Source organism: Eschrichtius robustus, chromosome 20 (genome assembly GCF_028021215.1).
Source record: "Eschrichtius robustus isolate mEscRob2 chromosome 20, mEscRob2.pri, whole genome shotgun sequence".
Lineage (NCBI taxonomy): Eukaryota > Metazoa > Chordata > Mammalia > Artiodactyla > Eschrichtiidae > Eschrichtius > Eschrichtius robustus.
This window is the reverse complement of record NC_090843.1, coordinates 52,281,680-52,425,858: the sequence shown is the minus strand read 5'-3', so window position 1 is coordinate 52,425,858 and position 144,179 is coordinate 52,281,680. Positions and strand designations below refer to the sequence as shown.

At 37.3% G+C, this 144,179-nt stretch overlaps 2 protein-coding genes across 3 annotated transcripts; both read right to left on the bottom strand.

Annotated features, from left to right (window-relative positions):
• Positions 1-5,048: 5,048 nt before the first annotated feature.
• On the bottom strand, positions 5,049-54,196 carry GOSR1 (golgi SNAP receptor complex member 1). Of its 2 annotated transcripts, none has more exons than XM_068530493.1 (9): positions 54,040-54,196; positions 51,581-51,701; positions 45,806-45,893; positions 45,330-45,437; positions 41,577-41,668; positions 38,217-38,291; positions 17,384-17,413; positions 9,836-9,918; positions 5,049-7,029 (listed from the first exon to the last, which is right to left on the bottom strand). In XM_068530493.1, exons 1-9 carry the CDS (start codon positions 54,068-54,070, stop codon positions 6,905-6,907), a joined length of 753 nt encoding a protein of 250 aa, XP_068386594.1. In that variant the 5' UTR covers positions 54,071-54,196; the 3' UTR covers positions 5,049-6,904. The 2 variants fall into 2 exon arrangements, with proteins under 2 accessions (XP_068386594.1, XP_068386595.1); XM_068530494.1 differs by having other exon boundaries at positions 51,587-51,701.
• Positions 54,197-61,990: 7,794 nt separating this feature from the next.
• On the bottom strand, positions 61,991-135,744 carry CPD (carboxypeptidase D). The gene is made up of 21 exons (XM_068531592.1): positions 134,949-135,744; positions 129,112-129,359; positions 103,474-103,616; positions 102,626-102,795; positions 101,125-101,474; positions 100,454-100,645; positions 98,223-98,390; positions 93,255-93,364; positions 83,764-83,866; positions 83,132-83,274; positions 81,844-82,013; positions 80,214-80,537; positions 78,020-78,215; positions 75,569-75,704; positions 74,522-74,653; positions 73,614-73,709; positions 73,445-73,509; positions 69,649-69,780; positions 68,921-69,106; positions 68,520-68,619; positions 61,991-66,117 (listed from the first exon to the last, which is right to left on the bottom strand). The coding sequence occupies exons 1-21, from the start codon at positions 135,686-135,688 to the stop codon at positions 65,891-65,893; spliced, it is 4,131 nt and encodes a 1,376-aa protein (XP_068387693.1). The 5' UTR covers positions 135,689-135,744; the 3' UTR covers positions 61,991-65,890.
• Between the last annotated feature and the right edge of the window lie 8,435 nt (positions 135,745-144,179).

Below are 144,179 nucleotides of genomic sequence, written 5' to 3'. Positions count from 1 at the left end.
CAAAGGGCAGCAGATGGCTATCAGGAGTACTCTGATCTCTTGGGCTTGTTTCTGTATCTGTGAAAGGAGAATACTGCCTCACTAAGTGAACAGGATTTTTTATGTGTGATGTATGTATGCACGCAGGTATGTACGTACGAAGCGAAGTGCTGGGTGTACATTCCACGTGTGAATGTGCTATAACACACTGGCAGAGATAGAAGGAAGCTGCCGAATATTCTTTTTCCTTTTAATTAATTAATTAATTAGGCTGCGTTGCGTTGTAGTTGCAGCATGAGGGATCTTTGTGGTGGCATGCGGGATCTTTTTGTTGCAGTGTATGCCTGTTCGTTGCGGCGCGCGGGCTTCTCTCTGGTTGTGGTGCACGGGCTCCAGGGCGCACAGGCTCCAGAGTGCGCAGGCTCACTAGTTGCGGCGTGTGGGCTTAGTTGCCCCACTGCATGTGGGATCTTAGTTCCCAACCAGGGATCGATCCTGCGTCCCCTGCATTGGAAGGTGGATTCTTTACCACTGGACCACCAGGGAAGGCCGTGCCAAATATTCTTGAACAGAGTGATGAGAGATTAGAAGTTGTTTAGGAAGATAAACTAGGCAGCTAAGTGCAGAGCGGGTAGAGGGGTTAGATGGGAGACAGCGCACCCAGCCCAGAGGGCAGCTGCTGTGTGCAGTTTGTCACAGGGAGAACTAATTGAGAACTGATTCCAGGGCGAAAACCCCCCAAATGCCATATTCTCAGCATGTTATCCTTAATGAGAGGGAGAACTGTAAAAAAAAGCAAGTGCCACATTCGTTTAGGGATAACTTGGCACTTTGGGGGAAATAATTATGGTTAAACCATACTTTTTCGGCACTGAGTTAAAAGTAGCTACCAACCACATTTGCCTGCTCTCTCTCAAACTGTAAGCAATTTCATCAGTAAAAGACTAATTGAATGTTTGAGAGTATCTAAAAGAAATGTACTAATTAAGACAAAGTGACTGTTTCCTAAGAGCTTTATATCTCAAAGGAGAGAAAATGAATACCACAGATCGGGATAACAAATCAGAAGCCAATTTTACAAGGGTGAGGAGAACATTGTCAATGATCTCTGGGATTCCTCTAAGCAAAAAGTTACAACAGACTTTCAGCTCCCTGTCTTCTTAGCTTTTAAGTGTCTTCGGAGAGTTAGAAATAAAGAGCTTTGCAAGCTGATCAGCTCTGCCAAGGTGAGAAATCTTAGTTGAGTGGAGCGGAAGGCATCAGGCTGAAGTGCATTCCTCTTTGGTCCAACTCAGCCAGCAAATCTCTATCTTTAGTAGAAGAAAGAAATACACTTGTTTAGTAGAAGGAGAAATACACTTGTTTTTCTCATGGCTCTGGCTTTATAGAAACAAGAGAAAATGTCCTGATAGCAAACACCTTCAGTGAGATTCCCTGGCCGCCTTTGTTTTTGGGGTTTTTTTGTTTTTTTTTTTTTAATTCTAGGCGTCTCTGGTAGCAGACAAGGCACGTTGGGGCAGAGCCTCGGATCCTAAGGAAAGGCCAGGTTAGGTAGGAGCTGGCAGCCCGTCAAAGCCATGCCACCTGAAGGGAAATGTACCACGACATGGTCTGGGTGGCACTGACTGAGGATCTGTGCTGAGATGCTTTGTCAGGCTTGGCCTCAGCCATCTCTAGGAAGACCTCCAAGGTTCTAAACTAGAAGAAATGCGCAGGAAGTTTGGTCCAAATTAAACCCATTTAAGAAAAAAATTTCCTACGTCAATGCATGATTTCTCTTAAAGAAATAGTGATTTACAAATGAGAACTCTTTATTAAGCACTTGGCTAGTAGCTAGCATTCCTTGAAAATAATCAAGCCACAGGGCTTTAAATATTCTAAATGTATTGCCTCTAAAATCAGGCAAAATTGGTGGTTCTTCTATAGCTTCTTTCCTAATCATGCAGCATGAGTTAAAATATATTTTGTGGAACTAGGATAAGGTTTGGCACCAAAGAGCCCTCAAGATTCAAATCCTCATTTAACTGTTCGCTCTGATTTTGAGCAAATTAGTCCTCTGCACTAGTTTGTTGATCTGTAAAAAGGTCAAGATCCCAAGGAAGAGGTGGCTTTAGGGGCCATGTGAGTGGATGGGAGGGAAAAGCTGGGGGTGGCCCACAAAGGAAGAACAGCGTGGTCAGATAAAAAGGATGAACGGGCAGTGGGGAATCATTACCAATGGGGACAGGGTTTCCTTTTGGGATGACGAAAATGTTCTAAAGTTAGTGGTGCTGGTTGCACAACTAACATACTAAAATCCATTGGTACACTTTTAAAGGGTGAATTTTGTGAATTGAATTATATCTCAATTATACTGTTATTTTAAAAAATATTTATTATTATTTTGGTTGCACCGGGTCTTAGTTGCGGCACGTGGAATCTTCGTTGCGGCATGTTTAATTGCGGCATGCGGACTCTTAGTTGTGGCATGCATGTGGGATCTAGTTCCCCGACCAGGGATCAAACCCGGGACCCCTGCGTTGGGAGCGCAGAGTCTTACCTACTTGACAACCAAGGCAAGTCCCTATGCTGTTATTTTTTTAAAAGGATGCAGAATACATGAATGAGAACATTTGGAGAGGTAATGGGAAGTGAGGGATTTTCAAGCTCTTTTGGGGGGTGGGGGTCCTCAGATCTATACAATTAAATGTCATTATTTAGGGAGGGCAAGCACTTGTTTTTATTGCTAAATTCTACAATTTTACATTTCCATCATACTTCCTGAAGTTTCATTTTGATAAGAGATTCTCCTTCACTTCTTGGGCTAAATTATTAGTGGAATATTCCTATGATGTTTTTGAATGATAGGTGATAGCTTTTCCGTGCCTGTACTGTTTCACCCTGGGTTTTAGGACACCATGAGAAATACTTATTAATACCAAAGATTTCATAATACTACCCCAAACTGCCTTGATGGCACTATTCCAATACAAACAACAGACACACCATTCATATTTCTAATTTATTATTAAATTACATAACAAAGCTTCTATACAGTCAGAAAATGCACATTTAGATGAGAACAAAAAATTAAGTACAAATACAATAAACCTGGTTCCAAGAAGCCATTTTAAAAGCAAAAAATTAGAAAGTGCATTTGGAATAGATTTTTTTAAAACCTGTATTGGCATTTTTCATGAGGAAACATCTTCCATCATGGTAAAGTGTGACTGGAATTGATTGCCCTCCCTAAGAGCTAATAGGATAGGAATAGATGCAAATACTTTGATACTAAAGTAATACTTTTGATACTTTGTACTAGGCACAAAGAAAATGAGAAAGATCCCTTAGGACATGGCTCAGCTGTCTCAGCTTCTTATCCAATAAACATCCTCAAGAGTGACTTGTTCCTCATTTTCTTTTGCCCTATAAAACTTACGGGTATGCAGATTTATAAAGGAATAACAAGATTAGTTTATAAAGATCATGATGAAAAGCTCTATATCTTTTTGGAGACCAGGCTAAACAACCCCTACCCCAAAAGGAGAATAGAACACCATCATTTCAATTCCCAGTAGAGTCCATTTACTCTTTACATTTGCCACAAAATTCAGTGTAACACTAGACATGGCCATTTATCCTCAATAGCTTAATATTGCAAGTTAGAAAATGCAGTCAATTTCCAAGAAATCATATCTGGCTAGTGATCAAACATGAGGTATTAGAAAACTTAAAAAGGCTAGTCCAGTTCTTTAAAGTCCTTTTCCTCAGGTTGAGATCATTAACAATGAAATAGAAAATTAATGGTGGGAATGCAAGTCCAAGGTGCCTCAATTCCATAGAGGCCAAAAGTCATTGCATCAGAAAGCTCCATAAGTACATTTTTCTATTCAGATGTATTCAGCGTCCAACAGGAAAGAACTAAAATCAATATTAATTGGTTCCAGATGCAAAAAGTGCCCTCATGATGACTCCTCTCATTACTCATCTCCACTCTCAGGATTGTACTCCCATGTCTGATCTGAGTACTGGGCAGTATGGAAAAAGGCATTCTCTATAAAAGTGAATTTTGGTAAGCAGGAGAAAGGAATAATGGAGAAGAAAAGCCCATATTTTTCTAACATTAGAAAAATATGGGTGAGCAATGCTGCAAATTACAGGGACTCCTTCAGCATCGTTAATAATAACAGTAAGAAGAATATAGAAATAGCCAGGAGATATCAACTGAAGCACTTGAATATCTGGGCTTGAACTTGAGTAATAAATTCATTAAGCATTTCAAACTAAAGTTATCAGCGCACAGTAAAACAAACTCTCAGAAGTATACCTTTTGGAATTTTCTGCCCTTTTTGTTGCCATGGTTTTTCATACTTTTAAAGTGAAATGGAAAGTTTTGAGTGGTTATTAAAAAGATCCCAAAAGGAAAGATCCATCATATAAGACAATGGCTGAGAGAGAATAACTTCCTCTAAGAGGTAACATTTGGGACAAGGAATAGAAAATTCCTTGGACCCGGCTCTGTCTGGCTCTAATAAGCAATTTACTGTTGGCCCCTGAGCCTAGTAACTGGTTTGTAAGGACAGCAAAAAAGTTAAGAAAACCAAGATGCTTAAAAAAAAAGGCTAAATGGCATGAAACTGAAAGAGTTCAAATCAGCTATCATGGGATCCAAAATAAGCCTCTACTTGTAAATGGCACATTTCTATCCTTGCTCTAGGGCCTCCTGCAAAAGAAGGAACCATAAAGGATAGAGGAGCACAGCCCTAGCGCTCTATGTTTGGCCCTGGGTTACCTCACTATGGGCTACAGCACTGGGAGGTTAGTCAGACCTACCTGACACCAACATCTACACCACGCTTTTTCAACTTCCTCAGAAGAACTAGTTTCTTTATTTTCATAAAGAAAATAATCAACATAATTCTATTACTTCATTTAAGCGCAACCCTAATGGAAAGGCTTACCAGCCATCAAAAGTGTTTGTTTGCTCAGCTGCAGCAAAAGCTAGATGAGCTTGGGTCCTAGTTTTAGTCTCACACCATCACCCGTTAATGAACACACCAAACAGTCAGACCAGTAAAAAAGACTGGTAGTATAATTAAATAAATAACTTTATTTATGATACTTCAGATTTTCTAAATGCCGACTATACAGCAACCAAAGTCCCATAAATTCTAGCTGAGGCACAACCACTGATCAAGACCCTTTGAAAAATCAAAGATAATAAAGTGTCAGGGGAGAGAAGTTTTGTTCTCCCAACAGAGAATTTAATAAATGAACTTATTTCTCTGATCTTTTAAGGTTCACACTGGGAAAACTTAAACTTTCTTTTAAGGGCATCCCCAATCAACTGACTGATCAATCAACCCATATTTAGAAAAATAAACCCCGTAGTTAAAAAAAATGTATCAAACACTCTTCATACCCAGAACATAATAAAACTTTGACACCAGAATGAAAAACCTCTCGGTTTCTGCACCAGACCAGAGGTTAGTCTACCCATCAGCCTGTAATCAAATTCATCTGAATATCACCATCAACACTCTGTGACGTAGTTAAGAACTACATGCTAATATCCTTTTATTCCCCACAGCACGGTCTTAAGCCAATACTATAAATACCATAGTAAATTCCAAAGGTGAAGAGTAGCCTTCTTTCTTGGTGAGGAATACAGCTGTTGGAAGTCTTTGGCCTATTTGTAGTAGTTCAGTTAGAGAAGTAAAAGATCTACAGAAACTGAGAAATGGTTAAACTTGAAAAGAATTCTGGTGGGTGGTTTAAAATTTTGTCACTGTCCAGGGTGGTAACAGAAGACAGGTGCAGATAGAGATTCTGTTATATGCACCTTCAATAATAAAGCCATTCTCTGGATGTTTGAAAAAGCTTAAGAGATTTGGAATGAATAGGTTTTCACAGAACACAGAATTCCTGGTACATCAGACAGTGGTTCTTAAACTTTTGCTCATAAATGTGGAACGCTTACAAATGGAATTATCTGATGATGACCCCTCACTCAGTGTCTTTTTACATGTGGCCTGTTAAAGAGATCTCACTGAAAACCAAGCATTCCCCTCACTCAGTTGCCGGTGTTAATCCTGACATGATGAAGAACAGTTGCAATGACAGACATTGGCTTTTTGTCATGGTAGAACTGAGATTTCGTTTTCTTACAGTAGTAAATATTAACCCAATGGAAGAGATTAACAAAAAACAAAAAACAGTGACTGACCAAAAAAAAAGCCTGTCATTCTTGATGTTTTTCCAGGAATACAGTTAACCCCAGTGTGTGCACGATTAAAAAATAAAATAAAGAAAAAAGCTTTTTTGCAGTACTTGTCTTCTATTTCAGACAATCTCAACTGTGTTGAAGGTGGTCTGTGAGCATCTCAAAGATTCTTTGAAAAATGTAATTTTTCTTGAATACCAAAAGAGATGGGGACAAAGAGTAGAAATTTATAGCACAGATTATCAAGAAATGACTTGTGATTTCTCATCATGAGTGTAAAATAAAAGGACAAAAACTATTTTTATTCACAACCCCCATCTGGTGGCTGAAAGGAAAGCAGTCTTTGGATATAGAGAAACCTGGTTTTCTGAAGAATCCAGCTGTAAGACCGGGCTTGTCATCAGCCTTCAACACTTTCACCGAGGCACGGAAACTGTGTTTCTGATGGGTTTACTTACCTCTTCGGGAGACAAAAGCAACTGAAAACATTTATTATTTTTTTTAAACTAAAAACAGAAGGAAATGTGTGTTAGAAAAGATAGCACAGAAAACCTGTGACTTCAGCTCAACCTGACCATGTCACAGAGTCCATCACTATCAGTCTTGAATTAATCCTGCCGGTCAGGCTAATTATCAGGCCAGTCAACTTCTCCTTCCTACTTTTTCTTATTCCGGATCAGGGTGTGAAAGTGGTGGTTGTCAAGAGTCCCTGGAGATGTCTCATCAATGGAAAGCATACAGCAGCAATAGGATGGTACAGACACCAATAACACCACCCAGGATGAGTGAGTCTCGCCGCTTCCTAAGGTTGACCCTCTGGATAAGGCTGTTCACAGCAGGAAAACGATCTTTGGGAAATCTTTATTAAGGTCATATTTGGAAGAAGCCTCTTTAGTGAAAACTCACAGGAGTCACAAAAACAGAGATCAGTGGAGTCCAGAAAACACAAATGATGAGAAGAAATAGAGGGGAAGAAAGTCACACTGAGGGAGCTGCAGCAAACACAAATGCCCTACTGCTCAAGGGCAAATTCAAGTCTCCCTGCTACCATGTACTGAGGGATTACCATCAGGGTGGGAGCCCGTGTGGTCGGGAGAGAGGAACCCTGCAGGGCACGGAGGTACAGGTGCAGCCAGCTACCACCACCACTATCCTGAGGTTCCTGTCTTTCTTTTTTTTCCTTCTCTTTCTCTCTCTTTCTTAAACCCCTTTTCTCAGGAGACTGGGAAGTTTTGCCAGAAAGGTTTTGAGGAGTATGTGATCTTCTCCCCACGGTATAAGCCCCCTTGGATTCAGGTAACTGGTGGGAACAAACTCTAAGTGTCTCTATGGTCAAGCACTGGTTAATTATTTAAAATTTTAAATTTACTTTGCAGCAGTAGGCAGGATACCGTAAGAAAGTGGGTTAAACTGCTCTGGCTGTCCTATTTGGGGAACATAAAAAAAGGAAATATAGGAAATTTTCAATTTTAGGAGTTTTATAGCAGTCACAACTGTATTTTACTTAGAATTGTAAAGTATCTTCATATCTTACTTGTTGGTATGTTGTAATCAAAGCACATGCTTCTGCATCCTACATTGTTTTGCATTTCTAGCACTGGTTGCTGACTACACACCTGCAGGTGCATCCTCTTTGTTAACAGAGGTATTGTATCAAGGTCAAGACAAGCAACAACAAAATCACCTAGGTTACTAGAGAGCTGGAATGATCCCTACTCCCGGTGAATCCTCACTGCGTTTTCCTGTAAATAAATGACTCTCAGCAGGGACTGTATTGTGTATTTATATACTCTACATACTGTATGCAGAGGTCATGTTTTTTTCTAATCTTGAATTTTCCTGTGCCTACTGAAGAGAACTTTACACACTGTAGGCATTAATGTGTTTTTCAAACTAATTAATGAAAAAAAGGGGACAATTTGCAGAAACAATTTTTAAAATGCAGAACAGAAAGCATGAAGTAATGTGCAAAAACTTATACAGTGTAAGGTACAAATCTCATTTAAAGCAAATGCTTCATCTTTTCTTGCTTGGTAAAAGAAGGGTCAACAATCCCGTGAGAGAAAGAAAGAAAACTTTTGACATTAGGAAACCCTGTCGATAGTGGACATATTTCTATCTAGTTTATTACCTTTAGGGGAACCACCGCCTTCCTTCTATAATAATCTAATTCAGTTCATGTAACAGGGTGGGGCTGACCTTGTCCTCTGCCATCAGGTGAACATACACACTCATGACTGGCCAGAGAGAATATTCCCTCCCCTTGGGCAAATGGCTGGGTTAGGAATAGCTTGAGGTAACTCAAGCTAGGGCAACCACAGTCCTCTTGGGACATGTGCCAGAGCTGTCAGAAAATACGCCCTTTTTCCATGAGAATTTTTGAACTGGTAGGAGGTGACTCTTGTAGCCCTCTCTATCAGCACGAGGAGAAATCTGCCTGAGAATGAGGCCAACACACAAGAAAACAGAAATAAGAGATGGAGTAGGGGAACAGAGAGGAAAGGCAGATTCTTGACAATAAAATCTGAGCCCCTGCATCCAGCCATACCTTAAGCCAAATTCTACCCCTGAATTTTACAGATATATGAACAAATTAATTCCCTCCTTTTCCTCCTTAAGTCAGTATGAATTAGGTTTCTATTACTATCTCTCTATGGAGTCCTGACTAACTCACACCCATTTTATTTGATTTTTTTAAACATAATTTTGGGAATGATTCTAATTTATGGTAGTGATAAAATGAGATAATGTATATAACAGTATTCTGTTAACTGTAGAGCCCTATATAAAATATAAATGATTTCGGAGGTGTGGTTTTATACTTAGGGTGACAAAGCAAGAACAAAATTCACCAAAAACTGGAAAATACCAACAGGCTTCAGGATATTCCTTTCCTTAGGCAAATAAGGTATCAAACTAAAAGTGACCTTAAATTATCTAGGACCAGAAGATACTCAACTTTTGAAAGTTAAAGGTCCTTTCCCCCTTAGTAATTGGGGGAGGAAACTTTTTTCTCTAAAAGGCTTGACTTCTCAGAGTAAACAAAATGTTTTAGCTTAGCAGGCGTATCAGTTTCCCTGCTGGGTTTCTCAGAAGTATCAGTAATACTACTTTAAATTGGGAAACTGAAGAATTAAAAAGGCAGAGGTCACAATAAACAAGCAGCAAATCTATCCTAGAGTTTAGCTTGTGCAAAAGGAAACTACGCCATCAGCAGTGACAACTTATTTACATGTATGGCTGTCTACTTCCCTCCTTTTCTAAGCATGTGCCACTGACTTATTCTCCAAACTGAAAAAAGAAAGAAGAAAAAGCACATAATTTATGACGTTTAGGTAAAAATTGTGTACACTGTGGAGTTCTAACGTGGATTCAAGAGCTTTTAAAATATAAAATAATTCTGTGAATTTGAAAATTCACATAATTTTTTTCTAGATCTACTAGTATTAACCCTCTGGTGTGCAATCTTTCAGATATGGCATTAAACAGTATGATCTTTCAGGAATGCAGGGCATATCATAATACAGAATTACTGATGGCCTCTCCTGTTACTGATGATGGCAACCTGTCCAGAAGAGGGGGAGAGTGGTGAAGCACATACACAGATTCTTTTCCCCCAAAAAACCCCAGATTTCAAGCTTTCAAAAAGGATACTAGCCAAAGTGTTCATTTTGCTCTGAATTGACTTCAACATTCCTCTCTGTGAAGTCATATTTTCTTTTGTTGCCATAGCAATGCTGCAAGGGAGGAAGAGAGAAGCTCATTAAACTGATGTTTCAGATGATCCTGCATGCATCCATCATACCCTTAAAAGTGAACAGAAAACTAAGGTGAGCACATCACCTTTGAAAAGCACTGGGCAGGAACATGGAAAAAAAAAAAAATCACCTCCCAAGTCATCTTCCCATTGTCCTTTTTCTGAATGACCACTTCATCCCCAACGCTATCCTCTGATATTTTTTTGGACAAGGCAGTGGACTGTTTCCTGTGGGTTGTTTTTTTTTCTTCAAAGTAACATATGAAATAAGACAACTGAAAAATCACACATTACAAAAGCTTCTTAAAATGGTTTTAAAAGGGTCCAGGTACTAAAATATCCTTAATCAGGAAAAACCCTTGAGAGGGAAGTAGGGAATTACAATTATAAAAATAGAACCAAAGGTGCAACATATCACAAAATATTTATATACAACCAGCCCTTAACTTATGGAAAGATTATGTTCCAGGGCTTCCCTGGTGGTGCAGTGGTTGAGAATCTGCCTGCCAATGCAGAGGACACGGGTTCGATCCCTGGTCCGGGAAGATCCCACATGCCGCGGAGCAACTAAGCCTGCGAGCCACAACTACTGAGCTTGCGTGCCGCAACTACTGAAGCCCGCACGCCTAGAGCCCGTGATCCGCAACAAGAGAAGCCACCGCAATGAGAAGCCCACGCACCGCAACGAAGAGTAGCCCCCGCTCACCGCAACTAGAGAAAGCCCACGCGCAGCAACGAAGACCCAACTCAGCCAAAAAATAAATAAATAAAATGAATAAATTTATTAAAAAAAAAAATTATGTTCCAAAACTCTATTTGAGAACCAACCAAGTAGATTTTAGGACACACATGCAACATTAAGCTGGTTTCCAAGCCAGGTGACAAAGGTCACAGATTCATTAAGCAAATGACAAAGAAGGGAAGTCACTTTTTCACTTTGTAGAGTACAGTTTCTTTCATGTAACTACTTTGATGTGCTTTTTAAAGAAATCTCAGTTAATATCTTTTTGCTATCACTGCCAGGATTATTAACTTTCAATAGTCTTATCTTCTTGGACATTAGTATCCTAGAGGGCAGGGTCAGTATACATTTTGATATGTAACACACAGGGGAGCGTTTTAGATACTGACATTATAAAAAGCAGTAGGAAATAGGAAGTTCTTCAGTAATTCTGAAAATACGTGAAACATTAAAAAAACCGAAAAGCAACAGAAATGAAGATATCCTGGGAAGATGGTAGAGCACAAATTCTTGACCTTATCTCTGGCCCAATTTCCTCTATGGAAGAATACAAGACAAAGGCAGACATGGCGGGGAGGGTCCATCTGAGGTCCCAAGTTCTCTTGAGATCTCGAGGGAAGAAAGCCAGGGAGGGCTACACTCTCTCAATCAAGGGAAGAACCAAATGGCAGGCAAGACTATATTTTTCTTCAAGCCTGGGGCAAAGACCTAGGTTTCACTGCATTCTGAGAAGCCCAGGCAGTGGAAGGTAAGGGTCTGCATGTGCAGGGGCTGCAGTGATGAACTGAACTGCTCTCAGTCCCTACAGCTGCGAAAGGACTGCTACACACAGCCAGAGAGACCTATAAGCAGACAGCTGACATCTACAAGCTGGTGTGACAACGAGCCCCTAAGAGGGAAAACTGCCGGGCCATCTACTGCCACCTGTATGTACCTGCTTTAGGGTCTCTAATAGCCTGACCTATCAGAGGGCTAACTGAACACATTTTTGGACAGGCCAAGACCAGGTATGCTACTGGAGGAAAATGCTAGAGGGAGTACTTGGAGCAAATGGCAAATGAATCAAAACTGGAATTTCAAGATCTGAGAAGGCAAAGAAGAAACAAAAGTGTGTAGGGAGATATATACAAGGATAAGCATTGTTTGGAATAGTGAAAGACAAATGAAAAAATACTCCCCACCACCACCCCCTCCCCCCAAAACCTGGTAACAACATTGGAATGGTTTAGTAGATTATGGTATACCTGTACTATGAAAATAATATTTGCTTATTAAAAGAATGAGTCAGAATTATTTCCATTAACCTGGAGGGATGTTTATGATATACTGAATGATTTAAGTGAGCCACAGAATGTGTATAGTATTAGTCCTTTTTCATTTTAAGGAACACTCAAAACATCTTTGTGTATGTTTGTATGACAGTGAGAAAGGTATTAGAAAGATACATAACTGTCAGTTAATACAAGTTACTTCAGGGGGTAGGAATGGAGGGGCACCACCAGGAGACAAACTTTTTCTTTATACATTTTAGAATTATTTAAATTGTTATAGTAAGAACACTGTACTTTTATAATACATAAACATCTAATAAAGAAAATCAAAAAGAAAATTAGAGGAACTCCACCTGAGTGATTAAGAAATGTTAATAACATTACTAGCACCAAATCCCCTACTGTTATTCACCTCAGTATCACTATGAGTCAAGTAATGATTTATAAAGGTTTTCCCAGATCCTAGAAAATCTAAAGAATTGAAGGGATCAGGTATATCGGAAGACGGAATGAAAATTTGTGGTAATTTGTAAAAGGAGTTGTCAGACCCCTAAATTACCTGCTCCAAACCATGCAGGCAGGTGACTGACCTCAGTTCAGCAGAAAATCCAACCAAGAAGAGACCTACAGATACTGACATTTTAAAGCCCCCAATAAAACAGTCAGGCCCCTTCCCGATCACCCACGGTGAAGGCTCCCACTCAACAAATCCTACCACCCACGCACACAGAATGAGCATCCAATCACTAGATTTGGAGCCTCACCCTTAAACATGAACAAAGAGCCAAGGTTCACCAGGCATTTGAGGAGAGCCTCTAACATAAAAGGCAGAGATCCAAACAAACCAACCAGCAAACAGAAGAGTGATTCTGAGGAAACAGAGGCAATAAAGGAGGCTCATGAAACTCTAAAATCAAATTATATTTAATGCCCTCCGAGAGATAAAATATCACATTCATGAAACATACAAACATAAACGTACGTATGTGTGTGTGTGTGTGTGGCTCTATCCCTTTAGAGAGCTCGTGTAAATTACAAAAAGGAGAATGGAAATAAAAACGTAACAGAAGCGTTAGAAGGAAAAATTGAGTAAACTTTCCAGAAAGTAGGAAAAAAAAAAAAAATGCAAGACAGAGAAAAGGTAAGAAAGGATCAAGAAAAGGCAGGGAAGTAAGAGGTACAAACTATTAGGTATAAAATAAGCTACAAGGATATATTGCCCAACACAGGGAATATAGCCAATATCTTATAATAACTAATAAATGGAGTAAAACCTTTAAAAATTGTGAATCACTATATTGTACATGCATATCTTATATAGTATTGTATAGCAACTATACTTCAATAAAAAAATAAGTTAAAAAAAAAGGGGGGACACTTCCCTGGCGGTCCAGTGGTTAAGACTCCGCACTGCCACTGCAGGAGGCGCAGGTTCGGTCCCCTGTTAGGGAGCTAAGATCCCACATGCCACATGGCACGGCCTTACAAAAATAAAAAGGAACTAGGAAAAATGCATGTTGTGGTTCTACCATTCAGGAGTTGGTTACAGTAGGGCAGCTCCCTAGACCATTATGGACTTCCACTGCCCAAGGTTATCCTTGGTCAAGAATAGGAACCCCATTTCCAGTGTCCATAACCAGTGTTCTACAAGCAACCACCCTTCCCTTTACAGGGATTAACACTTACCCATATGGCCCTCTCACAACCTACTGATTTAAGTCATGGACAAGTTAGGTGACTGCACATACTAACCTGCTATGGTTAATATCATTCCACTTTTTCTAAATGACCAACTACACATGTGTCTGCCTGTATCTATGAATATGTTCATATTTTTTATTATTTTTAAATAGATATGAAGAGAGACATAGAGAAAAATATGGAAGAATACATACCAAATTATTAACCAATCTAGTGGCTGTGTTTTAGGTGAATTCTTTTTTTTCCCGTTTTATTTAGGTATATTTGACAAATATAAAGTGTATATTAAAAAAAAAAAGGATCAAGAAGAAGGAGGGAAGAAAACGATAAACATAAGAAAATTTCTCAGATCTGAAGATAAGTTTCCAGACTGTAAGAGCCCACCAAATGCCTAGTTCAATGGACTAAAAAAGATGCATATCAAGCTCATATGGTGAGATTAAAAACAAACAAAAACATAAGGGAAAAGGGATGATCTTAAAAGCTTCCAGAGGAAAAAAAATGCTTATCAAATACAAAGGACCAGAAATTTTAATTGGCATTGGACTTAAAAAGCAGCACTGGAAACAATGCTTTCAAAAATTTCAAAATTATTTTCAACCTAGAATTCTATATCTTAGCTAAACAATGAATCAAGAATACGGGTAGAATAAAGACTTTTTTCGACGTGTAAAGTCCAAAAATTTTACCTCCTATTCTTTCTGAGGAAGCTACTAAAGAACATGGTCCAACGTAATGAGGGAATAAACTAAGAAAGTCGAAGACTTTTTTTTTAGAAATAAGTGATCCAATAAAGGAGGTCATTTTAGGATAATGGTGAAAGGACATCCCAGGACCAGTACAGTGAATGCACCAGGTCTAGAGCAAAACCAGTCAAGATTAGAGCAGAAAGAGGTGGGCAATGTCAACTTTATAACACACTGAATTTTAGATCCACAAAGTAAAAAGATCACAAGAATAAGAGTCAAACTAACAACATCCTTTGCACCATTAGTTCTTATTCATAATTTTTCAGGCTAAGTGTATATCTATGATAGAATATGATACATTTAAAATGTGGTTGTTTTATAATAGATTTACTTTACCAGGTATTTTTAAATAGGTATTATGGCCTCGTAAAAAGTTACAATTCAAACCTGGGCTGAGATATCTGAGGCCAATCTCTGAATCATATATGCCTCTGTTTTCTTAAACTGGGACTATCACCATCTCCTATGCACTCTGACTCAGAAGTAGATAGGGAAAATTAAAAAATAATTTCTGCAAAGCACTTTGTGTTCCTTGGAGAACGGATATTATCATCATACATTATGTTATTATCTTGTTGAATATGCATGATTTCCAGTACCACACAAAGTATATCGAGACTTACTTTCCCATCTTATTCCATCATCTGGAGTCAAGCTGAGTGAATCTAGGCTGTTGTTATTTCAAGGGTCAAATATGCAGAGGCAAAGCATAAGCTCCAAATAATGTATAATGCTTTTAAAATGATAAATTATTGATGTGTTTACTGGAACTTCAACATTCTCACCTGTTCTGTGAACTAAACTCAGACACTTATTTTTTCAACAACAGACAATACTAGTTATACATTTAAAGCTTAAGAATACATTTACAAATATTAAAAATATTCGTTCTTTTCAATAAACTGGTGTCAGCTTATATTCAGTTGTGTACATATTCTAAAAATACAGCTCTAAAAGGAAAAGGTAAAATTTTACATGTAGAATATGTAAAAATAATTATTTGACACAAATTTTATATTATCCATAAGTAATCATAACTAGTTTTATATACAATAAAATTTCACTTGTGACACCTATCATATTTTGAAACAAAGTGAAATAGTGAAATAAAAGGTCTTTTAATCACATGGTTTTTTGCTTTTTAACTAGCAAAATAATTATATCAGTGACTTATATATATATATTATATATATATATATATTATATATATATATATATATATATATATAATATAATTATATCAGTGACTTTGGAGTGAGGTACTCCAAATTTTTATACTCATATCACCTGCCCTTAAAAAGGCCAGCTTGGAATCGAAAAGCTTAAGGCAGCCTGGTGCTAGAAGATAAGGTATAAAGGAAGAAATAAAAGGAAGAAAAAAAAGAAAAAGGGTTATAAGGAAACCTTAAGTAAAGAATCCTTTGCAAAATGTGACCCAACTTTATGTGCTGATGAAAGGAAAGGAGTCACAAGGGAGATATTTCAGTTGATAATTAGGCAATTTTGTGAAAACGTTGGTCAGATGGAAGACCCAGTGCATGCAATTCAAACAAAATTCCAAGATGTGATAACTGCGTATTATTATAAAAGATAATTTATTAAGATTATTAAATAATGATAGGATCCATTTAATAAAATGAGAATCCATGAGTCCATTTCAACATAAATATTTAGGATATGAACACTGAAATATTTAGAGGTAAAGAGGCAACATGTCTGCAACTTATTTTCAAGTAGTTCAGAAAAAAAATTGCAAAAAAGCAAATGTGGCAAAATGATAACATTTGGGGAATCTAGGTAAAAGGTATAAGGAAATTCTTTGTACCACTGGAACTTTTCTGAAATCCGAAATGAAATCAAAATAAAAAGTTAAAAAAAAAAGTGTAAATAATACAGCTGCCATTTTCAAATTACCTAGTATCAGCCAGGCATTGTATTAGGCATTTTACTCATATTATCTTTAATTTTCAAAACAATCTTCTAGAGTAGGTATTATCATCAATCCCATGTTTTTAAACACATAAGAAAATGAAGATTCCAAGAAACTTATCCAAGACAGAGATCTAATTAAGTAGCACAGCCAGGTTTCAAACCAAATAACACTCCAAAGCTTGTCCTCTTTCTATAAGGTAGTAAATATAGTAGTGGTTTAGATAGAGCTCTTATTCTATAGTTAGAGACTCAGATTTGAGGATTTGAATCCTCAATACTATTTGTTAGTCATGTGACCATGGGCAAATTACTTACCTTAACTTCTTTTTTGTTTTGGAGATAGTATCTAGTGATCAGTGCCTATCTCATGAGTTATTGAGGAGATTAAATAACATACAGCATGTAAAACACTTGAACACAATACCAAAGCCTATGGTAAGAATACAAATGTTTGTTGTTTTTCCCATGTACTTCGTTCTACCTTTCCTGAAAAACAGTGCTGTAGACATTGCTGAATTTTAAAGAACGGAGACCGTTCCTAGTTAACTTACTTTTTTACTGTCTTAAAATAGGTACTTAAAAATTCACCAAACCTAGAGAATTAAGCAGTTCAAACCAACATATTTCCCTTACCTTAAGCAAGAAACTACTTTAATGTTATTACAGATAAGACTAATTACTACAGATTTTCTATAACTTCTGTAACAGAAACCAAGTCTACAAAAATGGTATACATAAGACATTTAACAAATCACATGTTCAAGACTGTTTTCATTAAAAAGTAAGAATAAAAAGACAGAGGCTGAAAATACTGAGTATGAATTAATCAGAAAAATTAACCTAGGTAAAACAGCTCAATTCTACTAATTCTGGAAACAAATGTTTTAGGCTTCAAATGTATCTTACAAGGGAAAGTCACAGTAAAAATACATTACCATGTAATGAAATTCTCATCTTTAAGGAGGATGAACTGACTTTAACTCTAGTTATAGAATTAACTTTATCTGTTCATTTATATGCAAACAAACAAAAACAAAACATTTTTCCTACCTTATTGTCTCTTCTATTAGACGATCTGAGCTGCAAATAAAAAGAAAATTTGAATTCTGGAATTATTAAATGCACATTTAAAACTTGCACTTAATTTTTCTACATTTTACAGATAGATTACTTTTCCAACCATTTATGTAAAAAGAGCACCCAGACTTCTGAAAGCGTCTGGAGAAAATTCTGGACTCTGAAATTAATTAATCCACACATACAGTTTTCATCTTACTTTTATTTGTTGGCTTAAATCTATTTCTTCCACAGAGATACTTGATTATTAAAGTCAGAACAGTTTTAATGACAGCACAAATAAATAGAACTTCTTCTTTAGTTTAGATAGCTCCAAGTTGTCACCATTGTCTATTCAAAACTTAAGAATTACAACCAACTTGTTGAGACAGGATAGGCAAATATAGTTCTAATGCCTATAAGTAGTAATTATTTATATCTTAAAGTTCCTTCCTTTTTTGAAAAACAAAATCAAATCTCAGCTTGCCACACTTTAGAATTCAAGAATCTGAATAGGGACTTCCCTGTGGCGCAGTGGTTAAGAATCCGCCTGCCAATGCAGGGGACATGGGTTCGATCCCTGGTCCGGGAAGATCTCACATGCCGCGGAGCAACTAAGCCCGTGTGCCACAACTACTGAGCCCGTGTGCCACAACTACTGAAGCCCGCGCAGCTAGAGCCCGTGCTCCGCAACAAGAGAAGCCACCACAATGAGAAGCCTGCGCACCGCAATGAAGAGTAGCCCCCGCTTGCCGCAACTAGAGAAAGCCCGTGCACAGCAACAATGACCCAATGCAGCCAAAAATAAATAAATGACCCCTCACTTGTTTAAAAAAAAAAAAGGAACCTGAATAAAGACACCAATGCACCTTTGATCTGTAAAATATTTGCCTTTATGCATCACACACTGGAAAAAGAAACCCACCAAAAATCCATTTTAGGGAGGAATTTACAGGTAGCTAAATTTGGTAAAGGGGCAGCTTTATAGCAGAAAGTAGGAAAACAAACTCCCAGACATCTGTATCCATTTGGTACAGTGCATGGAACACAGTAGGGACTCAAATACTTGTATATTTTTTCCAACTACCTCTTTCCAAAAGGATTTCTAAGTTCATTCTATAAATTAATAAATTGAGGTTTTATTATAAAGTAGTGGACCAGGAAATCTAAGTTACTGCATGAATTAGGGAACAAAGATGAACTTTAAAAATGTCATAAATATCTTATATAAATGCTATGATTAAGAATTTCAAAAATTACAAAGACGGTGGAGGGATTAAGAGCCAGACTATGTGGCTTTCTGAATGTTGACTGTATCACCTATTAGCTGAATAAACTCCATTCATTAAAAGCATCCTGGATAGTGTGGATACAATTCAGCAACAAAGTGGCTCCATAAAGACAGCATAATCCAGTAAAAATTGAATTTAAAATTACTTTCCTTTGGGGTATATAATATATAATCAAGTGGAATTATCCTTCTTAAACAAGTACTTCATAATAGCCCAGAGGCATTCCAAAGAGTCATCTAGAGTCTATATTAAGCAACAAGTTTCTGTTTCTTTCAAGACCAATTTAAACTAGCTGAAAACAATGAGCTAAATTTCATCACCAATTATTGTACCAAGGAATCACTAAAGCCACATTTAGATAATAATTCTCTGTTTAAAAAATAACTCATTTCCCTAAATACACAAACAGCAAATGACACAAATTTCAAGCACATATTTTAAAGTAGTTTTAACCAACAAAATGTAAGAACTTGGGAAAACCACTTAGGTAACAACTAATTAGAATCTTCTTTTAAAAGAGTAGGTGAATAAGTAAATAATAAACAAGTAAGCAAGTAAGAAAACAAACAAGCAAGTGCATAACAAATAAAATTTTAAAACTGATCCCTTTGCAAACTGCAAAAAAATCTGATGAGGTTGTCACCAACCAATGAGATAATTTACATCAAGCACTGTGGTGATGCAGTCTTTCACTTACAGTTAACCAGAGAGACCTGTGTCTTATTCATTTCTATATAATATCTTCTAAGACATGTTAACAATACAGTTAAGCTGCAGTAGGATACAAAAAGCTGTTTAAGCGCTAACAAAGTGTTATTTTACAGATAACATTTGGAAAATACCGAAAAACAAAGATGAATGTAGAAATCATTTGTAACCACTCTTCCATTAACACTGATATTGTGGCATATTTGTTTCTTGTCTGGGTAGACCAAGGAGTATCTCTACTTGCTTTTTTCATGGTTTATTTAGCAGACAAATTTTGTTTTATAATCCCATGAAGTTACCTAGAGACAAAAAAGTTAAGCACCTGACAGACTCTGCCCAGTTCAGTCAGGGAGAGAAAAAAGAGAAAGATAAAAGCTAAATTATTAACAGTGAAATCAGAAAGTCACATTTTGTATTTTAAAAACATCAGTAGACTTTTTAGAACAGTTTTAGGTTTGCAGAAATATTCAGCAAGAAGTACAGGGAGCGCATATACCCATTTTCCCCCAACTATTATTAACATCTTTAGTGTGGTACATGGGTTACAACTGATGAACCAATATTGATACATTATTAACTAAAGTTCATAGTTTACATTAGGGTTTACTCTTTGCAGCTGTACAGGTCTATGGGTTTTACAAATGCATAATGTCATATATCCACCATTACAGTAACATACAAAGTAGTTTCACAGCCCTAAATATCCCCTATTCTCCACTTATTCATTCTTCCTCCTCTTCCCCCCCGAACCCCTGACAACAGCTGATCTTTCTACTGTCTACAGCTCTGACCTTTCCTGAATGTCATGTAGTTGGAATTATACAGTATGAAGTCTTTCCAGACTGGCTTCTTTTATACATTTAAGGTTCCTCCATATCTTTTGGGGGCTTGATAGCTTGTTTCTTGTATCACTGAATAATATTCCATTGAATGGATGTACCTACAGGTTGCTTATCCATTCACTTATTGAAGGACATCTTGGTTGCTTCCAACTTCTGCCAATTATGAGTAAAGCCGCTATAAACATTCATGTGCAGGTTTTTATTTAGACATATTTTCAATTTGTTTAGGTAAATACCTAGGACTGTGACTGCTAGATCATATGGTAAGACTATTTAGCTTTTTAAGAAAAACTGCCAAACTGGCTTCCAAAGTGGCTGTATCACTTTATATTCCCACCAGCAATGAGAATTCCTGTTGCTCCACATCCTTGCTAGCATTTGGTGGTGTCAATGTTTTGGATTTTAGCCATTCTAATAGGTACATGGTGGTATCCAGTTGTTTTAATTTGCAATTCCCTAATGACATATGATGTTGAGCACTTTTAATATGGTTCTTTGCCAGCTGCATACCTTCTCAGATGAAGTGTCTGTCAGACCTTCTGCCCACTTTTTAACTGTTGAGTTTTAAGAGTTCTTTGTATATTTTGGATAATAGTCCTTTCTCAGATATGTGTTTTGCAAATATTTTTTTCCAGTCTGTAGCTGTCCTTTCATTCTCTTGATAGTGTCTTTGGAAGAGCAGAGGTTTTTCATTTTAATGAAGTCGATCTTATCAACTTTTTCTTTCATGGATGGTGTTTTTGGCATTGTATCTAAAAACTCACTGCCAAGCCCAATGTTACCTAGATTTTCTCCTATGTTATAAAACTTCTATAAGTTTTGTATTTTATATTTAGGTCTATGATCTGTTTTGAGTTATTTTGGGGAAAGATATATAAGGTCAGTGTCTATATTCATTTTTTTGCATGTGGATGCCCAGTTGTTCTAACACCACTTGTTCAAAAGACTATCCTTCCTCCACAGACTTGCCTTTGCTCTTCTGTCAAAGATCATTTGACTATATTTGTGTGTCTATTTCTGGGCTCTCTATTCTGTTTCACTGATCTATCTGTCTGTTCTTTCACCAATACCACACTGTCTTGATTACAAACAATATACAATAGGAAGTCAAGTTTAAATGGGGAGACAGTTTTTGTTTCTCTTTTTCCCCCTGAAAGTATTTTAATAAACATTTTTGTGCAAAAAAAATATATTTTTTTAACGTCAACAAACTTGTTTAACTACAGCAGAAACAAAAAGCCTAAGAGAAAATGTGAGGAATCACAGTTTCCATTTGTTGTTCTTCAGATAAATGGTATATAAGGATTGAAATCCTAAAAACCTACCTGAATTATAAAGAATATGAAATATTAAGGAAGCATTTTCTAATTTGTTTCTGAAACCTCTAAAAAATTAACTTGTATATCAATATAAACTAATCTGCTTATGTAAATAAAAATGGAAATATACTTTTCATTGTATGTATATGTTTTTCTCTCTCACATACTTATAACTCAGAAAACAATTCTCTCATAAATATAATCACAGAAATTCAATAGTATCAGCAATCATGACATCCATGAAACTATAAAGAATAAAATGGCTAGTTGCTTTCTCTTACACCTTACAACCTGAGTTTTATTAGTCAAGGCTCAAGCACTTGACTATATGAACTCAGCTCATGGAGTTGTCATAAGGCTCAAAAGCGATAGGGTAAACAAAAGTATTGTGTAAATTGTATAAGCCTACAGATACATGGCTGATGTAGATCAAGGCACTTTCATGCCTCACAGTCTCTCTTTTTCTGCATCCCCTTTCCTGATTTTCAACATAAATTGCTTTCATTTCAAAGTCCAGTTCAGAAGTCATATCCTTTGGGAAGCCTTTCCCATTCTATCTATACATCGGGCAGAACTAATACTTCTTTATACTATAATGTGTTTTCATAGCTCCTTGCTCTTCATCAATTCCTTCAAGATTATAACAAGCATTTAAGATATATCAGACATCATACTATGCACTGGAGGAAAAATATTTTAAATTTGTAAAGCTTACGAAGTTTTTCACATATGTTATCTCATATATTTTAAAAAATATAATATTTTGGGGACTTCCCTGGCGGTCCAGTGGTTAAGACTTCACCTTCCAATGCAGGGGGTGTGGGTTTGATCCCTGGTCAGGGAGCTAAGATCCCACAGGCCTCGTGGCCAAAAAACCAAAACATAAGACAGAAGCAGTATTTTAACAAATTCAATAACGACTTTAAAAATAGTCCACATCAAAAAAAAATCTTTAAAGAAAAATAATATTTTTTAAAGTATATGAGATACTTTTAAAAATATAATATTTCACAGGATATCCTAATTATATGTTTATTATTTCTCTAACTAGAATGAGTTCCCAAAGGGTAGAGACTGAGTCTAATTTATCTTAAATTCCCTAGAGTCTAGTACAGTATCTAGCACACAGAAGACATTCATTAAATGCTTGATAAATGAATGAATAAGTAAGTAAATGAGACACTTGTTGGATCAATAAAATATCAATCAGAGTTAACACTGAAATAATCCTTATAAATTTCCACAGAGGACAAGGAGGATATAAATGTTATATTATACAAACACATCTGGGCAGAGAAAATTCCTCACTATTGCAGAGCACCTCCAACTCAAGTTTTACTGTTTAACAAAGCCACAGACCAACTGAAGGTGAATTTGATTTCACTATAGCTCCAAGTGAAAAAGAGTTCTGTATAAAAGCTCCTAACAAGAACATTCTGCTTTGTTAAACTAGACATTTACCACATGGATATAAAAATTAAAAAAATGCTGCTCAGGGTAATGTTAATTTGCTTTGTCATCTATTTCAATATGGCAGACAACTGTACCACCTGAAACAATGGAGCTTTGATATGTAATTTTAAAATACCCCATGAGTGGAATGACAGATACATAATGAAATAAATGCTACCGGTTCTCACAGGCTAAAAACTCAACACTCCATTACACAAATGACTCCTCATATAAGGGATATATCTCAAAGATCTTTGTAGATTCCCAAGTTTATGGCTACTACTACTACATATAGTTTCTTCCAAAAACTTATGTAAGATCACTGCTTTCTTAGGATCACTTTACCTTTTCCTTTATAATTGTGTTTTCTCCTTGGAGTAATGTTTCACAAAGAAACAAAGTATATGTGTGTATATAAATCATTTCATAGTAGCTACCAAGTAAATAACAATAAGCAGCAAATGTGAAGTTGTAAGTTAGGCTGAAGTGTAAATGTTGCCCAGAAAGGTCAGATGTACTCATTAAGTGACTTCCTCAACACCAGCTCCGTAACATTCAAGTCTGTATTTCAACAAAATCATATATCGTGAACTTTAGGGTTCATAAATAGTTAAGAAAGCTAACGTTAATCTTGAACGCCAAGAGTCTGCTATATTGTTCCATTCACAGATGTTATAATCTGACCATTATTTAATTGACTTGTATGGTATTTATTAAATAATATACATAAACTATGTATACCAAAAACTTTTGGGAGAAAACCACTCCATCAAAAGGTCACTAAATTACGGTGATCATATATCTCATATTTTTCAAATATGGTCATGGTCTGTTAATACATTAGAAATGCATTTCATCAAGACTATTCTGGCATCAAAAGTTTTTATTTAAGAAAGGTAAACTGACAGTGCATACAAAAGGTTTCCTCCTTCAGTATTTTCTTTTCTTACTCTTATAACCCCCGTTACGTTCTGCCTTATACAGAAATGCCTCACAGTTTACAAAGCCTTTTTACATGCATTAGCTCAGCAACTCTGTGAAGTAGATACCGTAAAAATCATCTTGGAGAGGCAGTGCAGTATAGCAGAAACAACACAAACAGAGGACGTAGGTTTAAATCTCAGCTTTTACTAGCCATGTGACCTCAGGGAAATTTAACTAAAATCATGAAACAAACAAAAAGTGAAACGATTTTTAATGTTTTAAAAATGCCTACCTAAAATATTTCTGCAACCACAACATTGGAGCACCCAAATGACAAGGCTGGTGAATTTAAAAATTCAAAAAAATCAAGTCTAAACATAGCCTAAGACATAAGAAAAGTTGTCAGCAGGTAAGTCTCCACCTGAGAATATTCTTTACTCATTCATGGACATATTTATACTGAAGTGTACAATTATAATACAAATATGTGTGCCATCTCAGATAACTCAATCATATCTGCTAAACAGTTAATGCATTGAAAACAAAACAAATTCTCAACTAAATAATGTAACTGATCCTGTTTAAGTGTAATTTGCTTTGTACAACAGTCCCATATTTGAAAAGTTATATGAAACAAATTCTTTAGATTTTTAGAGTGCTTTTAATTTTGTAAAAATGCCTTAAATCTTAAGTCATTCTTCCTCAAAATCATCTAACATAAGGGAACAGCTACTATCCCATTTTAAAGATGGAAAATACAGAGAAAGGCCCAGTCACTTGCTTTTCAGAGAAGTGAAAAGTCACTGGTCTTTCAATTCTCATTAGCATTACACCATGCTGGCTCCCTAATACAAGAAAAAATAAAGATTTAAAGAAGTAAATCACAGAGAAGGCAGTGTGATGTGGCACAAATATGGAAATAGGTTAGGAAATGTGGGTTTAGTAAGAGCTATACTATTAAATAGTTATGAGATCTTGTCCTCTCTGAATCTTGTTTCCTCATCTGTAAATAAGAGAGATACTTGCCAGGCTTTTATTATATACCACACAAAAATTTGATTTTTAAAAGGTATTTCATGGAGAATTCATCTTGCAAAGCAAAAAAAATCACATCAATAATATCCCCTTCAGTTCTCAAAATCAGATTTCATATATACATAGCACTGGAACCAATACCTTGTACATAGTATGTATTCAATAAATATTTGAGGAATAAGTATATGAATGAAACAGATTTTCTACATTGGGGCACACATGTATATACACATATGTATATGAAACCAAAATTAATACATCTTCTACCTACATCCATTTATTCAAACAAGTAAATATTAAGTGTTTATGATATAACAGGAACTGGGGACCCAACACACTGCCAAGAACTAGACGAACTAGGCCCTACCCTCATGAAGCCTAAGAAGAGTCACATAATTAAAAAAATAAACAAAAATAACAAATTATTACAGATTCTCATAAATGCTATGAAGGAAACAAAAAAAGTACTTTGTTAAATAATAATAAGGGAGAGTCTATTTCAGACAAGATAGTTAGAAAAGGCCTCTTTGAAGAGGTGACAAGTGAGCTTAGACCATAAAGATGTCAAGGAATAAGGTATATGAAAAGCTAAGAGAAGAGTATTTTAGGCAGATAAAACAAAATATAAGAACAAAGAAGCAAGAAAGGAAAAGCCTTGATATCTTTGGGAAAGGAAATGAATAAAAACCAGTCAGGCTGGTACCTAATAAGTAGAGGGAGAGAGTGATACAGATGAAGGGATGGAAAGAGATAAAATAGGTAGTATGTTGGTCATGTAGGGCCTTATAGACCCATAAATAGTTCGTAATTCATTGGTAGGGGATGGAGGGAGGAATGAAATATTAAAGTAAAAGTCCACTTCAATAACTATCACTAGAAAAAAGGATTTTGCTTAACTATACTATTTCTACGTCTATGGCTTAGAGTACAGAAGAGAGTGTAGTAAACCCAAACTGAAGTGACTAAGTTGGCTGATAACTTCCCTGGAGCCCTGTATATGCCACATTCTCTTTCTTCTGATAACAAACTTTCCAGTCCATTGGCCACAAGGATGGATGTGTGACAGGCCGGGCCAATCACAATCACCTATCACTCTCTGGCCCAGGAATAAATGAAACAGAGCCATAGTCTTACATCTACAAAAGAAACTGAATTTGTAATTTAAATATCTTGCCACAAAGAAAACTCTAGGCTAAGATGGATTCAATAGTAAATTCTATCAAATATTTAAGGAAGAAACAACACCAAGCCTGCACAAACTCTTTCAGCAAACAGAAAGAACTCATTTTCATGGTGCCAGTCTTACCCTTCCACTAAAACCAGGTAAAAACACTTCAAAGAAAAGAAAACTAAAGATATTCTTCACAAGCATAATGTAAAGATCCTTAAAATAAATCCAGCAATACATAAAAGGGATAATAAATATATCATAATAAAGGGGGGTTATTCTAGGAATCAAGATTGGTTTAATGTTTGAAAATAATCAATGTAATTCACTATACTACAAAAAAGGAAAAAAATCTGATCAGTTCAACAGACTAAAAGATATGAAAAAATTCAACCCCATTCAAGATAAAAACTTTTAGCAAGGGCTTCCCTGGTGGCGCAGTGGTTGAGAATCTGCCTGCCAATGCAGGGGACACGGGTTCGAGCCCTGGTCTGGGAAGATCCCACATGCCACGGAGCAACAAGGCCCGTGAGCCACAATTACTGAGCCTGCGCGTCTGGAGCCTGTGCTCCGCAACAAGAGAGGCCGCGATAGTGAGAGGCCCGCGCACCGCAATGAAGAGTGGCCCCCACTTGCCGCAACTGGAGAAAGCCCTCGCACAGAAACGAAGACCCAACACAGCCATAAATAAAAATAAATAAATAAATAAATAATTTTAAAAAAAAACACAAAACTTTTAGCAAGAGAGAGCCTAGGGACTTCCCTGGTGGCGCAGTGGTTAAGAATCCACCTGCCAATGCAGGGGACACGGGTATGAGCCCGGGTCCGGGAAGATCCCACATGCCACGGAGCAACTAAGCCCACGTGCTGCAACTACTGAGCCTGCGCTCTAGAGCTCGCGAGCCACAACTACGGACGCCTGCGTTCCTAGAGCCCGTGCTTCGCAACAAGAGAAGCCACTGTAATGAGAAGCCTGCGCATCTCAATGAAGAGTAGCCCCCGCTCGCCGCAACTAGAGAAAGCCCGTGCACAGCAACAAGACCCAACGCAGCCATAAATAAATAAATTAATTAATAAAAAAAAAAAGAGAGCCTAGAAGGAATGACACTTCGATAGCAATAAGCATATCTAGCACCCAGATCTTAGTTTCTGAACCACTCTCCAATAAGAGGAACCAAGGCTGTTTGGAGAAGTGGTTCGTTCTAGAGCCAAGGCAGGGAAAATACAAGATGAGCCACAAACACTGTCGTGCCAGATAGTACAGGAAGTGCTCAAAAAAAGGATGGGGCATGTCAAATGACAGAAGCTAATTTGCAGGAGCTCCCAATGGCCAAAGGTGAAACAGTTTGAAGAACAAAATAATGATAGTGCTGGATTATAACCCAGAGTATAAAATAAGACTATGAGTCTACACTGGTAATAAACAGTACCATACAGTAAAGTACACAAAAGCACACCACTTGTAGAGGATGCACGCACATGACAATGTACATGAGACACGTGAACTAACTTACGTGATTGGACATGCGAACGCAGGTTCGCGTCCTTGAAAGTTCACAACTTGAAGGTTCGTATGTAGGGGACTTATTGTTTCAGCACCATTTGTTGGAAATATTCTCCTTTCCCCCACTGAATTATGTTGGCACCTCTTGTTGGGAATTAATTGACCATATGTTAGTTGGTTTATTTCTGAACCCTGTTCTGTTCCATTAACCTATATAGGTCCATCTTATGCCAGTAGCTTACTGTTTTGATTATTATCGCTTTATAGTAAGTCTTGAATTGAGATAGTGCAAGTACTCTAACTTTGTTTGTATTTCCCGAATTTTGGGGCTCTTCCAGGTCCTTTGCATTTCCATATAAATTTTACAGTCAGATTGTAAAAAAAAATATGTTGGGAATTTAAATAAGATTACATTGAATCTATGGAACAATTTGGGGAGAATTGCCTCTTAACAGTAGCAAATCTTCCAATCCAGAAACATGGTATGTTTTCCATTTATTTAGGTCTCCTTTAATTTCTCTCAGCATTTTATGGTTTTCAGCATAAAGGTCTTGCACAAATTATATTCAGTTTACTTTAAAATATTTCCTATTTGGGGATGTGTTGTAAATGGAATTAAAAATTTTTAATTTTCTAATTGTTTTTGCTAGTATAGCAATAGAATTTATAATTATATATAACCTTTCATCCTGTGACCTTGCTAAATTTACTTACTAATTTAATAGCTTCTAGATAAATCCTTTGGGATTTTCTATTTATGTAATCTTATCTGACAAAAATAGTTTTATTTCTTCCTTTCCAATCTGTATTCCTTTTATCCCATTCCTCCCTTATTGCACTTGCTACGACCTCCAATACAATGCTGTAAAATGTGGTTAGTGCAAACATTCTTGCCTTGTTTTATATTTTAGAGAGAAAGCATTCATCCTTAAGTTTGATATTAACAGTTTTTGTACATGCCTTTAATCACGTTGAGGAAGAACCTTTTCCTTCCTATTTTGCTTATAGTTGTTTTTCTGTTGGTTGGGTTTTTTAGCTTTTTAGTTTGAAATAATTTTAGACTTACAGAAAAATTGCAAAAAATAGTACAGAGGATTCTCGTACACCCTTCACTCTGCTTTCCTATGTTAATGTCTTACATAACCCTAGTACAATTATCAAAATCAGTGAATTTAACATTAGTACAATAATATTAACTAAACTACAGACTTTATTCACCAATTTTTCTACTAACGTCCTTTTTTTTTTTAAACATCTTTATTGGAGTATAATTGCTTTACAATGGTGTGTTAGTTTCTGCTTTATAACAAAGTGAATCAGCTATACATATACATATATCCCCATATCTCTTCCCTCTTGTGTCTCCCTCCCCCCCGCCCTCCCTCCCTATCCCACCCCTCTAGGTGGTCACAAAGCACCGAGCTGATCTCCCTGTGCTATGCGGCTGCTTCCCACTAGCTAGCTATTTTATGTTTGGTAGTGTATATATGTCCATGCCACTCTCTCACTTTATCCCAGCTTACCCTTCCCCCTCCCCATATCCTCAAGTCCATTCTCTAGTAGGTCTGCATCTTTATTCCTGTCTCACCCCTAGGTTCTTCTGACCTTTTTCTTTCTTTTTTTTCTTTTTAGATTCCATATATATGTGTCAGCATAACGTCCCTTTTTATGATGCAATTCAAGATCCTGTATTACATTTAGTTGTCATGTCTCCTAAGTCTCCTTCAGTCTGTGACAAAATGGCCTAACCTTAATTTGTCATGAGAAATATCAGACAAACCCAAGTTGAGGGACATTCTACAAAAATAACTGACTAGTATTTTAAAGTGTTATGGTCGTGACCTTATGCAGTTTTAGCAAGAATACCATACAGTGATGTCAGGCCCTTGAAGCATCACATCAGGCTGTATATCATGTCAATATGTCTTATTACTGATGTTAACCTAGATTGCTTAGTTAAGGTGGTGTCTGCCAGGTTTCTCCACTGTAAAATTACTATATTTCCCATTGTAATTAATTAACATTGGGGAAGATGCTTTGAGAGTATGCAGGTACCCTGTTTCTCCTCAAAATTCCCACTAAATTTTAGCATCCATTTAGTGACTCTTTCTTTCCCAATTATTACTGTGCTGTTTACCTACTGATTTTCTATTTCTATCAGTCCTTGTACATTTATTAATTGGAATTCTATAAGAAAGAATATTAGGAGCTTTAATATTCATATTCATAGCAGCTTTATTTGTAACAGCCCCAAATTGAAAACAACCCAAATATCCATCAATGGGTTAATGGATAAACAAATTGTGGTATAGCATCATAAAATGGAAAGTACTCAGTTATAGAAAGGAACTGACTACTGATATAAAAAACATATAGATGAATCTTAGAAACACTACGACCTCTCAGTTCATCCCTCCACTGTTTTCTCTTGCTCCCTATGAGGCTGCCCTTTCAGGGGCATGAGTAAGGCCTGTAACCTGGGAGAGGGTTTGTAGACAGGCAACAAATGAATGATATTTCTAATATATCCACATTGATCATTTATCAGGAATGATACAGATTTTTTTAAAAAAAAGATATGATCATAAGGTTCAAGTTTCATCTTTTCCCAAAACCTTTTCTTATGTCTACTTTAGTGAATACCTACTCATCCTTCAAGACTCAAATCAAATGCTTTATTTCTATAAAGCCCTTTCAGAAGCTTTAGAGTTAATCATTCCCTTTAATGTGATACTATAGTGGTATGCACAAACGTCTCCATACATTAAACTTAATTACGATGCACTTTAATTACCTGTTAACATTTCTCTTCTGCCCCCCCCACTCCCATCCTAGTGGAGCTCATTAAAAACAGGGCAGAACGTCACTAGGCTTTATCTCTTCTCTATCTCCAACACCCAGTACAATGCTTTCCACATTGCAGATGCTCAACAAATGCTTGGTAAAATAATGAAAATTGAATATACATATACCACATCTTCTTTAACCATTCATCTATTGATGGGCACTTAGGTTGTTTCCACATGTGAGCTATTGTAAATAATGCTGCAATAAACAGAGGGGTGCATCTATCTTTTTGAATTAGTGTTTTCATATTCTTTGGATAAATACCCAGAAATGGAACTGCAGGATCATATGGTAGTTCTACTCTTAATTTTTTGAGGAATTTCCATTCTGTTTTCCATAGTGGCTGTACCAATTTACATTCCCACCAACAGTGTATGAGGGCTCCCTCTTCTACATACCCTTACCAACACTTGTTATTTCTTGCCTTTTTTATAATAGCGATTCTAATAGGTATGAGGTAATATCTCAATGGATAAAGAAGATGTGGTATATATATATACAATGGAATAATACTATTCAGCCATAAAAAAGATGAAATATTGCCATTTGTGACAACATGGGTGGACTTTGAGGGTATTATGCTAAGTGAAATAAGTCAGATGGAGAAAGACAAATACCATATGATCTCACTCATATGTGGAATATAAAAAACGCAAACAACAACAAAAAACCAAAATAAATGAACAAACCAAACAAAACCAAACACATAGATACAGAGAACAGAGTAGAGGTTACCATAGGGGAAGGGAAGGGGAAGGTAAAATGCGTAAAGGGGATCAACTGTGTGGTGGCAAATGTGAACTAAATTTTTGGTGGTAAGCAAGCTGTAGCATATACAGAAGTAGAAATATAATGTTGTACACACAAAACTTCATTATATAATGTTATAGACCAATGTTACCTCAATAAACAACAATAACAACAAAAACTGATACAAAAAAATTATATGTGCATTCAGATAAATGCAAAGAACCAGATGGAATGCAACTGGAATTTGAAAACTCCCATCTAAAAATGAAGCTTAGGAATAAATAAACCACTTATTATACTAATGAAAATCCAATGAGCAATAAATGAAGAGAATGATTTAAAAACACACTCTGAGCTTTAATAGATAATCAGGGTTAGCTGATAGTTATTTATTCCTACATACCATTTTGGCATTGAAGGGCCCCAGAGGGCTGGAATCTCTGTCACCTAGCTCTAGGTACACAATTCTAGTTACTAGTCTACTTTTCTGTTCTAATGCTGCTATGGGCAAGAAAGGCTCAATGTAATTTGAGAACTGGTCTACTACATGTCAGGCACTGTACTAGGTAAAAACTTTACACATTATCTCTAATTTTAAGTGTTTTAACACTGTGCAAAGTAAGAATTCAATTTTCCCCATTTAAGACAGTAGAGAGTCAGAGGGTTTAAAGCCCTTGCCCCCAAATATACAGATCACACCAGGATTTAAACTCTCATCTGTTTGGCTTCAAAACCCATTCCCTATCTATTATACCGATTTAAGGAATAAATCCATTAAGGCATCTTAGTCAAGATAAAAGTGGCAAGTTAGTAAGAGGAAAAACTAAAATGTCTATTTATATGTTCTTATGATGTGATCCAACCAAATAAAATGATAGTTTAGGAACTGACATACTATGTAATATTTTAAATATTTTGACTACTTTGAAATACTGCCAAAGGTCTGTTTAAAATGTCAAGAATTTTTAAGGTGATGTGCTTAATATAACCAGTTTGCAATTCCAGTTGTAATCACGCCATTCCCACAAATCAGAGTACTTCCATGAAAACAAACAGAGCCTCTAAGTATGGATGAAATTCCTCAGCTTACCTTCTTAGCTGGGTCATATAATTTCAGAATTTGCTCCTCTTTCTTCAACTCTCTCATTAATTTTATTATTCTTGGCAGTATAAAAATCTCACCAGTTGCTTTTCCTATAAATTTCTGAATGAAAATTTCAATTTCTCTTTGCTAGGTCTTCTTTATAGCTGCCATCTCTGGGGAGGAGGAATTGTTATGATGCATGTCAAGGACAAATAACTGGGCTAACGTGAGAGGGGAGATGACAAATAAGTTTCACCTGGTGGATTAGCTCTAATTAATTTCTGCCTGGAGAACACTAAGTAAAGGATTCTGAGGCTACATCAGAAGGCAGCCAGGAAGGAACAGAGTAGTAAGAAAGGCAAGTGGAGAACCAGTAAATTTCAGTGTTACAGCGGCCTAGGTTTCCAAGGAGGGAAGAGATTAAGAGTATCAAGTGAGGCAGAGCAGTCAAACAATATTAGATTTGGCCTTCAGGAGCTCATTGATGTCCCCAGTGACAACATGCTCAGTAGACTGTGAGGGAAGAAGTCAATAGGCTAAGGAGGAAATGAGTACTGACACAGAGACAGCAAGTGTATTTATAAACTAGAGAGAGCCAGTATAGAAGATGACTGAAGAGTAAAATAGCTGAGGTAGCAGGTAAGGACAGAGATAAAAGCCAGATGGATGTATTCAGCCTTCCCAGTAAAAAAAACTCGTCCTCTAAAAACTACAGGAAAAGAAGGGTATTCCTGTATGTGAATTTGTACTAAGGAGAAAGAACCTTAAAATTTCAATGAAGTAGGAGTTAAGGACCTCTCTTTTAGGTGGAGGGACCAGAAAGTCAAGAAGGGGAATGAGACATTTTGGTAAAGTTCTTTTTTTTTTTTTGGCCGTGCTGTGGCATGTAGGATCTTAGTTCTCCGACCAGGGATTGAACCCGCGCCCCCTGCATTGGAAGTGCAGAGTCCTAACCACTGGACCGCCAGGGAAGTCCTGGTAAATTTCTTGAAAAGAATGAGAGAGACAACTAAACTGAGTCAAGCGAGCAAAAGGTACTGGGCAATGCTGAATACTCAGACGAGGTTGGAAATAATGAATCTAAAACAAAGTTAATCTGTATATTGGGTGCTTTCTCTTTAACCCTTAGATAGAGGAGTAGAACAGTAGACTGTGGATCGGGTTGACATTTTGCTAGGGTACAGAAAAAGAGAGGAGCACAGAAAAGGCCAAATGTTGGGAATATTTCAGTTGATCAACTATGAGATCCAAGCTAGCGAGGGTAGAAGAGGTTAAAGGTAAGAAGAAAAATATAAAAGAGAAGCTAGTGACGCTGCAGATAGGCTTGGAAGAATAAAATGTGTTGGTCACAGTGAAATGTTAGAGTTGAAGATTTTTGAAGTGGTACAATCACAGATGAGAAGATGGAGGCAGCAGCCTTGGTAAAAGGTGGCTAATTTTCACGTGGAGGTGATGATTGCTGGCAGTAAAGAAGTCCAGCAAGAGGCTAGGCTCTTTCTATTTGTGTACACTTATCTCCTAATCCAAGTTTCTCACCACTACTCTGAAATTTGTCAACTTCATTAAGGTAAATGTGGAAGACATGTTTTATTCAAAATGACAAAACTCTTCTAAAGAAAAAGCTGTAAAAACAGCAATAATACAATCAGCCCCACACCCTTTAAAAATAAATATGGAGAGATAAGATCATACAGGCAAAAGTTCTTTAGAGGGGAAAAAAAAAAGAACTTTGAAATACAAAACTAACTCAGATACTCCTTTCAAAAAGGAGCAATGAAAGAGAACAAACATATAAAGGAAATTAATCTAAACAGCAACCAAAGAGCTCACAGGAATGCATCCACAGTCCAGCAAAAAACAAACAGCTACAAGCTTGACACTCATTCAAAGCCAGCATTCTCTTCTGACATACTGAGAATCAGGGAAAGACAAGTTAAAAAAAAAAGCTAGGGACTTCCCTGGTGGTGCAGTGGATAAGAATCCGCCTGCCAATGCAGAGGACAAGGGTTCGATCCCTGGTCAGGGAAGATCCCACATGCCGCGGAGCAACTAAACCCGTGCGCCACAACTACTAAGCCTGCGCTCTAGAGCCCACGAGCCACAACTACTGAGCCCGCACACCACAACTACTGAAGCCTGAGCACGTAGGGCCCGTGCTCTCCAACAAAAGAAGCCACTGCAATGAGAAGCCGGCACACCGCAATGAAGAGTAGCCCCCACTCGCTGCCAACTAGAGAAAGCCCATGCGCAGCAACGAAGACCCAACGCAGCCAAAAATAAATAAAATTAAATCTTAAAAAAAAAAAAAAAACAATGAAAGCTAGCTTATCCACCAAATAGGAAGAGAAATTACTATCTTCTGTAAGATAAACTGCTACAAGCTAACAACATTTATTTTTAGACAAAAAGAATATTAAGAAGAGCTTTAAAAACAATTCATTACAAAGTCAGTTTTTTTAAATAAAGTTTACCATTCATTTATAAAAATTGCTTTACTCTTTTTCAAGGCAAAAATATGGACTTTTGAAGCAAGTTGTAGAAATTTACATTAACATGAAAAAATATTTTATGAAGAACCAAATAAAAATGTAAATATGCTTTTTGCCATGAAAAGTATGACCCTTACTGCACAAAATCAAATGAGTTGAGTTACTGAGTAGTTTAAAAAAAAACACCTTTATTTATGAAAGATCATAAAAAAAAACACCTTTATTCATGAAAGATCAAACTAAAAAGTACCCTAACAGCAAATCTGGCCTCTTCGTTACAAATGGTCTTGCTGCAATACATAATCTCTTGCTGTCCATTTCACTTTTAGGTTAATTTAACTATTACTTCTTCTTCTTCTTTTTTTTTTTTTTAATTTTTTTGGCCACTCCATGGGCTTGTGGGATCTTAGTTCCCGGACCAGGGATCAAACCTGGGCCCATGGCAGTGAAAGCTCACGTCTTAACCACTGGACCACCTATGCTTCTTCTGCTTGGCTGTTTAACCTATGTTTTCTCTAATGAAAATATATTTCTTATTTAAAAAAAAAATCTATTGCCTGAGAATTTTTGCCTATCTTCATGAGTTAGAAAAAAATCAAGTAACTGTTCCTGAGAGCACTGGTAGAATATGCTACTAATGGGACTCTAAAGTAGCAAAACTTTAGAGGGAATTTTGACAATACTATATCAAAAGCTTTAAAAATGAATATATTTTTTAGTCCTGCAATGCCAATTCTAGGAAGTTATCATAAGGAAATAATTATGGATACATGCAAAGACTTCAGTATGTACAATAATAAAAACTAGAAATAATCCAAAAAGCCAACACTCATTAGGTTACATGAATTATGGTTTATCTGTATTATAGGACATGTACACTATTAAAAGTTAAAAGAACTATTCAAAAACAAACAAAAAAAATTGTCAAATAACATGGGAAAAGGCTCAAAATCTACTGATGAGTAAAAAATGGTATAGCATCTATACTGATAAGTGTTTCAACTTGTCTTTTCTGTGTTGCTGAATTATTATTCATACTTTCTAAAATGAGTACTATAAAAAGTACATATAGCTCTTATGTTAAAAAGTTATTCTAAAAAAATTCTTCCTCAAAGCACTTAGCAAATGAAAGAGAGACAACATTGAAAAAAAGAGAGAAACTTTTTCATATCATTATTACTTTGTATATATGTTAGTCCATAATTTTATATTATTTTATTACTTAACAAGTATTTGTAATTTACACAAAATATTGATTTTTCTAAAACATATTTGGAAGCTCTGTTTTAATACTGAGAGCAATGACTAAACTCTTGTTATTGAGATTAAGCTTTAGTGTTAACAATTCCCCTCATTTATCAGCTCACGTTCCACTCAACTTCATCCTGCCTCAGTTTCTCTCTGTATGGAGTGAGCACATACTAACTTCTCACAAGAATGCTGAAAGGAATATATGTAAAGTATATCATACATAAAATCACCTGACAAACAAAATGGTAAAAACCTTTTGATTGGCTTCCCTGGTGGCGCAGTGGTTGAGAATCTGCCTGCCAATGCAGGCGACACGGGTTCGAGCCCTGGTCTGGGAAGATCCCACATGCCGCAGAGCAACTAGGCCCGTGAGCCACAACTGCTGAGCCTGCGCGTCTGGAGCCTGTGCTCCGCAACAAGAGAGGCCGCGACAGTGAGAGGCCCGCGCACCGCGATGAAGAGTGGCCCCCGCTTGCCACAACTAGAGAAAGCCCTCGCACAGAAACGAAGACCCAACACAGCCAAAGATAAATAAATAAATAAATAAATAAAATTAAAAAAAAAAGTAAATTGAAGTTGAGTTCTTTAAAAAAAACAAAAAACAAAAAAAGTAAATTGAAGTTGAGTTCTTTAAAAAAAACAAAAAACAAAAAAAAAACCCTTTTGATTGCCAATCTTCTTATCGTTCTTATAACCCTAAACAAATTATTTAAGCTGTGTGCCCCTGAACTATTATATTTATTTTCCTGTAAAATGGACAATATTAAACTCCTGAAGGGTTTTCTTTGAATTACTAAAATGAATGCAAAACTAAAATTTTTCATATAAAATTTATAATAAACAATGTGTTCTGAAATAATGAAATAAAGAATATCAATTTATATAATAACTCTGGTATACTCTTTTCAGCATCAAATCATCCTTAAAGTAATTAAACTACTGCATTTCTGTTTAACTTCTTTTGGGGTTGATAAATATAAAAATGTTAATGCAAGCTAATATTTATTTTTATGCTACTTGAGTATCTCCTTAAATTACTCTGTACCCCAAGAATATATTAATATAGTTTTGGATATAACGCAAAATTCTTTTTATGGTGGTCTCTATCAAATACAAAAAGAACTACCAAAGCTATAAATAACTATAAACTAAACATACTCTAGGAAAGGCTGCCCCCTTGTGCCAATCAATAATATTTAACATATTAAGAAATAACAACTTTCTGACACTAGAAGCACTCAGACTTCTACTAAAAAGGTCTTGATCTTTCCATGTTCTGATTTCAACAACTCATATTTAAAGTGGTAATCTTTAAAGAAAAACAAATTGAACAGTACTTTAAGTTCATATGGACATGACTAATTTACGACATTCAGCAGCAAATATCAACATAATTCATATCATTTAACTATCATGGATATTAGCTGCTCAAGTGCTTAGAGGCTGAGCTCAGAGAGAGAAGTAATTTTCTGATCCTTAAGTTCTATAACAAAATACAAAGAAAATAATTAAAGAAACCAGTGTATTTCAGAAGAAAAATAGATAAAGCAGGGATAGAGTATGGTGGCTTGTTTTTATATATATATATGTGTGTATATATATATATATGTGTGTGTGTGTGTGTGTGTGTGTGTGTATATATATATATATATATATATATATATATATATATATAATCTCGTTCATCCAAGATTTTAGGTATTTTCTTCTGAGTTCTTGGAAGATAAGATATTTTCTTCGAATTTGATGTATGGCCAATTACCCTTTGTAAAGCTTCTTGACATATATAAGTGGTATCAGGCCATTCAAACGTAAGTCAGTATCAATATTATTACTATTATTATTACTAGTAATCTATAGTAGTGGACAAAGTATTAGAGCAATAGACTTGCTAAAGAAAACAAACATTAAGGCAATAAAAGACATATTACGGGTAACAAATAAGTAATGAATGCATATTTTGTATATCTGATAGCATCATATCGTTCCTAATTATGGTCAGAACAGGTGCAATTCTATTTCTACCCAATAGGATCATTAGAAGAATTAAATGAATTAGCATTGATAAAGCACTTACTATAATAAACACCATAAAATGTTTGCTATACATGTAAATAAATAAGTAGGTACTATATAGTATGCATTTTTTCAATAATACCTACTTTCGAAGGTGGTCATGTTCTTTCAAAAATAGTTCAGTTCTTCTGTTGTTTACTCCAGACCCACTTTTATATGACCTAGAACAAAAATAAAGAAAACTTAAGAACATTTTTGGTACATGTTATAAAAAAGGATTAAATGATTGACTCAAGTAATATCCAAAGTGGACAAATTGAGCCTCTCCACAGTTTTGAATAAACAATTAAAATGTATAATCCTTTTCACTTCCTTCTAAAAATAGCATCTATCATAAATGGATAAATATGAATGGCTCTCTAACTTAGGCCTAAGTTTATTATTTTTCACCAAAATAATCCAACATTCTTAAACAAAAATCTTACTTTTTCCTTTTTCTGATTTTATATACATTTATTAATAACTCTTCTAAAAGTGTTTATTTTGTATCATTTGCCAAAAATTCCAACTCACTAAAGTACATGAAAAGAGAATATACATTCATTCGTTTATTCATTAACTCAGCAAATATTTATTCAACATTTGTGAGGTACCAGACATTACAATAGTAAAACATGCTACCTAGCCACAAGTTGGTCATAGACAGTTTAGAGAGGTACATAAATTATAAAATTGTAATTCAGTGTAATAGGAACTATTATAATAGTTACATACAAAAGAAGAGAGTAGTCATTTCTATAGGGCAGGAGGTAGATTAGAGAGACTGTGAGAAATACAGAAACATTCTTAAAGACAGAAAATCCTTAAAGGGTACCCTGTAGAACGAGTGATAATTTAGTTATAAAAAGTGGAAGATTATTCCAGGAAGGAAGCAGAGCGTGTGCAGCATCATGAGGTGTGGAAGAACAGAGTGTCTTCAGAAAACTTTGCATTGTCCATCTTGAAGAGTAAGGTTTGGGAGGATACTGTAAAAGATGAGGAAAGCAGAGGCCTTTAAAGCCATTACTTTTCCTTTCTTTGTCTATTATCTCCTATATCGTTATCTTCCCCAAGTGGGAATAATACTTTGTTGGGGTTTTTTTTGTTTTTTGTTTTTTTGATTTTTGGCCGCATTGGGTCTTCGTTGCTGCGCACGGGCTTTCTCTAACTGCAGTGAGCGGGGGCTACTCTTTGTTGCGGTGCTCGGGCTCTAGATGCATGGGCTTCAGTAGTTATGGCACGCAGGCTCAGTAGTTGTGGCTCTCGGGCTTGGTTGCTCCGCTGCATGTGGGATCTTCCCGGACCAGGGCTCGAACCCGTGTCCCCTGAATCGGCAGGCAGATTCTTAACCACTGCGCCACCAGGTAAGTCCGCGAATAATACTTTGGATTGATTACTACACAGCACATGGGGTGGGGAAGGTACTGAAATGGAATGTTTCCCTTCACAACGATACACGCAGTCCATCAACTGAAGCCTAAGGAACACAAAAAGGAAGCTAAAGATCTGCCAGTTGTGGATTTCTATCCTGGTCTTAAGTTCATTACAATTTACTAGAAAACGCTTTGTATCATTACTATCAACACTTACACGTTTCAGTTTTTACTTACAAAGTATCAAGAACAAAATAAAAAATTTAAGTAACTGCACATACACCGCAGGAAGACAAAAGAGGGTCATGCTGCTAAAAGTGAACCACTGGCTGAGAGTAGGGCTGATGTGCAAAGTGCAGTGGGGAAGAAAACACCAGGAAAAGCAGCATGATATAACCAAGAACACACTGGACTTGAAAGACTGATGACTAGCCAGTTAACCTTAGATAACTCTTAATACCTAGTTTTAGAAAATGGGACTAATAATTTATATCTATACCAAAAGATTATACGAAGCCAAAGAAGAGAGAATATATGAAATAGCAGTGTATAATTGTAGAAAAAATTCTTAAATGTCAGTTATTACTACTATATCTCATTTCACTAATCATGTTCTGCCATGTATTATATTAATTTGAGTATGTGCCTTACTCCCCTCTAGCATCTAGAGGGCCATGTTGATCTTTTCATTTCTGCCTTCTACTGTGACTGACATATTATCTTACTCATGGTTGGTAATCAGGAAATAGTTTAGTAAATGGATGAACATGTTTCTTTTATGATCATCTTTTAGAAAACAAGTTATTACATTGGAACGTAGTCTAGCAATTCCCACAAATTGCGTGGTAGTTAAAAGCCTACACATTAAAGGCTGTCCGCTACACTGATTCTCAACGCATTCTTTAAAATACCTATGTAAATAGACTATACAGAAATTAGACACAAGACTTATATGTGCCAGAGAACTAAAAATATTCCAAAATTCCTAATATGGCAAAAATGTTTCATTTTTTTCACTCCTATATGTTGTACAAAGTACCTATGACTAAATATAAGAAACAGAGATAAAACAGAGACAAACAATAAAAATTAATTTTCCAAGATAATTTCTGGAGGTAGAAACACAACTGGTGACTGGATAATCCTGGTTTAGAGTTTTGGACAAAAATTTTGCATGGGATGAATATTAAATGATCTCTCCTGCAAAACTGTCTTACTGTTACAACAAAATAAAGGAACTCTAAGAAAATGTTTACCAGAGTACACATGATATATATCAGTTCATGATATGGTAGTACATATCATAGTTCATGAAACGTAAGTATCATACTTATGAAACCTTGTACCATAAGCTTATCACAAGTGAGACAATGATAGGCATCAACAGATGGTCCAAAAGTGGAAAGTCTGCAGCTTTAATTAGATGCCCAATGGATTTAACCCTGTCAGTCATGTACAGCTGCGAAAAACATTTTGAAAATGTGTATAAAATGCTAGAATATATTATTAAAGGTGAGGTAAAGGAATGGAAGAAAAGAATACATTTTTTAAATTATGGGTTAAGAGCAGCATAAAAATGTTGTGAGTCTTTAAATAATTTGACTAAAGTTATGAGTCTGTATAAAATCTGGAAAAAACAGATTTCAGATTCCAGGGAAGTAAAGGCTACTTTGATAGTTACCTAAGTATTGATATGTAATTGTTGGGGCAAGGGAGAGGGTAGGGGGATAGACGGTAATCAGGAAGGGAAACACGGACAGCTTCAGTTATTGGTAACGTTATAATGCTTAAGCTGGGTGGTAGGAGATCAGAGAAAAACTCACGAAGACATCATCTAAACTGGACTTTGAATTAAGACAGGAAAGTCAAGGTTGGCAGGAGCCAATGATAAAACTAGGGGAAACCAGAGATAAGACCAGCAAAGTAGATTAGGACTATACTGGAGCAGCAATGTTTAAAGAACAGTGAAATGGGAATCAGAAACCTTGAAATCTAAACCATGGTTGCTGCTACTCAATTTGGTGTTAATCATGGATATACTCTAAATCTGATTCTGAATAAACATCCTACAAAAAAATATAAAAGGTAACTTACTCAATATCCTTTCGTACTGATCCCATGAGATTCTCCCTTTCCCGTATTGCCACAAAGTTTGCTTTGGTTTTATGGAATTCATGTGTATAATCCTGCAATCAATCAACATCTAGAATCAACACTAGCTAATTATAAATTTTCATCTTATTGAGCCAGTTATATATTGTTATATTACAAATTTCTGCCCAGGAAACTGCTATTTAAGAAATCAAATTGCCAAGAGGTAAAAATAACATTATAATCACTTTCCTGAAGAGTGACCAACTTCTTTCAAATGAAAACAATTTGGAGCTAGGGTAATAGTGCCACTAAATCACTATCCTTTGTATCCCCTAGTACCTTGTCTTATGGGGCACAATTGCAAAGAAAAAATAATTTTCAGATAACATGACTTCAAATAGCCTAGGATAAAACTTAAGAGGCTCCTTCTACCATCAGTGCACCCAATGGGGCTTATTTTCAAATTTCACCTTTTTGGAACTCCTGCAGAAATTTAATTCCTAAACTAATCAAAGGAAGAACAGAAGTAAGAGAGTTGTAAAGAATAAAATAATTTTAAAATATTTTCCTTTCTTTTTCTACCATATTTTTAAGTTCTTAAGGAGTATTCATTACTTTTAAAAATTCAGATCAGTATATAAAAAAGATAAAAAACATATGCCACCTCCCAGAGAGCCCTTTAAAAACAAAAATAATACATGAACATGGGGTACCATGAACTGAAAGAGCACCAAAAAGAACAGAAGTAAAAACCATCTTGCTCCACAGTTCTTAATATTATGATTACTTTCTTTCAGTTTCTTTCAGGAAATATGTTTTTGTATATACAAGTTTATTATTTCTTTCATTTATGCTAAAGAAATCATACTATATTCTGCTGCAACCTTGTTTTTTGTAGTTCATAAAGTATCAAGTAATCCTTCCATATCAGCAAACTGAAATCTACATTCTTTTTAATATTTAATTTTTAAATTGACTATAGTACTTTAATAAATTCTCTACTGATAAACATTTTAGCTGCCTTTTTTTTTTGCTGTTAAAAAAAATGCTTCAATAAACATTCTTGTGTATATATTTTATTGAACTAAATGTATTTAAAGGGTAAATGCCTAGCAGAATAACTGGGTCAAAGAATCTTACATGAAAATTTTGATAGTGTTAAAATGCCTTCTAGAAAGACTACACCAACTTACATGCCCAGCAAATGGATGAGTGCCCATTTTTCTACACCCTTGCCAACAATGGGTTACAAATGCTTCAATATTTGCTAACCTGACAGGTGAAAAATCATATCTCATTTTTTTTTTCCATATCTCATTTTGATTTGTATATTTTCATTTGGGAATGTGGCTGACCATCTTTTTATGATTTTGGCCACTCATTTTCTGTAAACAAGTTCATATCCTTTGCCCATTTTTCTACTGGGTTGCTTTTTTCTCATTTCTATTATCTCTGTATATTAAGCAAATTAGTCATTTATTATAGTTTCTGGTATCAGGTCTTGCTTAGGAAAGTCCTTTACTACCCCAAAATGTACAATTTCACCCACGCTTTATTCTGAAATTTTATTGTTTCTTTTTCTACATATAAATCTTTGATCCATTTGGAATTTACTCTGCATAGGAGGAATGAGATAGAAATTGAGGGTTTTTTCCCCTCAAATAATTAGCGAATTGTTACAGCTCTATTTTATAATCCCTCTTTTCTCCATTGATTCAAACTAGCACCTTTATCAGAAAGTAAATTTTCATGCATATTTGAGTCTATATATGAACTCTACTCTATTGGTCTACTTTTTATCCAGAATCAAACTGTTTTAATTATTCTAGCTTCTTAACAGGTTTTAACAGGTGGCAGAATTAGGCATCCTTTACTACTTATCTTCATTTTCACATGGGTTTTTTTCTTGGTTATTCTTATATGACTATAATTCCAAATAAACTTTGGTGTCATTTTGCTGTTTTTTAAAAAATGAAACAAACAAAAACCCCTGTTATTTCCACTGGGATAACATTCAATATATAGGCTGATTTAGAGAGAAATCTTCCCATCCAAAAGCAGAGTAAATCTTCTTTTATGTTCCTCAGTAGAGTTTTATACATATAAATCCTATACATTCTTATTAAATTATACATAAAATTTTTTATAGTTTCTTCCATTGTACTTTCTAACAGATTATTGTTTGTGTGTAGGAAAACTACTTGCTTTTATATATTAAGTTTATAAGTCATCAACTTACTGAATGTTTCCAATTTTTTTTTTAGTTTTCTTGGTTTGTATTAGCTATATAATCTTATCATTACCACAGAATACAGATTTTATCTCCCTTTTCAGTATTTATATCTTGTTCTTTTTACTGTGTAATTGAACAACCAAGAACTTCTAAACAATGTTAAACATCTGTGGGGACTGTGGGTATCCTTGTCTTGCTTTTTTTTTTTAAAAATAAATTTATTTATCTACTTTTGGTTGTGTTGGGTCTTCGTTGCTGCGCATGGGCTTCCTCCAGTTGCCGCGAGCGGGGGCTACTCTTTGTTGCAGTGTGCAGGCTTCTCATTGAGGTGGCTTCTCTTGTTGCAGAGCACGGGCTCTAGGTGCACGGGCTTCAGTAGTTGTGGCACATGGGCTTAGTTGCTCCACAGCATGCAGGATCTTCCTGGACCAGGGATTGAACCCATGTCCCCTGCATTGGCACAAGGATCCTTAACCACTGAGCCACCAGGGAAGTCCCTCCTTGTCTTGCTTTTTTTTTCAGTGGGAAAGCTTTTAGTGCTTTATTATTAAGCATTATGACAGATTTTAATCTGATGTACACATTTTTGCATTAGGTAAATAAAGTATCCTTCTAGTCCTATTTTTAACAAGTTTTAAAAATTAGAAATGGTTGAATTTTTTCAATATTAAAAAATTTGGGGACTTCCCTGGTGGCGCAGTGGTTAAGAATCCACCTGCCAATGCAGGGGACACAGGTTCGAGCCCTGGTCCAGGAAAATCCCACATGCCGCGGAGCAACTAAGCCCGTGTGCCACAGCTACTGAGGCTGCACTCTAGAGCCCGTGAGCCACAACTACTGAGCCTACGTGCCACAACTACTGAAGCCCGTGTGCCTAGAGCCCATGCTCCGCAACAAGAGAAGCCACTGCAATGAGAAGCCTGCACACTGCAACGAAGAGTAGCCCCTGTTCGCCGCAACTAGAGAAAGCCCGTGCGCAGCAACGAAGACCCAACGCAGCCAAAAAAAAAAAAAAAAAATTTGCCTTCCTATTTGTACCACTATATTTTTAACACCTCCCATGTAAATCTTTAAAAGTTTTTTCATTTTATTGGTATACTTTTAATATTTTTCTCAAACAATACACTAAATATAGCAAATTACTTCTCTTCCATGTTATCTTCAAAGCCTGATGAAAGTATACTCTAAACCACCATATGACTGCTTATGCATGACCACTGGCTATTTCACTGTTTCAGCTAGCTAGCAAGATCTCCCACAGTAGAAGTATACTTACCTACTGATGAATATTATTCAATTTTACCAGGCAAAAGCAAGAGCTGCTAACCATTTTCAGAATTTTATGATATCAAGGAAAAAAAAAAGTAAAACAGGACAAACTTCTATAGCACGGCATTTATCCTCTTCGAAGATTTTTCCCTTTGTTCCCCTACATACACGTGAACACATTCTATTCATAGAGTAAAAAAACCCCTAAAACTTCCTGTAATAACATAAAAATCTCAAGCCCAATGTACTACCTGCAATATGTCTCTATGTCGCTGCAATGTATGCATCAATGCCGCATTCAAGGAGGGGACACCGGCACTGTTGGTATATTCTGCCATTTTATCATTTACTCCTGTAAGCTAAAACAGAAAAAAAAAAAAAAAAAAAGAAAGAAAGAAAAAGAAAACCAATAAAAATATTTTAGAAAGCACTGTAAAGAGATAAAAGTAAATTATATGCCTATATTCCTTTCTGGCTAACAGCAAAAAACAAAAACAAGAAGACAGCAAGCAAGGATTCAGTATTTCCCCAAAATAATCCATAAAGGCTAAAATAACATCCATAGGACCTGGGAATGGCTGTCATCAAAATTCAAGTGGCCTGGGGAGGCACACATCTTGAATGAAAGGGTGATTTCAATAAATATGTCTGCATTAATATAATCTAGTACCATATCTAACAGGTACACAGTTATTAGCAAAACAGCCATTTAACAGAAGGTACTTACCCTTGCCAAAAGCTGTTCAATCTCAATCGCCATAGTTTCAAACATTCTGTCTTGGCTTGATCCATTTAAAAGGGGTGTTGTGTCAGAGCTAAAGAGAAGTTCAAATAAAGAGTATCTATTACTTAAACCTAATCCTTTAAAATATACTTAAAATAATAAGGTAATTATTCTTAAAGAAGCCAAGTGGAACCCCTGAGACATTCTTTTTGTTTCATAAGAAGTTATAATTTTTATAGAAGTTTTTCTATAAAGATCACATATCCTAAATATTAAATTCAGTATAAAATATAATTGAATGTAAGACTGTCCCAAGCTTTAATACATCCAATCTTAATAATGCAAAGAAATTCTAAATTCTTGTTTACTGTTTCCCAAATGAAAGTAACTTAAGCTATGGCAGTGTCCAATTAAATGCTGAATCTAAAGGAACAAATTATGTGAAATAAAACTGCAGACCTATGTAGTACAGCATCTAAGAGGAGCCATAAAATGTATTGCAGATTATGTTAGCTCTGTGAGGAATAACCTTTAAAATTTTTACCTCAATTATGGTTCCTGAGACCTTAATTTAAGTTCTCTCTTCCTTCTATGACTCTTTCCAAGAAGAAATAAAATTGAGATTTAAACAATCCACAGATTGGATAAATAGTTATCAAATAATCAGGAACTGGCTTTAAGTCTAATACAGATAGCCACGTCCAGCAGGGAAGTTTTAATACCAATCCTTTACATTTCCACTTATATTACATAATTGTTTCTGTTTTGCTTTGCAAAAATGTATTTAACTGTCTTCTGAAATCTGAATAGTCAATCCTAACTTTTTACAAGTGAAACTATGTTTGACAAGTTCAAATTCTAAAACCACATGTCTTGAAATTTTCATTTGTCTCTTCTGAAAAACCATTAACCTTCATTAGGTCCCAAGTGGTATATACTATCATATGAGCAGCTGCAGCTCAATACTGATCTTAGTTATACCGAACACAGATAAATACCAGGAAATGACCATGCTCTCCAACCTTACTGAACACTTTTTCTTGCCCTGTGAGAGTTGCTTGGGTGCAGTAAATGAAAAGATTAAATAACCAGTTTAATGGTAAATTTACCTTGGCTCTTTCCCTTTTCCACATACACATCTACAGCAATAGTAACAAGCAGTGAAATAGCCAATAAGGAGGATTTTTATTTTAGGATGTTTAACTAGGTCCAAATTTTTATTTCTTTAAAATTTTTAATTTATTTGCCTTAAAATAACTCATTCTTGATCATGTGTCAGAGCCAACCCAAGGTTCTGCGCTTATCTCTTAGAACATGCCCATGTGAAATGCTCTATATACTACTAATACAGATCCTCCCCTACGAGAAATACGAAAAAGAACAATGGGCCAATAACATAAGCTCCATCAGGAGGAAAACTGCCTATGTCTTGCTCACAGATATATGCCTATCACTGAGAATAGTGCTTGGCACACGGTAGATGCTCTTTAGATACTTGTTGAATGAACGAGGAGGCAATCTCTACATTCACCATTCTCAGGGAGGTATGAGTCCAGGGAAAAGGTCAAAAACATACTCTCCACAATACTAAGATTCAGTTAAATTTAATTCATTTTATAAGTACATGGTGATTCATAGACCATAAAGTTCTCAAAATACAAAAAGTAAAAAAATTACTCCTGAAAGAAACTTCTGGTCATCACTGAGTTTATTCATTATGATGTGCTTTCAACCTGGGCAACAAACAAAACACTTTAGAATGCACATTGGATCTTGGTCCTCATGGCTCTAGGTTTCTCATTAAAAGGGACAGTGAGGCTGAAGTAATTCCACAAACTCATTTCCAATTTGTTGCAGAATTTCTGAGGGAATGTTTTTGAATAGTTTCCCCTTTAAAGGAGTCATAAAAGTACAGGCATACCTTAGAGATATTGTGGGTTTAGTTCCAGACCACCACAATAAAGCAAGTATCTCGATAAAGTGAGTCACACTAATTTTTTGGTTTCCCAGTGCATATAAAAGTTATGTTTACAATTTACTGTAATCTATTAGGTCTGCAATAGTATTATTCTAAAAAACCAATGTACATATCTTAATTTAAAAATACTTTATAGCTAAAAAATGCTAACCATCATCTGAGCCTTCAGTGAGTAATCTTTTTGCTGGTGGAGGGTCCTGCCCTGATGTTGATGGCTGCTGACTGATCAGGGTCCTAAAGGCTGGGGCAGCTGGGGCAATTTTAAAAAACAAGATAACACTGAAGTTGCTGAATTGATGGACTCTTCCTTTCGTGAACGATTTCTCTGCGGCAGGCAATGCTGTTTGACAGCATTTTACCCACAGTAGAACTTCTTTCAAAATTGGAGTCAATCCTCTCAAACCCTGCTGCTGCTTTATCAACTAAGTTAATGTAATATTCTAAATCCTTTGTTGTCATTTCAACAATCTTCATAGCATCTTCACTGGAAGTAGATTCCATCTCAAGAAACCATTCACTTTTAAGAAATTTATATATCTACAGGAAACAACTCCTCATCTGTGCAAGTTTTATCATGAGACTGCAGCAATTCAGTCACATCTTCAGGCTTCACTTCTAATTCTAGTTCTCTTGCTATTTCCACCACATTTGTAGTTATTTCCTCCACTTAAGTCTTGAACCTCTCAAAGTCACCCATGAGGTTTGGAATAAACTTCTTCCAAATTCCTGTTAATGTTGTTATTTTGACCTCGTCCCATGAATCATGAATGTTCTTAATGGCATCTAGAATGGTGAATCCTTTCCAGAAGGTTTTCAACTGATTTTGCCCAGATCCATCAGAAGAATCACTATCTACGGAAGCCATAGAAATGTATTTCTTAAATAATAAGACTTGAAAGTTGAAATTACTCCTTGATCCATGGGCTACAGAATGGGCATTGTGTTAGCAGGCATGAAAATAACATTAATCTCATTGTACATCTCCATCAGAGCTCTTGGGTGCAATGTCAATGTGCAGTCATACTTTGAAAGGAATCTTTTTTCCTGAGAGTAGGTCTCATCAATGGGCTGAAAATATTCAGTAAACCATGTTGTAAACAGATGTGCTGACATCCAGGCTTTGTTTTTCCATTTATAGAGCACAGGCAGAGTAGATTTAGCATAATTCTTAAGGGCCCTAGGATTTTTGGAATGGTAAATGAGCACTGGCTTCAACTTAAAGTCACCAGCTGCATTAGCCCCTAACAAGAGAGTCAGCCTGTCCTTTGAAGCTTTGAGGCATCAACTTCTAACTATGAAAGTCCTACATGGCATCTTCTTCCAATAGAAGGCTGTTCTGTCTACACTGAAAATGTGCTATTTGGTGTAGCCACCTTCATTAATTACCTTAGCTGGATCTCCTGGATTACTTGCTACAGCTTCTATATCAGCACTTGCTGCTTCACCTTGCTCTTTTATGTTATGGAGGTGGCCTCCTTCCGTGAATCTCTTGGATCAACCTCAACTAGTTTCCAACTTTTCTTCTGCACCTTCCTCACCTCTCTCAGCCTTCACAGAATTGAAGAGTTAGGGCCTTGCTCTGGATTAGGCCCTGGCTTAAGGGAATGTTGTGGCTGGTTTGACCTTTTATTCAGACCACTCAAACTTTCTCCATATCCGCAATAAGGCTTTTCACTCTCTTATCATTCGTGTGTTCACTGGAGTAGCACTTCTTAATTTCTTTCAAGAACTTTTCCTTTGCATTCAGAACTCGGTTGTTTAGCACAACAGGCCTAGCTTTCAACTTATCTCGACTTTCAATATGCCTTTCTTACCAAGCTTAATCATTTCCAGCTTTTGATTTAAAATGAGAGACGTGCAACTCTTCCTTTCACTTGAACACTTAGAGGTCACTGTAGTTATTAATTGGTCTAAATTCAATATTGTTGTGTCTCAGGGAATAGGGAGGCCTGAGGAGAGGGAAAGAGATGGGGGAAGGACCTGTCCACGGAGGAATCAGAACACACACGTTTATCAATTAACTTTGCCATCTTATACGGGTGTAGTTTGTGGTGCCCCAAAACAATTACATAGTAACATCAAAGATCACTGATCACAGATTACCATAAGAAATATATCCTAATAATGAAAAAGTCTGAAATGTTGCGAGAATTACCAAATGTGACACAGATACACGAAGTGAGCAAATGCTGTTGGAAAGATGGCACCAACAGACTTCTAAACACAGGGCTGAAACCTTCAATTTGTAAAAAAAAATGCAGTATCTGTGAAGCACACAGAGCGAAGTGCAATAAAACAAGGTATGTCTGAATTAAGATCATGATACACAGAGAACACAGGAAAAGCATCATGTAATCGTATCTCTTAACAGTTTGGAGTTTTAAAATTGTATACTCACTGGCATAGTCAAATGGGAGACTTAAATTCAGGAAAAATGCTTTCTAGTGATAAAATAAGTTTACTCATAGAAAAGAACATTCCTCATTCTCTTTACCTGCTAAATAAAGGCAAGCCGAAAGCAATGCATTGCAATCAAAGCTATGTGACATGCCAATAGCTTACTTTTAGCTCCTAAAGTCAATATGTTGGCCCTGCTATCTTTAATTCTTTAATCATGTGACCTTGTAAAAAGAAGCAACACTGGCTATAGTACTGAAATAAGTCTTTTGTTGGAAGGTACATAGAAAGGTTTGGAGCATGGGCTCAGGATACAGAAAGATCTGGTTTCAAATCAAAGCTCAGTTTTTATTGTTTTTATTATTACTAGCTGAAAAAAATATCCCACCCACCACCAATCCTCAAGAAGGTATGTAAAATAAGTAAAAATGTTCCCAGCAGCCTTTATATAAAGCTCTTAAAAACAGTACCTGAGGCATGATGAACACTCTTGTGTTTAAAATTATTAAAATAAGCAAAAATTAGAAACAACATTCATCTACAGAATAAACTGATACAAGCATACAATGTAATACTATATGCAGCAAATGAATATACTAGAGTTAAATGTATCCATAGCTAAACCTCAAAAATAATGTTACACAAAAAAGCAAGTTGCAAAATAACTATCATGAATTGTTCAGGAACACAAATATATACGTAGTAAAAATATATGGAGATTACCCGGAGGGAGAAAATGGGATGCCATCAGGGGCTTCAACTGAATTGGTAATGATTATTTCTTAAAGTGGGAGATAGGCACATGGGGATCCATTATATTATTCTTTATATCTTCCTAAGTGTCTTAAATATTTCCTAATATTTTTTGAAACAAAGTGGATGGCCTAAAGTGAGTTTCAAAGATAAGAATACATTTAAATATGTTCAAAATAGTAGTATATCAGTTTCTCAAAAAAGAACCAAAATTTAAAAGAGCTTCGACCATTAACAGTGAGGATACACACTGCATTAGATTAACTCTAAAACACCAGAATAGCAGTAGGTATACTTTGCATTTGAGTAGTCTCTCAGATCCATTTAGCAATCAGAAAATATAAGAAATACAATGTGGGCAAAGCAACATTTCCTTATACCGGCTTATTTCTGATGCAAACTCACTCTTAAGCCTTAGCATTTTCCTCCTGATAACAACACAGTCCTTGCCTAAGGATCCCAAATAAATGTTCACCTCAAGAATTAAGAAGAATTTTTATAAATAACTAAAAAAAAAAAGGCAAAAACAAAAAATAAAATACCAAAAATTCACCAACAGACCAAGTTACAGTTATATATTTTACTTTATTTTTTTAATGCTTTAAAAACATGATATAGTTTAAGGCATAATAGAGAGAATCTGGTAGTACCTATACCTGTCGCGTCTTCCATCTCGGGCACTGCTGTGACTGTAACTTGTACATAGTTTACTGAAGGAAACTAGTTTCAGGTCAAGTTCATTTTCCAGCTGTCGAGCCTGTTTCCTGAGATCTTTAACAAAATTACAAAAGCAAATAATTAGACACAAAAAATCCATCAGTAGATATAAAAATCACAAAACTTTTCTGAAGAAAACAAACTATGCAAATGATCATATATCTAGAGTCTCCCTTAAAGAAAAGTATTAAAAGAAGCAAACCAAACACCCAGGAAAGCAAATTGTCACTTATTTAAACTTCAGATGAGGCAAAAAGGGGAGAAACCGTGGGAAATGCAAATTTTCAGCTTTATCCCAAAGACAGCTAGACAACAAATGCTGTTCTAACATCCCTGAAATTATTTCTATAGCAATAATTAAAATTTTTAATTTTAATTCAGGGGAAAACAGAAGAGAATACAAATCACAAAGGAACTGAGTATGGTTTATGACAAGCATTATATAAATTTACCAGCTAACTTTATAAGAAAGAAACCATCATTGTTTTTGACAAGGATTTTCCTATCTCTTTATGTTCCAAAGCTTTATTAAGTTTATGAAATTCTTAACAGTACAGTGAGTAAGTGCTTGACTGTAAAGAAAAAAAATCACTGACATAGATTTAAAAAACTGTCTTTCAATAAGCTTACTGAAAGATATTTGGAGAGGATGAGTTTGACAGTAAACGATGTGCTACCGACAAGATCAAATATAAGTAGAACAGAAATAAGAGTGTAAGTTTTTAAAGAACAGAAGCAAACAAGCATGCAGAGAAATTGGTATAATGGTTTGGCATCTAAGGTGGTTGAGTGAGAGGAAACCCATATCTAGATGTGAATACTCTCATTCATGGTGAAGTAGAGGTCAAAATAAAAGGGCTGAAATACAGAAGGCATAGTATAAAGATCTCATCTTTCAGGAATAAGAATATGAAACATTATTTCAATATACTTATCAGCAACCAGAAGTAGGAAGCAGCATGCAGGTAATACAGGGGAGCACATTTTCCCAGAGACCAAACCTCAATTAGAATCTCAGCTCAGCCTAAAGTTCTGAAGTTCTGAGAACTGGCTCTGATTTATTCACAATCTACTTAACCTATGAATCTCTGCTTTTCGTTTTTTAAACCCCTACCTTCAGGGTTTTCCTATGCATTACTAATCATGTGTTTAAGGCACCTGGCACAGAGTAGGCTGTCAATAATAAGCTGCTATAATTATTATAGCATGACGCTTCAAAAAAGTATAGCCTAATGACTAATGTTCAAGATACCAAGAGCCACTTCTACATAATTTAAAAATATTTTCTAGCAAGCACACACATTTCAAATAACCGTTTTAATACATGTTTTAAACTATAAGCATGCTTCTCTGTAATTAGTAACTGTCTTCTATAGTAGAAAACATCAAGTAAAAGCATTTTGAAAGTATGACAAGCAAGTATGGATGACCTTAGAATTAAGTATTTTATACCAAGTGGCTGATAGTGACAATACTGCTATTTGTGGTGGGTTCCAGAGGCTTTGGTGGGTAGCAAGAGGAAACAGGTTAAAAGGGAAAAGGGATTCGGAGAGTAGTTTCTATTTTGCAGTAAAGCAAAGAGACAGCTGAAAGAAAAAGGTCAGCCTTCTCTGTTCTCTGCTTATCATCATGGTCCAGGAATGAGTTTTACATGAGCCCATTTTATCAAACCATATTTTCAGGAATTAAATAAACTTGCTTGTCAAGTTACAACATGGTTTTTTGGTAGAAGAGGTAAAGCAAACGCAATAATTACAATTCACACTGGTTCTCTCAACTTTCTCGTTTTAACAAAACCGATTTCCAGAGCAGAGGGTAAAGTTATTTCCTCTGCCTTCAAACGCGACTCCACACCCAATCCTCGAAGTCCCAGCCTGAAGGTGCCAAGGGGACCCAACTGGAGGGAGACATTCCGCTCACACAACTTCCCTCGATGGACCGGACTGACAAGTTTCTCCTTTCTCTTTTCCTACTCAATTCCCCAACAGTGGCCTCAACTCTAAGGCGCTGACACCTCCAGTCTCCTGGACTCAGCATATTCTCGCTCAACACTCGTTTCCTCCCAGAGTTCACACCCAACCCCCTTCGTCCGAGTTCCGCTACCACCTCAACCCAGCTCTCCTCCGGCGACTCAAACCCTCTTCCTCTCGGTCCCGGCTCAGCCCTCTCTGCCCAACCCCTGCCCCAGGTCCCGCTGCCGCTCAGGTCAGTCCCCTCCCCAGACCGCACGGTCTCTACAGCCCCCAGGCCCGGCGGCTCGCACTAGACCAGCCCTGCCCGTCAACTCGGCCGCTCCGGAAGCCAGGCTCTTCCCCCTGCTGCCTCCGCCAAGACCCGTCCTCGCTCAGCCCTTCTGCCCCTCGGCGAGACGCACACGGAAGTCTCCCCTCACCTTCCCAGTAATTGCAGGTTCCTGCCGCCATCTTTGTTGTCCAACGTCAGTCGGGATAGGAGAGTAGAGGCGATGCGAGCCAGAGAGTCATTTCCATGCCTTCTTCCGCTTGGCGCCAGGGCCGATGGGATACGTGAGCTTCCACAGACACCGCCACCTGGCGGTCAATTCATCATTTTACACCTTTTGAGCAGCGAGACTGACAACTTCAGGTTTAGCACCTGACACTCCCTGAACATCTGCCTTTCTGGTGTTGGTATCCGCTCTCCGCGCCCTAAACCTACATCATCGCCCTCAGCTGGGCTTATCCCCTCTCCAACAGGGACCTCCCAGGCTGAGAAGAAAGTTAACCTTAGACGCAACTACCTGTTTCCTTCACCTTCTCTCAAATGTGTATCTTCAGCCAGCCTCTTTCTCTTCTCCAAGCCAGAGGCTGTTTTCTTCCCAAGACCAACCCCTTCATGCTACCTCCGCCTGTGCTCAATTATCCCACATCTCTGATATATGTGCTCTTCTCCACTGGCCGCCTTTTCCTCTGTCTACGGTAGAATCCCAGCCCTCTTTCCTCCCCAGCCGCCAAATCTAAAAAGTGTGTGCTAACTGCTTCCATGTGTCTCATCCTGACCCCTCAACCTGTTAAAATCAGCTGTCAAAACTCACTCTTTATAGATACATAAATTATCACAGTTTGCTCGTGTCCACATTTTACCAGTTCTTGTGAAATGCAGAAATCTTACCTCTTGTAAAGGTTTTAAAATCACACCTGGGGCTTCCCTGGTGGCGCAGTGGTTAAGAATCAGCCTGCCAATGCAGGGGAAACAGGTTCAATCCCTGGCCTGGGAAGATCCCACGTGCCGCGGAGCAACTAAGCCCGTGCACCACAGCTACTGAGCCTGCGCTCTAGAGCCCGTGCTCCACAGCAAGAGAAGCCACTGCAGTGAGAAGCCTGCGCACCGCAACGAAGAGTAGCCCCTGCTCACCGCAACTAGAGAAAGCCCGCGCACAGCAACGAAGACCCAACGCAGCGAGAAAAAAAAAATCACACCTGTCCCTTTACTCACTACCATATATAATTGTCTTTAATATTTCCTGTACATTCATTGAGAACCACATCATTATCTGATGTGTTACAATCTTTGCTTCAACTGTCAAACATAACTTACAGAGTTTAAAAGGAGAAGGAAAACCTGTGTTTACCCATTTTTTACTCTTCCCATTTTTCTTCCTTCCTGATGTTCCAAGATTCCTTCGTTTATCATTTTCTTTCTGTTTCAAGAACTTCCTTTAGCCATTTGTTAGAAGAGTAGGGCAGCTGGAGACAAATTCTATTTGTGTTTCTTCATCTGAAATGTCTTGAATTTCCCCTTCGTTCCTGAAAAATATTGTTGCCATATTAGGACTCTGGGGTTGACAATTTCTTTTTTTCAGCACTTGAAAAATGTGCCAATTCCTTCCTGCTTCCACAATTTCTGATGAGAAATTGGCTGTTATTTGAATCGTTTTTCCACTATAGCTAAGGTAGTTCTCTCTCTCTGCTTTAAAGACTTTTTCATTTTCTTTAATTTTCAGAAGATTGATTATGCTGTGTCTTAGTGTAGATTTCTTTGGTTTTATCCTGTTTGAGATGTGTTCAACTTTTTCAACCTTAGGTTTATGTCTTTTGACACATTTGGGAAATTTTCAGCCATAAGTTCTTCTAATACTTTTTCTGCCCCATCCTCTTATTCTTCTTCTTCTGGGACTCCGATGATGTGAATGCTAAATATTTTATTATAGTCCTGCATATCCCCGAGGCACTACTCATTTTTGTCAGTCTATTTTCTGTTTTTCAGATTGGGTAATTTCTACTATTCTGTCTTCAAGTTCACTGACAGGCATGTCTTTCCTCTGTCCCCTCCATTTTGCTGTTGAGCCCATTCACTGAGTTTTTTTTTTTGTTTTTTTTTTTTAATTATTGTATTTTTCAGATCTAAAATTTCCATTTGGTTCCTCATTATATCTTAAATTTATTTGCTGGGACTTTGTATTTCTTTGCTGAGACTCTTTTTATCATTTGTTCTAAGATTATTTGTAATTGCTCATTGAAATATTTTTATTATATCCTTGTCAGATAATTTCAATGTCTGTGTCATTTTGATGTTGGCATCTTTTGTCTTTTTTCATTCAAGTTGAAAATTTCTGGGGTCTTGGTATGCTGAGTGATTTTAAAAATTGTATCCTGGATATTTTAGGTATTATAAGACTCTGGATCTTATTTAGAACCTCTGTTTAAGCAGAACTCCTCTGACACTGTGCTGGTGGGAAAGGTGGGGAACTGCCTTGTTACTATCAGGTGGGAGTGAAAATTCAGGCTCTTCCTTGACCCCAGGTGAGGAGGGCGACTTGTTACTGCTTCTCATGTGCCCCCCACTGACACCACGGAAGGGGTCCTCATTACCACTGAGTGATAGTGAAAGTCCTGGTTCCCCATGTGGCCCTTTTTGATACCACCCAGGCAATGGGGAAGAGTGCTTCATTACAGACAGGTGAAAGTGGAGTCTAGGCTCCCCATTCAGCCTTTGCTGGCAGAGGGTAGAGATGGGCCTTGGTTTTTTTCTGTAGCAATTGGCTGGAGTAGTACAATTGTTATGTAAAACTATTCTGTCCTGGTAGGTTGCCCCTTTCCTGGTCCTTTGGCTAGAGAAGTCTTTTCTTTGGGCTTTTTTGTCTGCACCCTTTGGCATTTCTGGGTTGCCAGCTTCTCCAGCATCCATTATGGGTTATATGAGGCAACATCTATTATGGGATATATGAGGCAAAAAGAAAACCAGGGAACTCACCACAGTGTCTTTCCTTGGATGCTGGAGGTCCCTTGGAGGTTCCTTGGAGGTTCCTAGCTCGTCTGCCTTCTTCTCTCCACCTTTCTGAGTCTTCTTTGTTTTATATATAATGCATGACGTTTTTTGCTGTGCTTAGTGGGAGGAATAGAAGAGAAATACATCTAGTCCATTTTGTCGAGAAGTGAAAGCCTCCGTTTAATTTTTAATAGATTTCAATTATCTGCTAAAATTATTCATCTTGCCTTATACTTTCTTGAATTTATTCCTTGCCATTGTTTTAAAGTTTCTGATTGATAACTGAAAAAATCTGTAACGCCCGTGGGACTGTTTCTATTTTTTTCTTGATCTTTCATCATTTGAGCTGTGACAATAAAAGTAACTTTTAACTGGATGCTATATGTTATAGATTAAAATTTGTAGTAATCATTTGAGGCTCTAGATGGTATCTTGCTCCAGACACAGTTTGCTGCTTCTTGCAGGCAGTTCAAGTAGGGGCAGATCAGCTTACTCCAGTATGGGATGGGACTAATACCAAGTGGGATTCTACATAAAAATTGGTCTGTTTCTGACTAGCCCTTACTTCTAATGTGTAGCCATTCAAGTGTCCTAACTTAAAGTTGACCGGTGCCCACTGCCTTGATAGGTGCTGAATTCGTATTTCCTGCCACACAGTGGTACTGCCTAAAGCTTCTGCATGGTTCTCTGCCTCTTGCCTGGCCTCTCTGCTACTAGGCATCTCTAAACTCTTAGTCACCACTTATGAATCAACCAATAACGTAAGGTGAAAACTTCATTATTTTCATCCCTGAATTCCCTTTGCTAGGATCTTGACCCCTAAGTCCTTGTTACTTTAGTAACTCTCCAATCCTTCAACAGGTTTTTTGGTGGTTGTTTTAAAATCCAAGCTTTTCTAATTATTCTTGATGGGAAGGTCTTTCTGTTTTGATCCACCCATAACTGGAAGTAAAGCTAAGTTATGTTATTATTTCTAACTTACCTGTAGATTATTTTGTATTTTTCACATGCACAATCATATCTACAAATAATGACAAATTTGTCTCTTCCTTATCAATATTCATATCTGTTACTGATATTTCCATGCTTCATGGCTGAGATCTCTTCTGTCCATATAGTAAAGTTCACATGCTTTAGTGGGGTTTTTGTTGGTTGGTTTTGGTGATAGGGAGGGGTCATAAGTGTTCCAATTTTGCAATTTTCATTTATCTTGCAGGACTGTAAATTTTCCTTTTTCTTTCCTCTCTCATCACCTAATTGTCAAAAGGTACATCTCCTTTTTCACTTTTTTTCTGTATTTCAGAGATTGCCTGCTTAGATTACACCAGCCCCTTTAAGTTGTGCTCACTTTGAAGCCCCTTCTCTATGGTTTGTGCTCTGATCTGCTTGCACATATTTTTTAGAGCATTCAGACTTATGGTGCACTTAGTCTTTTTGACAGTAGTTTTACACTAACTTTAGGCCCATTTGCTGGCATCCTTCTCTCTTTCTTGAAGTTCATCTCCCTCTGCCTTCTCTCCACAAAGCCTTGCTCTAAGGTGGGATTGGGGCAGGCATGTGAAAGTATATGCAGAGATTTGGTGATTTTTCTCATTTTATTGTTAGTTTGAAGTTTCAAAATTGTCTGGCTTCAAGTTACACTGAGGTTTTTGTATAGATTTACTTTTTCCTTCTTGTTTTATTGCCTTATTTTACAATGAAATATTGGGAGATGGGGAGCTTAGGTTGCCACCAATGTTTTTAGCTACCTGGACGTTTACCTTCATTCTTTTTTTTTTTTTTTAATTTTTTGGCCGCACCATGCAGCACGTGGGATCTTAATTCCCCGACCAGGGATCGAACCCGTGCCCCCGGCAGTGGAAGCCTGGAGCCCTAACCACTGGACTGCTAGGGAAGGCCCTCACCTTCATTCTTGAAAGATGTGTTCAATAGAGAATTCTATGTTGGAAGTTAATGTCTTCCCTGGCACTTCCAAAGTTTAATTTCACTGTACTGGTTTCCTTTGTGGGGAGTGATTCTAATCTCAGTCTAATTGCTAATTCTTTGAAGTTAATTTCTTTTCCTTCTGACTGCTTTACATTTTTTTTCTCTTTGATGCTCAGCAGTCTTACCAATGTGTCTAAGTGTGGATGTTTACTTTGTCTGTCTTGGACGGAGTTTCATCTACTGATACCATTTATCAATTTTGGAAAATTCTCCCTCGTTGTCTCTTAGTTTCCTATGCTTCATTCTTTCTCCTCTTTCCCTCTAGAACAAATTATCAAACATGCATTAGTCATATTTTTACCCCTCTCCTTCCTATTTTCTACCATTTTATCTCGGCTGCAGAGGAGAGAATCTATACATCTGCCTTCTAGTTTCTGTTTCTCTGTGTCCAAACTGCCATTGCAACTATCCATTTTAGTTTCTGTACTTTCATTTCTAGAAGTTCTATTATTTTACCTGTGATAGTCTCAGGTTTATCTTTTATTTCTTTGAAAACAGTAAGTTTATTTGCTTTACAGTGTTTGATAATGTCATCATCTGAAGCTGGTGAACTTTTTCTGCTTTTTTTACTGGTGGTGTCTGATTTCTCTACATGCTTAGTTATCTTTGTCCATGTTTGGTCATCGCTCTTGAAAAATAGTGAGATCTCCAAATCTAGGATGGAGATACCTTCCACTAGAGAAGATCTGAGTTGAACTAGAAGTAGTCCCATGTGGCTTGACTACCCAGGCTCTACATACCTGACTAGGTTCTAGACATCGTGTTCCCTCCTATGCCCACTCCTTTTCAAATGTGTTCCATTCAAGTCCTGCTGAATAGCAAACTGTACAATCCTTTCTCTTCTGCCCTCCCAACACCCACATCCTCCAAATAAAAGTCCAGCAGCCAATTCTATATTATCTTCCCAACTTTTCTGGAAATCTAAATCTTCTAAATTATTTTTAAAATCTAGCAGTCATCCTATTCAGCTATTACCATAATATGCCCATTCCCCATCTATCCCATTCCCTAACTATCTTTAGGATCAATTTTTCTGGGCACCTGCCATCTTTCAAACACCAAATCAGAAGTCGGTTGATCTTGAAAAACTCTAATAGGAATCATACAAAAATAAGTGATGATAATACTTATAAATATTGCAATAACTGCAAATACTCGAAATTAGTAGTGGTTCAGATCTAGCAATCTAGACCTTCCCTGTGATTCTTTCACTTTGGCTCAACCTCAGTGACAATCACAGAATATAATCCATGTTAAAACAATTTCTATTTAATCCATAATCTCTTTCTACATGTTGTATCTTAAATTTCTCCTCCTACTACTTTTATTTTCCACCTACAGCTCTGACTGTATCAAAATCTCTTCATACGGCTTCTAATTGAATCAATAAACTGTCTTAGCTGAACTTGAGGCATCCATCCCTATATACTCCCACTTCCAATTATCACATTTTTCAATCTAATCAAGCTTCTCACCCTTCTGCTTTCAAGTTTTTTCCAGGCTGGCCTCTAAACTTGAACGACTTTCTACTCTAATTCTTGCTTGCCTCGTTCACATTTGTTTACACAGTAATAGGGAATAGGATTCCAGGCACAATGCCAAATAACATGCTTGCTTTTAACATTCTACTGATTAATGTAGGTGGAAATTGTGATACTAAAGTTAAAATTTGGCTTTATAGGCTGATTTCATTGCTTTTGGATTGGGAGTAATGGTGTATTTATCTGAGGTTTGTAAACAGCATAGCATCAGTTGGCATTCTAACTGCAAGTGAGAGTAAGAGATGAAGACCTACATGATAGCATTTATTCATAACTGAGTAGTGCATTAGCATTGAGCATTCATGTTTACTTTGCTGAGAACCATCAGCTTCTAGAAATCTGAAAAACCGAACATAATCGGTAGGTTACTATTTATAACACAAACCAAAAGTTTCTTGATTGAGTTATGAGAAAACTCCAGACAAAAATTCAGGAAAATATTTCAAACGTTGGGGGAAAAAGAGCCATCATTATGGTTCATATTTCTCGCAGCAGTTAAGTAAGGCTGTTTTCACTGAATAAGCATAAATATAATCTAATTTTATTTAAAAACAAATATGAAGCATTTGGCACAATTTAAAACTTTACTGCCGTGCTATAGACAATTTATGGAACCACATAATGGAAACTTTTATTTTTAGTATTCAAGTCTAGGGGTTTCTTCTAAATTTAAAAGGCCACCTGTAAACAGATCTTTGTTCATATATTTGATAAAATAACTTTCTTTCACAGGGATCAGAAAACAGCAAATGATGCTGGTTACCATGGTAATTCAATTCTGAGTCAAATATTATGTTGGGCCCTTTGCTAACATTATTTCGCTTAATTCCCGCTATAATCCTTTCAGGTATTATTCCTTAACCAGTAGAGAAACTAAGACTCAGAGAATGTTAAGCAGCTTATACAAAACTAAGTCACATAGGAAGCAAGAGAAGAGCCAAGAGTCAGTCTGAGATTGGTTCAACTCCAAAGTCCATGCTCAGATCTCTATGCTGTACTTCCTCTATAGCAGACTTTCTTTTCAGAGGAACCAGTCACTATAGAAGTACAGCTTATTCCCATTTCTAGTTTTCTGGTCTGGAGTATGAATTCCTTGTCAGCAGAGCCCATGTTTTTTATATAACTTTGTTTTCCCAATTCCTATTAGAGCAGCAGTATCAACAAGTTATTGCTAAATGAAAAGGGGATATTAAATTCATTGCCACTGTGCCTAAAAGTGCCAGGACACATTACTCTAACTCGGCTCATCTGTAAAAAGAACCAAATTTTAAACAAACAACCTTGAAATGGGTACATAAACCTTTCAATGGCCACTTTTATTATGTTCATTGTGGAATGACTGGACACATATCTATCTAGCTGAGCTGTGGCTACTATGTAATTATTCCAGAAACATAGTTTTATTTTAAATCAATTCATGAAGACAGAAACACTCTGCAGCTAACAACCTGTATTCCTTGCCTGGGACTATTTTTCCCCTCATATAGGTAGAAAAACTAAATCCATAACTTTCGAATTGGAACAGTAAATTTTTCTGGTCTATTGCTTTTGAAAAAAGATTATGAGACAAAACACAAAGAAAGACAAACATCATAAAATAACTTTTATACAGGATTAGTAGATCTGTTTACATATAAAAAACAGAAAGGCCCTCATTACAGTTAGATTTCACATAAATTACACAGATTGACTTTTCAAAACTACTATTCAACTTTGTTTAAAGTCCCTTTTAAAAATTTCATTTTGAAGGCACAGTGCATGAAAATGAACCAAAGACTGAAGCACTTGAGATGACTGAGTTTTGGGCACCTCATATAAATAGCTATAGATTGTTGTGGAGCTGGGGAATGTCACTCTGAAAAAATGGGGAGGTGAAAAGTTGATTTTTAATCTGTGTGTAAAAAAATACCATTATGGCATACCTCCAGAAAGTCTGCAGCATGGCCAGCATAGAAGGTAGCTAGTATACTCATGTTATGCCAGTTGTAAAAGCCATAATCATACATATTTATATAATTTATATCCAAATGCCTCAAAATGGTAGCCTATTTTCAAATTTCACAATAGATTCTGCCAAATGGAAATCAACTAGGATAATATTCTGAAAGTCAAGTGGAATATTAATGAATTATTGCTAAGAATAGGAGGATCGGATGTTGGGAAACATTTCTTCATGAACTGGAAATCCAAGTTCAGCTGACATTAATCAAGGGCTCTAATCACCCCCCCCCAAATCTGCTTTAATTAAAGCAAATCAGAAACCAAATACTTATCAAAAATTTGCTATATAGAAGATCATTGAACATCAACCATAGTGGACTTTTTTGTAGTAACATTAAAGTTGCTACTGTTAAGAACAATTCCACCAGAGAACCATAACATAGGGCACTATTACAGCATTCATAGCCAAGAAGCTTTTAATACAGCAGGGACAAAATCTGGCACAAATGCACTTCAGGCCACAAGAAAATAAAATGATTTACTGCCGAGAATAAATGGAAATAGAAGAACAGGTCCTGGTTACTGAGTAACCTGGTGTTAGCTCAGAAACACAATAAGCTCAGGCATAAGCACTACCTTTTATTTATTTGTCAACTCATAATTAGTTTTAAGTTCAATATTCATTAATTCAGCAAATCCCATTCAGGTGAAAGTTACCAAAGATTAACCAATCAATCACACTGGGCCAAATATACATTACGTTTCCTTTCTGGAGGATGACAAAGTCCCAAAGCACATCCCCTCCAAAGAGAATTGCAAGCATTCCTCAACTGGATGGGATCCCAACTACTACTCAAATGTTCAGCAAAGTACATCAAAACTAAAGGGTCTTTCCTTCTGAAATTAACTTGAGTTCATCTTACTGAACTGCATAATCAGTACAAGTGCATTTACATAGGCAGACACTTTGAACATTACCTACTCAATCACTTTGCTTTTATTAAGGAGCTGGGAGGGAAGAAGGCTTACAAACTGATCACCAGGACAAAAAAAAAAAAGCCTTGTGAGTAAAGAAAGGCACAACTCAGGCTTGGGCAAATTTCTTAATACTGTGATACTTACTTGCCTCCATGACTCCAAGGAAATGGAAAGTCTCTAGGAGAAATACTGAAGAAATGCATTCCCCATGCCATATGGCTTCAACGCCTTAAGCAGTTGATGTGGTCTAATATTAGATTAGATCCACAAATAAAAGACAAAGCAGGGCAGAGAACACAGTCTTAGTAGTCATTATCCTGTACATTCATGTTAACAGGTAACACAGGCTGAGAAGGCCTTGTTTTCCAGAGCAATGCATTATTTAGAAATTCATTAGAGATTCAAGATTCATCGCAGAATTTGGTTTCCCTTTCAGGAAAAATTATTAAAAGAACTATTTGTACGTTCATCTCTAAAAATAGTTTACACATGCTTAAAAGGCATGGACTCCAGCCACTGTGATGTACAGTGAAAGACATGTTTAAGACAGAGATGAATTTAAAAGGCATCCTCTAGTGAAGACCAATGCTAATAAAGGAAAGGCTGTCATGCCAACTTTGTTTCATTTCTACCTGCAATGTCCCAAGCAGAGCCAGCCACTCATAGGCCCTTTGTTGGTTTTCTGACTTTGCACTCAAAAATAAAGCTGCAAAGAGCAATACCACCACATCATCCCCTTAAGGAAAATGCAGAGCATTATTAGAAGAAATTAAATCATGTATATTTCATTAAGTATTAGCACCCCACAAACTCTGTTCTGTGTACGTGGTGGGCTAAGAGTGGGGTGGCAAGGGCTCAAAATTTCGAGTTGTTAATAACAGGATTAATACCAGAATGGCTTAACCTGGACCCACCCAAATTAGATCACAGATACTCATTAATAAATGTCATGACTTCATTATTCCTGCTAAACCAAATCTCTGTTTATGAAGCCACTTTGGGTACATTTCTCACAATACTTGGTTGAATGACCTAGATGGGTGGTAAAGCACTCCACATGAAGGCTTTGGGATGATAGATACATTAATGGATATAGAATACAACTTGAAAAGATGAGAGCAAGTTTTTTGATCCCCTGATTTAGTACAAGTTCAGCAGCAACTTGGCCATTAAAACATTCAAAGGTATTAAACCATTAGATCATTGGTAAGACTCATACTTACAAAAAGCATCATTTCCATTGAATAGTATGATATGACAGACACAATAAAACGCAAATCTTTTAGGCCTTTGCAGTAACCCCACTGGCACTGAAGATAACACTTTCTCACTACAGTGTTACTTTTTTTTTTTTTTTTAATGGAGGGAGCCATATTAAGTGCTTTCAACTGAACTTTTAACAAAATTGGTTGATCAAGAAGAGACTGTCAAATGAAACACTGGACAAAGAACCCAATCACACGCAGAGGCCTTTACGAATAAGGTTGGCCAAGCTATTTCAATAACAGGATGCTATGATAGGGCGCTGGCTTGGGCTAACAGGAAGTGTAGATATTCTGCGTTCAAATGTAGGTTAAGAATGTGCAAGTAGGTCTCTTCCACGCTTCCAGGTATTTTCACTAGAATTCAGATCTTGTCGATTGCCAGGTCATCTGAAAACCCTAAGTGTACAACATAGAAAAAGGTTCAAATTTAGGAAATAGTAAAGAATTAGGCATTCCTAGAATAAACTAGTGCTTCACAGATAAAAGCAACAGCACCTGTGGGTTTTTACCAAGTTAAAAGATAGGCAGCACGAGTTTTAGCTTTTGCTAGATCTCCCTCTCGGCTCTACGCAAATGGACACTGAGATCTTTTACAACAGTCAACAAGTTCTCCCTTAAAATGGGGATGTTTACAACTTTGCTAAACCTTACACAAGAGGTAGTGAAATCCTGCTTAGAGCACAGCCCACCAGTTCTGATCTAGCCTTGGAACAGGTAGAAAGCCAAATACAGAAGCCCGTTTAATCATTTCCTAATGTTACATAAGTTTCAAAATCAATTCAGCCTCCATTAAACCTGAATAATAAGAGAAACTCCAGCTATTTAATAACTAGAGAAAAGTACTCCTCAATAGGTTGAAAAAACCTCGAGTTTTTAAAGCTTTATGTCAGATTCTGACTGCTGTCCCTGCCTTAATGTTTCTGGATTCTTTTGGCCATTTAAAATAAAGAGAAAAAGCTAAAGCCACTAGTAAACACCTGGTGTGCAAAATACAACATCCACTAGTTGGCTTTCTTCAGTTATAGCATAAGCTCCAAACAGCTCAGCTTAAATTAAGAAGAAAAACAAAGTGGCTGTCCCATCTCTGCATAAATAGAAAGCAGATTTTTTTTTTTAAGGTAAGAGTACTTTAAGGAGGGGAAGTTCAAAACTGCCAGCCAAATTCACAGAGAATACAAATTTAGCAAGTTAACTTCCCAAAGCTCTTTGAAGAAGCAAGATAGTCTCTCTTCTTAATGCAGTGTCTCCCAAAAGGAACTGTAACTTTGCTTGGTACTTATGCTGGGAGAGATGCAAGGTGTGTGTTTCAATGTTTGCTGGAATATAATGTTTCCTCTTCAGTGTCTGTTTCATCCTGGAACTCATGGCTTAAGAGAGACTTCTTGGAGCCAGTTGACATCATGCGAATTTCATCTTCATATTCATCATGATGCTGCCTGAGCCGATGAAAGCCATCCTTGTGTCTGTTAGACTTGATTGAGCAGATGCACCAAATAATGCAAGCTGTTAGGATCAATGCCGACATGGTGGCACCTGTCAACCAAAACCATCACGTGAGTGGTGTTCTAGTTGAAGAATATAAATAAGCAGCTGCTTACAATAGCACTTTTTATATTATGCCCTTCATTTATTTTATTTTTATTTCATTCACTTAAAAACAACCTTTTTTATTACAGAAGTAGTACATGTATCATGTGCAAAATTAGAAAAATACAGATAAGCAAAATACTAAAAACCCAAACCCCAAACTCCACTTCACATCTCCATTACCCCGAGGTCATTTTTAACAACCCTAGGGCATATTTTTTCTGGATCTTCCTTCACGTGTGTGTATGTACACCTATTATTTTTTCTCTTACCATAATGAAATCAAACTGTGTCTACTGTTGTGTAACCTGCTTTTCATCAATCAATGACTTCCACTTTTCCTTTCCGGTAAATTTTCATCTCGTCCCAAATCCCTCATTTATTTAAAATATTTTTACATAAGGTTATCAGAATAACAGTCTAAGTAACAGAAAATAATACAAATAAAATCATAATAAAAATTAAGTTCATGGGACTTCCCTGGTGGTCCAGTAGTTAAGACTCCAGGCTCCCAGTGCAGGGGCCCCTGGTCAGGGAACTAGATCCTGCATGCATGCCACAACTAAAGATCCCACATGCCGCAACTAAAGATCCCACATGCGACAACGAAGATTCTGAGTGCCGCAACTAAGACCCGGCGCAGCCAAATATTAAAAAAAAAATTAAGTTCACAACAGCAAATGGTGGCAGAGCCAGATTTAAACTGAATCCCAGCTCCTATGTTTCTAAGCACTTAGTGATTTATGCTTTATCCGATTCAAGTTAAGAACTCTACCGTAGTTTCATCTTCAAGGAATTCATGGAAAAGACTCTGACAAGTACAGGTTTCTGGCAACTGATTGTACTGCTGAACTGAATGAATAAGCATTTTCAGAACTCTAATGAAAAACTGATGAACTCATAAAGGTGCTAACAAAAGATCAAGATGAAAAAAAAAATTAATTACAGGGGACTGAGTGAACTGATGAGGATGAGTATAATTTTTGTGACTTTCTGTTTGAATTAAAAAAAAAAAAAAATCCCGCAAGGACTCAGAGGCAAAGAATATACAAATCAATTTTCACTACAAAGTAAAGGAGCTGTTACAGTGGAGGATTACTGGACTGAATGTCTATATTATGACATAGTATGAGTGTGTTTCGTGTTTGGTAATTGCAATCACTGTTGCTTTTGTTGTGGTCATCCATTTACAATGCTTGGTGTCAGTCTATTTATCTCTTGTAAAAATAAAATACAGTGTGTGTGTGTGTGAAAAAAAAAATGCAGGTTGATGACGATAATGACAAAAAATACTAAAAAGGAGCATAAGAAAATAAAAATAATTTTAGTTATTGGACTAAGTTCTTTATAGGTTTATTGAATTGCTTTATCTTATTGAAACTTATTAGAGAGTTTGTGGTGGAATATATTTTTACTTTAAGTGAAATTATTCTCTTAGATAAATATTCTGTTTTTTCTAATATCCTATCTTCAGCACTTTTAAACTTCAGAGTAAAAAATTTTCATGTCGCTAAAAAAAAAAAAAAAAAAAAGAACTCTACCGTAAACACCCCACAACAGGCTCTATGATTTGACCATGTTTCCAATATACCACTCTCTCTCAACTAAGGATCTCTCCCCAACACACCCTGTAATAAAACTTGGTTATTTTGCATCAGGTCCAAGTTGTACTTAGAAATGAACCAAGGTTCTCTGTGTCAAAAGATACAGTACAGCAGAGTACTTATTATTTTACGACATTTTTTCTTTCTAAACTTTCAGTGATTCAAGTAATGGCACACATTAAGCCTGGAGAAAACAAATATTCCCTCCTTCCAGGATCATGGAAAAAATAGAACTAATATAAGTCAAAGTCCAAGGGACTTATGATCTTAGTATAAAGCAAATCATTCATTCAATCAACAACTCTTCATTAAGACCCACTACATGCCAACCCATGGTTCTAGGCACTGGGGGGCAGATGAAATCCCTGCCCTCTCAGAGTTTATGTTTTAGTGGGAGAGATCGAATACAGACCAATAGATGACTAATACAAAATGTAGCGGCAGGGAGTGATAAGTGCTTTAACAGAAACAAGTGGCGGTGAGATAGTGACAGGGGTACTATTTTAGCTAGGGTGATCAGGGAAGGCCTCTCTGTGGAGGTGACATTTGAGTACAGACCTGAAAATGTGATGGGGCAAGCCATGAGAACATATGAGAAAATAGTGTTCCAGGAAAATCATGTTTAGATAGGAGACGTTAGAAGAAAAGTGATTAGTTTCAGGTGATTATGGAGGTGATCCACTCTCAAATTGAAATGTCAGGATTGGTTTTAACTTCAACTACTGAAAATTTAAATTTTTTTACCTGATACAGTTACCACAAGCTCCCTTGGCAAACCAAATATCCGGTTATCTGTGTCAAAGACTATTACCACAGAACTGGCTGCATCATGATGCACAAAGACCTAGGAAGATAAAGTGCCAGAATTAGGAAAAAGTTTACCTAAGGGATATTGTATCCCCACTATATTCCGAGGGGCTTTATAGCAAGCCAAGGAGACGGTTCATTGTCATCTAAAGTACACAAAATGCTACAAAAATTTCCCTTTTGTTGCTAAAGGATAGAAAGATAACAAGATATCATAATCAAGAGGTGGTCACATTTTTCTTTATTCCCCACAAGCTTTCTAACAAGAGTTTCAAATTAAATATAAGTATTATTAATAATAAAAATTTACATGAGACCACTCAAGTTGAGTTTCTTACCTGGGAATGTTGTTGCTGATACCCATCGGCAATGGCATTGATGTTATGGACACCTGGGGCTAACAGTACATGGAAATAACCTCCCTCTTTTGTGTGTACCTTTATTCCTTCATTGAGCACAATGACTGCTTTAGAGATTGGTTTTCCAGTCTTATCTTTAACAAATCCATGAACTCCCTTGTGAACCTTAAAAAAATAAATGTTTAAGATATAAATTTATGTTTTCATAATGCCAGATATTCTAGAGGCCATAACTTGAGGCCTGACAAAAACAAACAAAACAACAAAACCCTCCATAAGTCTAGCTTATTCGTCCCTCCCCACTGACTCTGACCTTGTTTGCTACTCATTCACTGCTTCAGAGGCACAGAGATGGAAATAAGGGGAGAGAGGCCTCTGACAGAGTCAAAGCCTAAAATGTTCGAACCCAAATCTTCCGACGTCTCGAATGCTTTACTTCCCACCACAGGACACTGTATCGAGTAACTCCGTGTGATATTCAAATGGAAGAGCCTGCAGCATCTCACAGGGTTAAATTACCTCAATATACATCAGATAGGTGAACTCATGGCACCTATTTAGGCAATAAAAAATGAACAAAACTCTCCTTTCTACATACATTTAAAATAATACAAAATTTTGGTAAAAGATTAAGAAAATATTTTGATAAAGGTTTTCATTGACCATATTCCTGGGAGTTCGCTTCTAGTTAAAAGGGAAAGACTCACCTCCACCAACATGCTAAGAAGAGATTTTTTATTTTCTGCCCACAATGAAGGGAGTTGTGCTGCACTAGGAAAGTAGCAGCAGCTTGTGTATACTGTGATTTCCGGACAGTGGCCATAGGTAACACTATAATCCTGGAATATAAGATTCAAAAACAAATGTAGGAAAATTAATAAGTAAAAGTAAGAATGAGGCTGTGTAACATGACAAATGGAATGAATGGAATAAAAAGAAAAGCTGGGTGATGTAAACAAAGAATCTATAAAGCATTTTACAGCAAATATAAATAAACCACTTGGTATTATAGCCAGTCACAAACATGGCCACTCCTAAGAGAGTTCTTAAGACCAGGGACTATGTCTAATTCATTTTTATATCTCCAGTGCTTCCTACAGTGACTGGCAGTAGAGGGGTTCTTATTAGGGTTTGTTGAATAAATGAATAAGTACATGCAGAGGGCCAGCTTCCCTCTAAACCCTGGAACTTCACAGCTGTTACTGCTGTTTTGGAGTTCTTAGAGGTAAAAGCACAAGTATTTGCTCTCTGATACCCTCAACCTGCAGGCTCGAGCCTACCATACAGCAATATAGCAATTATTTAGGTAGGAACTACTTGCGTGGACAGGTTCCAAAATCTAACTTACTACTTTTTCCCCCCAAACCCGTTCTTCTTCCTAATTCAGTTAATGACAGTAACTCATTTTCTCACACAGGTATGAAATATTTTGTCTTTGACTTCAATTTCTTGCCATCATCCAGAATTTGGCAAATCCTGTGAATTCCACTTCTACAATATCTCTGGAACTTCATCCCTTGATTCCATTCCCATTGCCGCTACTCTAATCTAGGCCCTCAGTAGTTCTCGTCTAGGCTATTCTAAACACAGTCTCTCCTTCCTCCAAACCATCTTAACCCACTGTTAAAAGATTTCCATAGAATAGCTCAGATCATGTCACCATATCCCTGCTCAAAACCTTTCATGGCTTCCCATTCCTTACTAAAACAAAGCATTCAAAGCCTCAAACTCTCTTTCCATTCTTGTCTTCTGCTGCTCTCCATTACACCCCATATTCTAACTAATGTAGACTGATTCTTTAAAAAAAAAAAAATTTATTTTATATTGGAGTATAGCCAATTAACAACATTGTGTTAGTTTCAGGTGTACAGCAGAGTGATTCAGTTATATGTAGACACGTATCTATTCTTTATCAAATTCTTTTCCCATTTAGGTTATTACAGAGTATTGAGCAGAGTTCCCTATGCTATACAGTAGGTCCTTGTTGGTATAGCAGTGTGTACATATTAGACTGCTTCTTGACCTCTGCCCATACTGCTTCCTCTTTACGGATGTCTTGGTTCACCATCTCTGCATCCCTAATGCCATCTCATCTAGGAAAAGAAGGCTACATCACTAACTAGGTGTAACCTTTTCTGTCTTTAATTTCTCATGGCACATTGAGATCTCTTCTAGATCACAGTGATTAATTCTGTAACATAGTTATTTGTATAATGGGCCACAGAATATTCTCTATCTTTCATATAGAAAAGCGCCTCACGCACAGCAAGTTCTCAATAAATAAAGGAGGGAAGGCAGGCAGAGAAGGGAATGAAGTCAATTTTCTGGTTGCACGTGTGAACGGAATGATGAGCTAACCACCCATCTGCTAACAACTCCTGACTAATTTGAAATGGATGGACAACAAATGAAAATGCTCTCAGAAAGAAGTTAAAGAAGACATTAAATGGAAAGACGTGTTGTATTCTTGGATAGCAAGACAATACTGTTGAGATGTCAAAACAACCCAAAGTGATTTATAGATTCAACACAACCCCTAACAAAATTCCAACAGCCTTTTTGCAGAAAAAGAGAGGCCAATCCCAAAATTCAAGTGAGACTGGAAGGACCCTTGAATAGCCAAAACAATCTTGGAAAATAACAAAGTTGGAGAACTCACAGTTCCCAATTCAAAACTTAGTACAAAGCTACAGTGTTCAAAACAGTGGTCCTAGAATAAGAATAGACATATAGGGGTTTCCCTGGTGGCACAGTGGTTGAGCATCTGCCTGCCAACGCAGGGGACACGGGTTCAAGCCCTGGTCCGGGAGGATCCCACATGCTGCAGAGCAACTAAGCCCGTGCGCCACAACTACTGAAGCCCGCGTGCCCAGAGCCCCTGCTCTGCAACAAGAGAAGCCACCGCAATGAGAAGCCTACCCGCTTATGAGAAAGCCCGCGGGCAGCAAGGAAGACCCAACGCAGCCAAAAATAAAAAAAAGAAAAAAAAAAAAGAATAGACATATAGACCAATAGTATAGAATTGAGAATCCAGAAATAAACCCATACATCTATGGTCAATTGACTTTTGACAAGGATGGCAAGACTATTCAATGGAGGAAAGAATAGTCTTTTCAACAAATGGTGCTGGGACAACTGGATTTCCATATGCAAAGAGATGAAGTTGAACTCCTACTTCATATCATATACAAAAATCAACTCTGAATATATCAATGACCTAAATATGAGAGCTAAGTCCATAAAATTCTTAGAAGAAAACAGAGAGGTAAATCTTTATGACCTAGCATTTGGCAATGAATTCTTAGATATGACAATAAAGCATGAGCAACAAAAGAAAAAAACAAATTTGGCTTCATCTAAATTAAAACTTTTGTGCATCATAAGTTTTCTTGACATTATCAAGAAAGTAAAAAGACAGCTTACAGAAGAGGAGAAACTATTGGCAAATCAAATATCTGGTAAGGGTTTAGTATCCAAAATATATAAAGAATTCTTATAACTCAACAACAAAAAGACAAAAACCCCAACTTTAAAATGGGCAATGGATTTGAATAGACATTTTTCCAAAGAAAACATACAAATGGCCAATGGGCAAATGAAAAGATGCTCAACATCATTAGTCATCAGGGAAATGCAAATCAAAACTAAAGTGAGATACCACTTCACACCTACTATGATGGCTATAATTTAAAAAATGGAAAATAAATGTTGGTGAGGATGTGGAGAAACTGGAACCTTTATACATTGCTGATAAGAATGTAAAATGGTTCAGCTGCTGTGGAAGTTTGGTGGTTCCTCAAAAGTTAAACAGAGAATTACAATATGACAAGCAAATCCACTTCTAGGTATATACTCAAAAGAATTGAAAACAGGGGCTTAAACAGATACTTGTACACAAATGTTCACTGCAGCATTATTTTCAAGAGCCAAAAGGTGGAAACATCTGTCCATCAAAAGATGAACTGATAAACAAAATGTGATCTACACATACAATAGAATATTATTTAGCCATAAAAAGGAATGGAGTAGGTGATGTATGCTTCAGAATGGATGAACCCAGAAGGCATTATGCTAAGTGAAAAAAGCTGGACACAAAAAAAATATTGTACAATTCCACTTATATGAAATATCCAGAATAGGCAAATACATAGAGACAGAGTGTAGATTAGAAGTTACCAGGGGCTGGGAGAAGAGGAGAATGGGGAGTTACTGCTTTGGGGCACAGAGTTTCTGTTTGGGGTAATGAAAGTTTTGAAAATAGATATGGTGATAGCTGCACGACATTGTTAATGTAATTAAAATATCACTGAAGTTATAATTAAAAATGGTTAAAATGGCAAAAAAAACTGCTGTCAGAGGTTAGTTAATTTAAGGGCTATCATGTCAAGGAAGCCACAAAGCAGATGCCATTCACTTTACTATATCAGAAAAGTCACCTATTCTTTCACTCAATGTCCAATACGTATTTATAATTCCATTCTCACCGTATTCTATAAAGCATACCTTCATGCTGCCCAGGTGACTGTGCCATTCTGCTCCACGCATTACTCCTCCTGGAATATTCTCATCTATAAAAGCATTGAGAGATGTAGGATCAGCAAGATCATAAGGCAAGTCCTCATCCTCTCCCAAAACAGCAACAACAATAACAAAGGGTAGGGAAAATACCTACCTGATTTATTTGGGCAACTGGGCTGACCCATATGCATCGATGGATGATTATTTGCATAAAGAGATGCCAAATGCTTTAGAGTCTCTTTGTTTTCCACTACAAAAAGAAAAATACAGAAGTTAGTGGAGAAATTGAAAAGATTTTTCTCCAAGTTCAACTTCATGGACACAAAAGTCATATTCCTTTCCTTCTAGTAAATCTTGTACCTCACTGAAGTTTATTGAGGAGTTATTAAAATTAAGCACACAGTTCTGTTCACCCCAAGATAATCTGACCAAGAAGATAAGCATCTTCCTTATATTAAAAGGCACTAACGGCGAGTTTAACAAGTTATCACACTAAAATACAAACCTATTTTGGTATGTTTTACTACATTTGGGGGCGACTGTGGCCTAATTACAATATTCCTTGTAAGCTGCATTGAAAGCAACACAAATTATCTCCATATACAATGGCCTCAGAGAGATTCAACAGGCAACTGTTTAACTCACCACAAGGTGCAACCAGTCAGTCAAGGTTTAAAGCAGGAGAGGGCAATTCTGTATTGTTAATGTTTGGTTACATCATATGGATTTCTTGGGGTGGGCACTGTGCCTTATTCACTTTTGTATTTCCAATGTCTAGAGACATAATAATTGTTCCATAAATGTTTATGGAGTAAAAATTGAGCAGATGTGACAAGATGGCTACACTGAATAAAGCTAGGCCATCATGGCTACACTGAATAAAGCTAGGCTCCCTCCTCCAAGTAACTGAACTGTTGATGTATGTACAGTCCTCTTAGGTCGTTTATTCATGCAGTGTGCTCAAATGCTCACCATTTAAAAAAATTTTAGAAGGGATATTACCTAATTGAAATTTCCTATTTAAGCTTAAATAGTATATATGTAAAGTGACATTCTACATACCTGTTTGTACTGGCTTGTCATATGGGTATGTGACCAACACTGAACCACCATCTAAAGCAACAGAAAGACTGAAGTCCTGTTTCTGAATCAAATTTTCAATGATGGCTTTAGTTTCAGGTTGGGAGGCATTATCTAAAAAATAGAAATGTCAAACATAAAATATCAAGTTTTAAAATTTTAGTATGAGCAGCTAAGAAAATATTTCCTACCTGAGCACAGTCAAAAGGCTAACTTACAAAATCTGTAGATAAATACTTTATTACTCCATAAGCCACTCCCTCAAGCAAGAAAGATACATCCTAGGAGGTAGGTTATTTTGAGTTTTACACACTTTAGGATAATGTTGAAAGGTTACTGACTCTAACCAAGTTTAAGAAAATTCTTACTGGAAACAAAAAGGGATGGACATATCCTCTTTTAAAAAATAATAACCCGTCCTTGAAAGAAAATAAGATTTTCAGAAATCAGGGTATTTTCTGAAGCATTGTTTGCAAGAGCAAAAAATTAAAAAGAAACTAAATGTCCATCAGAAGGGAAACTGTTGAATAAACTAGAGTACTACCATATATTCATAGCATAAGATGCCATTAATAAGAATGTTAGAGATCTATGAGTATTGAAATAGATAGATGTCAATGAAATATCCAGTAAAAAAGTTGCAGAACAATATGTATAGCTGATGATCCTATTTAAGTAAATAAGAAACAGGCCCCTTCAAATCAATACACACATACATCGTGTGTGTGCGTACATGTGTGTACACTCATATATAAGAGTAGAAAGAATATACATCTCTGTATGACTATGATGAAAACCTCCCCCCCAATATTATTGATTGAATTTCTAAGAAGAAAACTTGAATTACTTTTGCAAATGAAAAACAAGAAAAATTTGAAAAGTTTTCTAGATGTCTCTATTCATTTACATTGTACATCCTAGACAAGAAAGCACCCCTTACTCATCTATAAAATAAGATCAACCAATCTCCTAGCAAAGAGAAATAAAATTATCTACAAAGTACTTTAATGACCCAAATATTGGTCTTACTTGTGAAGTCTGTATCCAGGTCTTTGCCACGAGCATTTGTCTGTCCTATCTTTGAAGTACAGTCTTTCTCTTGTGCTCTCTCTCGCCCATCTGGATTTAGAGAAGGTACAATCACAATTCTAGTCCTGTCGACCAACTAAAACAGAAACAGAAATCAATGAGTTTATTAGCTCTATGTGGAATCAAAAGGTACCCTCCCATGCTTCAAACAGAAAGTCTTTATTGCTTGTTTTAAACACAGATTTAAAAGGCAGAACTGAAAAATAAATAAAATTCTCTCTTGCTCCAAAAAAATTAAAAAAGAAACAAAAAACTGCACAACTACTGTTCCCAGAGACCTCCCAATAACTTACAACAGGGTCAGAAACCACTGTCTGTAGGCTAAACCCAGACTGCTGCTTGCTATTGTAAATAAAGTTTTATTGACACACAGCCTTGCCCATTCACATGACTGTTTTTGTTCTGCAGTGGCAGAGTTGAGTAGTTGCAACACACAACATCTGACCCACAAAGTCCAAAATATATCCTATATGGCCCTTTATAGAAAAAGTTTGCTGACCACTGGCTTAATAATAACTGACCAATAAATAAAAATAATAACTGACCAATAAATAAAAATAACTGACCAATAAATAAAAATAATACAAATACAATAAACACAATAATATTGTTTTCATAATATTGTACTTCCAGATTAAAAACTGGAACCTATAATGTGACAAATATCAATGTATGTCTGGAAACATTGAGACAGAAGAGTTGAAATCAGCATATCAAAAAAAAAATGAGGTAGGATATTTGTCTTACCCATAATTTCTCCCTCAGATGAGCCATATCCAGAGGTGTTAATACCTACATTTATGGCATGAATTTCTGATATAATTCATCCTACATATTTCTAATAGCAAATCAGAATAAGTGATCCCTGGTTTATTTATTCTAGTAAAATTGTCAATAGCTTGAAAATATATTTGCAATCCTTTATTTAATTCATTTATTCTGGAATCTCTGAGGGAGATTTTTTTCCTATATGCTTGGGCTTAACCATATGTCTCTGGGTATATGTATATTTTCTTGAACTCTCCAGACAATTCTGGCACTTAGCTCAAAACAAATGGCAATCTAAAGTGATCTAAGCCTGATTAGACCAGTGAGGCAAATTCTCATAAACTAGGAGTTTTGAAATTCCTGGTAGATGTTTTTACCTGGGGTATATAGTCTCTTATAACCTTAAGATCAGTAGGTAGTAACTCTGGCCAAATGTAAGAATAACCTAAGGAGCTTTTAAAGAAATATTGATGCTTCTGGGGATGGAGCCCAGGCATTGGTGTTTGTAAAAGCTTCCCAGATGTTTTCAATGTATAGCCAGGGTAGAGAACCACTGTCCTAGGTAATCTCCCTTTTAAAAAAGAACAACAACAAAAATCTTTGAAATACTCCTGCAACTCACATGAAGAAGTCAATGGGATCTGCTCTGCTGAAAATGGTAAAATAATTTTTGATCAAGTCTGATTTAAGTTCATCTCACTTAATCCCACGTCATGGGATCCTAATCATGACATCAATTCTTTCCAAATTTCTTTCAGGGGAGGCAATAGGGTAAAACAGAACAGCACAGGCTTTAGAGTGAGACATGCTTGGGTTTAAATCCCTGCTTTACCACTTAGTAGCTGTGTGACCACCTGTAAGTTACCAAATATCTCTGCCTCAGTTTTCACATCTATAAAATGAAGCTAACATAATTGCAGGGTTGAGGATTAAATTATGATGTATGTAAAGTACCTAGCACATAGTAGGTATTAAACAAATACTAGTTCGTTTCCCCTTTCCTAAGTTCTATATAGACAGTGCCAATTAGTGAGTGTTGTAGACAGATGCACACTCTTTCCTTCCTTTCCCTAAGACAACACAGAAACTAGGTTGCTTAATCATACATAACCAGCTTCTGGATCAACATTCTATTCTATAGTCATGGGCGACTAAAGTTGGCACTGCCATATCACTTTTTCTAAAATCTCTTAGCATCCAAGGTGTCCAATAATTTCATCTTTATTACATGAAAAAACACCCGATTTCTCTTCTACCTCATTTTTCAATATAGTGTCCTAGTTATAAATAACTGGCAATGGAAGTCCCTCTAATTAGAATATACATCACTTTGAGTAAAGATTGGAAGGGTAACATAAAGGAATAGAGGACTGAATGCAAATCTTTATTATTTTTTTCCTCTATGGCTCTTAATATATACAAAGAAATATAATAGAAAGACACTATTAACAATGACTATATACCAAGGTCCATTTTTAAAGAGTAAAGTTTATAATGACCTTAAAAGTACCTTTGTATAAAATCTAACAGGAAATTAAATTAAAAAAAAAAAAGGTGCCTTGATATCAGTGTATCACTGAGCTTTTTCCTTTTAAAGCATGTCAAAACAGGCTATTTTCTTACTTGGGTAACAGCTGGGTTCTTTTTGTAGTTTAGGCAGAGAAATTCTGCCAGAGCCAAAAGAAGTTCAGTTCCAACTGGAGCATTTCCATGGATACCAGCAACAAAACGAATCTTTGGTTCTTCAGGCTCAGATACATTGGGCTTATTGGAGATTTCAAGGGACCAAATGTGACGATATTCAGCACTCTGTCCCAAACTTTCAAAAACCAGAAACAAAAAGTCAGCAAGTAATCAAGTATTATGTTAATGCTGCCTTACAGATTTTAAAAAAACAAATGAGAACAAAATTTGAAAAGTCTTAAAAAGTCTTTAAAGAGTAAATCTTTATGTCAGAATACTTTAAGAAAATTAGGTTCCCTTAATCAAAGAAAGTCAAATAGATGTGAGATACTCTCAGATTTAGGAAAGATTATGATTTAGTTCAACATTCCTCCAAATTGTCATTCTCCTATCATCTTCATAATATTTACCCAATCTTCTATAATCTATACTACTCTTTAGTTAATATATGTCTTTTTTTTTTTTTTGGCTGTGCCGCCTAGCATGTGGGATCCTAGTTCCCCAACAAGGGATCGAACCCGCAGCCCCTGCACTGGAAGCATGGAGTCTTAACCACTGGACCTCCAGGGAAGTCCCTAGTTAACATATGTCTTTTAAGTTAACTCACTTAAATTTTTATTATGGAAATATTTAAATATACACAAATGCAGAGCACCTTACTTTTAAAATCTAAATTAATTTAAACAAATAAGACATTTTATACTTTAAATGAAGTACCAAGATTACAGCAAAACTAATTTAAAAGGCCTGCTTTCTTTGATATAAAGGGAGATTTACAAGTTAGATAGAAAAAAAAATATTGGCATTAAATTGAGGATTAATAGAATAGACAAAGTACCGCTTTCTCACAATGGTATTTAATGATACTTAGCAACCGTTGGAGGACCACCTAAAACTGCCTTGTGTCCCACCACTGGCAGGTGTTGCATATTTGCTGGGGAAATATTTAACTAAGAAGTGCATGTTTAATTGAAAGGTTAAAAAAAAAAACTTAAATGAACTAAGTAAATGGATAGCAAAATAATGTCCAATTTTTTGTTTTAAAATAAGAAAGTCTGTAACGTCTATATGGCACTAACATGGACAGTATTAAAACCTGACCTGGGCAGAAATGTTCAAGAGTCAGTTGCAGAAGAGAGGTAATTGGTATTGCCAAAGTAAATACCAGTCTTTGCAATTACAGACATTATAAACCAGTATTTGAGAAAGTAAATTTACTGGTAAAATTAAAAGAACCAATGAAGGAAAAAAAGTGACAAAGTGAAAGGCTAGTTAATGTTCATTAGGTTTGTAGTAGAGAACTGTAAGTTCAGGGCAAAATGTAAAGGCCCTAAGATAGGCAAATAATAGGAATCAACAAATCAAGGAAATAGTTTTGAGACAGTGAAAGTGAAGCAGAGAAGCCTAAGAAGTGAAGGTAAAACTTGTCTCAGCCATCAGTTTTACATAAGCCAGCACTGCATGTTTTCCCAGAACCCTCAATCACATATGTCCCTAAGGCTTCAGGGAACCATGACTCTGAGTAGAGACTAAAGCACAGAAAATGACAGCCAACCAGGCTTCATGTTCTAATTTGAAGAAAAGGTTAAACATGATCCCTGACAAGTGAGCTCATAGTTCCAAATTTGTCCCTGCCCCCAGCAAAATGAAACAAACTAAATAATATTTAGTCAGAATGTGAATCTGCAGCTGAGAAGTAGAAAGGGTTTTGAAATCAAGGTAATCATTAGAAAGAATGATTTTACATTTTCTGGAGGCACAGGCCACACATTGCTAAACTAGCAAGTAATTCTGCTCCAATGTTTCTCATAAAAGTTTCCAAGATTCATTGTTAGAAAGATCTCCAAGCAAACATCTGTTTCAAAATAAGTGAAATCCAACTCTCTATACATTCAGCTCCCAAATATCTCTAAATAAATTACAAGAACCATTTAATGTGGCTTATGCTAAATGTAACCTCTTTAAAATGAAGAAAGAAGGAAGGAAGGAAGGAAGGAAGGAAGGAAGGAAGGGAGGGAGGGAGGGAGGGAGGGAGGGAGGGAGGGAGAGAGGAAGGAAGGAAGGAAGAAAGAGGGAGGGAAGGAGAAAGGGAGAAAGAAAGAGGAAAACAAGGCAGCAAGAAGGTGACACTTACTTGGTAAGATTTGTAATATGTGGATAGTTCATCACAAGTCCTCTCAGAAACTCTGATAAGTCCTTGTATGAATGGTATCGATAAAGAGCCAGATTTGAGGAGGAGCGTAACATGAAGCCTTCCAAACCATTCTCAGCTGAAAGGTCTTTAATTAAAGTTTCAAACTCTTTAGTAGTCGGATCGCTGGCACCCTCATTGTTGGTGCTGTCCCCCTTGCCTTTCTTTGATTCATTGTTTGAATCTGTTGAAGATCGAACAAGTGTGAAGTTGACCTGAACAGCACCTTCACTGTTTACGGTCACATTCTTGGTAACTGGATTATACCTGTAATAAAGGAGACAGATCAGAGCCACGCTTCTGCAGCTGGAGTACCCAAACCCTGGGAAAACAGAGGTGTGCAGAGGATATGTGAACCCTTGAGATAAATGTGGTGCATCTCCCTAAAGGGTCAAATTGTTAACTTTGTGATAATTTAAGATTTGTTTTAAACATTAACGAAGACCATACAAGGGTAGACTATAAAACATAAATGAGTTTTTAAGATTAAATATATGACTTCAAAAGAAAGCTCATGCTTGCAGTGTATACTCCCATATTTCCTGGAATCTGAGTTCACTTGTCTGTCATCAGGGAGTATGGTGGAAAAAGTTTGAGAAGTACTAACTTAGGACATTCTCTGCCAAACGCATCATTCTTGCCCCATTTTTCAGATACCTTGATGCTTTGTTTTTTCCAATACTATGCCAAAACTGAAAAAAACCAGAATAGACTTCTTTACTCCTTAAAGTTCTAACCCATTCATTTACAGACCACTTGATATTTGAAAAACATTTTTTAAAAAAAGGTAACAATAACTTTAAATGTTTCCATGTATTTACCCTTACTTCAATGAGTGTTCAAACTAACTCTTCAGAAATAAGAGAGCTAGTAGGGGGAGGGGAAAATATTTTGTGGGAACACCTACATGTATCAAATATAAAAAAGAAAACTACAAGAGGATAAAAATGATAAGTTTCGACTAAAAAGTAAGGTGGCTCCAGTTCTAAGGTATTTGTAAAGGAGGAGGAACATAAGGAATGTTAAGTTTTTTCCAAGGGAAAAGGTCATAAGTTAATTTTTTCTTTTCAAGTAAATATATCTTTGTGGTGAGAAAAACTGTAAAAAATATGAAAACGGCTTTTCTCAGAGAATTAGCAGTAAGTAAGAAAATCTCACTCATGCGAGAAGGCAAAGGTACAATAATAAAAAATAAGTGTCTGTGAAAGAGTTTTAAAAGGGTACAAATGTAAAGTGGTGGTATTTTGGGGACAACATGACTAGAAGTATGTAGAAGTCTTTTTTTCCCTACTAACAAGTACTTCCCAGAACTGTTACCCATAGTGAAGGACATCAGTCACTGTGGCTTTACATCTGGACAGGGGAAGGTGACCTGAGAGGATGAAGGTAAAAGAGGGTACTGTTCAAAGTGAATAATTTCACAGATTTCTTACATCTGATGGTTCATGTACTCACTGTGCCACCAGAGAAGAGTCAAATGTGTAACCAGCTCTAAACCTCTCAGCGTTAAACTCAAGGTTGCTTAGCCTCTACAGGGCTTTCTGGCAATAATCTTTTAGATTCAGTAACTCACCCTCGAGCAGATGCTGTGATTTTATAAGTTCCTGGAACCAACAGACGCCAGTAATCTCCAGTTTTGTAAGTAGTTACTGGGTGATTAATTTCAGCAACACTAATGGTGGCATTTAATATACCTCTGCCATCTGTGGCATCTAGGACGAATCCTTTGACACCCTGATGAACCTGGATAAAGCACAAGAACACCCAGATTTTACTGATAAAGATCATCATCTAATTATTTTGGGAGTTCACATCCAAAATAACAGATTGTTAAATAATGTAAACATGTAGAACAAATAGGAATTCAGGGGCTCAGAGTAAAGCTAAATGTAACCGCCCATTAAACAAAATATTTCAGTTTCTGAAAGGCTAGTTTTTCATAAGTTAGATTTGTCTTTATCTTCCTATCAGCTACAGAAAGACATTTTGAGGACAAGTGGAGGAAATTTGAACATGGATTAGGTATTAGGTAGCATAGGGAGTTACTGTTAATTTTCTTAGGTGAGATAATAGCAATTGGAGAAGTCAGGTAGGAGAATTAACCTTATTTTTAGAAGATGTATTCCGAAATACTTTGGGATAAATATCATAACACCTGCAATTTATACTGAAATAGTTCAACAAAAGTGTGTGTGTGTTTATATATATATAAAATGCAGCAAAGTATAAAAATTGTTAAACCTAGGTAAAGGAATAGTAGTATTTATTGTTAGTCTTATAATTTTTCCTGATGTTTACAAATTTTCAGAATAAAATGTTCTAAAAAATTAGTATGCAAACTCACAGCCATTATGCCACTCTACTCAGCAAAGTACTGGCACAAAGTATTAGTCAGATTATCCTAATAATTTTAACCACTATCAGCATATTTCTTATAGTCTTTACCTATCAGCCACAATGCACATCCAAACAAAAGGAAATTAATCGTTTCACAGTAAACCAATGGCAAAAAAAAAAAAAAAAAAATTTACCCCATAGCCCATCTTTATCACTTGACAAATTCTTAGGCATGTACCCAATCTATAGTAGCCTTTTATAAAGACAAGGGTAAAAAGTGACCACTAACCATTAAGTGCAAAACATCATCACTATATTGTTTAATCATTTTTAACTCTTCTCCACGCATATAAATAAACTCATTTACATCCATGAATTTTCTAGATAAATATACGAAAACATGAACAGGTCAAACTGGAATTCAAATGAGGTGTATTCTAAAATCAATGCATGAAAACCACATGTACACACAAAAATCTTCTTGTTCTTGGGAGAAATTTCATACGTCACTCCAGAATCGTCACCTGTTTCAGAAACTGGATTAGAGATCTTCGATTCTGTTCCCAAAATTTTGGCAGATCTTTCTCAAATGGGTATTTCACACAACCAAGTTCAATAGTCACTTCAAAGCAGTTTGTTTGTAAATAGTTCCAGTCCTGCATACCACCTGAAGGATAAAAATTTTAAATCAGTTACTCTGAAGAAGTTCTAACTAGCTCAGATCCCAAATTGTAAGCAACATTCCTAGTAAAAAGCCAAATTCATCTTTTATCAGCATGGCTGAAAACCAATAACGCGTTCATTTGAGAGCTCTCTGATGCCTGTGGTACAGGTAAAACATCTGTACTTTCATGTTCAGGAAGAATTCAAGTGTAGTTCACACTCTTCTTCTTAGCACATCTAAAGTTCTTTGTAATAGCCAGCGGTAAAATATAACACTTTCATGAAGTTTCAGTACATTATTTTACTCAAAAGTCAAAGTGCACCAAATATTAAAAATAGTTGAAACGGTAATTTGAATGTTTTAAGCTATTTATACAATATTTTTAAAAGAATGATTCTTTCTCAAAATTAAAAAATCAGTAACAGGCAGTACCATCCAGGGGGACAGAAAATCCATCAAGTTATACGGCCTTAATATAAAAGAATGTTTTACCTGGGACATTGTACCAACTGGCTCCATTTGTTATTCCATGAGGAAAATATTCATTAGGGTACATATTCTTGCAAGGTCTACCTTGAAACATCTGGGAATTTTCCTGGAAAAAAGAAAAAAAAGAATCTTTACTTGTATTTGTTTGTATCTGCATCAAAAAACATGGGAAGGATAAAGAAAGATAGGAAGAGTGGTTACCAATAGGGTATATGTGGGGGTGGATGGAGTCATGGGAAGCAGTGACTTACTACCTACTTTTTAATATCAAAAACTAAACAGTTTATGCTCTGTAAAAAAAAAAGTGAAGACTTCATTTATTACTTGTAATTACAAGTAATATAAAAATCCAACCCAACCCCTCTCAAAAACAAAAACAACACTGTTCATATTCGTACTTTCATTTCATGATCTCAAGAAGCTTAAAGTCCAAAAGAGGTAATTCACACATAATGGAAAGTAAGCATCTTTCTCTGACCTCTTGGGGACTAAGGTGGCCCCTCTGTGCTTTGACTGCACTCTGTACAATTATTTTATCCTGTTAAAACTGGTTGCACCTCTTTTCCCCCTAAAGACAATACACTACTCCTTGAAACAGTTTGTGTCTTTGTGTCCTCGGCATCCAGCAGTGTCTACATAGCACGTGTGCAATTGCTTGTTCCATGGAGAGTAAGAAAAACTGCCATAGAAGCACAAATAAACACTATTGGAAGCTAGAGGAGAGAAAGATTATTTCTGACTAGAGTGGCAGGGGAATTTTCCTGAAGAAATTAAGCTTTGAAAGATGGTCAAAACTTCATTTCTCTCTTTTGTAAATAGAAAAAGAAAAAAAGTACAGAAAAGTGTAAAGAGAAAAGTAATTTCTCACTTTCCCATCACTGAGAATTAACCATTTAACTTTAAAATATACAAAACAACCCCCTTTCGTAAACTTAACATACCAATTACAGGCTTATGATCCCACCACTCTGTTATCAAATGAAAGCTGTTGTTTTAGGTTACTGGAATATTTGTGTACATGCTCTTTTACTCTCTGGTTTTTCCACTAAACACTTGCACACATCTTCTATGTCTCTCTATCCCTATCTCCATTTCCATCAATCTCTATCCATTTGATTATAAATTATATAGATGTACTACTGTGCTAATTAATATAGTATGTATATTACAAACCTGCATTAAAAAAAACATTTTAAAAACAGAACTTCTAATATATTCTTCCTACATCTTAACGGATCATCTAGTATAAATCCCACTCTAGACACACAGTTCTAGGCAATTGCTGTTAACATTTTGACTTTTTTTCTCAGAGCAATAAGGAACTTGTGAAGATTTCTGATGGAAGGGTGATATATGATATATTCATGGCTCTAGGAAGTTTATTCTGATAATAATGTGAAAAAATGGACCAAAGCCAGGGAGACTCATCAGAGTACTACTGAAATAATCCAACTGAGAGATAATGAGCATCTGAAAAGTTGTGACAGATTGGTTTTACCATGTGTATTTTACCATCTTCTTTAATTCTCACTACTCTACTTTGATAATTTTTTTTTTAAAAACTAATTAAAAATTTTAAAGCAAGCAGTTTGACAACTTAAAGAAGACAGGGGGTGAGGATGTAGGTGTCCAGTCTCAGTCCATATATAAAGAGTCTAAAATATATACCAAGATAGTAAATGATTCTCTTCTTTTTGCTTGGCTATAGTCTCTAATCTTTTTATAATAACTTTCATTATATGAAACAACTTTTTGAAGAGGCATTTACATCGTGGTGACAGCTAAAGCAACTGGGTGCAATTGCCAAGACAGTAAAAATGGCTAAGGACAGAATATGGAGGGGAGGAAAAAAAGTAAAAGAGAGAGGTTGAGCCACTGAAAGAGAAAAAAGGAAGCAAAGCTCTCTGCTATATAATGTAACAGAGATCAAGGGGAGAAGACAAGAGCGTTAGACTTCAGAGGTCAAGAACATTTTAAAAAAATAGACTTCTGGTAACCTTTGAGGGGTCACTTCCAGGTAAAACAATGTAGGCAGAAGACAGATGACAAGAAACTGAGGCATGAGAGAACAATAAGGAAGTGGAGATAAGCAGAGACTATTCATTTTTCTTATTCTTTTCTTTTGACTTCTTTTGAACTAATTTTAGAGTTACAGAAAAGTTGCAAAAATAGTACAGAGAGTTTTATATACCTTTGATCCAGCTTTCCCTGATGTTAGCATCTTATATAACCATAGCACAATTATCAAAACAAGGAAATTAACACTGGCATGTTACTATTAACTAAATAACCTACATTTTATTCAAATATCACCAGTCTTCCACTAATGCCTCCTTGAAATTTTCTCTTCACTTACTATGTCACACTGTATAGCTCCATTTTTTCACTTTCACTTAATTGAATTCATTGAATTTCATTATACTTAAAATATAATAAAAGTAATTGTAGAAAGATTAGAAAATTGAGGCAAGCCAAAAGAAAAAAATATAAACCTAGAGATCACCAATCATTTAATATTTTGGCATATAACTTTTGACGTTTTTTTAGCCTACATATGAATTGAGCATGGATACCCCACCCCTGAGTCTTCTCTAGGTTCTCAAAATCTGCTTTATTGAAATATAATTCACACACCACACAACTCACGCATTTGAAGTATACAACTCAACGGTCCTTGGTATATTCACTCAGTTGTGTGACCATCACCACAGTAAATTTTAGGACATTTTCATGACCCTCAAATAAACCTGTACCCATCAGCACTCCCCATTTCCTCCCAACCTCTTCCCTGCCCCTCCCTACATCCCAAGCCCAAGGCAATTACCAGTCTATTTTCTGTCTCTGGATTTGCCTATTCTGGACATTTCATGTAAATGGAATCACACAATATGTAGTCTCTTGTGACTGGCTGCTTTCACCTAGCATGTTTTCAAGGGTCATCTAAGTTGTAGTTTGTATCAGTACTTTATTTTTTTTTATGACTGAATAGTATTCCATTGCATGGATATATCACATTTTGTTTATCCACTTATCACTTGATGGACATGTGGGTTGTGTCCATTTTGGCTATTATGGATAATGCTGCTACGAACATTTGTGTACAAGTTTTGTGTGGACTATGTTTTCATTTCTGTTGGGCATATACTTAGGAGTGGGATTGTCAGGCCATATGATAATTCTATATTTAACATTTTGAGGAACCACAAGATTGTTTTCCAAAGCAGTTGTACCATTTTACATTTGCACCAGCAATGCACAAGGGTTCCAATTTCTCCACATCCTTACCAACCCTTGTTATTTTCTTTTTTTTTTTTTTAAACTATAGCCATCCAAGTGGGTAAAAAGTAGTATCTCATTGTTGTTTTGATTTGCATTTCCCTGATGGCTAATGATACTGAGCACCTTTTTGTGAGCTTGTCGGTCATTTGTATATTTCTTTGGAGAAATGTGTATTCAGATTCTTTGCCCATTTTTCAATTGGATTGTCTTTTTATTATTTAGTTGTAAGAGTTCATTATATATTTTAGATATGGATCCTTATCAGATATATGGTATTCTCCTATGCTGTGGGTTGTCTTTTTACTTCCTTGATTATTATCTGTTATATTTTGAATGATGTCTCCTTCAAAAGATACGTTGAAGTCCTAACCCCCAAAACCTCATAATGTGACTGTATTTAATTACAGAGGTAATCAAGTTAAAATGAGGTAATTACGGTGGGCCCTAATCCAATATGACTGGTATCTTTATAAAAAGGGAAAATTTGGACACAGACAACAGGGAGAATGCCATGTGAAGACAGAGGACTGGGATAATCCATCTAGAAACAAGTGAATGGCAAAGACTGCCAGAAAAACACCAGAAGCTAGGAATAGGCAAGGAAGGATTCCCTTCCTGGTTTCAAGGGAGCATGGCCCTGCCAACATCTTGATTTTGGACTTCTAGACTCTAGAACTGTGAGACGAAAAATTGTTACAGTAGTTCTAGGAAACTAACACAGTATCCTTTGCAGCAAAAAAGTATTAAAGTTTGTTGATGTCCAGTATGTCTTTTTTCTGTCACTTGTGCTTTTGATGTCACATCTAGGAAAACATTGTCTAACCCAAGGTCACAAAAATTTATTTCTATATTTTTTCCTAAAAGTCTTACAGTTTACATTTAGGTCTATGATCCACTTTGAGATAATTTTGGGGTATGATATCAGGAAGAGGTCCAAATTTATTCTTTTGCATGTGAATATCCAGTTTTCCATAACCATTTAGTGAAAAGATTTTTCTATCCCCATTGAATTGTCTTGGTGCCCTTGTTGAAAAATCAACTGACCATAAATGTAAGAGTTTATGTCTGGACTATCAATTTTATTTCTTTGATGTGTATATGTCCATCTTTTTTTAAAAAATATTTTTATTGGAGTATAATTGATTGCTCTACAATGGTGTGTTAGTTTCTGCTTTATAACAAAATGAATCACCATACATATACATATATCCCCATATCTCCTCCCTCCCACCCTCCCTATCCCATCCCTCTAGGTGGTCACAAAGCACCGAGCTGATCTCCCTGTGCTATGCGGCTGCTTCCCACTAGCTATCGATCTTACATTTGGTAGTGTATATATGTCCATGCCACTCTCTCACGTCGTTCCAGCTTACCTTTCCCCCTTCCCGTGTCCTCAAGTCCATTCTCTACGTCTGCATCTTTATTCCTGTCCTGCCCCTAGGTTCTTCAGAACCATTTTTTTTTTTTTAAGATTCCATATATTTGTGTTAGCATGTGGTATTTGCTTTTCTCTTTCTGACTTACTTCACTCTGTATGACAGACTCTAGGTCCATCCACCTCACTACAAATAACTCAATTTCGTTTCTTTTTATGGTTGAGTAACATTCCATTGTATATATGTGCCATGTATATGTCCATCTTTATTCCCGTATCACAGTGTCTTAATTACCACAGTCTTGTAGTAAGTTTGAAATTGGGAGATGTGAGGTCTTTAGCCCTTACAATTTATTCTTCATTTTTAGAGATAATTTTCTTTTTCTTCCATTACTTTCCTGAGTTCTATCAACTCTCCTTCATTTCTTCCTGTTTCTTTTTTCATTCCTGTTTTAATTTTTTAAATATCTGAGCCTATGTGGTTTTTCATATTCTCAGTGTGTGTTTGGGTATAGTCAATCTGCCTGGAGTGTAAACTTATAGTTTTCTTCTGCTTCTTGATTGTTTTTTGGTAGTGGTAAGGTTTCCTCAGGTGATATGTGTGAAATTTCATTTCCTGATTTTTTCTGCAATGGTTCTTCATGGTTTTTTTTTTACCTCTTGTTCATTTTTATTATACTGAGCTGTTTCACATGATTCCTAGTTAATGGTGCCCTTTTTCTGTCAGTCTAGCAGTCAAGGTATTTTAATGTGGTTTTTTTTTTTGTTTGCTTATTTGCCTTGGTATAAGGGTGGAGCTCTGAGTCCTCTGATTTTATGGTTCTCTTCTGTCTTGGACAACCCTACATTTCCCCCCTTTTCTCTTTCCCCTTCACTATCTAATTGTCAAAGGGCACTTCTTCATTTCTTTTTGCTTTTCTTCTCCCCCAGAAGCTATGAGTTTGGAAGATTTTCCTTTAAATCCAGCTGTCCTTTTAAATTGTGCCTATCCCTTTAAGTACACCAGATCCTTTAATTTGCATGTACTTTGAAACCTATATTCCAGTGCTTTCATCTGCCCAGTTACTACTTAGTATTTTCAGATTTAGGTTTCAGACGTAGCGTGTTTTCAATGTTTGGTGGTCCTTCCAAATCACCTTTATGCCTGCCGTTCCTTAAACCCCCGTCTTTTGTCTTCACAGATTTTCTTGGTCTGCTTTTCCTTACCATGAAGCCTTGTGGCAGGGGAAAGGTGGCTGGGTGCACAATAGATCATGATAGATCACAGTCAAGAGAAAGGAGGCTGGAGTAAAGATTGAGGAATTTAATTGTCACCTTCCCATTTACAACAGAAGAAACAAAGACAAAGAGGAGGCAGGGTGCTGTGGGATCAAGAAATGAAGAAGAGAGATCAGCCAAGATGGTGGAGTAGAAAGACCCTGAGCTCACCTCCTCTCACGAGCACACCAAACTCACAACTATTTGCAGAACAACCATCAGTGAAAAAGACCGAAACCTATCAGAAAAGATCTTCTACAACTAAAGACATAAAGAAGGAACCGCAACGAGATGGGTTGTGGACCATCTTGGACTCGTGATATAGTCAAGTCCCATATCCGTGGGTGGGCGGCCCACAGACTGGAGAATAATTATATTGCAGAGGTTTTCCCACAGGAGTGAGAGTTCTGAATCCCCATCTCGCTCCCCAGCCCGGGGTCCTGCATAGGGAAGATGAGCCTCTAGAGCATCTGGCTCTAAAGGCCAGTGAGGCTTAATTTCAAGAGTCCCACAGGACTGGGGGAAACAGAAACTTCACTCTTAAAGGGCACACACAAAATCTCACACGCTCTGGGAGTCAGGACGAAAGCAGTAATTTGATAGGAGACTGGGTCAGACCTACCTGCTGATCTTGGAAAGTGTCTTGGGGAGGCGGAGGGCGGCTGCAGCTCACCCTAAGGACACAGACACTGGTGGCAGCCATTTTGGGGACCCCCTTCCACTGCATGGACGCTGGTGCTGGCAGGCACCCCTGTGGAATCCTCCCTCTGGCTAATTAATGCCAATACCTGGCCCCCACCCAACAACCAACTTGTAGGTGCCAATGCTGGGATGTCTCAGGCCAAGTAACTAACCTGGCAAAGACACAGCCCCACGCATCAGCAGACAGGCTGCCAGAAGATCTCCTGAGCCCACAGTTGCCTCTGGAAACAGCCCTGCCCACCAGAGGGCCCAGGACCCAGCTCCACTCACCAGTCCCATACTCCCCTGGGCCCTGACCCTGCCCTCCAGGAAGCCCACTGTAGCCTGCGGACCAGCTTCACCCACCAGGGGCAAACACCAGACATGAGAAAACCGCAATCATCAACAGATGAATGGATAAATAAGCTGTGATAAACACACACACACACACACACACACACACACACACACACACACAGAGCGGATTACTACTCAGCCATAAAAAAGAATGAAATTTTGCCACTTGCAACAACATGGTTGGACTTGGTGGGCATTATGCTAAGTGAAATAAGTCATACAGAGAAAGACAAATACTGTATGATATCACTTATATGTGGAATCTAAAAAACACAACAAATTAGTGAATATACCAAAAAAGAAACAGACTCACAGATATAGAGAACAAACTAGCGATTACCAGTGGGGAGAGGGAAGGGGGGAGGGGCAATGTAGGAGTAGGGGATTAAGAGGTACAAACTGTTATGTATAAAATAAGCTACAAGGATATATTGTATAACACAGGGAATATAGCCAATATTTTATAATGACTACAAATGGAGTATAAACCTTAAAATTGTGAATCACCATATTATATACCTGTAACTTATATAATATTATACATCAAATATACTTCAATTTAAAAAAATTAGGAGGAAAAAAAGAAATGCAGAATATGGGTAAAACACAAATAAACAATAATTGAGAAGACAGAATCAGAATGAACGCACATCAGATTATTCACAGTTCCACTTTAGTTCAAGGCAAAGTGATCCACTGAGAATAAGACAAACAAAGCTGGGATTAGAAGGCTCAGGTAGAGGATGAAGGCTCAGAATCACCATAGTGGGAAATGAGCCAGGGAGTCAAGTAGCAAAATGTGAAATATTGCCAGGTAGAACTGAGGGCTCAGCTGAGGTTAGAGAGCACTGCATATACATAGTATAGTCAATTGCCATGACTGTGTGACTTTTCTGGGATGTAGAAGAGAGATGATTGTAATTAGTAAGCGTTGGACATTGGCAAGGCAGGTATGTCAAAAGGGTATAAAAGATCCTAAGGTGTAGGTGAGTGCATCACTGAAAGGTATGTCCATAGGTGTAGGCTGGGTAGAAAGGAAATCAAATCAAAAGGGTTAAAGGTCAAAGAAATATAAAAAGAGGCTAAGGAATGAGAAGTTACAAAGAGGATGAAAAGTGGAACTGTAATAATGGACAGAATGTGATGGGGATATGTGTATAATCTGATCACTTAGTTTTTATTTTGATGATTGGAGGATATCTCATTTTTGTTTTATTATTTCATGTACATCCCTCTAAAATGGCATGCCCAAACAGAAGACAACTATACTTTAAGGTGAAATAATAGATGTACTCCCCTATTAGAAACTCTGAACAATCTCACAAGATCCACTTGTAGAGAATGAGGGAGTGGGAAAAATAGAATGACAGAAAGGTGTGATTAGAGAGCACAGAGCTGCAGTAATAATCTTCATTTATCTATGACCAATAAAGTCACAGACTGAGTCAGTAGTAAGACCAAAAACTGAAACTAACAAGCCTAGTTCTCAAGCCTCAACTTTTAACATGCTTTCTAAGAACAACTTTTAAACTAAAATTTCACACATACACACACACACAGATATAACATTTCTGATTATGAAAGTAATGTGTGTTCATTATAGGAAGTTTAGAAAATACAGAAATTTCTACTTGCTCCTTTGCAATATGTTACTACTAGGCTCTTAAATACCTTAGACCAGGGGTCCCCAACCCCCAGGCTGCGGACTGGTACCAGTCCCTGGCCTGTTAGGAACGGGGCCACACAGCAGGAGGTGAGCGGCCACCAAGTGAGCAAAGCTTCATCTGCCGCTCCCCATCACTCGCGTTACTGCCTAAACCACCCCCAACTCCCCACCCCTGTCCGTGGAAAAACTGTCTTCCCCGAAACTGGTCCCTGGTGCCACGAAGGTTGGAGACTGCTTCCTTAGACTATAGGTTGGCAATTTTTTTCTGTAAAGGGTCAGATAGTAAAAACTTTTGGCTTTACAGGCTCTAAAGTGTCTGTTGCAATGACTCAACCCTGCCCTCCGCATCTATTGAGATGATTGCAGCGTTTTTCTTCTTTAGTCTGTTAATATGGTGAATTACACTGACTTATTTTCAAATGTTAAACAAGAAAGCAGCAATGGACAATATTTTAAAGAATGGATGTGCTGTATGTCAATAAAACTTTATTTACAAGAACAGGTGGTAGGCTGGATTTAGTCCCAGAGCTATAACTTGTCAACCCCACCTTAGACTACTTTACGAGGTTTATATTTAGTACTTCTCAAATGAAATAAACTAGCAGTTTGTTTAATTTATTATGTTCCAGGGACTGTGCTAAAAGCTGTGGCTGAAAAGACATTACCTGAACTTCATGGCTAATGGGGAAACACATGCAGTATGTTTAAAAGTGAGGTGGGAAACAGAGGAGAAAAAGAGGTAAGGTTTTCTGAAAGGAATCATGGAAGGCTTAACAGAGAAGAAAGCACTTGACCTGAGTCTTATAGGACTTTGTTTTAATGCATTTTTTAAATGAAAAATGAATTTTTATAGCATTTTATGTTTAAGCACAAGCCTACCTTGGAATAAGAAAGTGCTATTTGTTGAAATACAGCATCATCTGGTGATTTACTATATGTGGCAAGCCCTTGTTCATCATCATCAAAAGGGTAGTTAACCACCAAAGAACCTATGAGGGAAATGAGCAAAATGTATTGTGTTATTTCTTTCAAGATGGAGCATTAACACAAAGTAAGCTTTTCACAATACTGCCAGAGACAGGAAACCAGTACAATTTTCCAAGGTTAATTTCCTCAATAGAAATGAAGAAGTTGCTAATTTCCTCAATAGAAAATCAAAGTGGATAAATAAAATATTAAATAGCTATGCATGACACTTAAAGGCTCTCTTAACTGGAAAGGTTTTGGGAGTTTGCCTGAACTTACAGGCATACTTTACATGTTAGAACTGAAACCAGAAGTATACAGGCTTAATTTAAACAATTTTACTTTTATAATATTTAGGATCAGAAAAATTGAGCAAAATTTGGTACTTTTTCACTAAAATTCAGACATTTATAAGGTCATGTCATGGAATTTTAAACTAAGAAAGGACCCTTGAAGTCCGATTAACCCACCCTCTTCATTTTGCAGATGTGGAATCTAAAATGGAGAGGCTAAACAACAAATGTATGGATAGTAGAGCCAGTCCTGACCTTCATTCAGAAAAAAATGCTAAAAATTTCTCTTATGCTCATATTATAAATTAGTCAACTGGAGTTATATCATATGGCTTTTCATGACCTAAAATACAGAGAGTGATGTTTTAAAACATATATAAAGGATATCAACTCCCTTCATGCTCCCCATAGGACATAAAGCAATTAGGGTGCTTCTCAGGCAGGAGCCCTGAGCCCACCCCCCCACCATAGGATCAAATCCCTTATTTTCCTATCAGTCACATCATTTTCATTTGTCCACGTGCCCATTTATTCTGCCTTGATTAGGCCACTCATCTTTGCCTTTTTTGTCATGCCACTTCCTGGGCATGGAAGTGAAAGAACAAAATTCAACTTGAATCCAGATGAAGTAATCCTGTGGTAACAAATACCAGCAAACATTCATATATTTTAAAAAATTTTTCTTTAAGAAACAAGTATGAAGAACTATGCTCATTTTATTCCCCAATATAGTTCTAACAAGATAAGTGTACTTCAACACCTGTTCTTAGACAAATCAGTCCAAAAAAATTTAATTTCACCCTGGATCCATGACTCATGCCTAAAAATTACAACAGAAAAAAGTCAACTTCTACTTAATATTGTCTTTCAAATGGCTAATTTTCTAAGGCCAAAAAAAAAGTCATAAAAGACTTACAATACTCCTACAAAAGTTTATTTAACAAATAATTAGTATTGGGACTTCCCTGGTGGCGCAGTGGTTGGGAATCCACCTGCCAATGCAGGGGACAAGGGTTCAAGCCCTGGTCTGGGAGGATCCCACATGCCGCGGAGCAACTGGGCCCGTGAGCCACAACTGCTGAGCCTGCGCTCTGGAGCCCATGCTCCTAGAGCCTGGCTCAGCAACAGGAGAGGCCACCACAATGAGAGCCCCATGCACCACAACAAGGGGTGGCCCCCGCTCGCCGCAACTAGAGAGGGCCCGTGCGCAGCAACGAAGACCCAACGCAGCCAAGAATGAATGAATAAATAAATAAATAATAAATTTTAAAAAAATTAGTATCAACACAAAGAGCATTAGCTATTTTTAAAAAGATAAATCTGACTTCATCAATATTAAAAACTTTTGTGCATCAAAGGACATTATTAAGAAAATTAAAAAAAACCTATAGAATGGGAGAAAATATTTGCAAGTCAGCAATTTGATAAGGGTCTAGAATCCAGACTATATAAAGAAGTCCTGCAACTCAACAAAAAGATGAAAAACCCAATTAACAATGGGCAAAAGACTTGAACAGATATTTCTCCAAATAAGATATACAAATGGCCAACAAGCACACAAAAAGATGCTCAGCATCATTAGCCATCAGGGAAATGCAAATCTAAATTTCAGGGGGATATCACCTTTCACCCACTAAAATAGCTATAATCAAAAAAAAAAAAAAAATTAACAAGGTAAGGATGTGGAAAAACTGGAACCCTCATACATTGCTGGTGGGAATATAAAATGGTTCTGCTACTGTGGAACAGTTTGGCAGTTCATCAAAAAGCTAAACATGGAATTACCATATGATGGTATTTCCATCAAAAAGCCAAGATAACCCAAAAGAATTGAAAACAGGGACTCAGATATTGTCTGCCAATGTTCATAGTGGTATTATTCATAATAGTAAAAAGTAAAAATAACCCAAATGTCCATCAACAGATAAATAGATAAACAAATTGTGGTATATACATACAATGGAAAATTATTCAGTCATAAAAAGAAATAAAGTACTAACATATGCTACAATATGAATGAACCTTGAAAACACTATGCTAAGTGAAAGAAGACAGACACAAAAGGTCATATATTATATGATTTCATTTCTATGAAATATCCAAAACAGGCAAATCCATAGAGACAGAACACAGATTGGTGGTTACCAGGGCTTGAGGGGCATGGGGAATAGAAAGCAACTGCTTAATGGGTAAGGGGTTTCCTTTTGGGGAGGTGAAAATGTTTTGGAACAAGATAGAGATGGTGGTTGCACAGCATTGTGAATGCACTAAATGTCACTGAATTATTTACCTTAACATGGTTAGTGTTGTATGAATTTCACCTAAATAAAATATTAATATCAAAAATTACAAAAAGAAATATTACTTTTCTCTATATTCTTTCAAAATCCTTCTAAATTGTTAAGTTGGCAGCAAAGAATTCCTCTGCTAAATTTCTTTGCCAAGATTTCAAAACTCATTTAAAGATTTTAAGATGAGAAAGCAAAATACGTCATGGAAAGAAACATATCTACGTGATTGAAGATGTATCCCCCACCATGCCAAGGTCTTGATACCACATGTAAACATCTGTCAATTATTTTCACTGGAATGTAACTAATATTAAGTTTTCAGATTTAGCCAACATGATGTGATGTATTTTTTGCAGAATATTTTTAAAAGCTCAAAATAAAAAATATTTTCTGTCAAACATGGTATACAATTAATAAAGTAAGAAAAAAGCCAAAAAAATTATTTTGCTAACGAGGCTGCAACTTCATAATTCCTGTTTGGGTCTTTGAGAATCGTCCAAGATTACCAATTATAGAAGTATTTTCTCCTACTATTAGCAAGCTTTCAAAGTCATTTTTGGAGAATCTCAATTTACTTCTTAAATACAAATACCCATAAGTGTGTACTGTCATTTCTAAAATGGCAGGTTAATCTATATGCCATCAAATCTTGACTGTGATACTTCCTTGGATAATCCAACAAATGTGGACACTAAATTTCTTACCTATTGCCCCTGGTGTTAATACCTTCACTCTTTTGTTTTTTTAATTTTATTGAGATATAATTCATATACCATATAATCCATCCACTTAAAGTATATAATTCACTGTTGCTTAGTATATTCACAGGGTTGTACAACCATCACTACTTCCTAATTACAGAACATTTCATTACTGAAAAAAAAAAAAACAACCCATACCCATTAGCAGTCACTCCCATTCTCTCCCACCACTATCCTCTACAGCTTGAGGCAACTGCTAATCTATTTTCTATCTCTATGGATTTGCCTATTTCTGCACATTTCGTAAAAAATGTAATCATACAATATATGGTTTCTTATGACTGGCTTCTATCACCTACCATGCTTTCAAGACTCATCTATGCTGTAGCATACATCAGTCCTTCATTCCTTTTCACAGCCAAATAACATTCAATTGTATACCACATTTTATTTATCTGATTGTTAGTCGGTGGACATTTGGGTTATTTATTCTTCCTGGTTATTAGGAATAGTGCTACTATGAACGTCCACATACCAGTTTACATGTAGACATGTGTTTTCAGGTCTCTACGGTACTGACACTTATTCCCACAACCTTAGTTGGACATTGTGATGATTTTTTGTTGTTGTTGTTGTTTATTTATTTATTTTTGGCTGCATTGGGTCCTTGTTGCAGCATACGGGCTTTCTCTAGCTGTGGCATGCGGCGGGGCCTACTCTTCACTGCGGTGCCCAGGCTTCTTGTTGTGGTGGCTTCTCTTGTTGCAGAGCACGGGCTCTTGGCACGTGGGCTTCAGTTGTTGTGGCATCTGGGCTCAGTAGTTGTGGCTCACAGGCTCTAGAGCACTTAGCTGCTCCGTGGCAGGCGGGCCCTTCCCGGGCCAGGGCTCGAGCCCGTGTCCTCTGTGTTGGCAGGTGGATTCTTAACCACTGAGCCACCAGGGAAGCCTCATTGTGATGATTTTTAATCTTGACCTCTCATCCTATTCAACTAAGTTACTGCTGAATTATATGGAGGTGTATAAGCTCAGATACTACATGAGAATGAGGTCATTGTGCTACAGTTAAATACACAGCAGATAAAAGATAAGAGAATGTCAAAATCTAAACCTACATAAAAGGGCATATTAAACTTTAGGGAGAAATAGGACTAAACATTTGGATCTGTTAGTGTTTAATTTTTATAAATGACAAAGAACATGTTACCAAATTCCCAGTGAGAGGGATAAATATAAAACATTTGTGAGGGATAAATATAAAACACTTGAAGAACTAAGTGAGAAAGAAATGGAGGGAGGGAGAAGGAGGAAAAGGGAAGGAGAGGTGGAGGGTGAGAGACAGAGAAAGAGAGGGAGGCAGGGTAGATGGCAGGAGGGAGAATGGAGGAGTACTGGGAGAGGGGTGGGGTGGGGGAGGAACGGGGAAAACAGCCAGGAAACTGGCTTAAAAAGTAATGAGAAAAGACATTTATTGTTGTCTGCCATAAAAGCAATAACAGGCTTAAGACAGCCTAAGACTATAAACAGATAAACTTTCACCAGGATTTTCAAATGCTCTCAACAAGAATTAATTAGTGGAATATCAAGTTGCTATTACCTCCATGCAGGTTTGCTGACAGCACAAATGGATAGGTCTTCATCCAGCTCATTACAGCAATAGTTTCTGGTTGGGTAGGATCTGTGATCTGAATGAACTGATCTGGGAAATTTCGGTTCAGGTCAAAGTTGTTACTGTTGTTTCTGCCGACTACACTTATTGAATCTCCTGTATGATAAAAGATTCAAATTTAAGCCATGTTTCATTTATATTTTAATCCAATACATACTACTTCAGCTATCTTAACTCAAAGGTAAATGTGCACACATCAGGCTTCACTATGATCAAACACACTATGATTGAAACCGCGTAGGACCCTGTGGGGCCTTCCCAGGTTAAAAAAGCCCCTCTGTATCCCATATTTCTTGTTTGTAGAAAAAAGGCTTTAGTTTCCTAGGCCTTCCCTGAGTTCCAAAGAGCAGGCATAAGCAGTTACTAATTAGGGAAGTGAGGAAATTCAGAAGTAAATGAAAAGCAGTTAAGCAAGAAAAGTAATGACAACAATTCAGGATTAAAAACAAGAGTCCTAGTTCTTACTCAAGGGATATACATAACAATCTAACATGTATCCTTGAGTTGTTCTGCAGGATGTAAGACCCCGACCCAGTAGGGGAAGGTGACTATGTGCTGAGCACAAGCATGTAGACCCCAGACTGGTTGGAACCAGAAGCCTGATGATTAAGATTCCCGAAACATCACCCTGTTACCTCCACACCACCAATCAATCAGAAGAAAGTCATGCACCCTGTACCCTCACCCCAAATGTTGCCTTTAAAAATCCTTCCCTGAAAGCCACTGAGAAGTTCGGGTCTTTTGAGCATGAGCTGCCCATTCTCCTTGTTTAGTGCCTGCAGATAAATCCTGTACTTTCCTTCACCACAACCTCATATCAGTAAATTGGCTTTGCTCTGCAGCAGGTGAGAGGATCCAAGTTCAGTTGGGTAACGTGATTAAAACACACATCGTTTTTACATTGTACATTAAAAAAAATGTATCTCTTCTAGATCTTTTGAATAGAAAGGTAAAACCATTATCCTTTCATTTCTGCCTCTGGTCATACTTTGAGGGGAAAAACTCCAACCATACGAATTATATTAAAATATTGCTCATCTGTCAATAACCCACATACAGTGACGTGATCACAATGTTGAGTGGGCATGACTGGCATGAGGGGGACTCTATTGTACTGGTATACAGGTCACTAAAACAATGTAAATAAACAGACCAGATGAAAAGAAAAAAGTTGCAGTATGCTTACATTAAAGTGATAACAAAAAGGTAAAGTTAGTCAAGAACATAGTTGGAAGGGAGGAGGAGAAAGGGTTCAACTTAAGCTTATTCCATTTTACTATGGGATGAGAGCCCTATTATTGTCATTATAATGAGAAAATGAATGCAAGTGAATGAAGAAAACCTACTAGAGGGCTCACTAGTAGTAAGTAGTTCCATCTTTCAGAAAGGTCTCAAGGGAGGAATGTGGAAGGGATTTGTGAGGCTGACAGAGAATAAGGTCCTTAGGGAAAGAATCTAAATAATATATATAAGGATTAACCTGGTCATTCACTAATCGATTCTCTCAGTGTTCAGTCAGTGAGAGTAATAAACCACGTGGCTGCATATTCATATTGTGGTATCTTTTCTACTCACTGGTATCACTGCCTGGAAGGAATCACAGGTTGGGAAAAGATGGATTCTCACTCTCCTAGTGTTCTGCATAATGTGGCCCATGTAAGAAAGTTGCTCTCCCTGCCCTTACTATAATGCCCTAGGAAAGATGGGCTAGCCCAGAGGAGGCAGAGGAATGGGAAGTCAGTAACTTAGCAGGTTTAGATTATACATGCATGGGGAGTAGAAATGGCAGTCAAAACAGAGTCACTGGCTTAAAAAATATTTGGTTTGAGTTTTCACTTATGAGATAAAGTTCCCAATACAATAATTTAACAAAAATTACTGTTAAAATGGAACAATTTGTAAAAATCTTACATTATTTTAGTAAATAAGAGCCATTACCAAAGTAGAGAACTTCATTAAATACAAACTTGATGACATAATTGTTGAATGAACTAGCCTATCTTACAAGAATACAAAAGCTAGAACCAATGATAAATTATAAGAATAAAAATAGGAAGAAATTTCAGGGAAACAACCAGTTCAAATTCTTTTCTATCCCCAAATAATTAGGCCATATAATAATCAAAAAGGTTAAGCACTAATAGACAGCTATTCTTTACCTTCCTGGGCCTTTTCATACCCATCAGGATTCATGGATGGCATAAGGTGAATTCTAGTGTTAAGAACCAAATCTGTTACATCGGGATCTGTTCCAAAGTTCTTACAAAGGTATTCGATGAGGTTCAGTAACAGTTCTCTTCCAACCACTTCATTTCCATGCATATTTCCAATGTACTTAAATTCTGGTTCACCTGAAAATAAAGTAATTACATGGAAGACGTTTTTTCCTCTTCATTAATCCTAGACTCTCTCTACTTTTTCCCCAACACATACAAAGACCCTAAACCAAAGATTTAAGATATATTTTGGCAAAAGAAACAGGAAAAAGCATCGTATAAAGCAGTCCTTACTAATATATACGCCTGAGCAAGCTCAAAGCATATATACGTGTGTGTGTGTCTATATATATATATACATACATACATATATATGCCATATTATATGAAAATAAAAGTACTATTAGCAGAAAGAATCTAATTATGCAGTATGTTAAACTTTGTGCATAATATGGATTATCAAATGGATTTTCTTCTTTTCTAGGAAAAAATTGGTTACGTTTTCTTTGATCCAGTTATACATACAATAGGTGACCTTTCTAGATGAAGCAAAGCAATATAGCACATAGCTCTGAGAAGCAATCTGAAATTATGTGTGAAACTACACCAATTACCTGGTTCATGGACACCTGGATTATCAGATATCTCCATTACATAAAGTTCTCTTGACTCTACCGATTTTCCCAATGAATAAAGCCGGGTGATGTTAGGATATTCATTGGCAAACCTTCTCAAGAAGATTTCCATATCAGGGAAGTGGTGGTGGTGAAAGTCCTGTGGCTGAACTGGCTGGTGGGAGGACTGTGTTCCAAGAGGACTATTAGACATAGCAACTGTGCTAGCAGTTACTACAACCTCAGTTGTGTCAGGGACTACTGAAGCCACAGTTGGCCGAAGGGGAAAATTCACCTTTGTGGCTGGTCCTTCTTTCACTATTATGTTATTAACAGTCAGTGGCATATACCTGAAAAGAAAAGTTTGAAAAAGTAGATGGCTTGGAGTTAAATTGAAACAGACAATGCTTTAACATTATAAAAGTACAATAGTCTTTTCATACTCTTGTGCTTAGGCTATCGAAAGTCATATCAAATAAAGATAAATGTGTAAATTCAAGACTTTTAGCGTATTATCTCACAAAGAATTCCAGATTAAGTCCTTAAAGAATTATTTATCTTACCATCCTTTCATTCCACACATTAGAATGCTTATAAAAAATTACATTCAAAGGAGAGAATACGATGAAAAATGAAGGTCGTTAATCCATTGTAACCATTGTTACAATACTCAAAGTAGGGATAAATGATCCAATTCTTTGCAGTGCCTTATCAGACTGACATTCCAACTACTTTACCAAATGGGAAAGTTCAAAATTAAAGGTAATTTATTTGCTAAAGGTAAATCCTTAGCAAAGTGAGCTTCCAGAAATGTTTCCAGAGGAGGTGGGGAACCACTCACGTCATGTATTAGAAAGCTGATGGTGAGACAGCTCTTCAAAATGTCTTTCATAGAGCCCTGAGTTTCTTCTACCTTGGTATTCAATTAGCCTTGCGGCAATGCTTTACACAGCTGACCATCAAGCTTTTTTTTTTTTTTTTTAAATTTTATTTATTTATTTATGGCTGTGTTGGGTCTTCATTTCTGTGCGAGGGCTTTCTGTAGTTGCGGCAAGTGGGGGCCACTCTTCATCGCGGTGCGCGGGCCTCTCACTACCGCGGCCTCTCTTGTTGCGGAGCACAGGCTCCAGACGCGCAGGCTCAGCAATTGTGGCTCACGGGCCTAGTTGCTCCGTGGCATGTGGGATCTTCCCAGACCAGGGCTCGAACCCGTGACCCCTGCATTGGCAGGCAGATTCTCAACCACTGTGCCACCAGGGAAGCCCCATCAAGCTTTTAAAACTGTCCTTCCTCCCAATTTTACAACGATGCTTCATATCCAGTTGTATTGTTAATGTGACAAAAGATCCACCATAGTATTTTCTCATTATAAAGGGGGAAAAAATCAGAAAGCAAGGAAAAATAAAAGCCAGATACAGTAAGTAAGATCTCCAAGAGTATACTTCTCTTCTTAGATATAAACGGAAACTTGACATTTTAAGAGTCTAGTTTAAATTCTTACCCAGTTAAAACTGCTGTAATGTTATAAGTTCCAGGAACAAGTAATCGGTGGAAATCACCAAATCTTCCTGTTGTGATATTATGATTAATACCAGCTACTGAGATGGTTGCATTCTCTAAGCCAGCTCCTGTTACTGAATCTTTAACAAATCCTTTAACTCCAATGTGGACCTAAAAAAACAGGAATCAAAGTAGACTGCTCAGAGACAATCAGTTTGGAAGGCAAGAGAAAATAACCTCTCTGCATTGATGCTAGAATTTTTAAAAAATAAGGTTACTCCTCTAGCTCCCTGAAATATTTTTCAATCCCTCCAAGTTAAAATAAAATACAGACCAAAAAAATTAAATCCTTAAACTTAAGTCATCTGAAATCTAGACTGGTAAAATGCTTTTGAAATTCCTTCTCCTCAAAGCCAGACTTCTGCTTTTATCAACAAGATATAAGTAATCATTTCTGATATATCCAATAGTATATTAGTCTGCCTGATATTTAAATTAAACTTATGTCCATGGTTCATATAATGGTAAAGGTTCTCTAGCAAATATGATCGAATGGCATTGTAAGAATCTGGTACTACAAATTTTGCTAATTATTTCAGGTTGTAAAAGTGTTGTAAGACAGTCAAAAGAAGCCCTCCAGAGGAAAAGAGCTGGGGGGAAGGATAACAGAGGCATGGCTAGAATATGTTCTAATAGATTCTAATATAATCATTTCTAAATATAATCTACAATCTTAAATAATAAAAACAGAAATAAAGGGTATCTAGAATAAACTGTTGTTCATATACACAAATTTCTCCCTTATTTAATCAATTATTACCATACGCCAACCTTCCATTCAGCTTTTACCTTTTCAATCAATGTGATCAAAGACTCACGATTGTTCTCCCATTCTTGTTGAAGCTGCGAAGCTGGTGGGTACTTGCAACAAGACAGTTCTAATGTGATTTCAAAACAGTTGGCCCATAGATAATTGTAATCTTGCATGCCACCTGAAACATGAAGGAAAAAATAAGTTTATTCTCAGAATTCTACTCTCAAAAAGACCATAGAAATTAAATCAGTCATCTCTGCATGTATAAATTCTCTTTTCATTAAATTGTTTGAAATTGGAGAAGGCTCTTGAATTATAGAGGACACTAACAAGGAAGGCAAAAGGAATACACCTTGGAAAGGAATATACATAAAGGAAATACATTTGACTGATAGGATAAACAGCTATAAAGAGCATGAATATAATAGTTAATAACAATGGCAATAATGATAACCACTCTACATTTGAGTGTTTACTATATGCCAGCTCTGTTCTATGACCTTTATGTGTATTAACATTTAATCTTTACAAAAACTTTTTGAGGTAGGTATTGCTATTTCACCCATTTTACAGATGTGAGAAGTAAGGCACAGAGAGGTGAAGATTTTTGACAAAATGAACATGAAGAATACTCATGATCTTAAAGTTATAAAGGGTATTCACACCAAAGCATTATTAAGGGCTTACTATTCTAACTGCACTCCCTGTATCACAAAGGTGACAAGAAGGGTCTGGATCAAAATGGTAGAGTAGAAAGATCCTGAGCTCAACTCCTCACATAGGCACACTAAAATTACAACTACTTACAGAACAACTACCTCTGAAACAGCCTGAAGAATAACAGAAAAGATTTTCCACAGCTAAAGATATGAGGAAGGAGCCACAACAAAATGGGGTGGGTGGGTGGAGATGCAGTCTAGTCAGGGCCCACACCCCTGGTGCAACGACGCACAAGCAGGAGGAATATCACAACTGTGACAGTCATCCCTGAGGAGCATGGAGTCCAAGACCAACACTGAGCTCCCTAGCCCAGGGTCCTGAATTAGGAAGACAAGCCTCCAAAATGTCTGGCTTAAAAGCCAGTGGGGCTTATGTTCAGGAGTACCAGAGAGCTGTAGGAAACCAAGACTCTGCTCATAAGGGTGCATGCAAAAATACACTCGCTCCAAGTCCCAGCACAGAGGCAACAGTTTGAAAGGCACCTGAATCAGACACACTTGCTGATATTGGATAGCCTCCAGGAGAGGCAGGAGGCAGCTGGGACTCCCCCTGGGGACTGAGATGCTGGCAGCAGCCATTTTTGTGATCTCATTCTATCATGCTGACACCAGCACTGACAGGCATCATTCTGGAATCCTCTTTCGAGCCTATTAGAGCCAGGGGCCTGCCTCACCCACTAGCATGCCCACAGTCGTCAAACAATGCTGAGCATCACAGTCAGTCATGCTGGGGCCTGCCCCGACCATCAATGTGCCCAAGCAGTTGGCCCTGCCACAACAGAAAGGCACAAGCAGCCCTCATAGGGAACACCCCTGAAGTGTCTGCCCAGAGGGGAGCAAGCTGCTCAGCCCATAGGACATCTCCAACATAAAGTCACTTCTCCAAGATCGGAAGACATAACAGACCTATTTAATACAAAGAAAATCAACACAGAAAATTAGGCAAAATGAAGAGACAGAGGAATGTGCTCCAAATGAAACAATAAGACAAAACCTCAGAAAAAGACCTAAATGAAATGGAGATAAGCAACCTACCTGATAAAGAGTTAAAGGTAATGATCATAAAGATGCTCACTGAACACAGGAGAAGAATGGATGAACACAGTGAAAACTTCAACAAAGAGTTGGAAAATATAAAACAGACCAATTAGGGCTAAAGAATACAGTAACTAAAATGAAAATTAGGACTTCCCTGGTGGCGCAGTGGTTAAGAATCTGCCTGCCAATGCAGGGGACATGGGTTCGATCCCTGGTCCGGGAAGATCTCACATGCCGAGAAGCAACTAAGCCTGTGCTCCACAACTACTGAGCCTGCGCTCTAGAGCTTGCATGCTGCAACTACTGAGCTGCGTGCTGCAACTACTGAAGCCCGTGCACCTAGAGCCTGTGCTCTGCAACAAAAGAAGCCACCGCAATGAGAAGCCTGTGCACCGCAACGAAGAGTAGTCCCCACTCGCCACAACTAGAGGAAGCCCGCGTGCAGCAACGAAGACCCAATGCAGCCAAAAATAAATAAAATTTAAAATAAATAAATAAATAAGTAAATAGAAAGGGACACATGAATTTTTATTAAAAAATAAAAATAAAATGAAAGATACACTAGAGGGAATCAACAGTAGATTTGATGATAAAGAATAATGTACCAGTGATCTGGAAGACAGAGTAGTAAAAATTACCCAAGCTGAACAGGAAAAAAAAAATGAGGATAGTTTAAGTGACTTCTGGGACAACATCAAGCATATTAACATTTGCGTTATAGGGTCCCAGAAAGAGAAGAAAGATAAAAAAGAGAAGAGAACTTATTTGAAGAAATAGTAGCTGAAAAATTCCCTAACCCGTGGAACGAAACAGACATCCAGTTCCAGGAAGCACAGAGAGTCCCAAACAAGATGAACACAAAGAGGTACACACCAAGACACATATTTAAAATGTCAAAAATTAAATATAAAGAGACTCATAAAAGTATCAAGAGAAAAACAACTAGTTACATTTAAGGAAACTCCTATAAGGCTACCAGCTAACTTTTCAGCAGAAGCTTAGCAGGCCACAAGGGAATGGCATGATATACTCAAAGTGCTGAAAAAAAAAAAATACAACCAAGAATACTCTACGCAGCAAGATTATCATTCAGAATTGAAGGAGAGATAAAGAGTTTGACAGACAAACAAAAGCTAAAGGAGTCCATCACCAATAAACCAGCCCTTCAAGAAATGTTAAAGGGACTTCTCCAAGCAGAAAAGGCCACAACTAGAAGTAAGAAAATGAGTAAAGAAAAAATCTCAATGGCAAAGACAAACATATAGTAAAAGGTAGTGGATCAACCACTTATAACTCTAGTAGAAAGGTTAAAAGACAAAAGTAGTAAAATCATCTATATCTACAATAAATAGTTAAGGGATACACAAAATAAAAAGATATAAAATATGCATCAAAACATAAAACGTGGTGTAGGGGTGGGGGGAGTAAAAATGTAGGGCTTTTAGAATCCCTTCAAACTTAAGAGATCATCATAAAATAGACAGCTATATACAAAGGTCATTATACATGAACCTCAAGGTAACCACAAACCAAAAACTGTTAAGAGATACACAAAAAATAAAGAGAAAGGAATCCAAACATAGCACTAAAAATAGTCATCAAATCACAAGGGAAGAGAGACAAGAGAAGGAAGGAACAAAGAACAACTACAAAAAAACCCAGAAAAACAATTAACAAAATGGCAATAAGTATATACCTATCAATTATTACTTTAAATGTAAATGGACTAAATGCTCCAATCAAAAGACACAGGATGGCTGAATGGATAAAAACATAAGACCCATATAAGAGACTCACTTCAAATCTAAAGACACACACAGACTGAAAGTAAAGAGATGGAAAAAGATATTCCACTCAAATGGAAATGAAAAGAAAGCTGAGGTAGGAATACTTATATCAGACAAAATAAACTTTACAACAAAGACTGTAACAAGAGACAAAAAAGGGAATGTCATAATGATAAAGGGATCAAGCCAACAAGAGCACATAACACTTGTATATATCTGTATGTCCGACACAGGAGAACTTAAATACATATAGATAGCAAATATTAACAGACATACAAAGAGAAAGACAGAACACAATAGTAGTAGGGAACTTTAACATATTTTCATAAATAGATAGATCATCCAAACAGAAAAATCAATAAGGAAATACTGGCCTTAAACAACACATCAGACCAGTTTGACTGAATAAATATATACAGAATAGTCCATCCAAAAACAGCAGAATATACATTCTTTTCAAGTGCACATAGAACATTCTCCGAAAGAGATGACATGCTAGGCCACAAAACAAGTCTCAATAAATTTAAGAAAACTGAAATCATATTAAGCATTCTTTTCTGATCACAATAATTAGAAATCAGTTACAATAAGAAAAATGGGAAAAACACAACCGTGTGGAGGCTAAACAACATGCAACTAAACAACCAATGGGTCAATGAAGAAATCAAAGAGGAAATAAATAAATACCTTGACACAAATAAAAAAGAGATGGCCCAAATAAATAAAATCAGAAATGAAAGAGAAGTTACAACCGACACCACAGAAATACAAAGGATCATGAGAGATTACCATGAAAAATTTTATGCCAACAAACTGGACAACCTAGCAGAAATGGATAAATTCCTAGAAACATACAATCTTCCAAGACTGAATCAGGAAGAAATAGAAAATATGAACAGACTGATTACCAATAATAAAATTGAATCAGTAATCAAAAAACTCCCAACAAACAAAAGTCCAGGGCCAGACAGCTTCACAGCTGAATTCTACCAAACATTTAAAAAAGAGTTAATACTTATCCTCCTCACACTATTCCAAAAAGTTGAAGAGGAAGAATCACTACCAAATTTGTTCTACAAGGCCAGCATTACCCTGGTACCAAAACCAGACAAAGACACTACAGAAAAAGAATATATTCCTGATGTACACAGATGCAAAAATCTTCATTTCTTACAACAGATGAACCTACATCAACACATCATTACTACCCAAAGTCCATAGTTTACATTAGGGTTCATTCTCGGTGTTGTATATGCTATGAGTTTTGACAAATGTATAATGACATGTTTCCCCATTATAGTATCATACACAGTGGTTTCACTGCCCTAAAAATCCTCTATGCTCCACCTATTCATCCCGTCCTCCTCCCTAACCCCTGGCAACCACTGATCTTTTTACTATCTCCATATCGCTTTGCCTCTTCCAGAGTGTCATATAGTTGGAATCATATAGTATGTAGCCTTTCCAGATTGGTTTCTTTCATTTAGTAATAGGTATTCAAGGTTGCTCTGCGTCTTTTTTTTTTTTTTTTTTTGGCTGCGCAGCTTGCGGGATCTTAGCTCCCTGACCAGTGATCGAAACTGGGCCCCCTGCAGTGGAAGTGTGGAGTCCTAACCACTGGACTGCCAGGGAATTCCCTCCTCCATGTCTTTTCATGGCTTGATAGCTCATTTCCTTTTAGTGCTGAATAATATGCCTTTGTCTGGATGTACCACAGTTTATTTTACCCATTCACCTACTGAAGAATATCTTGGTTGCTTCCAAGTTTTGACAATTATGAATAAAGTTTACTATAAACATCTATGTGCAGGTTTTTGTGAGAACATAAGTTTTCAACTCCTTTGGTTAAATACCAAGGAGAAAAATTGCTGGGTTGTATGATTAGAGTATGTTTAGTTTTGTAAGAAACCACCAGACTATCTTCCAAAATGGCTGTACCATTTTGCATTCCCACCAATAATGGATGAGAGTTCCTGTTGTTCTACATCTTCACAAGCATTTGCTGTTGTCAGGGTTCTGGATTTTGGCCTTTCTGATAGGTGTGTAGTGGTAACTTGTTTTAATTTGCATTTCCCTGATGACATATGACGTGGAGCATATTTTCATGTTTATTTGCCATCTGTCTATCTTTGTCTGTTAAGGTCTTTGGCCCATTTTTTAATGCAGTTGTTGTTTTCTTTGTATTGAGTCTTAAGAGTTTTTTATATATTTTGGATAACAGTCCTTTATCAGATGTCATTGCCTTCTTTTTTAGGCTGAATAATATTCCTTTGTACGTATATACCAAATTTTCTTTATCCATTCATCTGTCAATGAATATTTAGGTTGCTTCTTGGCAATTGTGATTAACACTGCAATGAACATGGGTGTACAAATATCTTTTCAAGATCCTGTTTTCAATTCTGTTGTACTTACACCCAGAAGTGGGATTGTTGAATCATATGGTAATTCTATTATTAACTTTTTGAGGAAGCTCCATACTGTTTTCCATAGCAACTGCACTGTCTTATACTCCTACCAACTGTGCAAAGTTGTGCAACTGCACTGTCTTATACTCCTACCAACTGTGCAAAGTTGTGCAACTGCACTGTCTTATACTCCTACCAACTGTGCAAAGTTGTGCAACTGCACTGTCTTATACTCCTACCAACTGTGCAAAGTTGTGCAACTGCACTGTCTTATACTCCTACCAACTGTGCAAAGTTGTGCAACTGCACTGTCTTATACTCCTACCAACTGTGCAAAGTTGTGCAACTGCACTGTCTTATACTCCTACCAACTGTGCAAAGTTGTGCAACTGCACTGTCTTATACTCCTACCAACTGTGCAAAGTTGTGCAACTGCACTGTCTTATACTCCTACCAACTGTGCAAAGTTGTGCAACTGCACTGTCTTATACTCCTACCAACTGTGCAAAGTTGTGCAACTGCACTGTCTTATACTCCTACCAACTGTGCAAAGTTGTGCAACTGCACTGTCTTAAACTCCTACCAACTGTGCAAAGTTGTGCAACTGCACTGTCTTATACTCCTACCAACTGTGCAAAGTTGTGCAACTGCACTGTCTTATACTCCTACCAACTGTGCAAAGTTGTGCAACTGCACTGTCTTATACTCCTACCAACTGTGCAAAGTTGTGCAACTGCACTGTCTTATACTCCTACCAACTGTGCAAAGTTGTGCAACTGCACTGTCTTATACTCCTACCAACTGTGCAAAGTTGTGCAACTGCACTGTCTTATACTCCTACCAACTGTGCAAAGTTGTGCAACTGCACTGTCTTATACTCCTACCAACTGTGCAAAGTTGTGCAACTGCACTGTCTTATACTCCTACCAACTGTGCAAAGTTGTGCAACTGCACTGTCTTATACTCCTACCAACTGTGCAAAGTTGTGCAACTGCACTGTCTTATACTCCTACCAACTGTGCAAAGTTGTGCAACTGCACTGTCTTATACTCCTACCAACTGTGCAAAGTTGTGCAACTGCACTGTCTTATACTCCTACCAACTGTGCAAAGTTGTGCAACTGCACTGTCTTAAACTCCTACCAACTGTGCAAAGTTGTGCAACTGCACTGTCTTATACTCCTACCAACTGTGCAAAGTTGTGCAACTGCACTGTCTTATACTCCTACCAACTGTGCAAAGTTGTGCAACTGCACTGTCTTATACTCCTACCAACTGTGCAAAGTTGTGCAACTGCACTGTCTTATACTCCTACCAACTGTGCAAAGTTGTGCAACTGCACTGTCTTATACTCCTACCAACTGTACAAAGTTGTGCAACTGCACTGTCTTATACTCCTACCAACTGTACAAAGTTGTGCAACTGCACTGTCTTATACTCCTACCAACTGTACAAAGTTGTGCAACTGCACTGTCTTATACTCCTACCAACTGTACAAAGTTGTGCAACTGCACTGTTTTATACTCCTACCAACTGTGCAAACTCCACATCCCCATCAACACCTGCTATTTTGGTATTTTTGATAGTGGTCATCCTAAGAGGTATAAGGTGATATCTCATTGTGGTTTTGATTTGCTTTTCCCTGATCATTAATGATATTAAGCATCTTTTCATATGTCTGTTGGCCGTTTATATGTTTTTTGAAGAAATGTCTGTTCAAGTCCTTTGTCCGTTTATTAATCAGATTACTTGTTTTTTGTTGAGTTGTAGGAGTTCTTTATATATTCTGAATATTAACCCCTTATGGGGTTAATATTTGGTTTGATATATGGTAAGCAAATATTTTCAGTAGGTTGCCTTTTCACTCTGTTGATTGTCTCCCTTGCTGCACAGAACATTGGAGGGTTTTGAGCAGAGGTGTGATATAATCTGAACAGCCTTTTTAAAAGATCATTCTGACTGCTGAGTGAAAAATGACTATAGGGAAACAAAAAGGAAAGCAGGAAGATGAATTAGAAGAGAATGATGGATTTGACTAGGTTGCTGGTAATGGAGATAAAGCAGAGAGATTTGGATGTAGATAGGACTTGTTTAAAAGGAATCAAGGATGGTGTCTAGATTTTTGGCTTGAGAAACTAGGGAGACAGTGTTATTAGTGTCATTAACTGAGAGGATGAAGGAGAACAAAGGAAACAGATATGGCATGCCTAAGGCTCTGTCTTTGATCCTCTTCTCTTTCTTCACTTATGCCCTTGGTGTCTCATGCAGCCCCATGGGGTTTAAATATTATCTACCGGCTGACAACTCTCAAATTTCTATGTCCAGCCTACACCTCTTTCCCAGAATCCAGACTTGTCCATCCAATTGCCTACTCAATATCTCTACTTGGATATCACAAACCTAACATATTCTCATCTTCCCTAAACCAGTCTCTCCCATGATGGTCAATGGCACTAGAAGAACTTAGTTGCTCAGGCCCAAAGCCCTGGAGTCACATCCCACATCTAAAGCATCAGGAAATCGTGCTAGTTCTAACTTCAAAATATATCCAGAATCCCAAGATTTCTCCTCACCTCTACTGCTGCTGCCCTAATACAAGCCACAATCGTTTCTCCACCTGGATTTCTGCAATCACTCTTAATAGGTCTCCCTGTTCCTGCCCTAGCCGTTCTATGTTCTTTTCTCAACAGAGGTGCCAGAGAAATTCCGCTAAAATGTAAGTCGGATGTTATTCCCCTATACAATGACTCTCTATTTCACTCAGACTAAGAGCCAAAGCCTAAGCCTCTGCATGATTTGTCCACCACCACTCCCCTTCCCTCTCTAACCTCCTTTTATACTCTCCCCATCACTGGCTGTGCACCAGCCACACTGGCTTCCCCGCTGTTCACTGGATACACTAGGTACCTCCTGACTTTGGGTCTTTGTTCTAGCTGTTTCCTTTGCCTGGTATGCTCTTCCCCCAGATATCTCTACTTGACTAACTCCCTCCTCTCACCTTCAGCTCTTTGCTCCAATTTCAACTTGACAATTAGGCTCACCTTGATCTCCCCACTTAAAGTTGCTCCTTACTTCTCCCCATCGCTGTCCCCAAGCCCATCTCACCAGCACTCTCACCCTTTTCTACTTTTTTCTTTTTTTTCTACAGTACCTAACAATTTACCTATTATGTTCCTTATTTAGTGCCTGTTCCTCCTCGCTAGATTATAAGCAACACAAGGGCAGAATATTTGTTATGCTCATTGATGGATATTCCAAGCACAAGAACAGTACCAGGCACATCGTATTCCTTCAGTAAATATTTGTTGAAGGAATGAAAGTAAGTAGGCTGGGTCAGTGGGAGATTAAGACTTCTGTTTTGAATGCATTAAATTTGAGATTCCCATTGACCATCCATGTGGAGATGTCAAATAGACTTTGTCTTCGTAAAATGTATGTGCAGGTTTACCACTACCACAAGCCCAGTAACTTTGTCTTAACCTTTTTTCTTAGAAGGCAAGCTATCCATCTTTTGGTTTTCTCTTATCTTCCAGCATCTTGGCACTTACTTTGGGTCTGGAAGAAAAATGGTGAGATGCTGATTTTCACATCCCTACCAGTCATATTTAGTCATTAAGTGACGTAAGTCACCTTCAGTCATTGTTGACCTCTGATCATCTTTGGTAACTCTGACTCACATGTACACATACATATGTTATTCATTGTATATCATATTTATTAATCTCCAATATTTACTACTGTATTGGTCACAGTACAATGGTCATTGTAAGTCATTAAACTAAGATTACAGGGATTTATAAATAGGAGACATATTTCCATTCAGAGTTTAGTCTTGGTGAGGAAAAGAAACACAGAACACATACAAATAATTTCAGAGCAATACAAATGTGAACTAATCTATTTTTCTGCATATGTAAAACTTAATAGAAAAAAAATCTTCCCGTCTAAGGAAAAAAAAACTTAATAGCTGAATTAAATTGCAAACACAGTCAACTCGCGCTTTAATTATGCCAGAATGCAGTGAAGTAGACTACTTATAATACTATAATCACCAGGCTTGAGTCCTAGCATTCTTTTGTCTACCCCTTAATTGTGTTACTTCAGCAGTAATTTAAGAAATACTAGCTAACAGCAACAAGAAGACAAAGCTTACAGTCATATTTTAGAGTGTTATCTACTCATCTTTTTAGATGTAACTTTAATAGGACTGTAACTAGCCAGCTCCAATCAATAACACATACAAACATATGCCCAGGGTAAGGGTGGGGAGGAAGGACAGAAATCTTTTAAAAATAAGACCTAGTTCTCAGAGAAGAAACTACATTCAGTGGCCTCTGGTCCTACAGATCACATTTTATATAAATAGTGATTTTGTAACATATAACTCTACGAACAATCTAAAACTAAAGGTCTGATTCATGATGACAAATCTCTTTTTGTAGATTCTATAGATTTGGGGAAATATTACAGTGAATAGTGTACCTAACTGTAACACATCTTCATAGAATTAATATTAACTTTACCATGTGGAACCTAGTGGAGATATATAATAGAATATTAATGAAATCTTGACATATGTTTCCCAAATTTTCCTTTGATAAGACACTACCCAACAGAAAGTCATGTAAAATGACGTGTAAAAAAACAAAACAAAATGTCTTTCCTATACTTCAGCAATAATCAGAAAATGTAACAGAAGAAAGATGCCAGCAACAAAACCCACAACATGTATAGGATTCAATGTAATAAAATGCATAATATAAATCAACGTTATAAAATTTTACTAAGGGATGTAAATTTCATGCTTCCAGATAGGAGGCTTATAACAATATCAAATTTCCCCGAAATTAATTTACAAGCATCATGCAGAAAAATAGATATTTATTGGAACTGGACAAAATGATCTGGAATTTGGAAAAATAAATGGGTGAAAGTATCCAAGAAAACATTAAAAAATTAAAATGATAATAGAGACTTGCATTGCCAGATATTACAATGTATTATAAAACCATATTTACTAAAGCAGTGCAATTAAGATGTCAAAATAAATAAACCAGCAGAACAAAATAGAAAGCACAATAACAGAAACAAAAGCATTTGGGATATAATTAAAGACATTTAAAACCAACGGGGAGGGCTTCCCTGGTGGTGCAGTGGTTAAGAATCTGCCTGCCAATGCAGGGGACACGGGTTCAAGCCCTGGTCCAGGAGGATCCCACATGCCGTGGAGCAACTAAGCCCATGTGCCACAACTACTGAAGCCCACACGCCTGGAGCCTGTGCTCTGCAACAAGAGAGGCCACCGCAATGAGAATCCTGTGTACCGCAACAAAGAGTAGCCCGCGCTCGCCCCAAAGAGAGAAGGCCTGCACACAGCAAGGAAGACCCAATGCAGCCAAAAATAAATAAAATAAATAAAATTAAAAAAAAAAAACAAAAACCCAACGGGGAAAGAATTAGTAACTGTTACATGGATAACTGGTTAACTGTGTGACAAAAGTATAGGTGAGATTTACCTCAGATCATACCAAATAAAGGCTTAAGTCCACATGGAACATGATGTAAAAATGTAGCCATAAACAAAATCAGAAGCCAACTAGTATTTTTATACTCTCAGGATGAGGAAAGCCTTTCTAAGTATGACAGCAAAGTAGTATAAAGCCATAAATGATAGATTTAACTACCTAAAAACTGTAAACTATCTGTTGATCAAAAAACTGCCTTAGGGCTTCCCTGGTGGCGCAGTGGTTAAGAATCTGCCTGCCAATGCAGGGGACATGGGTTCGAGCCCTGGTCTGGGAAGATCCCACATGCCATGGAGCAACTAAGCCCGTGAGCCACAACTACTGAGCCTGCGCGTCTGGAGCCTGTGCTGCGCAACAAGAGAGGCCGCGACAGTAAGAGGCCCGCGCACCGCAATGAGGAGTGGCCCCCACTCGCCGCAACTGGAGAAAGCCCTCGCACAGAAACGAAGACCCAACACAGTCAAAAATAAATAAATTAATTAATTTAAAAAAAAAAAAAAACCGCCTTAAAAAGGTAAAAAAAAAGACTGAAAAGAAAACCCAGATAAAAATAAAGGCATATAGAATATTGCTGGGTAACAATTTAGCAATATGTATATAAAATCTTTAAAATAGGCATGACCTTAACACAGAAATTCATTTTCCAGGAATTTATTCTAAGATAACAGCTACAGCGATAAGGACTATAGTGTTTAACTTGAAGGAGAATAAAACAGGGAACAACCTGAGGGTCCAAAAATGGTGGACCAGTTTAGTAAATATGATATAAAATGGGCTACTATGCAATAATTTAAAATGTTACAGACACACACTTATAGTCATGATATTGACCATGTAATAATAAAAAAGGTTATAAAACAGCATATACAAGATACATCTTTTTGTAGGATACTTTAAATTTTATTCTTCTTTGAAGCCTACAGAGTTTCTCAGTTCCCCTTTACCCAAGTATGAAGTAACCGATCCAAAACAACTTTGACAATCTCTGTGATCTACATGCTGCTTTACAGCTTTTTTTAAAACTTAGGTTTATTGTGGTATAATTTATACACTGTAATCCCTTTTAAATGTACAGTGCAATGTGTACAGTCATATAACCACTTCCACAATCAAGATACAGAACATTTGCATCACCCCAGAAAGTTCCCTCCCCTCTGCTCCCAGGCCCTGGGCAACCACTAATCTAATTTCTTTCCCTATATTTTTGCCTTCTCCAGAATTTCATATAAATGAAGTCATACAATGTATAGTCTTTTGTATCAGGCTTCTTGCACTTAGCCTAACACTTTTGATATTCATTCATATTGTTATATATACAAATTCTCCTTTTTATTATTATATAGTCCATTGTATGGATATAGTACAATTTGTTTATCCATTCACTATGTGGCAGGTATTTGACTTGGTTTCGGCTTTTGGCGATTATGAATAAAACTGTGCCTAAGTCTTAGTGTCAACATATTTTTTCATGTCTTTTGGGTAAATACCTAGGAGAAGCATGGTTGCATCATGTGGTAAGTGTAAATTTAACTTCATAAGAAACTGTCAAACTGTTTTCCAAAGTGGCTGTACCATTTCACACTCCCCCCATCAAGGTATGAATGTTCCAATTGCTCTGCAACCTTAACTAACAAGCTGCTCAAGCAACTGGTCAGCCTTTTTTAATTTTAAGCATCCTGGTGGGTGTATAGTGGTATCTCATTGTGGTTTCAATCTGTATTTCCCTGACAACTAATGACAGTTGACACCCTATGATGTCTTTATTCATGATCTATTTTGGGAGACCTTGGAAGCCAGAGATTATGAGACTGCAGACAGGAGAGAGCTCAAAAAAGGGATTCTATGAAGTTTTTTATGAACTCCTGGGCTCAACTCTGAACTGCACATGTAAGGGTCTGACCCTAAACAACATACCAAAAGCATTGGGAATTGATCTACAGAACAGACCACTGACCAGGTCTCAGACTGCTCCCTGGGTGGTGCTCACATAGGAGAGATCCGAACAGGCAGTGTAAAGGCTTTGAAAACTGAACTGACATTGGAATCACAGCCTACAAAAGGCGAGTCAAAACTCACAACTGAACAAGTCTGACAGTGGGTCATTCACTGTCAGAACAAATAAACAAAAAGTTACCATTTTTATAGGGTTTAAACAAGGCTCAGATTTTATAACCTAAGATTCAAAATGTTCAGAATATAATCCGAAATTATTTGACATTTAAAGAACTAGTCAAAGTCAACAACTTGCAAGGAAAAAATAATCAATACACACCGACCCCAAGATTACCCAGATGTTGGAATTATCAGACTAACCTTAAAGTAATTATTATAGCCATGCTTTAAGGAAGTAAGATTAAACATTCTTGAAATGAAATAAAAGAAACAAACAGAAGATGTAAAAAAGAACAAAATAGAAAGTTCAGAAGTAAAAAATATAACCCAAAATTTTAAGTTTACTGGATGAGTTCAACAGAAGAATGGAAGTGACAAAGATAAAGAGGGTTAACTTGAAGATAAATAGAAATTACCTAATCTGAATACAGAGGAAAAAAAAAAGAACCGAGTTTTAGGGACATACCAAAAAGTCTAATATTCTTGCCACTGGAGACTCAAAAGGAGAGGGAAAAGAGTGCTATGCTGAAAAAAAAAAAGTGTTGAAGAAATAATGGCTGAAAACTTCCCAAATTTGGCAAAAGACATAAACTTGTATTTCAAAAAGCTCAGCAAATCTCAAATAGGATAAACTCAAAGAAATTCATGCCTAGATCCTTCATAGTCAAACTACTGAAATACAAAGACAAAGGAAAAAATCTTGAAAGTAGTCAGAGAAAAATGATACATTTATGTAGGGAAACAATTTAAATGACTGTGAATTTCTCATCAGAAGCCATGAAGGCCAGAAGGCAATGGCACAAAACAATTTAAAAAAAAAAGAAAAAGAATAGTCAACCCAGAACCTAGAGTTTTATATTCAGGGAAAATATCCTTCAGGAACAAAGGCAGAAATAGATATTCTCGGTGAAGGAAAGCAAAAATGATCCACCACAAGCAGACATGCTTTAAAAGAAATGTTAAAGAAAGTTCTTCAGGTAGAAGAGAAATGATAGCAGAGAAAAACTTGGAACTTCAGAAATGAAAAAAGTATGTACATCAAAATATTTCAAAAATATGTATATCAGTATACATATTTCAAAAATATGTATATCAGTTGAAAGCAAAAATCATAACACTGGTGGGGGTTTTAAGGTACATATATAAAAAATATACATATAATAAAACTGCCGCATAAAGTGGGGGAGGGTAAAGGGTGTGGTGGTAAGATGTGTACGTTCTTCTTGAGGTGGTAAAATACTACTTCTAGGTAGAACTGTCAAAAGTTAAGTATGTATATTGTAATTCCCAGAGCAACTACCAAAACAAACTTTACGAAGAGATATAGTTAAAATACTACAGTTAAAATGATATGATAAACATCCAAACAATACAACAGAAGGCAGGAAAGAGGAAACAATGGAATAAAAAACAGAAGGACAAACAGAAAAATAATAAAAAGGTAGACCTTAAACCAAACACATCAACAATTATATTCAATATAAATGGTGCAAATGCACCAATTAAAAGAAATTGTCAAATTGAATTAAAAACAAGTCCCAACCACAATATATGCTCACTTTAAATATAATGGTATAGTAAGTTAAAAGAATGGAAAAAATATACCATGCAAACACAAATCAAATATTAATATCATATAAAGTAGAATTCAGAGCAAGGAAAAGTGCCAGGTATAAAGAGGGATAGTACATAATGTTAAAAGAGTCAATTCACCAAGACAATATAACAATCCTAAATGTGGCACCTAACAAAAGAACTTCAAAATACATGAAACAAAAACTGATAGTACTAAAAGAAGAAATGAATAAATCCACAATTATAGTTGCAGACTTCAGTAGTCCTCTCTCAGTAATCAACAGAAAAAGTAGACAGAAAGTCAGCAAAGGCTAGATAAGAATCGAAAAACAGCATCACTTAACTAGATCTAAATGACATTTATAGTAGATCCTACCCAACCACAGCAGAATACACATTCTTTTCAAGTACATGTGGAATATTTACCAAGACAGACCATATCCTGGGCCATAAAACAAAGATAAAAGATTTAAAAGAACTGAAATTATACAAAGTATGTTCTTTGACATGATGGAATTACATAGAAATCAATAACAGAAAGATGCACACAAAATATCCTTCTCTCAATGAAATCTCATAAAAATAAAGCACATTTCCTCTGAGTCTATAATAATGAGCCAGTCCCAGAAGGCAATTAGTGAGCCATGATATACACCTTAATCTACCTCTTTCGAAACTCACAGGAGTCAATCAATGTCAGAAGAGTAGCAAACTGGGCTTCCCTGGTGGCACAGTGGTTGAGAATCTGCCTGCCAATGCAGGGAACACGGGTTCGAGCCCTGGTCTGGGAAGATCCCACATGCCACGGAGCAACTGGGCCCGTGAGCCACAATTACTGAGCCTGTGTGTCCGGAGCTTGTGCTCCACGACAGTGAGAGGCCGCGCACTGCGATGAAGAGTGGCCCCCGCTCGCCGCAACTAGAGAAAGCCCACACACAGAAACGAAAACCCAACACAGCCAAAAATAAATAAATAAATAAAATTTAAAAAAAAAAAAAAGAAACAATTCTTTAAAAAAAAAAAAAAAGAAGAGTAGCAAACTAACTTTTAGTTTGCAAGACAAAAATGATAAAGCTATCCTAACTTCAGAATATCAAAAAGTCTTTATTCACCAACTTCAAGTTTTAGTTTAAAAACTACTTTTAAAAATCATCTAAAAAACTGGAAACAAATGGGGATATTAACTGAGTTATGAATAATTTAAGAATTTTTTTCAAGATGCCACAAATAGGCATTATTTGCCATCTGTGTTAAACTTCACATTATTTTTCCAATACTAAATGTCAAAGACTGTATAATAAGTAATCTTAGCTAAGTAGCTGGTCCAGATCCGTTGTCTTGATTTTTTCCTTAACAGAAAACCTACTTATGCAAAGCTAGAGCTAGAGTTCACTGTCACAGAGAACACTGATCTGCAGATAGGCCTGACATTTCTGACAGCTGCAGCTACTACCAGATTCAGTTAATACATTTGTTTATCTTTTTAAGCTGATATGTTATGTGGCTCAACATAGACTAAAGGATAAAATGTCTGATTTCAGAACATTATCCAGTCAAAGAAAATTTTAATTTTGGGAATGAAACATTCACCATAGGCATACCTCAAAGCAATAAAGCACTTTATTAACAGTATAAAGGATCTGCTATTTATCCTACTCATTAACAATCATAAATAATCAAGCCTCTAAAATCCATTAGTCTCTTACTGGGCTATCTAAACCAATGACCTTCAAACTTTTTTATTCATAGGAAAATCATCTTGAAAAATTATGCAACACTTCACACATTTTAAAGTTGGTACCTAAAAGTTTTGATTTTAAATTTAAATAGTAACAATGTCATTTATTGCATAATGTAAATTTTTATTTTTTAAATAAAGCCTTTACATTGTTATTTTAGGTGGATTCAAATAAATAAAAATACTACAGAGATTTGATTCCTAGAATCATCTTTTAAAACTTGCATGAACACTCTTCTTCAACAGGAGGAATTTTATAGCTTTCTTTTGTAAAAGAAACTTGAACTTTTGTTTCCATTCCACTTGCTCCACAGATTGTTATTCAACTGGGACATACTTTTTTTTTTTAATAGATCTTTATTGGAGTATAATTGCTTTGCAATACTGTGTTAGTTTCTGTAGCACAACAACGCGAATCAGCCATATGAATACACGTGTCCCCATATCCCCTCCCTCTTGAGCCTCCCTCCCATCCTCCCTATCCCACCCCTCTAGGTCATTGCAAAGCACCAAGCCCATCTCCCTGTGCTATGCTGCTGCTTCAAATGGGATATACTTTTATGCTTGAAAGTCCTTCATTGATCATCCTATAATCCTTCAATCTATAATAATATGTATGTATGCATATTTAAATTTCTCTTAATTTCTAATGACATTAATGCCCTATTAAATTTTTGTTTTCTAGATTGAATTATTGGGACTTCCCTGGCAGTCCAGTGGTTAAGACTTCGCCTTCCAACGCAGGGGGTATGGGTTTGATACCTGGTCGGGGAGCTAACTAAGATCTCACGTGCCCCGAGGCCAAAAAACCAAAGCATAAAACAGAATCAATACTGTAACAAATTCAATACAGACTTTAAAAATGGTTCACATCAAAAAAAATCTTTATAGATTGAAGTATTACAATAACTACTGGTATACAATTTATCAATAAAGGCATAGTTTTATTATCAATTTCAATAAATAATAAAACTAACAGGTAATAATTACTGAAAATATATCTTTTCATGAGACGTTTCAGTGATGCTTTTATGATACCATTAAAGTAATCACCAAATTGTCCCTTTTGTTTTTGGCGCACTTTGTAAAACTCTGAGTTAACGTATCATAGTGTGATTCAGGCATGGAAGATCTGGAAATTTATTTCCTTAAAGTTATTCAAACTAACTGGTCTCTTCCTCCTCCCCATACATACTCAGCTTGAAAACCACTGATTTAGACTATTTCCTCTACTCCCAAGGGAAACTGGCAAAGAAAGACAAAAGGTATATATTTTGTTTTTAAGCCTACCTACCAATCTAATTTTTCTATACTCAGAAAATATTGAATGCAATGTATTGTGAAAGCTATGATGTTTTCATTCCTTTACCAATATTAAAGAATAAGACTAAAAGTGTAATCACTAGGAATCTGTCCAGCACTACAACAAATTGTGATCAATACTAATTGTTATGGGTGGCTAAATCTTCTGATCAAAGGATCTATTCATACCCATTCAACTCCTTCAATCCATGTGTCTCACAACTAATCTTCATATGCTTGAAGATACTCAATTCATCTTTATCATGGAACCAATCCCTATTACTGTTTTCACTAGAGAGATCTAGCTTTAAGGAGGTAAAGGGTATTTAAATAAATTCAACCATTCATTCAAAGATGGTGCACTAACAACTCACTCTTATGCCTCATGCAGAAAGCCAGTGGAAAAAAAATATAACCAATGCTACAATGTTAAGACTTGAACATAGCAAGTTGTTTTTTTTAACTTGCCTCAGTATGCCAACTATAAAGTATCAAACTGTATGACACAAGAACCCCATAAACCTTTTACAGAAAAAAAAACGCAATGTATTATTTTCATTAGGAAAAGCATTTTAGAATGCAGGAATATAGATAGGCAATTTCTATTCTATATTTAAATTTGGAGCTTACTGTTATTTCTTTAATAAAACTACTTCAAGCTGGGATGAAGTGAGAGAGTGGCATGGACATATATACACTACCAAATGTAAAATAGATAGCTAGTGGGAAGCAGCTGCATAGCACAGGGAGATCAGCTTGGTGCTCTGTGACCACCTAGAGGGGTGGGATAGGGAGGGTGGGAAGGAGATGCAAGAGGGAGGAGATATGGGGATATATGTATACGTATAGCTGATTCACTTTGTTATAGCAGAAACTACCACACCACTGTAAAGCAATTATATTCCAATAAAGATGTTAAAAAAAAAAAGAATGTGGTGGAATAAAATTTAAAAAAAAAGAAACTTCAAGGGATAGTGAAAAGTTCTCACAACTTTGACTTTTGTGAACAATTTATTTATAGATAAGTAGGTTATTAAATGATAATTTTGCACTCCTTGAGATATTTTTAAAAGCTAATGAGCATGATGGTCATAAAAATTTTTAAGTGGAAGATCTGCATTAAATGAACGGAAAAAACAGAGACTGCCCTTGAAAGAATTTTTCCCATATTCCTGGTCTTTAAATTCAAGTTTGCTTTCACCAAATATTAACTGAACTTGGTCTTCATATTCTGAACAACTTATCTTATGAAAATCTATTTCCTTCACCACTCCCACTGAATATATATTTGCTAATGATATGATTCTACAAAGTTAAACTACATTACACAGTCCTGCATCTGTTTTCAGTTTTGTCTAACTTGGTCAACACTCCCTCTCACGCAGGTCTTTGAACTGTATTTTCCTTTGGTTTTTTTTTTGTTGTTGTTGTTTTTAAGTACTTTCCTATTTTCTACCACCTGTATTTAAAAAAAAAAAAAAAAAAAGCACATCTAATTTTTAGACTTTGGATCTGAAGATTTAGGGGCCATATCCTAAAACAGTGTTTGGTTCTCAACCTTGATGAAAGTCTACTATTACAGTACAAAATACACAAGCACACTGCTCCTAAAGGTTAGATTTTTATATGAGGCTATACTTCAGTTTACTAAAACAAACAAACTTATGACTCAAGCAGAAGAAAAAATTCTGTTTGAGTATCATTTTAAGTTTTTGCTTTCCTTTTAAATGAAGTGGCACTCAGGTAAAAGAGAGAGAGAGAGAAAGGAAGAAAGATCCAACTAGCTCCTTAATGTACAAGATCAGATAAAACCAAAGCCCTTTATTAATGCACATTTGATTATCAATAGTATTCTTAAAATATGAACAGGCTGAGAATATCTAAACTGTTGGCATTCCTTAAAGAAAACATCCCAGTACAAAATGCCAGAAGTACATTCACTTTGGAGATGAAAGTGGAGATGAAAAAGCACCCATCTGTTCATATATATATATATATATATATATATATATTTTTTTTTTTTTTTTTTTTTTTTTCTCTAGTTGAATTTCTGGCTCCAAGCAATTAAATGATGCTAGGAAACAATATCAATTCAACTTTCAAAATCAGGCACACTGCCATATGCTTTCCACATATCTCATAATGCCTAAATCTCTTTATAATCTTGACCTCTTTCCCAAGCTCCAGAGCCTATCTCCCAACTGTACATCAAGTATTTATAACTAGTACATCCAGTACCACCTCACCTCCAATTTTCACTCTTCTCACATCTAAAGAGAAAACACACACACACAAACACACACACACACACCCCTTCCAATTAGTTTTTTCCCATTTCCATTATCATTCTTACTTATCCAGGCTCAAAATCTCCAAGTTATATCTTTAAGTCTTTCTTTGCCTTGACACTCTGTTCTACTATCTAACTGATGGTCAATTCTGCAACTCTTCTTGCACAATTTCTTATATATCTCATACTCCCTTTTCATTCCCATGGCATCCCTCTAGATAAAGCCCATATCTCCAAAAAAAGACCTTACTCCAAATAACCGTAAAAACCTCCCTAGTCTCACTTCCTGTAGGACCCTTTCCCTCCCAATACATTTTGTATAAAGATAACTACATAATGCATAGCACCACACTGTCCTTATCAAAGAATTCACACTCTAGCAGGAGACACAAAAAACTAACAACATAAGTAGATAAGCATTACACTGATGTTAAACAAAATGTTCTAGGAAGGTAAGAGTGACAGTTACTACAGGGGAGGTTTCAGAGAAGGTTACAGCTGAACTGGAGAAAAGCATTCCAGACAGGGAATAGCCCAGTATGTGAAGGTTCACATTTTGCAGGAAGGACAAGTCATTTAGTGGTAGGCGAAAAGTAGGAGAGAAGACTAGAAATGTAGGCTTGAGTCAGACTGTGAAAAGTTTAGACTTGCTCCAATTAAAATGTGAAACAAGCAAAGATATAAGAACGCTTTAAGTTTCAGTGTGTTTGCTAGTTTGCTTTTAATATGTAATTTTTAAAACAAAAATTAACACAAGCACTAATAGAACTAGACACATCTACCTTAAGTGTGACCAATGGTAAATCACTTATCATATACACTTTGGATTAGTAAACAGACTCTGCAGGAAAATTAGATATGAGGACAGTATTTTGTACATGTTCATTAGGTCAGATTGGTTTATGTTATTTAAATCCTCTGTGTCCTTACTGATATTTTTGTCTTCATGATCTAACAATTACTGAGAAAGGCATGTTTAAAATCTCCTACTGTATTTATGGATTTGTCTATTTCTTAATATCAGATATTATATTTCTTCAGTTCTGTACCATCCATTTGATTCTTTTTTATTTTATATAGATTCCAATTTCCTGGTGTCATAAGAATTAGGACATAATGCCCTATTTAATGACACAGAAAATGCTGCACAAGAATAAGCTTTTCAGTCCATTTTTTGGACCAAATCTAACCTTTCATGCTGTTCAAAACAGTTTGGTAATTATTTTCCCCGGTCTCTTTCCTTTCTGTCAGCAATCTGCTTAAAGCCAAACATACCTCAGTATTCAGAGCACATTAGTGCTGCTCAGTCTGACCTCCACTTTATGCAGAGAATGGCTGCCCACATGATCAAAGGAGTTCAAAGTCGCACAAAAAAACCTGAATTAGTTACAGATATGTTATCTGGTCACATTTCATAGCTCTCTTCTCTTTCTAGGTGGTTACTTGCCCTTTTAAAAATTTCTGTAAGTTGAAAGAGGGCAATTCTTAAAAGTTGACTGAAACTATAATCCAGTTTCATTAGGTTTGCTTTGGAATAAACGTATTAAACTATCAGATGATTTTTGTAATGTCTTCAAAACCATGAAGAAAGAAAATAATAAAGAATGGTAAACAAAAGGCATACAAATCAGCACACTGTGGTTAAAAAAAAAAAAATAGAAGGCCTGCCCCGTGAATAAGTTCAGCTTAGGCTCTCACAATAACAGGCTTTAGCAGAGGAGCACGACTGTTCGCAGGCCTTGTTAGGACAGTCATTCCCTAGATGGATCCTGAGGTCTGAGAGACATGTTGAGAGAAGCAAGGCCACCCACGTAGGCAGCTAGATACGCTGAATCAACCCTGGCAATGAAGGTGAAGGTGGTGGGGGTCAAATTACCTCACATCCCCCACTACTAATACACTATCTGATCCCCGAGAGCAGGAATTGTTTCTGTTTTGCTCACACTGTACCCCATCACTTAATAGTGTATGGGATGTGGCGGTGCTCAGTAAATATTTGCTAGGTTAATAAATGACTCCGCACCAGTTATTTCCTCTAAGGCCTTGATTGCCTATAAAGCAAAAGGGTTGGACTAGATCAACATATTCATTTTCAGCTCTAAAAGTCTATACTTCTTTGAGTTAGAATTTCTAAATGCATCACATAAGTGTCGGTCAAGTTACTCCAGGACATTCGGGTCTGAATATATGCCTAGTCACAAGGTTTCACAACATCTTATCGCAGTCCAGTATAAGACAAACGATGAATTTACCCTGTTGAAACTACTGAAACTTAATACTTATGTTTCATGGGTGCACATATATGTTGAAACTTATGAAATTGTACACTTTAAATGTGTCCAGTTTATTGTATGTCCATTATACCTTGATAAAGCTATTAAAACACACACACAAAAGAAACTACCAAAACTGCTCAATATTGCTAAGGCAGTAAGAGATATAAGCTACCTATTGTAGAAATAAAATGTGCCTGACCATCCAGCTAAAACAGGAGAGAAGTAGATGCTCATAAAAACAATAATAATGGCAAGAGCAAAATTTAGCTCCTTTAGATGTCTGAAGACTCAGAAAAACCCGTTGCCTGGCGTAACCAAATAATCTTACTGTGAAGGAAGCACACTTACTTTTTAAATAGTATAACATATATTTACCTTCCTTAATCATCTGTCAATTAGAAACTACTTTCTAACCTTTTACAACTTTCTCCAAAAATGAAAATTTAATTATTTTTTAGTCCATTATTTTAGATAGTACCTCAAATAATGAAGCAACTTGACTACATCACAAAACCACTAGTTCATGAAAGCAGGTTTTATTAAATATACTTGCTAAAGGGAATTCCCTGGTGATCCAGTGGCTAAAACTCTGTGCTTTCACTGCGGACGGTGTAAGGTCAATCCCTGGTCGGGGAACTAAGATCCCACAAAAAAAAAAAAAAAAAAAGGAAAGAAAGAAAAAAAAAAGAAATATATTTGCTAAAGATTGAAATTAGATTAAACATTAAAGTACGTCCCTCATCTTTAAAATTTTTTAATGGTTTTCAAACCACCTCTAATTGTTCTGGGCAGAAAGTTTGGCTTCTAAATATTTCAAAGCCCTTTCTAAATAGTTCAAATCCCTAGTTATATATAAGAAACATTGGTAGAAACTATACGGGAATAAGAAGACTCTAGAAAGTATCAAGTCCTCAAACTTAGCACCCAATTTGGGTACACTTGGCTTGACATAAAAAGTCAAAGAGTTATTCAAATATTTATATGAAGGCACATCAAGAGAAACGTCGTAACATACTTTATAATGTGACTAACTGCCAATAAAAAGGTAAGGGGAAACCTAAGGCATTCACCGTGAGCAGATTCTAAGAAGAGAAAAAAGTTTATACTGATGACCTTTCCATAGATTGACTTGTTCCTTCTGATTACTCTTAATTAAATTGTCTAAGTCTGTTTATAAATATGAAAAAGTCATTATTCAAAGGATACCAAAAGTTTAAAAAGAACAATAGCTGTTTTTATAACATTTAAAAGAAAAGGTAAACAATTCAAGCTTACTTTAACATAAACATAGCATTCCATGAGAAATTGCAGGTGGATATGTAAAGTAGCACAGCCACTGTGTAAAAAGCTAAATACAGAATTACCATATGACCCAGCAATTGCACTCCTGAGTATTTGAAAAGATTTGAAAACAAGGGCTCAAGTAGATACTTGTACACCAACACTCATAGCAGCATTATTCACAGTAGCCAAAAGGTGGAAACAATGGATGACTGGATAAATGAAATGTAATATATACATACAATGGAATACTTCTCAGCCATAAAAAGAAATGAAGTTCTGATACATGCTGCAAAACGGACGAACCCTGAAAACATTAATGCTAAGTGAAATGAGCCAGATGTAGAAGGACAAATATGTTAACTCCAGTTACATGAAATATCTAGAATAGGCAAATTCACAGAGATAAAAAGGAGATTAGAAGTTACCAGTGGCTGGGGGGGCGGGTGGGAAACGAGTGGGGAATAGGGAGTTTTTGCTTAATGGTTACAGAGTTTCTGTCTGGTCTTTTTAAAGTTTTGTAAGTAGATGGTAATTAATACCACTTAATTCTACATTTAAAAATGGTTAAAATGTCAAATTTTATGATATATATATATTTTTCAACCACAATTTTTAAAAAACAGCATTCCACAATCATCCCACATATTAAAATACAAAGGGAAAATGTGCCTTTATGTAAAATGGAGAGAAGTGGTGGTCATCACATTAACCAAGCTGTCCAACTTGGCCACTTGCAGCCTGACTTTATGTGTCTCCTGATGTGATTGATATAATGATCTTGCTGGAAATTTTGACCTGATAACCTCATCAGGAAGAAAGCAGCAAATCTAGAATATGGGATGTTCTGTAGGACAACTGGCCTGGACACTTCAGAAGTTTCACCATCATTAAGAAAAGAGACTGTTGACATGACTCTTCTAGATGGGGGAAACTAAAAAAACGCAAGAGCCAAATGCAATGCTGGAGCCTTGACTGCATCTGATCTGGAAGAAAAGGAGCTATAAGAGCTATTTGGGGGATAACAGAGGAATTTTGAGTTATGAACAGCATGTGCAATGATAGTACTGAATTACTGTTGATTTCTCAGTTACAATAATGGTACATGGGTTATACAAGAGAATGTCCTTGTACTTAGGAAATACATACTTGGGAGGTATTTACAGGTGAAGTGTCATGAAATCTGCAACCTACTTTTGGATCATTTGGCAAAAGAGTGTGTGTGTGTGTGCGTGTGCGTGCACATGCACATGAGAAGGGTTAGGAGAGGGAACATTTGGGGTAAGATAACAGCTGGTGAATTTAAATGAAGGATATACAGGTGTTCGTGTAGTTTTCTTTCAATTTTACTGTGGGTTTGAAATTTTCAAAATTAAAAAAAAAAAAGATTAAAAAATCAGAATTCAGACTTCCCCAGTGGTCCAGTGGTTAAGACTCTGCGTTTCCAATGCAGGGGGCGCAGGTTTGATCCCTGGTCAGGGAACTAAGATCCCACATGCTGTGCAGTGCGGCCAAAAAAAAAAAAATCAGAATTTCTCGAAATTTCCTCTTTCCACCAGAGTATACTTAGGAATGCTAAATGAACATGGGTGAAAAATATAGCAAATTCAAGGCTTTACATACCTTCCACATCATACCAATGTGCACCATTTGTGATCCCATCTTTGAAAGTCTCATCTTCATCTCCAGGACAATGAGGGGCACCAGTTTTCATTATGGGGTGGTTTGAAGCATAGGCTTTTGCCAAGTATTTAAATACTTCATCATCTGAGGTTTTGCTATAGATTCCAGTAGCCTTATGTTCTGGAGAATCATCAAAAGGATAGCTTGCTACCACCGAGCCACCATGCAGATTTCCAGAAAGCACAAACCTTTGAAAACACAACCAAATCACATATCACTTTTTAAAGGGCACAGAAAACATGTATTTTAAAATTCTACATCTTTCATAAATGAACTTAGATATTCCTCTTGACACGTAGAAGACAACTCTATCAGCTGTTAAAACAGACCAACAACAATAAAAAAAAAAAAAGAAAATGGAAAGAAAGTATTATTAACTCAATAAATTTCAAACAGTTTTTACAGTCCAAGTTAACTTCAAATAACTTTAAATAATTTCCCCATCACTGAAAAAAATAGCTGAATAACACAGTGTAAATTAATGTTTCAGGAGACGTCTTATTCAGGGAACTGTAAAATCATGTATTAAGTTGAACAATATGAACTTGCCACTATTCAACCATGTTTTGACCTACAAAAATGACAATTTCATAGAGTTCAATCTAATTCGTGTACTTCATATTGTGTTAATTTCATAGAAAGCGTGGCTGGCATAAATAAATATTTGTTGAATATATGAGTTAGGTTAATAAGTTTCATGCTTTTTATATTACTGTCCAGAGAGAACTTGTAAGATAGGGAGTCTAATTTAAAACAGGATGTGCTTTGCCTCATTCCATTTTCACAGTACACTAAATTCATATTTTCAGGAGAGAAGCCATAGTTGAGAAAATTCAGGGGGAGGGAAAGACCTGAGCTGCTTTCAGATAAAAGCAATACAGCACATTGCATCACTGTAAAAGCAGCTCTCTTTCTAGGTGCAAGGTTCCTGGTTGGACCATTAAAAAATAAACTGACATGGAGACAAGCCTGTTTCTATAAAAGAAACATTTTAAACTTTTTGCATTTTTATTGATACTTCTAAGCGAACCCATTTACAATTTGGTCAAATTTATAGATATAGAAATACTGAAGAATGCCTTTTACGGTAAAAGGTAAAGGCAAAAACATGCCGAAGTCCTATTTATACATTTTTCACTCAGGTAACAGTTCAAACCATTACTATGAGTGGAGATTAAACACTTTTCTCTTTGCACTCAAAATTATGATTTTTTGCTTCTGCCTTTTTGTGGCTGAAATAAACTGACCTACAGTAATTCTAAAGGGGGTTGATTTATAACATTTCTTTCTACATGTCTGAAAGAAAATTAAGTCTATGATATGTTTAATTTGAAATGTTAAGTATGATCAGTACCTCCCAGAGGAGGTCAAACAATGAAAATTACTTGTAACACAGAATCTATTCATCAGAAGACAGAATTTAGCTGATAAAGACAGTGATTAAACACCAGAATAGACTATTAAAGAAGACTAGTTTTATATAATTAAAATTAGCACAGTTCTAGATACCAGAGGGGAATGCCATTTGGTATAGTGGCAATAGCACAGGCTTTAAAACCAGGCAAATATGGGTAAGAACATTTGGTTTCGCAGACATGTCACTCACTAGTAACATGATCAGGAGAAGTTGCTGCCTCTAAATCCATTGAACCCCAGTTTCTCTCTCATCTGTAAAATGGGGATTAATGCTACCTGCCTCCCAGGATTGTTACAAGAATTAAATAAGATAATACATGTACAATTATCTTCCAGCATAATGACTGCTTTATAGCACCTGCTCAACGAATGTTCATTCCTTTGGAGACATCTAGCATCCTGCTTAGGGAATCACTGCCTTACAGACTATCATTCTACTCACCACTTCCAATGCTACAATGTTACAGAAACAAAAACTAAGCATCTATTCTAACTCCAATTTACCCATCCCTCCTGCATAGCAAGTTATTAACAATTTACTTTTTGGTTTCTATGCCTAAAATAATTTAAGTACTTCCCCACCACCACCCCACTCTGACTTTGGGAAAGTTACAAGAAGGCTGGCCCAGTTTAGACAATCAACTGAGCAACAAATTTTCTTCAGTGTCAACTGTAAGCCAAATGTTCTAGGCACTAAGGAATGTATCAGTGAAGAAACAAATACAAAAAAATGCCCTCATGGCATTCATAGTCTAGTGGGGAAAAAAAAAAGGATAACTGAATACTCTAAATAAGTGAAGCATGTTACTTTATACATGTTCAATTAAAATTTTAAATTCCAAGATTCTCTAATAAATGCTGTTTTTCACTTTGTTTGACATTTCTTCTAACACTTCTCAGAAATACCGTTAAAATGGCCTAACCAAACACTTTTAGAACAATGAAATATTTGCAATCTACTTGAGTGATAAAATTAAATTATTAGATTTTCCTTACTCTACTCACATAGTTTTAAAAGCACCAATGCCACTCCGGTAAGGGTGATTTCAAAAGAAAGTGATATCTATTATAGTGGTTGTAAGATTATTTTCTTTTAGTCTTTGTCAAACCAACTTTGTATATCGATCCAATTTTATTTGAAGGGTATTTTATGGTTTCCAATCAAATCAATTCTCTTAAGTGTTTCTCACACTTGACTTCAATATCACGTATCATTCCTTGCATAAGACTTAAAGTAGCTGGTAAATATATCATAAAAATTATAAACAAGAGTCTGTAGATATTAAAAAGTCAATCTCCAAGTTAACTTTATTATGGTCCCCAGAGAACCCTGTAAATAACTTTAAAAAATTAAGAAAACTTGATGTCTGATAAACTAAATTCTAAAGGTTTCAGGAAATTGTAGCTATACACCTACCCCAACAACATGATAATGCTTATCACAAACATACCCAAAAAATCATTTATATGCTAATCTCCTATTAAAGTCTAAGCAGGTATATTTAATTAAAGAACTGTGCCAAAAATATGAGGGTGAAGTAAACTATAAAATCTTTATTTTAATGATGGAGTTAAAATCTTGTATATTTTCTTAAGCAGATGAGTCAATTATCAGTAGTACAAAATCACGGATTGGATGAAGTGTAAAGTGAAACAAAGAAAATAAACTCCACTTTCCCAAGCAGGAGGAAATGAGTCTTAAATTGTTACCTATCCAAAACAACAACAAAAATCTATTTCTAATACAGCTGGGTGAATAGGATATCAAGAAATTATTCAAATGATTTATTTCACAAAATACATTGAAAAAGGTAATTTCCCTGTACAGACGGATGTCTGTGGTTTTAGAATTTCCTATCCATAAAGCTGACTCTATATATTTAGGAATCAATCTCAAATCATGTATGTGCTTGTTTTTTTTACTTTATTCACATATCAACGTCCCTTGTTACTGATTAATCATTAAATAATATGCATCTTGAGTTATTTATGATTGAGGATGGAAGGATGTACTTTTCACCCTATACACTCACCTACTTTCCCTTCTGATTAGAGTTACATTTGAAAAGAGGGCAGATATGATTAGGGTAGTCCATAGCCGCAAAATAGAGCCACTTTCTTTGTAATACCAACTGACACAGATGAGCTTTTAAAATCTTCACAAGCTCCTATCATTGAACTAGCCAGCCCAGACCATAACTTTAATCATTAAATACTGGTGATATGAAAGAGTTATCCAAAGAGCACATTTTTGGTCCTAGATTTAAAGTTTAAAGCTTTCAGTATAGTCTCAAGGTGACTTGCACCAAGACAAAGATCATTTTTATTTTTGGTCACAGCAGAAGTAATACTGAATAGAAAAATCTACTCACAGAATTTACATCCCTGCAAAGGTCATGATGGGGCTTTTTAAACGTGTCCTTTAAGCAATGCAAACAGTGAATTTGATATATCATCTCAGAAAGGCCCTGGCCATCACAGCTTCTGACAATAGGCTGTACGTTAAAGTTACACTTCTTATGTAAATGTTCAGAGGCCCTGACACCGTTATCTTTATTTTTTTTTTTTATTTTATTTAAATTTATTTATTTATTTTTGGCTGTGTTGGGTCTTCATTGTTACACTTGGGCTTTCTCTAGTTGCGGCGAGCCGGGGCTACTCTTCGTTGCAGTGAGCAGGCTTCTCATTGCAGTGGCTTCTCCTGTTGTGGAGCCCGGGCTCTAAGCGCACGTGCTTCAGAAGTTGTGGCACGTGGGCTCAGCAGTCGTGGCTTGCAGGCTTAGTTGCTCTGCGACATGTGGAATCTTCCCGGACCAGGGCTCCAACCCGCGTCCCCTGCATTTGCAGGCAGATTCTTAACCACTGCGCCACCAGGGAAGTCCCAACACCATTATCTTTAAAGGAAAAATCTTCCCAGAAAGCGTATGTGAAATTAATACCTACAGGGGATCTCAGAAGGAGTAAAGTGAAAGGTAGGAGATAAAAAGAATCTAGAATTGTCATAATGGCCATGAATTTTTCAAGGTCTGCTATATATGCTGAACCTTGTAGAAGAGATGATTCCAGGTCCTACAGGGAAACTTCTTTGTTCGTTATTGCTTGTATCTTACCTGTCACTCAGATATCTTCTTCAAATCAGGATGCAAAGATTAATTGCTTCACAAGCCTTCTGAAGACACAAAAATGGGGATATGCTGGCAAAGCCGATGCTTGACAAAAGGAAGAGGTGCATGGTCACTTCAGATATTATTCCATCTGGAATAAGTTCCTTCTTCCTTTATTCCTCTCCTCCACTTTTTTGCTGAAAATCCTACCCATCTCTCAAGACTCAGTTCAAGTTCTACCTTCTCCACAGAGATGACCTATGTTATTGCAGCCCACGCACATTTTGCCAGTAGGAACAATTCCTGTAAGGTTTAACTGGGTACATAAACACACCATGTATGTATTTATAATATTTTCTTGTTATACACCAATTTCTTCAGGTCCTCGTGCTTCTTTTAAGTTTTTACATCTCACAGAGCGGTTACTAACACTTAAGGTGTCTATTAAGTGTGACAATTAGTCATTTGGCCCTGGCCCACTAATAATGTGCACAAGTGGCAGCAGAAACCCTTCAGAGTCTAAAATGAAGCTGCTTATAGATGAAGGTTCCAGATCTGTACAAGTTCTCCAACCAGCCATATCTGTATGTTCCATAGCTGAGTCAGAGGTAAAGACTGGAAGAGAACCAGTTTCTGTTAAATAACCAAGAAGACGACCCTGGGAGTGTCATCTGCCATTTCTAGGCTACAGTCTCCCTCCATGCCTGTTAAGAGCACTGACTAAATGCGTGAGTTGAAGTCCCAGCTACAGAACAGGGATGTTAATGCTGTCTGTCTCATCAGGTTGTGGCCAACATAAACTGAGATCATGCAGTCCACGGAAAAGGCTTAGCACAGTGCCTGTAGTAATAAGATAATCGCAATCTTGTCAGTTTATGTATAAAATAAGTGAGCTGACCTAGGTCATCCTTAATGTCTGTTCCGTCGCTCATATTCTACGATCCTGTGAGAACAGGGGCCAGAATGCTAGAAAAGAGTCTCCCCTCCAGCCAAACAGCGCTCTCTGCATCCTTTGAACAAATGACAGCCTCTAGGCAGCGCTTCTCGGACAATTAGCGGGACAGGAGGCTAAGCGGCCTGGGCCCTGTCCCCGTTACGGGGTGTCGCTCTCCGCCCTCACTATCCCCGTCCCTTAGGCCTGAGAGCACCGTTGCAGCGCTTACTGAGTGCCGGACCCAGCCTCTGCTCTGGAGGCTCACTTGGATGGGGAGGGTGGCGGGGGGGAGGAGGCGGCGGTGGAGGGAGGACGACACTCACTTGTTCCTGCGGATCCACTCGATCAGGGCGCGCACCTCGGGCACGTCGTCCAGGGACGGGGGCTCACCGGTGCTGAACTGGTCCGGGAAGCTGCGGTTGAGGTCGCGGCCACGGCTGTTGTCGCGGCCGCTGGCCCCGGGAGGGCCGCTGTCGCTGAAGCCGCAGTCGCCCTCACGGGCGCGTTCGAAGCCGTCGGGGTTGAGGCTGGGCAGCACGTACACGTCCGTGGTGTTGAGCAGGCGGACCAGGCGCAGGTCCCCGCGGCGGTAGCCAGCCGCCAGCTCGCGGGCCAGGTAGATGAGCACCTGGCGCGAGACGGTCTCGTCGCCGTGCATGTTGCCCACCAGCTTCACCTGCGGCCGGCCGGGCAGGAGCGGCCCCGCCGCGTCGGGCCCCGTGTCGCCGTCAGAAGGCGGCGGCCCCAGGCCGGCCGTGAGGCGCAGCACCCACAGCGGCCGGCCCTCCACCGAGCTGCCGATGCTGAAGAGGCGGGCCAGGCCTGGGGGCCCCGCGGCCGCCGCCTCCCTCAGCGCCAAGCCCAGCTCCTCTTCGTGGTAGTAGCGGTCGAACTGGCCCTTGACCGCCTCGGCGCCCGCGCTCGTCGTCGTCGTCGTCGCCTCCGCCTTCTTGATGTGCGCTGCCCGGGCTGGGCTCCGCAGCAGCAGCAGCAACAGCAGAAACGGCAGCAGCGGGACGCGCCCTGACCGCCAGGGCTGCCGCGCGTCCCAGCCTCTCGCCATCTTCCAGCAGCGCTGCAAACCCGGACTCCGTTCCCGCGGCTCCGCGCTCCGGGAGGCCTTGGCCAGCCGGATCCCCTCAGCTCCTAGCAACCCCATCCCGCCCTCCGGGCCGCAGCCAATCGAGGGCGGCCCTGCTGTGGCGTCACGCCGAGGGGCGGGGCTGTCCTTAAAGCAGCCGATTCCCTCTAGGCGTGCCTTCCTCCTCTCGGGGAAGAGTTTGGTCACTCTCTTCATCGGTCTAGGTTCCTGTCGCTCCCTTTCCCTCCTCCCCGTTTCCCTTCTGCGTTTGCTCCGCCTCTCCTCTACTCCCTCAGTCTCTTCTTTCTGGCTTACCCCTTAAATTCTCACCCCTTTTTCTCTGAGTACTCTCACTAGCTTCCTTCCCATCTTTGTTGCAGCTTTTCCTAGCGGCGCTTTAACGCTTGGAACCGAGAATTGAAAGAATCAAAAGGTTCGAAGGAATCAAAGGACTCGAAAAAATCCAAAGGTTCTAAAGAATCTACCTTGGAAGAGCCAAAAGACGCCTCAGCCCTTTGCACCTTGCACCCCTTCCATCGGAGTTGGTCTCCCAGCGCCCCGGCAGCGGTTGAAGAGACTGGGACGCTTGGAGTGGCAGAGGGCTCACTACCTCATTTCAGTTTTTAGTGTCTATGTTGAAGGAAGGTGTCTCCTTTATGTACAGTGGAAATCTGCTATGTAGTAGGCTCCCTTTGTGTTGATGGATATATTTCCTTGGTGTTACCCCAGTTTATTTCACTGCCATTGGTTCCTGTGTGTGCTGGTCTCAGCCCTGTAGGCAGATTTCATTTCATGATTCACTTGCCCACCTCTCACACCTCTCCTGAGCGAGATACTTGTTTAACTGTGGCCTTAGAATAACATTTGAAAAGCAGCAGGTATGACATTTCTGGAGACACTTGCTTGGTGAGTATAATTCCGGAACGCCTCAAAGCTGACAAATACCCTGTTTTATCATCTGGAGAAGAGGCCTTTAAACTGGTCTTTAAAGTAGGCTTAAGTCACTTTAGCTTGAAGAAATACAAAACCTCACAATCCTTTTATCAAGTGTGAAATTCTACCCAACAAAGAGCATAATTGCAATAACTGTTCTGGTTCCTTCTTTCAGAGCCAGGCGATTCAAGTCTCCTTCCTTGAACTATGACTGAACCCTAATATGAATAGTAAAGAGTTCATTCATTTATCAGACTTTTACTGAGCAACTATTGTGTGCTAGAGCTATGTGCTGGTAAGCAATTCACTCTGCTTAGTTAGAGGTTGGATACAGTTTGTGATAAGTGGTACAATATGGATATGGGGGCCCAGGTGAGGGAAACCTCATTCAACCCAAGGAGGAGTAAGGGAGAAAGAGAGAAACTAGGGGAGGAAGGGAGGTATTCTGGACAGAAGGAAGAGCAAGCACCGAAGGCTTGAGAGCAAATACTGCACATTCTGGGAACTGCATGCAGAGCAGGATTGTGAAGGAGCTCACAGGTATGGAGGACACAAGCCAGAGAAGCAGGACCAGAGCCCAAAGAGCCTCACAAGCCAGGCTCTGGGGAGCACTTGATCTGTAAGACCACGGAGAGCCACTGATGGATTTTAAGCTAGTTTAGAAAAATCCCTCTGACAGTAACATGGAGAATGGAGTGGAAGGCCTAAGACTCGAGACCGAGAACCCTGTAAGGAAGATATAATCCGAGAAGACATGAGGCTCTGAACCCTCAAGGACAGTGCCAGTGGAGGTAGAAAGAAGGAAATGGATTTGAAAGACCTTTAGGAGAGAAAGTGGACAGGATCTGGTGACAGAGAGAGACAGAGGGTTGTAGGCTGACTTCAAGTTATAGCCAAAGCAACTTGCAGGTGTTCACTGAGGTGTAGGACAGGAGAAAGCACGGGCTTAGGTGAAGATGATGACTTTAGCACAGTCACTCTGGTCCTGTGAGCTCCTCTTCTCCTCCCTGCCTGTTTGGCTTAGTGTGCCTTTTACACAGCAGCAGCAACTCATCAGAAACAAAGCTCCAACTCTGTACAGAGACCACTGCCCCCCTTCCCCCCACCCACCCCGGAGTACTTAATCATTACACTGTGCACTTTTAGAATAATCCAAATCAAAGAAGCCCCAGGGGACATGTTAACCTCTAATCAAATATTTCCTTTTCTACCATTTTCACTCTCCTTTGAAGCCTCTTCCTGCCAACTCACTCCTGCAGCCTCACCTAGTGAGGCGATAAATAAACGTGTGAAGGCAGTGAAATAATGTGATGTAACTTGAGCCACCGCCCTCCCAGGAATCCCTGGGCCTCCTGCCTTGTGCTTGTAGCCTCTTTTGGGTCTGGAGTCTCCATCCTAAGCAGGTACCCCATGCTGGTGGTTAGAAGTGAAACCCAAAGCTCCCAACCCCGTCACTGCTCACTGGAGGGGAAAACTCCAACTAAATAACTCCAGCTGCCCCTGAGAAATCTTAACCTTGTGACAGGTGTCCCTTTTCTCCTTCCCACAAGGAAAGTCTTGGCCTCACAAGTGAGGGAACTTGGGGAAAGGCTTCCGGTTCACAGAAGCAGAGTGGTAATGACCTGGATTTTTGAAAACAGGGCAGAGCTTTTGAATGGCTTGCCTGACTTCAGCAACCACTTTTTCTAAAAAGACTCGTAGGTAATTGAAGCACACCATAGATCATGAACCTGTAAATGTCACACTGTCTGGCAGAAACACCCACAGACTGACACGTACAAATTGGCAAATGTTTATGGAGCACCCATCTAGTGAAAGATCTGCTGTGCTGGGTGCAGGAGGATTGGAAGATGAATGAAGGATTGTCCTCTCCTAGGAGGCCAGAGTCTAGTGAGGGAGATATAACATAGACAGGACAGAATATTCCCATGAGGCCAGTGCTATGTAACAGGCACTGTGCTAAACCCTTTACGTTGGTTGATGCATTTAATCTTCACAACAATCCTGAGATAGGTACTATTATCTTTCCCATTTCAAAGATAAATAAATATACTGAGGCACCAGATCTCACAGCTGGCAAGCCACAGATCCAGGACTCAAACTCAGGGAGTCTGGCTTCAGAGTCTGTGTGTTTATGATAAAACTGCTTCTTTGTAGTGAACTAAAACAAAACAAAATGAAACAAAACCAAAAAACAAAAAAAAAAAACCTTCTATGGGAACACAGAGGAAAAAGCAACTAATTGTGATAAGGAGTCAGAGAAAACTTCATCAATACTGTTAGATCATGAACTGAGTTCAAATCCTAGATCAGCCATTTTCTAGCTGTTTTAACTTGGGGAAGTTATTTCATTTTTCTGAGAATTAAATGAGATGATACATGTATAATATTTAATGTAATACTTGATACGTGGCATATAAGAGATTTCCAGAAATCATCATTATTTTTATTTGCTTAATAAGAAGAATTCTCAAACAGGAAAAAAAAAATGGAGAAAAGAACACTCCAGGCAGTGGGACCAGTGAGGATAGAGGGACAGAAGCATGCAGTAATGGTGGCTGGAATATAAGATGTGTTGGGAGGAGCAGCTGGATCCATAGCTATGAAGGTAGGATGGTGCCAGATGATGAAAAGCCTTAAATATTATGCTAAGGGGGTTTTGCTTTATTCCACAGCAAATGAAAAGCTTACAGAGCTGTTTATGAAGAGAGCGGTGTGGATCATATCCGTGCTTTAGCAACAGAATTCCAGGAGCTGTGTGGGGCAGACTTAAAAGCAGTTGCCAGGAATTCCCTAGTGGTCCAGTGGTTAGGACTCCACACTTTCACTGCTCAGGGCGCAGGTTCGATCCCTGGTCGGGGAACTAAGATTCTGCCAGCCGCGTGGCATGGCAAAAAAAACAAAAAAAAAAAAACGCAGTTGCCATCCAGACAAGAGCTGATTCTGGCAAGGTTAGTGAGGACAGAAAAGAGAAGATAAATTAGAATGATATTTGGGTTATTGGATTGACAAGATTTAGCAACTGCTTGGATAAGAGGGAAGAAGAAGTCAAAGATGACTTCACGACTAGTGAGGATGACCAGATTAGATGGCCTTGCCAGTATCCAAGACAAGGAAGGCAGGAGAAAAATCTCTTTGAGATGAGGACTAAATTGAATTGAGCATTGGATTTAGCAATGCAGAGGTTACTGATGACTTTTTTTTTTTTTACTTTTTGGATGGAAACTGCACCCCTGCAGTGGAAGCACGGAGTCTTGACCACTGGACCACCAGGGAAGTCCCTTTACTGATGACCTTTATGAGAGTAGTTACCGTGGAATGGTGCAGGGAAAACCTGAATGGAGTGGGTTCAAGAGAGACTAGAAGGTAATGAAGTGGAGTTGGTGAAATAATTCTTTTGAGGAGTCTATAAAGGAGAGTAGAAAAATGGGACAATCCTGAATGGGGATGGAAGGCCAAGAGAGTTTTGGGGGCTTTGGGTTTTTTTCTTAAGATGGGAGAAACTACAGATTGTTTATATACTGATGGGAATGATCTAGTCAAGAGGGAAACTTTAATGATGCATTAGAGAGGAGGGAGAATTGCTGGAGCCAAGACTTTGAGAGGGCATAGGATCTAATACACCACTGGAGGCTTGGTCTTAAGTAGGAGCACAGACACTTCACCTGTAGTCACAAGTGGAAAGGCAGAATGTATGGGCATAAGTACAATTAAGTGGGTATGTGACATGTTGGGAGCTGGTGGTTATTCTCTGCTGATTGCTTTTGTTTTCTTAATGAAATGGGATGTTGTAGCCATCAGTTGAGAGTAAGGATGTTGTAGTGGTATTGGAGGTTTGAGGAAAGAGAGAAAGATGTGAAATAATTATCTCAAAGAGTGGGAGAGAGAAATGGAGAGTAATAGTTTTCAGCCGTTGACAATTAATAGGGACCAGCAGTTTTTTAACATGTCACCTGGACCTGCTAATGGGACATGGAACAGAAGGGTTTGTTGGTTTGTTTTGGTTTTTACAGAGTTTGGTCTTACTTCCTCAGAGTCCTTATCTTTCCAGGCCAAAGAGAAATGAAAGATGTTTATTGAAATCACTTTCAAACATTGCCCATGGTTAGGTAGGCCCATTCTATTTTAATTTTAGTCAGGCCTGATTCTAGGGCATAGACATGCTGCTGCCCAAACCTGAGGCCATGACAATGATTTTGATCAGTATTTCAAAAAAACTCACTATTTGCCAGCACCAAATGGACAGCAGTTCTATTCTCACGAGGCAAAGAAGGCGGGAAGCAGGTATCAGTTACTTTCGGTTGTACATATCAGAAAACCTGACTCATACTAGTTTGAATAATAAATGGAATGTATTGGCTCATATCACTGAGAAGTCCAAAGGAGAAGTCTGGATTCAGGCATAGCTTTATCCTGTGGCTAAATGGTTACCAGGCACCTGCTTTCTTCTTTTCCCTTGACGTTGCCTTCTACAATGTTCACTTTATTCTAAGTCTGACTCCCTTTGTGGTCCCAAGAGGGCTGCCAGAAGGTCCTAAAGCCACATGCCAGAAGGTCCTAAAGCCACATGCTTTCTTTTCATACTCAGCAACAAACAGAGGATGCCCTTGTACTATCGATTTTGCTGAGTTACACTCATATTGGATCAGCTTAGGTCATATGCCTAACCCTGAACCAATCACTATGGCCAGGGAGATGGAGTATGCTGATTGGCTTGGCTTAGGATGTGAACTCCATTGCTGGGGCTGGGGGTGGAATCTGATTCCCAAGAATTACATGGTTCCCCAAATGGAAATTAGGGCCTATGGCAAGGCAGAAGGGGGAATGGAAGCTGGGGAGACAGCCGGTCAATACCAACCTGCTTCACCAACCAAGTGAAAGCAGCAGAATGTTTTATTCACTCAACATTTATGAGGCGTATCTGTGTGCCCTGGCCGGGGATGGGGGTGGGGGCATGTGAAAGAAGAAAAAAGGGAGAAGGAAGAGGAAGTGCTGTAACACAGTGAAATAAGTAACAGTATGTACAAAGTGCTGATAACTGAGCCCCGCACAGGGCTTTAGAGTTTACAATCTGCAGTTTGTCTCACTAATCCTCACAATTTGGAAAAGGAATATTTGTCCTTATTTTTGGCTGTCCAGTATCTGAACCCCTTCCCCTCTTTTGGGGGACCCTCCATCTTAGGGGTCTCTGTGGAGGGCAGGGTCTCCTACTATGCAGGCTGAAAATGCCTCCTGGAACATGGGCTCATAGCCTCGGTTTGGTCAAGCAGATGAACCTGTGACGGACTTTGAACTGGGAGCCAGTGACACAAAGAAGCAGAGACTGTGGATAACTCTTTTTGGCTGTGGTGGGTGAGGGTGGCAGCAATGTACAATTTCTGGGGTGACAGAGGAAACAGGAAGAACATCCAGTTCCCAGTGCCAGTGGTGGTAGGGGGACAAGCTGCAGCAGTTGGTACCTGGTGACAGTAGCAGCAAATTCTGCTGCTCGTTTTGGAGCATTGTTCTATCTGTGTATAACCTCTGATTTTCCAACGCTTCCAGCAATTCTGTGAGCCAACCAATATCCTTTCAATAAACCTGTTTTTAATCAGAATCAGTTTCTGAGGCTGCAATTTATTGAAATACAACCCTTTGAGGTCAGTATTATCATTATCATCCTCATTTTTCAGGTGAGAATACAGGCTCTGAGAGATTAAGTAACTTGTACCTAGGACCACACTATCTTCCAAATTCAAACGCATACTTTTTTCACCATATGTGTCACTCACAGGTAAAGGAGAAACAGAAAGACTCTTTCATTCCCAAAATAGTCCCTTTCTCTCCCCATCTGTCTAGTACCCGAGGTATCACTAGAGAGAGGTTCCTCTGAGTCTGAAAGGCTTTTCCCTCAATTAAAAGGCAAACACTCCAGGGATCTTGAGGTCTTGTCAGCTGACACCATGATGAACTTGTTTAACAGCTGCTTAAGAGTAAGGGCCCATGAGAGTGGGATACAGGTGGGTGGGGCAGGAGAGGGAGAAAAACACTAAAAGAGGAGGAATAGGGTTTCCATGTGACTGGGACTAAAAACAGAACTTGCCCTCACATTTCTAAGGAGGATCTTTGGCTTCTCTACTTAGCCCACCGGGGTAAAGAGTGGAGATGTCAGTAGGGGAAGCCCCAGGGGAGACTAGATTGCTTTATACTGATGGTTCTCAACCCTGCTCAGAATCACCTTGGGAGATTTTTGAAAATACAAGTGTGGGGGGGAATGGGAGTGGCTGCTTTATGTATACAGGGTTTCCTTTTGGGCAATGAAAAAATTGTGGAACTAGATAAAGCTGATGGTTGTACAATACTGTGAATGTACTAAATGCCATTGAAATGCACACTTTAAAATGGTTAATTTTATGTTATGTGAGCTAAAATTTAAAAAAAAAACCCAAAAACTAGCACCCTGAATTCCCTGAGAGTGGGGAGGTAATAAAGAACATGTATGAGGGTGGAGGAGTTTCAGAGAGAAAAGGAAGACTGGAGGAAGTTCCTGAGAAGTGTGAGACGTTAGGAGAGACACACCTTTAAGATAACTTCAGTGAAGACTTACCATACTTTTCAGGAATCGGATTTGGATTTCCTTTGGATGTGACCGTGGAGACAGGGCTGAGTAGAGCTTAGTCTTACTTGGGTTATAACTTATACCTATTGTATAAGTCTGCCCAAGGCTGGTCCTAGATTCTAGCAACAAATTCAAATGGGACCAAGTGCTCTCTTGCCCAGACATAGTCAGGTATGCCCCGATCCAAAGACATCTTCCAATAAAAACAGCAATAAACTAGGACTGTGCGCTCTTGCATAAAGGCCCCAGAGCACAACTCACACCTCCCAACTAGAAAAATATTGTTACCAGGGATGCTCTGGCAGTCAGCAATTGCAGCCTCTAATTTTGATGAAAATACTTGCCGAGACTGGATTGGCACAAACAAAGCACATTCACACCCAGCCAGCTGGACTCTATCTCAAGAGTACAAGATGAAGAAGTTCCAGAAGGTGAAGAGATTGATACTATTTATGGGAACAATATGCAGTCATCTCTCTGTTACAGGTCTGGGTGAAAACGGTGTAAGGGAATGATAGCAGTTACAAGGAGAAAGCAGTTACTGAAATGCTGCAAGCCCGCAGAAAAGCCAAGGCTCCCCAGGAGACCCTGAGTGCCAGGGACACAGAACAAAGCAGTGGGTTTGCAAAATGAGCCTTATAAGAAGGAATTACTAGCTCATATGCTCAATAGAGAAGGGAAACACTTTATGCAGAAAGGAAAGAATGACAATGAAACCAGATAAAACAGGCGGAACTGATGCAACCAAAGACAAGACAGCATAGATGGCAATTACAGCAAATGTCTAGGGACACCAGAGCAGATGTTCCTGTCAGGTTCTCTAATGCTGCTTCCCAGTGCCACCCTACCCCCAACTCCCATCTTTGCTCCTTACCCAGCACTTCATTCTACTCTACAAGTCTTCCATCCATTTATTAATTCATGCAATAGAACTTGACTAAG

Excerpts from the sequence above, each read along its gene's own strand:
- CPD (XM_068531592.1), bottom strand. The coding sequence starts at position 135,688 with ATGGCGAGAGGCTGGGACGCGCGGCAGCCCTGGCGGTCAGGGCGCGTC. Across the intron at positions 93,365-98,222 it reads GTCAGCAAACCTGCATGGAG|GTTCTTTGGTGGTTAACTAC; the intron begins GTAATAGCAACT and ends TTTCCCTCATAG. Across the intron at positions 69,781-73,444 it reads GTCACCTGGGCAGCATGAAG|GATTATAGTGTTACCTATGG; the intron begins GTATGCTTTATA and ends CTTATATTCCAG.
- GOSR1 (XM_068530493.1), bottom strand. The coding sequence starts at position 54,070 with ATGGCGGCAGGAACCTGCAATTACTGGGAAG. Across the intron at positions 9,919-17,383 it reads CTAATAGAAGAGACAATAAG|CATTGCTATGGCAACAAAAG; the intron begins GTAGGAAAAATG and ends CCTCCCTTGCAG. Across the intron at positions 7,030-9,835 it reads CAAAATGAACACTTTGGCTA|ATCGTTTTCCTGCTGTGAAC; the intron begins GTATCCTTTTTG and ends GATTTCCCAAAG.